This window comes from Bombyx mandarina, chromosome 12 (genome assembly GCF_030267445.1).
Source record: "Bombyx mandarina strain Sakado chromosome 12, ASM3026744v2".
Lineage (NCBI taxonomy): Eukaryota > Metazoa > Arthropoda > Insecta > Lepidoptera > Bombycidae > Bombyx > Bombyx mandarina.
Window position 1 is genome coordinate 4657824 of NC_143219.1, and position 132753 is coordinate 4790576.

Below are 132753 nucleotides of genomic sequence, written 5' to 3' on the forward strand. Positions count from 1 at the left end.
TCTACGGTAACATTTTTTTCATCCGAATAAAGAATTTCCCGATATTTTTTTCCCGCGTACCGCTTCAACAAAGCGCGGCATCTCTTCAGTCTCAGGTCCATTAGACGAGCATTCAAATGATGTCCTGTTTTTCTTCGATATGCCCGAAGCCCTAAGTCTTCATTTAATACCCTTTTCACCGTGGTTCTGCTTAACCCCATCTGAAGGGCCAACAGTTTCTGCTTACGTTTGGGATTTCTTTGAATTCGCGCCTTCACAGCTTTTATCACTGCTGGAGTCCTAACAGACCGAGGGCGACCATTTCTTGACCTGTCATCTACACTAGAGTCTTCATTGTATCGTTTGATGGTACGATAAACGAATCTTTTGGTTATATTCAAATTTTTCAGTATGTAAAAAATTTGAATTGGCGCGTAACCGCAACGATGCAACGCAATAACTGCAACACGGTCTTCTTTAAGCGTCCACTCCATATTTAAAAATGGGTAAAATTCTAAAAGTATACATTTTTATTTTCATGAACAATTCGAAATTCGAATTCAATAAACTTTTTTGTGGCCAGCATTCTAAAAGAAAAGTTTTTACTGTGTGACAATACTTATGACCTGACTAGTTACAAAGAGAACTCGTATATATAAGTATGTTGTGTCAAAATATACACGGTAGTGTGTGTAATGTTTTTCTATATTCTCTTTAAGTGTGGGAAATTTCATACTCTTTCGTCTGCGCAATTTTCGTAAAAAGAAGTACAAAGTTTTTGCTTCACGTACATATACAGATGTAGTATTTTTTTGCCTATAGGGGAACGAGCTTATAGTGCTTAAGCCCGCATAATTAAATGATAAAAACTATCCATCCGGCTCAAAATATGTTCAATTAACATATTTTACTTATATTACCTCTGATTTGTACATTTTCTTTTTTGTCTTTGCACCGTTTACAAAGTAGTCAGTCTATTCATAAAGTATTATTGTTGTTGGATAATCTTTGACTCACGACTTATTGCAATCGGACTCAGTCTTAGTCTGTAATAGGATACCCATTGCCGATCTTACCTGCTGACCAGATGCTGGATATATCCTTTGATGACCTTCCGTAGGCTCGCCTTTTTTTTTATTGCGTAGATAGGTGTACGAGCTCACAGCCCACCTGGTGTTAAGTGGTTACTGGAGCCCATAGACATCTACAACGTGAATCGCCACCCACCTTGAGACATAAGTTCTAAGGTCTCAGTATAGTTACAACGGCTGCCCCGCCCTTCAAACCGAAACGCATTACTGCTTCACGGCAGAAATAGGCAGGGTGGTGGTACCTGCCCGCGCGGACTCACAAGAGGTCCTACCACCAGTGAGCGCCCATCCCTTTCACCAGAATTCGTATAACGGACCTACTATCTTGCCGAAGAACTTGTCTTACAAATGTCAAGTTGCGACTTCTGACAATAACTGATAGATGCTTTTAGGTACACAGTCTTATTATCTAATATCATTGGTATTGACACTGAAAACTTTCTAAGCACAATATTACGACAGGATTAAAATATATTAACATTAACGACGATTTAGACCCAACACTAAAAATAGCAGCAATTAAGAAATAGTGTGATATAAATTTTAAGGTTTTTAAAGGTGGAAAAGCTGAGAGCATAATTATAACGGAGAAGTACTATGTCGTAGTTAAGGAGATCATTCAACAGCTAGAACGATGATTTGTAAGGTGAATCATGTCTGGACTATTAAGAACATGTACATACGTCCAAATAAATATATTCCTGACTTTTGAAATTTCCTTATTCCGGAATAACGTCACGTCTTACCACAGGCTGAAGTTATTTTTTTTTTGTAATTGGGTCAGGAAAGTTGAAATACTGATAGCGAACCTAAGCCGAGAATGTATAAATTATGAAAAGTGGCCATCCCATAATTTTTAATAAGCAAGAATTAAATAGGAAGACTTCCGCATTTCATTAAATTCATGGTTCTTTGTTCTTTTAAACTATAGCAAAAAATATATATTATTTACTGTTCAATTGTTCATTTTGAAACAGACTGAAAATAAAAATAAGTAAATAATAATTATGATAAAAGTTCCAAATTAAAAACGGGCCAAACGTCCTAAAGTCGAATGTCATGGACAGCGGTGGTCACGATCCTCAATCACGAAGAGCACGACTTTAGGACCTCCTCCTCAATACACACAATAGTATAGCTAAGTCTTAAGGCGAACAGAGGTCCTCGCGCTGCGGTATCTATGAGCTGCTTAATGTCACTTAGCACTATTGAAAGTACATGTTATACAGATCCATTAAAATAAAATATAATTAAATAACTTTGCCTCCAATTTTCACAAAAATATACGAATGTCTCTAAAACGTAGGTATAATGATCAGTAAATCCCAACAACGTAGTTTAGGCGAAAGATCAAGTAGCTACTTGTACCTTTTATGACATTTTACTTCAGGACCCTCAATGGCGTAGGTAAACAGGTAAGGGAAACATTTCCCGCCATTCAACAAACTACTTACTTGTTCTTTCTTTATTTCCAAAAAAATTGTGTACATGTACAAAAATTGTCTGTTGATGCAATCCGCTAGAAACATTTTACTCATTCTAGTAAACTATTCATATCAATTTTCTACTTTTCTTCTTCTTGCTTCGGTTTCCTCAATACTGAGGGTCGTGACCACCTCCTCGCGACAAGAGTTTATTACGGACCATTCCATTCCATTTGCCCCTATTCTATTAGTTCCATTAAAAATATGTTATAAAAATGGCTCCATTTATGATCAAATAAACATCAAAATTTCAAACATAATTTAAAGGTAGAATAGAATTTAGTGAAGAGCAAAGGAAAGTCTTCCCTCGACTCACCTAGTCATGACAATAGCGATTTAAACTCGGAAGTAGGTCCGGAAATAATTTGAATAGTGTTGTCAAAAAAATTAAATTGAAATCGTATCTTTGTTACCTTAAAATAAAAATAGACCAAGCCTGGAGATCAAAACAATACCTCACACCACTCACTCTTGAATGTTGAACAATAAATAATACGCCCACGCATTAATTTGCCGAACTAAAAATAGGTGTAAACCAGCAACTGTCGGTGCCGTCAGTATTGATTACGCGAAAGAGTCTGCAAATATACAAATGAAGAATACGAAGAGATTCTGCTGTAAATCTGTTAGTAGATCCTTTATTAAAAAAAAATAATTTTTTAAATGACCGTACTTTTTACTGTAGACTTTTAAAGATAATTGTTTTCCTAGTTTTAGTCCTACAACGTTTATTACTAAATAAGAAGCATATTTTTTAAAAGCAGGTTGTGCCCAAGATAACATCAAGAGCCTCCATTTGGGCGTCTAAGCTGGCCAACCCCATGCTACAACTATTGTTTCCTCATCACGATCATCATCTATTTTCATTGGGTGTTAGCTTATAGATAAATTATGTACTTATTTTATTCTTCTACTTATCTTTCGCCTTTTAAATCGTATAATATGATTCAATGGTAGCCCCTAATTCCTATATTATTAAATAGTAGTCTGGTTCTGACAGGACCTGCCTTTTTGTTTACAAAGAAATCGTATAATGCGGCATTAGTTGTACCAATGCAATTGAGCCTTTGACCTCAAATCGCTTTGATTTAAGTGGCACTACGCGTTCGATTTTCTGTACTAGTTACAATAAATTTTCAAGATTAACATGTTAAATTTTAGTAGCGCAAAGTATTTACAGATTTGAGTATTTCATTGGATAGCACGGGGTCCCTCCATAAATAAGACCGTCATTTGTCCCGCCCAAGACCCTTCGGTATAATCATCGTCAACTTATTACAAACGCTCCGAATATTCTTGATAATATCGAGATCGGAAGGTATTATTCAGCCAATGGGGAACTCATTTTCTTTAACATTCTTTAAGAGCCGCGAGCTGCAATTGTAATCGCTACTTTGCGAGAGTGCTCCGCTTTTGTAATCATTCTTATTTTATTTTTGAAGACAGTCAACGATTCTTAGTGTTTCATTCTCCTAACTGCCCGTATTCATGTTAAACTTTGTGAGTTGATTTCAGTGTTTATTTGAAACTGTAAATTTTTTAATAAAGGAAAATAACATTAAATTATTTCGCATTGTTCTAATGTGAACCTCGGACTGTAAACAATGAATTTGATTGATGAAATCCGATTAAAAACCCACAATAGAATGATAAACGAATTCGTAATTGAGATTGAGGGTGACTGGAGAATAGCGTTGTTTTACAATAAGCTGCGTTCAGTTTTTTATTTTATTTTATTGCTTAGATGCGTGGACGAGTTCACAGCCCACCTGGTGTTAAGTGGTTACTGGAGCCCATAGACATCTACAACGTAAATGTGCCACCGACCTTGAAATTTAAGTTCTAAGGTCTCAAGTATAGTTACAACGGCTGCCCTACCCTTCAAACCGAAACGCATTACTGCTTCACGGCAGAAATAGGCGGGGTGGCGGTACCTACCCGTGCGGAATCACAAGAGGACCTACCACCAGTAATTACGCAAATTATAATTTTGCGGGTTAGATTTTTATTACACCGGTAAAAAAGAGGATTTTCTCAATAGATTTTTAACCGTTTCATCAATTTTCAACAATCTTGTTAAATTTTACGTACACCACGTTCGAATAGTTTTCGACAAAATTATTTATCCAAATTCTCCAGTTTCTCGTCTCGTTACTAGAAAAAAAAAATTTGACGAGTATGAGATTTTTCTCATTTTTGTTATACTATTTAAAATAAATTAAAAAATGTTTCCACTGTTTCATTAATACCACTAATGCTTGTCAACAGGTACCAGACAAAAAAAAAGTCAACGATATTCCCCGGTCGCCGCCGACCCAGTTAGCTCTATTCGCCGACGACACGACTGTTTACTATTCGAGTAGAAACAAGTCCCTAATCGCGAAGAAACTTCAGAGCGCAGCCCTAGCCCTAGGACAATGGTTCCGAAAATGGCGCATAGACATCAACCCAGCGAAAAGTACTGCGGTGCTATTTCAGATAGAAAGCTCCACACGGATTTCCTCCCGGATTAGGAGGAGGAATCCCCCCCCCCACCACACCCCCGATTACTCTCTTTAGACAACCCATACTCTGGGCCAGGAAGGTCAAGTACCTGGGCGTTACCCTGGATACATCCATGACATTCCGCCCGCATATAAAATCAGTCCGCGACCGTGCCGCGTTTACTCTCGGTAGACTACCCCATGATCTGTAAGCGGAGTAAAATGTCCCTTCGGAACAAGGTGACACTTTACAAAACTTGCATAAGGCCCGTCATGACCTACGCGAGTGTGGTGTTCGCTCACGTGGCCCGCACACACATAGACACTGTCCAATCTCTACAATCCCGCTTTTGCAGGTTAGCCGTCGGAGCTCCGTGGTTCGTGAGGAACGTTGACCTACACGACGACCTAGGCCTCGAATCTATCCAGAAATACATGAAGTCAGCGTCGGAACGGTACTTCGATAAGGCTATGCGTCATGATAATCGCCTAATCGTTGCCGCCGCTGACTACTCCCCGAATCCTGATCACGCAGGAGCCAGTCCCCGTCGACACCCTAGACACGTCTTTATGGATCCATCTGATCCAATAACCTTTTCATTAGACGCCTTCAACTCTAACACTAGGAGCAGGCTTAGGGACCCCGGTAACCGTACTCGTCGAACTCGACAAAGAGTTCGCCGTGCCACCTAACGCATCAATCAGCTCGCTGAGTTTCTCGCCGGATCTTCTCAGCGGGTCGCAATTCCGATCCGGTAGTAGATTCATTCGCGAAGCAGTTGCTCTTGAGTTGTTAGGTTTCCTTCGGAGGCGCTCGGGTAGCTGTTAGCAAATTCCACCTCTCCTGACTGAGCCTTTGCACGCCCTGGTGAAACTGGAAAGGCCTACGGGCCACCAGTAATCCTTCAAACATAAAAAAAAATAAAAACATGAGTTTGTAACAGTTTGAATTATTTCAATTTTTTCTAAGAATCGCTTTGGAGATCAATAAAGTACACGCAATAATAATAAAAACAGGTTCAATGTAATTTTGAAAATTAAGAAACAAAGAAAAAAACGGGTTATTATAAACGGTCATAATAGATACAGAAATTACATTTAGAAAACAAGAACAAATGTATCTAGACTTCAAAGGCTTAAAAACCTGAGATTAAGAACTCGTGTCTCAAAGTGGGTGGCGGCATTTACTTTGTTGATATCAATAGGCCCCAGTAACGGCTAAATACCGTGTGGGCTGTGAGCGCCCTTCTAAGTAACAAAAAAGTATCTCTGACCAAAATAGACTACGACTGAAAAGCGAACCCCAATTTCAGGAAAATGCTCGTTAAGATCAACCAGCTGCTAGATCTACGAAGCTGTCAATTACCTTTTCTTTGCAGGTTCCACTTTAAGTTGCGATTAAAGTAATTAATAAAACATCATCAGCACCTGTCCACTATACAAGTAAGTCCGGTTTTCCCTCTACTTTGCTTATTCTGTTCATAGCAGGCAGCTCGGTTCTTTTACTTTGTTTAATCCCTTCATAGCCTCCTTTTGTTCACCGTCGCTCGATCAGAATCGTTGAACATAAAGAAATCTTGATCGAAATATGATACTGAAAAGAATGAATAAGAAACGTATCTCTGAACAGGATAATGAATGAAATCGCCGTTCAATCTTTTAAACATTCATTTAAAATCTGGATCCTCCCCGAAGACCGATCGACCGAACAGTGAGTTTCATAAATGAAGATGCGACGACCGTTAAAATCGCACGCTTGAATGTACATCGTGACAGCGAGATGTAATACCTACCTGGGGCCACGAAGATATATTGTCACTAGATTGTGTTTTAATCGTCGTCAAAAATTTTAATGTCACTGACTACATTTATTTATTTATTAAATACTACTTTGGTATTTGTCGCACAGTTAATATAAATATTTATCGAAATCTTTGTGGAAATATAAGGTATTGGCTTGCACTAATTCCAGTGTAAACAGTGGAACCGCTATGAATGGTACACTGCGTAAGAATAAAGAATTATGTACTAGCCTGTATTTAGAATTCTACTAAAATGTAACTGTTCCTTGTCATTCTAGGTCTTTGTAGAAAAGCATTTCATATCGTAGTCTTGCACGCGTCGGCATTCCCGAACCTCTGGGGAGGGTCTACGTGACGAACGCCGTACCTAAAATATTTGTTCTATTCATTGCTTGTATATTAAAATGTACGCCATTCAGTGTCATTAAAGACGCTTTTCGAGTTTTTTATACGACTGTGTTTTAAATATTTGGAGTCTTTCTAAAGCTTAGTCTTATTAATTATCTTATGTATTATAGTATTGTAAATATATAAAAAAAAACTATGAGAAATCGTTCGTAATTTCACACTGAAATAGAATTTCATACTTTAACCTAATTTATTAAACTTTGGTCTCTTCCTTCCAATTGGATATTGTTATTACAAAAAATGTTTACAATTTTTGAAGTTATACTTCTTTAGGCGCGTTATGAAAAATTGATGAGAGTGAAATTTTACGATGCGCGCGCACCGTTACACAAAATTAACAGAAATGAAGTTGCCCACTAAATCGCTCATTACAATACGACCGACGTAACTTGGCGAGTCTGAATATAGCCGCAGGTGAACTTTCGCGCATATACACTCGTAAAAAAAAGTGTTATTAGCATTCATTTCTTAGTAATATAAATGACAAAATTATTATTTAATATAATTCATAGTAAATATTATTAAATTATTAACGTTAAATATTTATTATTAATTATTTAATATTTAAAAAAAAAAGAAATAAATTTAATAAAAATAAAGTATAACTTCTTCCGCGCGTACATAAGTACACCCACCCCTTTTTTTATATATATATTCTAAACAACATGTCAATAAGAGTACAAAATATATTAGATATTGAGCCTAGAAAAGTTGGAAACAACGATAAAACTAAATTGAAATATTTAAGAGGATATCTCTTATAGCTCTTGATCTATTTCCAATCACACAAACGGCACGTCTTTAAATAAAGTCGAATAGAAGTGATCAAGAAAACCCACGTACGATCTGTTTTAATTGGTATTGTACAAGTCATTGACTATCTGAATTAAGTGCTTTCCCGATTTTCTGAGGAATCCTACTATTTTAAGGCCACCTCCTACTTAATTCCTAAATTATCCCCATAATGCTCCAAATCTTCTCGAAGATTCTTTAGAGATCTTGAACTAGAAATAGAGCTTGACACATAGCTCTTGAGAGTTAATAACATCTTGGGATTTAATTAAATGAGGTAATTCCATTCACAACACTCTATCATTCCCAGAAAGATATACGCTTTGTACTCAAACTTATTTTAATCGTCATTGCGGGCCCAAAGTGGATGTTTTCCTCCGAAATGAGTTAAGATCCACCACTGTACACCGATTTCATATTTTTATTGTCCGACATATTCTATATTCCCAGCAGAATTACTTGTATAGTAATGTACAAGTGAATTTCGGTAAGTACGAGGGCTGCACTAAAAGTATCGGGAATGGAATATTTCCACTGTTCCTGTCATATTAAAATCTTTTTAATTGAAAACTCCTTGGTTTTAAAAATCGAATACCATTTATTTATTTCAAAAAAGATTCTCGGTCTTGTCACAAGGTTTTGTCAAACTTGTTTAGTCGTTGAGAAAATGGAATTGACTCGAGAGCGATGATTTATTATGACTTTCGAAGTGGTTTAACACAAAAACAGTGTGTTGACCGAATGATTTCTGCATTTGGTGATGAAGCCCCATCCAAAACCACAATTTATCGCTGGTTTGCTGAGTTTCAACGTAGACGTGTCAAGCTCAGTGATGATCCCCGTCAAGGTCGTCCAAAAACTGCAGTCACCCAAGAAAACGTTGATGCTGTGCGTAAGCTGATTGAGGAAGATCGACATGTGACATACCGCGAAATTCAGGCAAATTTAGACATTGGCATGAGTCAAATACAAATAATCTTGCATGAACAATTAGGTGTAAAAAAGTTGTTTTCCCGATGGATACCGCATTCGCTCTGTGAAGAGCAAAAAGCGGCTCGCGTTACTTGGTGCGTCAGAACTCTCGAAAGATTCCACGCAGGATCCTCAAATGCTGTATACAACATTGTATCAGGTGACGAATCCTGGATATACGCGTACGAACCCGAAACAAAAAACCAGTCACGAGTTTGGGTGTTCGAAAATGAGTTAAAGCCAACAAAAATTGTTCGTTCACGGAGTGTTGCAAAAAAAATGGTGGCCACGTTTGTCTCCAAAACCGGCCATGTTACGACTATTCCTCTTGAGGGACAAAGAACGGTTAATGCAGAATGGTATGCTAGCATTTGTTTGCCACAGGTCGTTTCTGAACTCCGTAAAGAGAACTGCAACCGCCGCATCATCCTCCATCACGACAGTGCGAGTTCTCACACCGCACACAGAACAAGAGTTTTTAGAGCAAGAAAACATAGAATTATTAGACCATCCGCCGTACAGCCCCGACCTAAGCCCTAATGATTTCTATACTTTCCCTAAAATAAAGAATAAATTGCGTGGACAGAGATTTTCGTCACCTGAAGAAGCTGTGGACGCCTACAAAACGGCCATTTTGGAGACCCCAACTTCCGAATGGAATGGTTGCTTCAATGATTGGTTCCATCGTATGGAAAAATGTGTCAAATTTCGCGGAGAATACCTCGAAAAGCAATAAATACATTTTTAAATAGTAATGTTGTGTCACTTCGTTAATTCCCGAAATTTTCAGTGCCGCCTATGTACGCATTAAGAAAGACCAAGATAAAAGACAAAGATAACGGTGATATTATTCTAAAGATTAAAAGTCTATCAACCCACTTATAAATTGCCCCAATGACGTAAAGTTATTATCATTAATTGATCGATTCCTGCAAAACCTTGTCGAAGGCGTATTTCGTGAACACCTCCGTTATTTTTCAAGGCTTGTATGCTTGTAGCTTTATATGATTTACAAATTTTACATCATTGCTCGATCTACCGATTGTTTTTACTATCGCACCGCCCGCCACCGGAGTAGATTTCATCCATACTACCTAGAGCCACTGCAGTCATCCACAGTGCGTTTCCAGAGGTCTTTTTTAGCACGTACCATCCGGCTACGGAATGAGCTCCCCTCCACGGTGTTTCCCGAGCGTTATGACACGTCCTTCTTCAAACGAGGCTTGTGGAGAATATTAAGCGGTAGGCAGCGGATTGGCTCTGCCCCTGGCGTTGCTGAAGTCCATGGGCGACGGTAACCACTCACCATCAGGTGGACCGTATGCTTGTCTGCCTACAAGGGCAATAAAATAAAAATTAGCGTAATTAAATTTCTAATTGAAATGAATCTAGTTACTTCCAAACTAACTTTGCAAAAAGACTCTCTTTAAAATGAACTTAAAATAAAACTAGTTTCCTTCGCACATTACGGCAGAGCATGTTAGTACTAGTCGGATATCCGATACGGAAATTGGAGAATTTTAATCAAGATAAAAGGTGTAAAAGATCTCGTAAATACTGCAAGTTTCCCTCTACTGGATGACTTTAGTTAATTAATTTGAAACTGCAAACGTATGCGTGTCCATAATGAAACTTTCCACGAAATATTTTTCAAAGACTTAATATTATGATTTTATTCATGAGAACCAAGAATTAAACGACAGCTTAATTAATTGCAGCAAAGGAGTGGGTGTTTTGAACGTAAACAACCAGTCACCCTAATTAAGACCGTGCTATTACTATGAAATCGTCACGAACGAATAAATAAACTGGTAAATTATACAATTTACGGAGACCAAAACCTCAAATTAAATTTCAACGTGCGGACTTTATGCTAATTCCGCGGTCGATTATAAGATCAAGTTGAGTGTAAATTACAGTCGTTCTTTATAAGAAAAAGGCGGGCCTCGTTATCCCGCCTTGTTGTTCTCGGGGTGATTACATTGCCAGAGAATCCCCTCGGCGCTTTTCTCGTACCTTCAACGGGCGGTCGGCGGTTTTGCAATTTACTTCGAACGGGCAATGAGAAAAATTTGCGGTGATGCGCGCGGTAACATCCCGACGGACGGAATGGCGGGCGCGTGCGCGCTGGCGACGCGGCCCGACTCGTCCGCCAGCGCCGCAGTCAACGCCGCGGCGCGCTCCGAGGCGATAACTCCGCGCCACCCGCGCCCCCCGCCTTTACACCCGCGCCCTCACGTCAAAATAAACTAATTGATTTACAGAAACAACTTTATACAGTGCTACTCTCAACTTTCACCAACTCCCTGACTCTTGGAGATATGATTCCGTAGTCTCTAATTCAACGGGTACGTCATCAAACTTTCTTTAGAACTGTTGTTTACGTAAGTTGTTTGCTTGAAAATGTGCAGTTTGTATGAGATGAACGATGAATGTCGTGCCTCTATTGTTGGAAATGTCACCAGCTGACTAACGGTGAATTGATGGTGGCTTCTCTTTTTAAATTCGTCTGAATATAACGAAATTCGCTGTGGCAACATACATACATCACGTGTGACAACGTGTGCAAATTTTGATAAGATTTTATTTTCTTTATTCAAAGGATACTTTAATGGGAATTTGTGTACTTATCGTTTCTTTTCTTCGGTTAGCGGGTAATTTATCACTAGACCATCTCTCGCAAATAAATCGCAATCTCTCCTCGATCCTCGAGTAATATTGTATTATTAGGCGCCTGAACGTCCGGAATAATTTTGATAAATTAGATGTCAATAGACTCTTAAAGATCCCTCCGATAAAGCTCTCTCATAGAAAGTAATCTCTTCGAATTGATCCTTCGGTGTCCTTTTTATTAGACTCATTACTGAAGCTCTAACTAGCTGTTTGAAGATTATTTTGTTTAATTACCCTACCGTCTTTAAATGAAAAGATTGATAGCAAAATAAGGGGATTTATAGACTTTCAAAAAGACAAGATAATTAAACGTTGCGTCACTTTTTAGGAAAATATCCAGAACTGAACATTAATTTGTCTCAGCACCAAATATGAAATTATGTATATTATTTACCATGTCACGTGGATTCTTTCTCAATCTACAACTTCTATTGATTTTTCGAGTAAAAAGGCGCGACCCACGTGTTATTAAGTATTTGTCAGTTAACAGAGAGTCTTAACTGTATATACAACGACTGTGGTACCATTCAAAGCGAAACAGGCCTGCTTCGCGGCTAAGATAAGTACCTATTAGGCGTACTCAACACATCAACGGTAACTAAGCCCATAGACACAGCCCACTGAGTTTCTCGCCGGATCTTCTCAGTGGATCGCGTTTCCGATCCGGTGGTAGATTCTGCGAAGCACTGCTCTTGCTAGGGCCAGTGCTAGCAACACTCCCAGTTTGAGCCTCGTGAGCTCACCTACACGTCAAGGTAAAGCTGAAATAGCCTCTCAAGGCTATCAGCATAGGTAGAAAAAATAAAATGAAAAGGTAGCTTAAGTTTTAATGTTTTTCTAAATATTTCAAGTTTATTTTTAGCATTCCCGAACTAAGATGAGCGATTTTTGTTTTCAATCAACCAATCGAACAACCTAGAATAGAGTAATTGGCCATTGAATACATATAATGAAATAATCTGGATTCCAAAAGAATGTGTATGCCAAATATAGAGGTATAAAATAATTATATCGACAGGGGAAAGGCTATTTAGCTTAAGCAGCATTTCGCTCAATACGCGACATTTATCTAAAGGATAAAGACGTCCGGTGCATTCGTAATGAGCGATGCACCGGTATTCGAATCCCAGGCGGGTACCAATTTTTCTAATGAAATACGTACTCAATAAATGCTCAAGATTGACTTCCACGGTGAAGGAATAACATCGTGTAATAAAAATCAAACCCGCAAAATTATAATTTGCGTAACTACTTATTGGTGTCCCACCACCAATAAGTAGTTACGCAAATTATCTCTACGCACTCTTGTGAGTCCACGCGGGTAGGTACCGCCACTCCGTCTATTTCTGCCGTGAAGCAGTAATGCGTTTCGGTTTGAAGGGTAGGGCAGCCGTTGTAACTATACTGAGACCTTAGAACTTATACCTCAAGGTGGGTGGCGCATTTACGTTGCAAATGTCTATGGGCTCCAGTAATCACTGAACACCAGGTGGGCTGTAAGCTCGTCCACGCATCTAAGCAATAAATAAATAAAAGTTGCGCCTTATTCGGTATGCAAAGGCAAAAAGCTGAAGAAGCTTTTTTATTATGATATTTTTTTCCATATATTAAGCTGTAAATGTCAGTAAAGTTGCAAAAATGTCGCTTAAAGTAAATAGCCTTTTACCCCTCGATATATTATTGAAGATCAAGTTATCACAAATCATGTTGTGGAGTACTTCTGACTCATATGCCTTGCTAAAAAAAGAGAAGAACGTTGAGATATACCTTGTAGAGAGCTTGTTGGCTTGTGCAGAGTATTGAGCGGTAGGCAACGGCTTGGCTCTGCCCCTGGCATTGCTGAAGTCCATGGGCGACGGTAACCACTCACCATCAGGTGGGCCGAATGCTCGTCTGCCTGCAAGGGTAATAAAAAAACCTATTTCAATAAAAGAATTAACTATACTAATATTTCTAATAAAAAAAAATCTTCAACACTTTAGCTTTTAATCATATTATTTTTCTTTAAGTGAATCCGTCGCACGTATTACCCGCTTAACGACAACATGTTACAAACGACGACACATCATTTTTAATTAAGTTAACATCAAAACTCGTCACGTTCCCCTCAACGTTTATCCGACAATGGGTAAATCCGGGCGACTCGTAAATAAAGAGCAATTTAAGTAAAACAATGACATTACGGGCACAACATACGACTGATATTTACATGGAAAATAGGAACCGGTGTATTTTCATTCGAGTGGCCTAATTGAGAAGATTCAAACGGAAATTACCCACTTCCATTAACTAAATTAAATTAATGTTTTTTACACAAACGAAGGCTTAGTGTGCGTGCGTTAATTAATGTTGCTTCTTAATGAGACCAAAGTAAAGTATTTTTGAACACCCCTAAATGAGTGGGGTTGTTGACACTGTTTATACACGGGCGTTTTCTATCGTCCAACTCATGATTTGAAAGAGTTGACAGATATTATAAAGGTAGATTAGGGAAATACAAAGAGTCGGAATATGAAGGTATAGCGGTCTAAAGAATAAGGCGGTTATTCTGATATCCTGAATATTCAGTGTACTTGTATTAAGCAATGCGACTGTTCCAGTACTGAAATCCCTCAATCAGGTGCCAATTCTAAGAAAGTAATACATGCTTAGCAAGTTTCTCCAAAAGACAATCATGATGAACTAATAACATTGGATAATGAAATAAACCAGCAAAATTTAAGCGTAGTTGTTGGCGTATTGCAAACTAACACCAATGAGTACCACAATGCTACTTTTTTCTGCCGGCAAGAGTCGTGCAATCGATGCGGAGCTTAGGATTTTAATTTTCTGGTGGTAGGACCTTTTGTGAGTCCGCACGGGTAGGTACCACCACCCTGCCTATTTCTGCCGTGAAGCAGTAATGAATTTCGGTTTGAAGGGTAGCCGTTGTAACTATACTGAGATCTTAGAATTCATATCTGGTGGCGGCATTTACGTTGTAGATGTCTTTGGGCTCCGGTATCCACTTAACATCAGGTGGGCTGTGAGATTGTCCACCCATCTACGCAATAAAAAAAGGACAGATGCTATATAATACATGATGAGATTATCATGTCTTGTCTCAAGATATTCAACGCCCTCTTAACACCAGTGAGCTTGTTTAAAATAAATTCACAACGTTTTTACTGAACTGTGAGCTCGAAAAAGTTAGGATAAATCATTCAGTCAAGTCTAACTGAGGCTATTGTAATGCAATGAGAGTTTGACCTCATGGATCCAAATAGACAGCAGTATTCGTATTTTATCGTAAGTACGTAGGTTCCCGATTGTCGATTAAAATCATATTTTCCGTGAAATCGGTATCTATACTAATATTATAAAGCTGAAGGGTTTGTTTGTTTGAACGCGCTAATCTCAGGAACTACTGATCCGATTTGAAAAATTATTTTAGTGTTAGATAGCCCATTTATCGAAGAAGGCTATAGGCTATATAACATTACGCTAAGGCCAATACAAGCGGAGCACCAACAAAGAATGTTTCAAATTCGGGCTTTTTTTCCCTTTTCAGAGCTTCCGCTGCGTGCGCTGCAGAAACGGTTAAAGTTTCACTAAAATAATGTATGACTGAATTGTTCCCCTTTAAAAGATTTAAAAAAAAGACCACAACAAGATATGTCTATATGTTAAGGTTAGCTCACTATGTAACGTTTTTTATGCTAACCAAATTTGTTCTAAAATAAAGCATTATTTGTAAACTATTCCACGCGGACGAAGTCGCAGCCAAAAGCGAATCTAATAATAAATCGATAACAGACCTCTTGTTTGTTTTCTTCATATTGAATTATTACATCGTTTAGGAAACTACGAATATAATAGAAGTCGAATGTGACAAAAAATAATATAAAATTATTTTTTCTTTCCCCGTCAGTATCGGTTTTATAAGTAGATACTGGTTTAGCGTTTTCTTCGCCTTTCGCGAGTCTTAGACATAATAATTGACACTACTTTTACGGTTCGATCTATTAATTTTGACGTTTCTAATACTTTAAAATTTTCGTACAAATCTGAACGTTTACATTTAAACATTGTACGAACTATCTTATTATAGATGGTACTGAGTTTATGGTAATCGACGCGTTGGAAATAAGAAAATGAAAACATTAAACGCGAAATTAATCCAATAAAGTATTATAAGTAGTTTTAATTTTATAATTTACATATTTCGAAGCGCTGACTTTGTAGCTGACGTATATAGACAAGACTTGCTCCCCGGGAGACTAAACTTGAGTAGGTAATTACTGAATCTAATGAACAAAAAAAGCTATTTTCTGGTAAGAGAGAAACAAATAAAAAATAATATTCATATTCATTAATTAACTAGCTGACTCGGCAGACTTCGTAGTGCCTCAATCGATAAATAAAAGACACATCAAGGGGACACATCAAAGGAAAAACAAAATTGTTTGTTTTATATAATTCCGAGCTTTTTTATATTTTCTCACCTTTTAAACCTTCCCTGGACTTCCACGAATAATTCAAGACCAAAATTAGCCAAATCGGTCCAGCCGTTCTTAAGTTTTAGCGAGACTAACGAACAGCAATTCATTTTTATATATAGAGATATCTATATATTAATACGTGAAGCAAAAACTTTGTATCCCTTTTTACGAAAATTGCGCGGACGGAGGAGTATGAAATTTTCCACACTTATAGAGAATATAGAGAAGAAGTGCACAATGCTAATATATTTTTTTAATAATGCATAAAAGATACATTAAATGAATAAAGAAAACATTACACACACTACATACCATGTATTTGACGCACACACACATGCATACTATTTATTGTCAAACTTTGTTCTTGGCGTCTGTTGTCAAATTGAGAATAGATTAAATATTGTTTGTCTTTGTTAATATTTTTTAAAGTGTAGTCTTGGTGAAATTTGTGATTATAGAAGTATAAAATACAATCATAATAGTGTACAAAATTATAATTCCAATTAATTATAGTCGAATTTCGACTACTGCGGGATCTCTAGTATATTTTAATTGGTTAAAAAATGTAATAACGACGTCGTGTCGCGACTTTCGTTGAGTCGCACGCGTCTGTACAGCTGATCGATAGCGTTTAAACAATTGAACGCTACTTTACTGTCGGACGAATACGATAAGCACTGTTGTGTCAGATTTGGCCATATCGATCCGGTGGTAGATTCTGCGAAGCACTGCTCTTGCTAGGGCCAGTGTTAGCATCACTCCGGTTTGAGCCAAGCTCACCTAGTAGTAAAGGTTACACTGAAATAGCCTCTCGAGGCTATCAGCTTAGGAAATAAATAAAGAATTGGCCATATTTTATTGTAGAAAGATTTTTCACGCAATTTTACACCGCTTATGCTAGCTAAAAAAATTACGTGATATTTGCTAAGACCCCCCACGTCCCTGAGTGAGATTTGGAAAGATTTATCTTGATCCCCTCCCCCCCTAGAACACCTCACGTAATTAATGGACGCCCCCAAAAGTAGTCTCTCCCGGATAACCATAAGTTGGACATGAATCACCTAAGGAAAAATATTCATCGCGGTGCACTTACGATAAAATTGGGATTGAAAAAAAAATACTTCTCTTATACAATTAGAATACTCGGGCTGTAAGAATATTATAATATAGCGACCCGCCCTCGCTTCGCTTCGGAAATATTAAAACACACATGAAACCAAAAAATAAAAATAAAATTTTTTTTTAAAAAAGTAGCCTACGTTCATCAGGGACAATGTCGGCTTCTAATGGAAAAAGAATTTTTCAAATCGGTCCAGTAGTTTCGGAGCCTATTCGAAACAAACAAACAAACAAATCTTTCCTCTTTATAATATTAGTATAGATATAGAATACGTATTATTTGAAATAACATTATTAAACGGGTTCTTACCACGGTTATAATGTAGATAACCACGAAAGTTTATAACAATAGAAGGTGCATGTTCGAACTAGTATTACTTCTAATTCCACATGACACGACTTAATATTAAAGTTTTGGTCCTGTAATATTTAACCGAGAAAGACATCACGAGATTGTTTTGTTCTAGTTTATTTAATTCGTGCACGAATATCAACCAAAGTAACATTTTATCGTATAAACGACGTAACATTCCAACTTTGGCCAAACTTATACGACAATATAAATAATGGTGGAATCTCTCTACATGGTGATATCATGCAAGTCTTGAGACGTATAACGATGGTAATAACGTTCATTTAAATACGTCTGGCTCCAATATAAAACGAAATATATTTAGGGACGCCGCTTCTCGAATCTTCTGTATAGAAGAGTGGAGTAAAACGAAACTTTTTTTTTTTTTAACGCTCGGGAATCCATTTACGGATACCCGGCCGAGAGGGGTATGTCGGACTCCGGCGCCTCCAGAGAAGAAGAGGGAGAAGAGTAAAACGAACCTAGATGGTGAACATCTTGAGACATGAGAACATAATCTCATCAAATTATATATCACATAGCATCTGCCCTTTTTTTATTGCTTAGATGGGTGGAGGAGCTCACAGCCCACCTGGTGTTAAGTGGTGGAGCCCATAGACATCTACGACGTAAATGCGCCACCCACCTTGAGATATAAGTTCTAAGGTCTCAACGGCTGCCCCACCCTTCAAACCGAAACGCATTACTGCTTTAAGGCAGAAATAGGCGGGATGGTGGTACCTACCCGCGGGGACTCACAAGAGGTCCCACCACCAGTAATTACGCAAATTAAAATTTGCGGTTTTGTTTTTTATTACACGATGTTATTCCTTCACCGTGGAAGTCAATCGAGAACATTTGCTGAGTACGTATTTCATTAGAAAAATTTGTACCCGATTGGGATTCGAACACCGGTGCATCGCTCAACACGAATGCACCGGACGTCTTATCATTTAGGCCACGACGACTTCAGAAAGTCATCATAGTGTAGCAAGTTGAACCGCTTAATAGAATTTGTAAGCACTATAACGTGGTTTCCACTGCTCACGTTAAGACAACACAGAGAGGTTCCAAACAAACTAAGTTCACCAACTCGTCTCTGTAGACGCCGGACCGCTTAAACAAAAAGTTAAAACTATCGAAGGCAGAAATAAAAAAGATATTCGAAGACCTTCTGACTTCAAGAATGCCATGAATTCCGATCAGCTATCTGCTCAAATTACCTAAAACAAATCCGATTTGTTTTTTCTACGTGACGTGTTTTTTGCGAACTATTAATATTCCGTCTTCAAAGTCAAAAGTTTTAAAATGTATTATTTATATTCGTGTCATTTTTCAAATAACTGGATCGTTCGTGGTTTAAATGTAATTTATGTTGTCAAATTATAGTTTATGTGTAAAAAGTACTCATGATTTTTTTTCAGATCGAATTCAGATCACGTGCGATAGGCTTTACACGTAATTCGAGTCGTTTCCGTGTAAAAAAACAGTTGCGTATTTTTCGTCTTAGATAGTTCTAATGATTAATTGCTTTGGGTTCCGCGTCGTGGATAGCTGCTACCAGACTTGAGACATTGCGAATTATTTATGCAAGTCACGCGGAAATCTAGTTCTTGTGCTCAAAGGCACAGAGTTGCCCTTGGTGTATGAAATGATAGAAGTTGTAATTTAATAAGTTTACAATTAAATTATTTTTTTACAACGGTATTTTTCTCTGCCCAAAAATGTAAAAAATTGGTCGTATCTCATCAATTGATATTTTTCAACGTATTTTATAGAAGCTCGTGTCATAAAATAACACGTATAAGTTAGAAAAAGATAGAGTAAGCAGTGGCTTCGCAGTACCCGGTTGATACACATAAGTGACGGTAACCACTTAGCATCGTTTGGGTTGTAATCTAGTGTCCCATCGATGTCAAAACTACTATTTTTTTTCTCAAATTCAAATTTAATTATAACAATAAATAAATAGCAATATCTAAAATAAATATAAGTATGGTAATGTATTTGCAAAATGCTATGTAAGTTGTTTCGCTTAATCACTCTTCGGTTGAGCACTTATCGATTTGTATATTTTGCTTATATTAGGCGGCGTCGAGAAATTTCGCTCTGTTTATGGCGTAACATCAATCATATAAATCTTTAGCGCTTTATAAAGATGTTCCACTTGTTATTCATAAAGAACCCTTACGAAGCACTCGTACATCGAAAATGACGAATGCCGTGCTTACTTTATGATTTTGTTTATCAGCTATTAAAAATATTATTATAGCTATTACAAGCATTTTGTTATCGTCGGCAAGGTTTCAGTAGTATTAAAGTACAAGGCCTAAATTATTTTATAAGCTGCCTAGTGTCAAGATACATTCTTAAATGCGAAATCTAACCTAAGCATGTACCCAAATGATGTTACGGTAAGAAATGTATCTATATATTAATACGTGAAGCAAAAACTTTGTATCCCTTTTTACGAAAATTGCGCGGACGAAGGAGTATGAAATTTTCCACACTTATAGAGAATATAGAGAAGAAGTGCATTATTTTTTTTAAATAATGCATAAAAGATACATTAAAGAAAACATTACACACACTACATACCATGTATTTAACGCACACACGCATGCATACTATTTATTGTCAAACTTTTGTTCTTGACGTCTGTAGTTAAATTGAGATTAAATATTGTTTGTCTTTGATAATATTTTTATAGTGTAGTCTTGGCGAAATTTGTGATTATTGAAGTATAAAATACAATCATAATAGTGTACAAACTTACAATTCCAACTAATTATAGTCGATTTTCGACTACTGCGGGACCTCTAGTATATTATTATAAGGTATAATAAAAAAAATCGGAAATGTCTGTATTCACTGGTGGATCGTGATATACGCTCACATAAGAAGATTGTATTGGTAATATGACCTGGTTTGAAATGTATATTTATTTGGTTATTTGTATGAAATTGGAAAATCGACCTCATCGTGTTCGATAAGAAGAGTTTTAGTTACCGATAGCCATTCACGATTGTATTAGTCATCTTGCTAATCATACCATTTGCATACTTCCCTGTCATTGTAAGTTCTATCATCAAAACTACACACAGTTTCAAAATACTTTAAAAATCCGATACACTGATAAAATGCTGCATAATGATCTTAATTAAAAAGAAATATTTCAATTTGCATCTTTAATACAGAGTAAATTTGTTGCATGCACTTGTGTAAAGGATACAATTTTTGTATACTCTTTCATAAAAATAGTATCATGTTGCATGGGTGCATTTTCATTAGTTTTCATCTCAATAGCACTGAATACGTAAGTGCTTACTAATCTTTTGTTGGTGTTCTGACGTAGGCGGTCAATGATGACGCTTCCAATCAACGAACTAGAGCCTGATGCATAGATCGATACTGTTAATCATTTGATCAAATGTTTGCAATAATATTGGACGGCCATTTTGGGTCTACAGACCCTTGGGAATAATGTTGGGTCAAGTTCGGGACGCGCTTAATGCTTTTGTTAAAACGATTGGAGATAAATGGTGCTCTGATTTTGTATGACTGGCCTAGTAAAACGACCTTGGCTAGCTACTTTAGTTATTTTGTATTAATTTGAAAAACTATTAAGTAGTAGTAGTAGTTTTATCTAAATTCTCAGTGTAATCTTCACTAATAATAGTACGGGTCTAGTTTTTTCATTCGAAAACTATTGTCTTATACAATATTAAATTAAAGGAATTCTAACCTATTTTTTTTAAATAGGAATTATAGCTAAAATATACAAAATTAAGAAAACAAAAATAAATTTTCGGAAACAATAAACAGGCTCTCGAACTTAAGTACCGACAAAGCATAAGGTTGTAAACTCAAATACTGTTATTTTATTGTACCTAACCTAACCTATCAAGATACTGATCATCAATTATGTAGAACGCTCCAATTTTTATGGCAGAACATTTGAATCCATTAAACTTTCAACGAGTCTTTTGAACGAAAACCTATTTAGTAAATCAGTCAAGAATCGCTGTCAACGTAGTCTCTCCGATCCAGAGGTCAATGGATCTTGAATAAAATTATTTGCTATGTTTAAATTGTTATTTTGTGATTCTAAAAACTATCATTTAATTTTGTTTGAAGGTCAAAGGGATGAAATATTTTCATTCAAATTGTTGCAAATGGATTAAAAACACACTTTAAAATATAGGCTGTGCATTTTGAATTTCAATTTAATTGAATTTTATTCTATCTCGTTTGATTATAATTGAAGTACCTAGTTTAAAAGGTTCATGTTTAAGAGTTTTTCCCAATAACTTCCTGAGATGATATAAATATCCATATACCTTGCGAAGATTAAACTAAAGAATGATTTGTGTAGATCGTGGCCTAATGAAGTCGTCATGGCCTATGCATAAGACGTCCGGTGCATTCGTATCTAGCGATGCACCGGTGTTCGAATCTCAGGCGGGTAGCAATTTTTCTAATGAAATACGTACTCAACAAATGTTCACGATTGATTTTCACGGTGAAGGAATAACATTGTGTAATAAAAATGAAACCTGTAAAATTATAATTTGCGTAATTACTGGTGGTAGGACCTCTTGTGAGTCCGCGCGGGTGGGTACCACCACCCTGCCTATTTCTGCCGTGAAGCAGTAATGCGTTTCGGTTTGAAGGGTGGGGCAGCCGTTGTAACTATACTTGAGACCTTAGAACTTATGTCTCAAGGTGGGTGGCGCATTTACGTTGTAGATGTCTATGGGCTCCAGTAACCACCTAACACCAGGTGTGAGCTCGTCCAACCATCTAAGCAATAAATAAAAAAAAAAAAGGTTATTTTTAAAAGACAAAGATCCAAGAAATTGTTTGTTCTTCAAATAAATGTACCAAATTATGTCTCCGATGCAGAGGTAACAAATAATTAAATTAACATTGCTACACTGATTTTTTTTAAACAAATTAGTTTCTGTTTTGCTAATGAGGATCTCGGTTCGTAGAATTTTTCGAATCGTTTGGCATTTCGAGTTTCGAATTTCTGTTTGGGTCAGAACATTCGTCATGATAAAATATTTTTTCATCAAGTTTACAGAATATTAAAATAAAACAATCCCACTCATGTGTAAGGGTAAAAATCTGAGCGAAAATAACCCTGGATAATCTTTATAGCCTGTCCAGCTATTAATGTTCCTGGTATCCAATCCTGATCTTCAAGATACTACTAGTACTGTTACGTCGTCATTCACAACAGTAGTGCCTTCACTTATATTCCACCTCGCCTCTTCATTCATAATCCGTTCATAATATCAGTCATTATAGTAATGAGTTTAAGACTTCAATTTATATGGAAGACTATGATAATCTTTAAGCACCGGGCCGTGAACATATCTGTCCATCATAGCTGTTTAAAAAACATTATACACGATGATGTCTTGATACTTATCCTGAGGTGTGAGGTATGGTTAAAATGGTTTCCACGAAATTAATAAAAACAAAAAAATAACGTTCCTGAGAATATCAGTAAAATTCGAAGAAAAAAATACTCGTAAGTTCTCCGACAAGTCCGAGATACGACATGGCATTAATGCCTTTTATAAAAGTTTTCTTCGACAAAAGTATAATTTAATTTGTTAGACCACAGTTTTGTTTGACCACATAAATAAATACCAGAATTTATTGACCCATGGGTCGAGTCAATACTTTCCAAAAGTGTACATATCCGCCTACACCTCTCAATCGAGGCTACAAAAGGAGTAAACACAACACAATGTACTGAGCAATTTGTATGGCACCAACATTATTTATTTAGGATTTCTGATTGTAATTTAGCTGTTCTCCGCTTACTTGTAACTTATTTTTGTTCCGACTAAATAAGTTTGCTATGAAATCGTTATTTTCTTTCTTAGCTTGGGTCTCACATTATGTTGAAGTCAACCGAGTTTTTGTTCTGAAGTTAATGAAGCATATACAGTAACTTCGGCAACTTGAAACAGTTTTACTCAAAGTGTTATATAAGCATGGGCATTGAAATCGGATCGGTCTGTAATAGATTAGGCAGTTTACGAAAATACTCATCACATAATCTATAACGACGAAAATTTACTTAGTACGGCATATTAAAACCCTGAACACATGGATGGATGGATGGATACATGTTCCTATCTCTACTGAGTACCGATTACTTCTTCCTCATTAAAAGGGTTTATTTAAACAAAAATTGAAACCTCACGCCCGGTATTGGTGTCTATTAGCGTCGTTATACCCATAACATCAGGTAGATTGTAAACTATGTGTACCCATTAAAAGAAATAAAGATTTTTTTTTAAAGCTAACTCACATGTAAGGTTATCAGATCGAAAAAGGCAGCTAACAGTTTTGAATTACTTTTTGGGAGGTTTTGGCACTATAATATTCAAATTCGTTGCTTTATGAGAGCATGTCGTGAAGAGAGACAATGATTATTTTAAATTTGGACATTTTATCTCAAAATAACACTTTGATGGTTTTTAGAAGTAATCTATTGATCCCAAACACAAATTTACCATACTCAATTCAAAGGTTTCGTAACATATTTAAGGTCACTATTATATATGTACTAGATCGACGGTACTTTCGAGAAGGACATTTTGGTTCAATGTAGGTTAATCTAAATAATAATATTTAAATCTCCTGAGAACATTCCCAATTAAACCACAATCAGAAGATTGTGTAGTATTTGTATATCTATATAATTGACATTAAAATTAATTTCTACATGCATGAAGGAGCATAACTCGTGAAGGGCTCGACCTATTTTCTTTTTTTTTGTTGTGTCCATAATTGTCTAGTATCTTTTTTTCCCGTATATTTCACAGGAGAATTTTCATGTAATACAAATAGTTATATTTACAACGGCGCGTAACCAAACTAGTAGGATCAATAGGCGGACGAGTAATACGAGATCAATGAATTTTCATTATTGAAAAGAATATTCCTTTAATAATTATAATCAAATAGTAGTTTGGAACATTCAAGTCAAAACGTACTATTGCGCTACTGTACCATATAATTGTCATTAAAAATTTTCAAAAAATCTGTTAAGGTCGATGCTCGGTTATCCAGCTATCTTCATGATCTGCAGAAAGCCCCAACTACTACTATCCCAAAACCCCCGACTACCCGAAACTTTGCTACAATGACCGGTATTTCGTTGCCCGGTTCATACATTTATGCCCAGCGGCTATCTTTTCAATCAATTTATCTCTTAATTTAATGAAGTTACATAGTTTTACGAAACATAGATATCGCAGGATTCGACCACGACCGCTCTGTGAAGAGTGTACGACTAGGAATAAGAAGGAGAAGAACATAGTTTTTTCACCGGATTTTGAAGGAAAATTGAATTATAAATAAATCAAGAATGGAATAGCAAATAGGGCTTTCGCAGCCTAAAGGTAACGGCCTAATTTGATACGCCGATGGTTTTGACACAAGTGCAGGAACGAGGCATATAGGAACGGGTCATATAGTAAAATCAGAGTAACTATTATAGTACTGAATATTATACATAAGCCTTCCAAGCAGAGAAATAAGCAACGAACACTTGCGCTGCATAAGTTTGGATAAATACGAAGATAGAACTACCTATTCATTTGTTTTTGGTGATAACCAACCTCTTCATGAAGCGCTGATAGTTTATAACTTCTATAAGGTCAAATCTTTCAGATTTGGGTACTTCATAGTTTGGAAACCTAGCCATGTGTGTACTGTGGCTTATGAATAATCTGCTGAACTTGTCAAAAACAACTCCAAAATGACAATCATTGTATTCGAACCGTGCATGGAAATTCAAGTAAGAGGCAATAGTCTATGGAGTACTGAAGAACTGTGTCTATACCAAAATCTCACTAGAATAGACGACTGCCTCGATTCTAAGATCTCACAAAAAGTTAAATTTATAAACAAAAGACAACAAGAAACAAGATAAAGCTAAAAAACTTTGTAGATATCAGGATGGCGTGCTCACTGGACTTTTATTATAGACAGCATTTCTACAGTATAAACTTAAACATAGACTATAAGTACCTGCAGATTCTGCATGGAAGACGTGTAAACTGTACATCAGTTACTCTTTTAATTTAACGGTCTATCAAACCCAAAATGTATGCGAGCTGTGTGGTGAGGACACCTCCTTATTATTGTTACAGATATGAGACCTGACACAAAATATCCTTAAGGATCGAAGTATCAAGCGGGAAGTCCACCCAGTCCTTCAAATATAAGATATGATATGGATTCAGTGCAATGTATCGAACTATTTAGGTCATCATGTAATTTTGTTGTGAGCAACCTTTTGGACAAAGTGAACAAAATTATAAGAAAAAAGTTTCTAATTATTAATTTGTTCGATAAACTTTTCACAGTCATAAATAAATTTAGATATTATTAAGGGCTGACCAAAATTCATTGATAATATGCAGATTGTGAAACTAATGGTACTTTTTTGCATAAATGTATCAATGAGCTTAAGGACACACAGAGCGCTTAACGATTTCTAGGGCACGTAGAAATCACAACACACATGTGTGAGGTTTTTAAGTGACTAAAATAGATTATAAGTATACTTACTAACAAAATGTATGGTGTCTTTACTGAAATAAAGGTTTAATAATAATAAGAACGACGTCAAAGTTGTCACCTTAGGATAAGAGGTAGAAGTCTCGATTGTGCTATATAACGGCTCTCTGACCCTCTGCACTAGAATGTACGGCTAATTTGGGACCTATTTCTGTCCCGCATGATCGAGATATTTCCACGTCATAAAACGTAATAATAAGTAGCAACCTGGGTGTTACTAAAAAACAAGAATGAGCAAATGTCAACGTTATCCAAGGTGCGGATTTTATCATGATTCTTGTGCGAATGAATAAATACTTTTGTTAAATTATTGTGGTGTTCTGAGTACATAAACCTGGGCATCGAATTTATAAATTTTATTTCTTTTTGTTTTTATACGTAATTATTTTAATGAGCTTTTTGCAAACGCACAGAAGACAGGCATAGCATTTTTGCTATAGTAAATCCAAAAATGATTCTAAATAAGATTCGAAGAAACATTCGTAATTCTCATTACTATATTACATAATTCGAACAGTAAAACGGATATCTAACAACATTTCACCATTAATTTCCATCATTACTACGAGACTTCCAACATCAGAAGCAATTTATTAAACGCGTACATAAAGCTAGATAGTGACCTGATGTCCTACAAATCGCCTCGTTCCACTACAATCGAGTTTATTGTCGGTCATTTGTACAATGTCCGTGACTCCTTTTATTCAATTTGATATAACACAATGACATAACGGTACATTGAAAGGGGGGAGAGTATTGTTACTACGACTTATACTGATATCTGACAGGTTGCGACATTTTAGACATCGTATTATATCGAACGCCTATGTTTCGTTTCCCATTTTTGGAGTAAATTTTGTGTGTTGATTTAAAGTATGATGCCAACAAAAAATATTTAATATGAGTGTAACCTAGCCACGATATCAGTAAATGCATGAAGGACGCTAATTTGTCAAAACTATTTTATGTTACAATATTTTTTTTATTGTTTAGATGGGTGGACGAGCTTACAGCCCACCTGATGATAAGTGGTTACTGGAGCCCATAGTCATCTACGACGTAAATGCGCCACCCACCTTGAGATATAAGTTATAAGGTCTCAAGTATAGTTAGAACGGCAGTCGCCACCCTTCAAACCGAAAAGCATTACTGCTTCACGGCAGAAATAGGCAGGGCGGTGGTGCCTACCCGCGCGGACTCTCAAGAGGTCCTACCACCAGTAAGAATGCGTTAAAGACGCTAATTTGTTAAACTATTTTGTATTACTAATTGTTTATTGATACTTTCACTTAGACAAAGTGACAACTACTACAGTACATACTCGTATAGGTAAAACGTGTACTGCTGATAACTTATGTTGAGCTAAACGACTACAATATTCGAGATTGATGACGAACTGATGTTGTAAGTTTTTTTTAAAACAAAAAAAAGTACTAACTGTGTCCTGGAGACCTTTCCGGTTTCACCAAGGTGGGCAATCACGGGTCTGCTAAGAGAGGTAGGCTTACTAACAGCTGCCCGAGCTTCTCCGAAGGAGAGCTATCAGCTCAATGGCAATTGCTCCGTGAATATGAATGTCAGTGCATAGGCCGTATTTCTTCAGTCCCAAATCCCCAGTCTATAGTGAGCTATGCAAAGAAAAGGTCTTCCACCGAGTGAATGATATTATAGTTCCGAAAACATAAATTTTATTGACTTTTTTTTTAATTCGCTTATTCGTCTTTTATTTTTGGAACGCTATTTTTGAAATCGTCATAATTTAAAAATAGAGTTTGGAGCACAGTTGAATTGTGAATCCTTTTGATTCGGCTTGTTAGACTTTACCAATATACGTCCCGGTTTGACATTTCAGTCGATACGAAACTTGACGCGGGATTATTTTGTGTTCGTTTTGTTATTGTCAGCCAAATAAAGCTACAGAAAGGAAATTTTCATTATGGACGTTCAAGGGGATTCGTTTTTTACTCATTTTATATGTATTAGCGTCACACGTATCCGTGTGTGAATGTAATGTGACTTTAATTACATTTTCACTCAGCTTTTGTTTTATCTTTGTGAATTTTGGTGATTGTGATTTTTTTGTATTTTCTATGAATGATCCTATGATATAGGAACGACATCAGAAGTATTTTTGTAACGAAGTTCCTTATGAGAGAATGCGGAGGAGTATCTAACCGGGAAAAAACGTCCATAACGTAAGATTTTTATTATTTATGTATAGTCTTAATATGATGGCTATACAGTACCTAATGACGGTTATTATTATTATTCATATAGCTGTTTCTTTGTATATTATTATTACATATTTTTTATAAATCATTGTAAATAAAATAAAGTTGATAACTTCGTAAAGTAGATTTTTTTTAATCAATAAAAAAATCATAATAAAAAATGTATACCCGAATAATTATTTTCTTTATACCACGAATAGAACTTAAAATTAATATTTTTATAATAAGGAACTTCGTTCCTATCCGGTGACCCACGACAGCACACATCTTTTTTTTTAAATTAAGTTGCCCAAAGAGCAGCGTATAACATTCGGAGCTCTCCTATCAAAAGAATTGGGAAGTTAGGGTGGCAGACAGATATAATGACACGTAATACCGTGTCATTGTATCTACTAATACCAGTCATATGGGCTTCAAAAATAAGCAGGAGGTGTTTTTTTATTACACGATATCATTCGTCGTAGAACTTGTTAAATAAAAAACATATGTTAAATATAATTTTCTTAATAGAAATAAGTAATTGCGTTAATTGAATTGGCATTTGAACCCAGATACAATTTCCACTATTGCATCGGATGTGTAATCGTTTAGGCCCCAATCCTCGATAAAACAGTTTTTCCTCTCTCAACCGCATATTAGTAATACGTTCGATTGCTTCGTCTGTAGTAGACATAAAAATAATCTATCAAATTATATTACAACTGAAACAAAGTAAGCGTTAAAAACATACGTAGGGAACAATTATCAACAACTGCTGCCAACATACACTGTAACGATCTGACCCTGATAAAGTTCCTAGTATAAGCACTGCATGTGAAATGTTTGAATAAAATGATTTGTTTCCGTTAACTTCGAGCGTTTCCGAGCTTCGAAAATAAAGTTGTCCCAGAGTGATGGATGAATGGAAATACGATGGATTTTGTAGGGATATTTTACGAACATACACACACGAAATATGAAAAAGTACCCCAAATATCAAATACAGTTTACAAAGAAACAAACTTTCTCGAACCGGAAATTAAACTCATACCCATAGTACAGTATAATAATTTACTCAACTAACAAGAGAATCGAATTTTTCACAAATTTAAAATAAATCAAACCGCAAAACAAATCATTTTTGGACTATAAATTCGTAACCTTATTAAACATACTACATATAAGACATAATCACGCAATAAATACTAAACTATAATATAATACAAACGATTTTTGAAATGAAAAAATACTTAAAAATTTGCCCACAGCATATTTTGGTCAATGAAATATGTACTTAACAAATGTTCACGATTGACTTCCACGGTGAAGGAATAACATCGTGTAATAAAAATCAAACCCGCAAAATTATAATTTGCGTAATTACTGGTGATAGGACCTCTTGTGAATCTACACGGGTAGGTACCACCACCCTATCTATTTCCGCCGTGAAGCAGTAATGCGTTTCGGTTTAAAGGGTGGGGCAGCCGTTATAACTATACTGAGACCTTAGAACTTATATCTCAAGGTGGGTGACGCATTTACGTCGTAGATGTCTATGGGCTCCAGTAACCACTTGATACCAGAAGGGCTGGGAGCTCGTCCACCCATCTAAAAAAATACTAATTCGCATACATATTAAAGTGAAACATCGTTTAAAATAATACATCAAAAGTCTACATCACTAAGCACCGTAACAAAAATACCGCAATCAGACAGAAAGGGTCAATGTTCAAAAGTACGTATCCTTCCATCGTACGCTTCCATACCATCCAATCAGACACTCTGCATCATAAATCACAGCGACAATAATATCTCATGAAACCTAGCAATGATTCGCGATTTTCATTGCTTTCTTTAGCGTTCCATTTTACTGAGAGCACTGTTTATTTCGTGTTCAAAGAATACATTTTTGCTGTCGCGTATATCGCGTTATTATTCTGAAGACGCTATCCGTTGCAGTATTGCTGGGTGTTTTCATATTTTATGTATACAGTTTCAAAGGAATCGTCACTTAACCGGTCTGTTTACCTTAAGTATCTTGTTTGTGTCGTAATAATTTGTACGGTGAATATCGCTACAGATAATTCTAGGTATATGTATGTAATTGAAAGAAGTGTTCAGATAAATCACATCTTTTACGACATTCGCATGAAACAATGATAATAAACGTTCGTCTTTTTGTCACATCCCTGTTTACGAGCAAAAAAGTCTCATTTTCAACGTATATTGCTTTTTCATGACCTTTGGGTTGGAAAATCCAATCATTCAAATGGTATTAATGTTCTTTTACTTCGTGAATAAATAAATTATGAATGTCACTAGAAATTGTTATTCATAATACAACGGATTTCATAATTTGCATTTAAATGGCCTGAATTTATGAAGTGTTGTTAATAAATTACAATCTATGTCATATTTGATGGAAGCTGATTGTGTAAATTATTAAAATTTATTTTTGTTTTGAGAACAAATTAAAGCAGAACACATTTTTTACTGGACATAGGTAGACAAGCTCACGGATGGTCGGGGGTACCCGAATAATTGTATCAACCTTCGAACCGGAATGCACCATAGCTTGATAGTTGAAAGATTATTGTATCTATCCGTACCATAAGCTCTCTCAATACTACTTGTTGTTGTTGTTGTAGTCCTAGGGTATCCCGCTTGTACATAGGGCCCTCACAAGTTGTCTCCACTTTACCCTGTCTTGCGCTTGCTCCTTGACATCACTCCAGGTCACGTTGGCAGTCCTCATCTCACTCTCTACGATGCGTCGCCAAGTGTGTACAGGGCGACCAGGTCTTCTCCTGCCAAGCGGTTGCCACTCAAACGCGATTGATGCTGCGTTGACTCCGCTGCGCCGTAGAGTGTGTCCTATCCAACGCCATTTCCGATGAGCAATGTCTTGCGCGATGGGAAATGTCGTTTATTATTACTTTACTTACTAATAGAATACTACCACATACTACTAGTATTAACTTGCAGTATTTTAGACCACGTCAACGGAAGAAAAAGTCAAAATACTGGTATTTTTTTCTTGCGAGTGTGCAATATGCAAACTAAAAATATTGAATATTAAACTAACGTAATCTAAAAATAGTAAGTATACTACAGCTTCAAAGTCAGCTTATGACAATATGCAGTCTTTTTGAATCTTAAAACATTGAGAACCAAAACTATTTATAGCCAATTATGCTATTATCGTCGTCGAAGTATCGAAGTCGTCGTGGCCTAACGGATAAGACGTACGGTGCATTCGTGTTGAACGATATGCACCGGTGTTCGAATCCCGCAGGCGGGTACCAATTTTTCTAATGAAATACGTACTTAACAAATGTTCACGATTGACTTCCACGATGAAGGAATAACATCGTGTAATAAAAATCAAACCCGCAAAATTATAATTTGCGTAAATACTGGTGGTAGGACCTCTGATGAGTCCGCACGGGTAGGTACCACCTTCCTGCCTATTTCAGCCGTGAAGCAGTAATGCGTTTCGGTTTGAAGGGTGGGGCAGCCGTTGTAACTATACTGAGACCTTAGAACTTATATCTCAAGGTGGGTGGCGCATTTACGTTGTAGATGTCTATGGGCTCCAGTAACCACTTAACACCAGGTGGGCTGTGAGCTCGTCCACTCATCTAAGCAATAAAAAAAAAAATAAAAAAAATATCATGTCTTTGATTGGCAAGTAACTACTTCGCATAAGAAGGTCGTCAGATTAGAAGTCATCGTGGTCTAAAGGATAAGACGCTCGGTCTAATCGTATCAAGCGATGCATCGGTGTTCGAATCCCGCTGGCGGATACCAATTTTTCTAATGTAATACGTACTTAACAATTGTTCACGATTGACTTCCACGGTGAAGGAATAACATCGTGTAATAAAAACCAAACCCGGAAAATTATAATTTGAGAAATTGATGGTAAGACATTTTGAGTCCGCACGAGTAGGTACCACCACCATGGCTATTTCTACCGTGAAGCAGCAATGCCTTTTTATTTGAAGGGTAGTTCAGCCGTTGTACTGTTAAAACAGAGACTTAGAAATTATGTCTCGAGATAGGTGGCATTTACGTCGTATGGGCTCCGGTAACCATTTAACACCAGGTGGGCCGTGAGCTCGTTTATCCACCTAAGCAATAAAAAAAGGCTATCAACCAAGGTCGTTAACAGGATTAAGCTAGGTAACCGCATAAACACCTCATGGGTTCCGGCAACCTCTTAATACCGGGTACACTGAGCTGATCCAACCATGTAGCATAAAAGTGATCATAGTGAAGCCCAGTCCTGCACATAAAAACAAAGCACCTCGTATATCAAGTATTTGACAATTCAATACCATTAAAAAATGTTGCCAAAACGTAAAGAAATAAAAATTATATTTAAAAATCTTCATACAATATTATAATATAGCTACCAAAATGTTTCTGAGCTCCAGTGCATGGACATTTCACATTCTGTGGGCTCGCGACATTACAAGACAATTTTGTTTACGATTTCCTTAAAAGGAATGGAGATACTACGGCATGTGCGTATTTACTGGCACGGGTATGTATTTAATAAGACCATACGTTTTATTTGTAACGAGACAGTCCCATGATATTTTTTTTAGTGCTTAGATCGGTGGACGAGCTCACAGCCCACCTGGTGTTAAGTTACCGGAGCCCATAGACATCTACAACGTAAATGCACCACCCACCATGAGGTATAACTTCTAAGGTATCAGTATAGTTACAACGGCTGCTCCACCCGTCAAACTGAAACGCATTTTTTTTATTTTTATTGCATAGATGAGTGGACGAGCTCACAGCCCACCTGGTGTTAAGTGGTAACTGGAGCCCATAGACATCCACAACGTAAATGCGCCACGCACCTTGAGATATAAGTTCTAAGATCTCAGTATAGTTACAACGGCTGCTCCACCCGTCAAACTGAAACGCATTACTGCTTTACGGTAGAAACAAGCAGGGCGGTAGTACCTACCCGTGCGGACTCACACGAGCTCCTACTACCAGTAGGTGGTTACGCAAATTATATTTTTCCGTGTTTGATTTTTAGTACATGATGTTATTCCTTCACCGTTGAAGTCAATCGTGAACATTTGTTATACACGTATTTTATTAGAAAAATTGGTAGCCGCCTGCGGGATTCGAACACCGGTGCATCGCTAAATACGAATGCACCGGACGTCTTATCTTTTAGGCCACGACGACTTCGACGACGTATTCCAAAACCAACAAATTTTATTGGCTTGAACGTTCGATTATGATTTGTAAATTTTCGATAGTTTTTAAATAAGGCAATTTCGCGTCATATTCGATGAAATCTCTGTACTTACATTTATATAACTTCAAAACTATAGATTCTCAACGGACACAACAAATAAATTTGATACCTATACGATGTGAAATTAGTAGTATTGAAGTTAGTAGTGTGTGTAGTTAGCTCTTGTTTTCACGTTGTTTTCAAATATACTTTTTTGTCGTACTGTTAACATTTAAATTTAGCCTATTTTTCCGCTGTTTGTAAAATTGCTGTAACATGTCATAGTGTGTTATAAGAGATTGCTGTACATGCCTGTACTTAATTTTATACATGTTAATTTTAAGCTTGAATGTTTTGTGTGTATTGCTGTTGGTGTGTCTAAATAAATAAATAAATAAATGTGTATGTATATGTAAATCAACTTTTATAAATGACATAGTTAATGGTAATTATTTCAATATTACATATTTTATAATCCCAATACCGATTTTTAAAACATATTAAATATCTTACATTGCCTTGTTCCGTGATGAGATTAATTACAATACTATGTACATCTTATATATAATGTATGCAAAATTATATAACACACTATATATCTTATTCAGATTGAAATCAGCAAAATTATAAATTTGATATTTATGTAACGTTCAAAGTAAGCGTAAATGTTTGTGAGTAAAAAATCGCGAGTAGGCGTATGAAATTTCATTATTGATAGCTGAGTCCCGCGATGTTACCCGCTGTTATTGTTGTACCGCGGGTGACGCCGCGGGGCGAAGCTAGTCTAAAAAAGTTACTCCTTATATCATCAGCTTCCTATCAGTGAAAGTCCCGTCAAAATCGGTCCAGCCGTTCCAGAGATTAGCCGGAACAAACAGACAGACAGACAGATAGACATACAGAAAAATGTTATTTTGGTGTATGTACCGTATATGGATGTAGTAAAAAGCGGTTATTTCAATATTACAAACAGACACTCCAAGATAAATTATTAAATTCGATGGGGCTGAATGGTATTACTCTTTAAAATTACGATCTATAAAGCGTATTTTTTTAACTTGTCACTTTTCTGGCCCGTACTACATTTAAAATGTGTGGTCACTCTACATACCGGTACGTAAGTGTAAAAGTTTTTAATGTCTCCGACCAAGCAATAACTCAAACGAGATAAAGACAAACGTATCTTTGTATGGGCCAATGTTATGGTTACGTCTTACGCATTCTGATTTTTGACGACTGGATTTGTTAGACACGATGTTTGGAATTACATATTCAGGTGCATATGAACACAAATGTTTGGAATGCAGTAAATTTAAACTCTATAGTTAACCGTTTGATCATACGATACTTAAATATAACTATACAATTAAACTAAAAACTTCGATCTTGCGTCACACCACCTTGAGACATGAGGTCGAGATTGATATTGTGAAATTAGTCACGTTATCTATGCTTCATTGAACACTTAAAACCAAAAAATATACCCATCTTTTATAACAAAAACTGATCAAGGTTACTCCGATTTTCGTATCTAAAAATTATGATTAAATCCTGCTCAAACTTGTCCATTCAATACAAAAACTGATGTGACAAATTCAACGTTCTACTTGACCTTTTTATTCGTAAGCTGAAAAAGAATTTTGATCTTAAAACGTCCTCGTTCTCCGTCACTTACCCCGAAAGGTGCCTACCAGCCTAATTCCTTTCATGTCTATAATTAAATTCCTTCACTGGACCAGTTTTTCGCCAATGTTTGAAACCAATGTTTATCGTTTTAAGATCATGAAAATCTAAACTATGGAAGTTTTGGAACAAAGTTCCTTATGGGACGATGCGGAGGGGTACCCTAACCGGGAAAAAACGTCCGTAACGTAAGATTTTTTCTATTTATTTTGTTATCAACCTGGGGTTCCCCCAGGGTGAGGCTGCTCCATTGTGCTGCGGAGTGGTTGACCCTTGCGACTATTTTTATGGATAAAAAAATCATAATAAAAAATGTATATCCAAATAATTATTTTCTTTATACCTTAAGAACTTAAAATTAATAATTTTATAATAAGGAACTTCGTTCGTATCCGGTGTCCTACGACACCACACATCTTTTTTAAATAAAAGTGTAATTTAAAAGTAACTTCTACTTAGAATCAGATGTTAAAACAACGCAACGTTTGAAACTTATCCCCGAGATAACACAAGGGCCGCTGCGCGACACTGCAGACAGATAAAATCAGCGTTATCTACTCTTGTTTAAAGCCTGCGCGATTGAATGTTCCGTCTTTTGTAGTGAAAAGCGACTGTTCTTTTCCCAATTTATTTTCGTTTTAGGAGACTGAAGGAATGGCTTTATGCAAATTCCAGTTTTGGATTGACATTTTATGGTAATTGGAACTTTCGGTTGGATGGCGGTGGAAAAAAAAATTTGAAACCCTTTTAGTTCTAAATTCGCACAAGACGACAAATGTATCAGTCACTCTTCTTTTAATCGTGATTCAGTAGATAAGCTCCATGATCCACTTGCCTACTCAGTAATAAGTAATTCAAGTTCATCACATACGTGACTGTCATGACAATCAGGTAATGCTAATTTGAGGACAGGTGGCAGTATTGAGAAGGGGAATATGGGAAACACAGACCGATATACATGTAAAGAAAAACCTTTATTATTTAAAACTTTTAAGTTTTTAAAAAGGATTTCTTCAGTGTCATTCAGTATCATGCAGTGCAGTTTAGCATTCAGGAAAAAGAGAGTTCAGTTTTGTATAGTTTATTAATACTATTTACTGTCTAATATTCAATATTATAGGTATAACAACGGTAGAACAACAGTCGGTAGAAAAACAGTCCAAATGTTGTTCGGAACTTGTATATTCAAACTTATCTTTCAGATGTAGTAAGCGATATTCTGGCATCTGTCAATTATCTTGTGTTCTGTGATGGCTACCGTCACAACATTAATTTTAAAAAAGACTAAGGGCTTAAAATATTTTCTTATTATATAACAGAAAAACGCAATTAACTATTTTATTGTTTACCAGCTGACCCGGCAGACTTTGTAGTGCCTCAATCGATAGATAAAAGACCTACGGGGGACACATCAAAGGAAAAACAAAATTGTTATTTTTATTTAATTCCGAGCATTTTCATATTTATCTACCTTTTAAACCTTCCTGGACTTCCACAAATAATTCAAGACCAAAATTATCCAAATCTGTCCAGCCGTTCTCGAGTTTTAGTGAGACTAACGAACAGCAATTCATTTTTATATATAGAGATTCATTCTTAAGTACTCTATATCATTATATACATATTTAGACGCGTTTATATATATACATAGACATTAAAAGCCTGGATAAAGACCAAACAAACCTGATCATTACACGAACGTTTGTCCAATGTGTGAACCGAACTCAGGCCAGCACTCAGGAGTGCTAACTATGGCATCGTCGAGTCAGTCGAAGATATGATAGTATTGAATAACACTAGACTCTCAAAGTGTAAAAGCGTGACTGCTTTGGATCTGAAATAAACAAAGGAGTGGTTAAAGCCCTCCCGTTCTGACTTACGTTGATAAACAAAAACAAATAAATAATTACAGCTAACAATTATAATTATTTGACCGTCGATGTTCAGGAAAAGCATTAGTGTTTCTATTACGAGTATAAAATTTAAAATGAATATGAAATGCATCACAGAAATCAACAAGGTAGATGTAAATGATCCCAAGTTTCGTACCGGAACATCGATAATATTTTTACTAAAAGTTGTGAAATGATAACCGGAACGTGACATCTACCACCTAAATAATATAAAAAAATAAATCTTTCTTCTCTACGTACATCCATCCAACATATGCGACGTTTTGTTTCTAACTGTTAAGAAAAACAATTTCAATACGTAATTTCGAAGATCAAGCTATAAACCATCGATCGGCTACAAATGCATCGATATTACCAGCACTAATATAAATAAGAATAGAATCTCGATAAACAGTTTTTAAACAACTTAAATTAGGTGTTAGTTGATTCTCAAAAAAATACTAGTTTCGGGAATTCAAAAAAACTCGAACGTATGCGATATCTAGATTGCTCTAAGCACTTTAATGCTATTATTGTGTCAATAATTTTCAACGTGCTAAAAAAATCTATATTAAGGTTATTAACACTTCAGTATGTTTCCAGATATCGATACCTTACGGTCGTTATGGGCCCTATCGTGAGCGGAGCCAGACCCGTTTTATGGCTATCTCTTCTGCATGGATTCTTTTTCCTCATCGGTAAGTACGTAACACTTTAAGTAAGACGTAAACATCTGAATATTCTGGTAAAAAAAACTCTCCATAAGATTTCGGAGAAAATGGATTCTGTGTAAGAAATAAATGAAAACACTTTTTCTTCGAAATTGTAACGACACGAGTTGCTCGAATAGTGGTATCGGTTGTGTTGCCGACATATAACAGGCAAATTTTCTCGCCACAATTAATGATCTTAGGAATTATATGAACTATCATTAGGTCTCACGCAATGCAGTAAGCACACTACATAGTATAAAACAAAGTCGCTTTCTCTGTCCCTATATCTGTCTGTCCCTATGTATGCTTAAATCTTTAAAACTGCGCAACGGATTTTGATGCAGTTTTTTAATAGATAGCGTGATTGAAGAGGAAGGTTTATATGTATAATGACATCCATTAAATAGTGGAGAAATCAATAATAAATTACAGTTACCGAAGCGAAGCAAGGGCGGGTCGCTAGTATATAAATATAAGAAAAACAGTCGGTGAAGTTGAATAAGTATTAAAATCAAATAATTATCCCATAATAATAAAATCAATGTTTCTTTGTTTCTTCTCTCTGCGTCATTCTGCGTTTCTAAGCCATTTTTCCAATAGTGATATATCTTGGTAGAATTGTCGTTAGCTTTCCGGGGAAGTTTTATGACACAATATGATAATAGCGAAGCTACACGATTAACACACATATCTGTTTACATATAGTAATACCCACGACAGAGCACGCTCTGTGATTTGAATTTGCTACTAATAAAAATAAGTCTCGAAAACTAACGAAATAAGTTTTTTAATGGAATCGAAACATAAACTTCTATAACATCACATATATTTTAACGGATTAAAAGAAAGAAAACACTAAATCTCTGGGTTCCATTACTTTAATATTAAATTTTAATGTTTGGTTTTTCGTGTGTTATGCGCTGCCATATCGTTATTTCAATTCGTCATATTGTCGTCGTCGTGGCCTAAAGGATAAGACGTCCGGTGCAATCGTGTTGAAGGGATGCACCGGTGTACGAATACCGCAGGCGGGTACCAATTTTTCTAATGAAATAAGTACTCAACAAATGTTCAGTATTGACTTCCACGATTGACTTCCACGATGAAGGAATAACATCGTGTAATAAAAATCAAACCCGCAAAATTATAATTTGCGTAATTACTGGTGGTAGGAGCTCTTGTGAGTCCGCGCGGGTGGGTACCACCACCCTGCCTATTTCTGCCATGAAGCAATAATGCGTTTCGGTTTGAAGGGTGGGGCAGCCGTTGTAACTATACTTGAGACCTTAGAACTTATATCTCAAGGTGGGTGGTGCATTTACGTTCTAGATGTCTATGGGCTCCAGTAACCACTTAACACCAGGTGGACTGTGAGCTCGTCCACCCATCTAAGCTATATAAAAAAAAATCGCGATCAAAATTTGTCCACTTATAAGCAACAAGCACTTGCTCGAAACCGTACACCAAAAACTTACAATGAGTCTAGCTTTCGTTTAGCTAATTTCAAGTCAACAAATCTAAATATATTTAACATCGTTGTGTATTGCGATTGTCACAGCGGTGCGTGACTGGAATTTGCTACTTATAAAATAAGTCTCGAAAACTAACGAAATAAGTTTTTTAATGGAATCGAAACATAAACTTCTATAACATCAATTATATTTTAACGCACTAAAAGAAAAAAAAACACTAAATCTCTGGGTTCCATTACTTTTTAACGCAAAATAAAATAATAAACCATTTTATAGTGTATTAGCTGTTTCCCAATAAAAGGCAGTCAAGCTCGCAACACTATGAGGATACAATTTTCTCAAACTGAATGATGTATGCCCGTAAATCATGAGAAAAAGTGGGATCACCATCCGTGCGTACTTCTCCGGGACAGTGCCCCATTTATTTGTATGAATATTTCAGTAGAGGCGCACCGCTGGTTTAGTCCATTAGCAAAATAAGGTAACCCATTGATAAACTGTTGCTCTTATAAATATTCTGATTTAATGGTTGCCTTTAATTTGCCGAAGCCGTATCTGGGCCGTTTCGATCCTCTTCAAATGATTCTCGAAATGAGAACTGTCTTAGTCCCAGAAAAAAAAATTCATCCCGTCCATTCGATAGGGCTTACGACTGTGATAAAGTATGCTTTTATGTTACAAGGTTGAAAAAAGTTCTCAGAGGTTCTACTGATGGCCATAAGCTACGGTGATAACTCGCTGATGACACTAGATGCACCTGATGACCATATTATTATGCCGTCAAGACAACAACAAAAATTCAATTTTTTTCTTCGAAAACTCCTCGCAGCGTGATAATCAATGATAACCATGGTCTCATAAATTTATTACAGTAAAGATAAAAAATACCTTTTTTGTTTTTTGGCCATTTTCTTTTGCATAAAGTAAAGTCATGGTGTCCCTAGTCACGGTACAAGGTTCGTATACTTTATTTCCGTTCAGTCGACTGGCTCTGAATAGCGAGAGCGACGATGTTATGTTAAATGCGTGGCTTGTAGGTGCTTGTGAACGTCGTGTCTTAAAAACCCAATAGATCTCCGTAAAACCTGATATCTGGAGCAGAAATTTCGTGATTTTTATGAACCTTTCAGTGGGGAAAAGCGCTTTTTGTCTTTTAGGTCATACTACATTAAATGTATTGAACTGGATTAAAATCTGATTAAATTATTTTCGTTTGTTGTAAAGTTATCATTCTTCTTCGATTCTTTGTATATTTTATGCCATTTGTTCTAAAGGGAATGCTCTAAAGAATTGTTCAAGATAATATCGTTCTTTTTTATCGCAACACCAAAGCAGAGTTATTTTTTTATTGCTTATGTGGATGTATGATATAATGGCCTTCCTGGTATTAATTGGCTACCGAAAACCATAAACATCACAACCTCAAAGTAGTCCCCATTAACATAAGACTATTTGTGCGTATCTACAGTAGGTTTACTAGATACATTTGTGACGATACACGTTCATCATTAGATGGGCCAAATGCTCATCTAATTTAAAAGCAATAAAGAAATACAAATTGATTTGTATTGTTTCTAATTAATCATTATGATATACGAATTAAGCAGACGAATCGGTCGACAGTGAATAAGCGAAGTAGATTTATTACTGGTGGTAGGACATCTTGTGAGTCCGCACTAGTAGGGACCATCCCCTGCCTATCTTTGCGGTGAAACAGTAATCGGTTTAGAGGGCGGGGCAGCTGTTGTACTGTAAAAACTGAGACCTAAAAACTCGTCTCGACCTCAGCCTCGAGGTGGGTGGTGGCACTTACGTCTTAGGGGATCTATGGGCTCCGGTAACCACTTAACACCAGGTGGGCCGTGAGCTCATCCAGACATTTAAGCAATAAAAAATACCTTGTAACGGTTGAAGTACATATCTGTTCATGAATTACGAATCTAAATTTTCAAGGAGAAATCTTCATGAACCATATTACAGCAGAAGCTATAAACTTATTATTCATTATCGTAATACAGAAATCCATTTGAGTTATCACATTATTGGCCGTAAAATTCATAAAAGCACCGCACGAAGAGCAGCGCTATTCTTAAGACACGCTGAACAGCTAACAACTTAATAAAATAAAATCCTTTAAAACGCGTTATCAAAAGGCACTTTTTAGGTTAATAAACTTGAGCAACTAGATAAATGTTTTACTGCCACAGGAAATTGACTGAAGTGGCACATTTTTGGTGAGGTTTAACATCCCATATATCCCACCCGCCCGGTGGTGATTTTCTCAAAAAACGAAAACATCAAGCATGACCTCTTTTTGACTCAACCAACATGAACTCTTTTTGAGCATTCACTGATATTTTCGTTCGTCCCTGATGTGAAATAATTTGATTACTATACATATCAACGTTTTCCGTTAGGTTTCCGTATCACCATCAACGCTTGATTTTAAATAAGAATAATTAATAAAAACAATATTATTGATGTGGAAATTTAATCTCGTAATAACCTGAAGAGTGGGGGGCCTATAAGATTTTCTTTATTGCCATTGATGATTATGAGGGGGACGACAAAAATATAAGCGGTCATAATTTCTGGTAGACCTTAACAATCACAGAGGCACATCCAAACTGCTGCTTACTGAAATCTAGACTTTATTGGTATAGAAATAATCCTCACTGTAAGATTCCTTTCTGTTTCTACTACAGAGGTTTGCATCGGTCATATTTATTACCTGAAACCATTTAACTACAGGTTTCGCTAAAACAAAATTGCAATTAAAATAGATACAGATGATTATAAAATGTACTGTGGATTTTTTTTGGATAAGCATAATTTAATGGACGGTGACTTAACCAATTTTTTTTTCTGCTATTAAACGACGATTTTTTATTGTTATAGAATAACATTTTTAACACGGCAAAGTCGGGAATACCCGGAAACAGTGACTATAACGCCTTTTTTATTTATTTATTTCTTCAAAAATTAATTATAAATAAAGATTCGATTATTTACTTTAAGGCTATGCTAAAAAGCGTCGCGGTTGGCCGGAAGCATCGTTTTGCACCACTCAACCGAAACTAATTTAAACTTTAACGCCACTTCCATTAATAAATACGAAACTCATTATACGGAGTTTTCAGAAATCGATTAATTAAATTTTAAGTGTGCATCACAAATTGTGTAAGTTCTAGTGTGATTTTCTGTAGCTTTATATTCAATATTTACGATTGACGTGGCGGCTGTTCTGTTCTTCTTCGGTTTGTCTTCTTCTTTAAATAATTGTCTTTTCTTTTTTTGTGGGGTGACGAACGAGCCCATCTAAGCCTTGTAAGATATAACGGCCGTCTGGTGTAGTGGTAAGTGACATGGTCACTACACAGGAGGGTCGCGGGTTCGAATCCCGCCAAGGGAAGATATTTGTATGATAAATATAAATGTCTTTTCCAGGGTTATGGATGTATATTAAATATAATATGTATGTGTATAATAAAAATCTTACATTTATATCCGTTATCTGGTACCTGTAACACAAGTTCTTTACGAACTTAGCACGGGACCAGTTAACGTGGCGTGATTGTTAGTAAATAATTATTTATTTATTTATTAAAAAAAAAAAAAAGTCAAAATGTTAAATATATTGCATAGTAACTGTCCCACCCTTGAACCCGGAAAGCATCACTACTACACGGCAGAAATAAGTAACACTAGCAGATGACCGAGCTTTACTCGCTTTTTTTTATATATTTTGTTTTTTTGAAATTATATTTAAATACGAAATACATATTGATAAAATGATGAAATATTAATAATATTTTTCGATCTTACCGACAGAATAATAAAAAAATAAAAAATAAAAATTATCGATAAAGTTCATTATTGAAAACACGAATAAAACAACATTTACTGAAAATAAATTGTAGCTTTTTTTTTTTTTTATTGCTTAGGTGGGTGGACGAGCTCACAGCCCACCTGGTGTTAAGTGGTTACTGGAGCCCATAGACATCTACAACTTAAATGCGCCACCCACCTTGAGATATAAGTTCTAAGGTCTCAGTATAGTTACAACGGCTGCCCCACCCTTCAAACCGAAACGCATTACTGCTTCACGGCAGAAATAGGCAGGGCGGTGGTACCCACCCGCGCGGACTCACAAGAGGTCCTACCACCAGTAACAGTAGCTAGATCGATTTATCGCCCCCGAAATCACCTGTATGCTAAATTTTATGAAAATCGTTGGAGCCGTTTCCGAGATTCAGATTATTAAATATACAAGAATTGCTCGTTTAAAGATATAAGATAATGTATCTAATGCATCATAATGTATCTAATGCAGGCTTACTATGCGCCCCACCACCATTAAATGTCAGTTAACAATCGTCGTACGTTGGTATAATACTCAGAAAACGCTACTAGTCATTCGGTGTATCCCGAAGTTATTTACGATACGGAAAAATATTGGGTGGAAACAAGGAAAAATATTGGGTGATGCTAGTCTACACATAACACAGCCAAAATAATAAATCCACATCATTTATTTACAAGATGTGGTCGATGAACAAATTCATCATATCTATACCTTGACACAACCATTGGCTTATGGACAACGAAATCCACTTAATCTTGTATGTATTTTATGAGGAAAATACAGCAACAAGCTTTTAAGTACCCACTTTTAGTGCTGTTACATATACCACTACAATACATAAAAATACAAAGCATATTCATCGCACAATATTAAAATCTAGAATATTTATTTTGTAACTGTTAAAGCATTTTCTTTTGTATCAGCTGACTCTGGTACAGAGTCTCCCGAAGGCACAACAACAGACATGTCTTCGCGACAGTTTCGTGCTGAGTTCCTACACGAGTGGCAAGGGTCTCCGGATGCGCCATACTTCGATCCGGGCACACCGAAGAATATTACTGGACTGGTCGGTCATCCCGTGAGGCTACTCTGCAGGGTTAAGAACTTGAAGAATAGGACCGTGAGTATTCTATTATATCGACATTATAGAGCTAAGTAAGAAACATGTATCATACTCTTAAGTAATTTACCAACCTACTGTGCTATGCAGAAAAATGTTAGTATAGATCAAGTCAGTGGAGACAGTGTTATTAGGCTAAGCTCGACCCAACTCAATACAATTTTAAACCAATGCATTTATGATTTTTTTCGTGAAGTGTCTAATAATAATTACCTATGAGAATTGAAGATTTATTGTATTAATTAAATTACAATTAAACATACTTGTGTTCGCCTAAAGATTGAAATTCGAGATTTTCACTCAAGATTGAGATACCAAACATTTCTCTATATAGAAGGTATGGAAATAGTAACTAAGCAGAACAAGAAAATGAATGGACTACCACAGGAGCAAATATTTACTTGTCTATAATGTCGTTACTCTATCAATGATTGATCTATATATGTATGAACACAAATTTGCGCTTGCTGTTTTGAAATAGATAACTATTAAAACAGTGAAAAATAATTACATGAAATGGTGTAATCCAAAACTCAATAAAATCGACAAATGTTGAATACGTGTCTGAATTAAAACAGAACATCGACACATATGTTAGTAAAAGCCCCATTTGGCCCGCACATCTACTAAGAAATCTTATTACAGAGGAGAATTTCACTGTGCCAATAGATTTACCATCCTAAAGTCTATTGAACCCGGAAAAATCTGTTGTAAATGTATTCCGTACGGAGATACAATACATCTGAATGTTCAAATATTTCTGAATATTTTATGCAGTTGAAATTGAAGAACAATTATCGTGATTATCAATGTGAGAGCTTCGTGGATGAGATTTACAAACAATGCACTGTTATTCTGATGAATTGAACCTAAACATAAATATTTATTTATTCCAAAGATTTATCTATACTTCTATACTAATTATTATTATATATTATTATAAAGAGGAAAGATTTGTTTGTTTGTTTGCTACTGAACCGATTTGAAAAATTATTTCACTGTTTGGAAGCTACACTATTTCCGAGTGACATAAGCTATAATTTTTTTTGAAAAAAATTAGGGATCCTTACTGAAACTCCAATAATGTAACCTTGGGTGTAAACAAAATAACTAAAATATTATTTACATCGCGTGCCCTGCGAAAACTATTGATGATAGAATAATGTACTACGACTTTGTAGAACACACTATTATTTACAAAAAATGTCACGACAGCATATGTCTAACTATTTTAGTTATGCCGCAACAACTGTTCTTTTATTTTAAAAAATAAAACAACGTCAAATATCGTTGAAATTTTTCTTAAAGACCCGAGCGGAGCCAGAGCGGGCCGCTTGTAGAGTATAAACTGGAATAATTTGGGATATAAATTGATTTAAAACGATGAAAACAACATACATACATCAATAATTTTCTAATTTTTAATATTAAATTAACGATGCATAACTTTATTTAACATTCGTTATCATAAATTTTTTTTGCCCGTCGTATATTTATTCTGCCAACTGTTACCTCTTTCCAGAGACTGATTTATAATTTATTTTTTCTCAGACATTAGTTAGAATCATATTCTCTCCAGGGTTTTTCTTGTGTTCACGTTTTCTATTTAATCACACTAATGTAGGTATTCAAAATAAAGCATTTCAATGGATTTCCAAATATCTCCTTTATTGTCAAAAAACGCTCCTTAGCATGTGAGGCTTGACTCCATCTGTCCATTTCCAGAAAAAAAAAGTATACTTAAATTAGTAACTTAAGTAGACCAGCTTAAATTTAAGTAGAAATGAATAAGTTCCACCTATGTAAAACATTAATAAATTGGTCGATTTCAAAAATACAATTATATTTTCGACCTTTATTACGCTAACCGTAACGGAGAGAGATTTCATCAAAATTGTGCAGATGTTGTTTCATTTTTTGTTTGTCCTGCGTTCCACCCGCTGTTCAATCTGAATTTTCATGCATCAACAAATAACTGAAGGAAAATATTTGCTATTTTTAAACTAACGTTATAAGCGTATAGTGCTGTGATTGTTTTCATTTCATTAGATGAACACATAAACAAATTAAGTAAAACAGCAATCGAAATATCAATGGCAGCTGCAATCAATTAGCTTGTGCGAAATTATTAAATCAATAGGCTATCTATCCATTCTATATTCAAAATATTTCTTTATCGCTACATAGTATAAAACAAAGTCGCTTTCTCTGTCCCTATATCTGTCTGTCCCTATGCTTAAATCTTTAAAACTACGGAACGGGTTTTGATGCGGTTTTTTTTAATAGATAGAGTGACTGAAGTAGAAGTTTTATATGTATAATAACATCCATTAAATAGTGGAGAAATCAATAATAAATTACAGTTTCCTAAGCGAAGCGAGGGCGGGTCGCTAGTTTATATTTATTTTTAAAACTAACAGTATTTTTTCTTCACGTCTGTGAAAGACTACTGGTTCGTAGCGTCTAAACTTTTTGTAGCATAACCTCGAGAAGATGTCTTATAAAATTCCTGCTCTGATATAAAGGACGGAAACACACGCACGAAACTGCTGTTTGTAAACACCATTATTTTTTTATAGCGTTGTTGTCCTGTTGAATTATAAGTCTCTTAAGAAACGCTCCAAACTTTTTAATAGGCGGAACATCATTTTACAGAACAGAATACAACGAGTCTCAAATTCTTCGTTCCCGATGATTAAACTCAAATTACAAACCGCGGACCGTATCTATCGTTAATGGCAATAAAAACCAATGTGTTGACCTGAGATTTGCTACAATATTCGTGTCTAGAAAATAATTTTCTATTAGACAATGATAGGTAGGATAAATGTGAATTTTAGTTATTGTTTTAAAATAGCTTTTGAGTAGTCAATTTTGTTAATCATTATCATAATGCAATCATAATGCTTCAGGGCAAAGGCGAGCAGTATTGCGGTGTATATTCGTGTAGACTCACAAAACGACTTACCTGTAATACTCTCTAGCTAGTGTACCAGATGTAGCTTAAGATTAATACGTAAAGTTCGTCGTAATTTTATCCTTCATGAAACACCATCAAAGGAGTAATTGTGCCATTTGAAATACAAAGTCAACGAAGAAGTTAAAACGAAGGACTGAGCTCTGACTAACGATACTTTGTAAAAATGCAAATGCAGATGCTAATGAGTCATGGAAATAAGAGTTCTCGTTGAAATTGAATAACTTCAAAGAAGTGAAGAATTCTGGGCAGTAACCAATTTCGATAGCATTCATTAAATTGATTCATTCTGCCAAAAAGGGTTTTCGTTTCCGCTAGTCAAGTTTCAATTAGCTTAGTTATATGGGTCCATGGATTTAATTGAAGGAAAGTTGAAACAAGGAATACTTTCAGTGTCACGTTCTTAATGGGAAATAAAGCGTTTCTCTTTTTGTTTAATATTTACGTCATTCTTATAATATATTTTTCGTGATGTTAACAATTCAAATTCTATAAAGATAAAATAACAATTTCCTGAGCGTGCCATGATAAAATGGTAAAAATAAATGGTATATTTAAACCGTAAGTTGAAATAATCTAAGTATGCCATCTACTTTTTTGTTTGCCTTGAAAAGGGTAAAAGAAACAAATGATAAGTATTGCGGAACTGATATTACTTACCTGAAAATAATTTTATTTGGTAAAAAGAATTACAACATATTTTTTTTACTAAATGGCCTGTGAACTTTTGCCTTAATTGGTGCTAAGCGATCACCTAAGCTTGTAGACACTTTGAATTATGAGAGATATAGATGTCTCATCTTACTAGAAGTACGGTTAATATATTTTATTTTATTTATTGGCTACCAACAGGTTATACATCAGCATAAAACATTACAAATATCATATACACTGATTTCACACTAAATGTTAACACAATTACAGGTAACAACTGAATGCATGGATCAAAAAAGCGGTTCGTTGTATAAAAAAAAAAACTATAGGTACATAACATTACATGAAAACCTTACATGATTACACATTTACTACCAAAGCTCATTGAGCAAGGTTGTGGACTTCTCGTCTAAAACTGTCAACATTGGCAGCAAAAACGTCCCAACTAGTCTGCTGAGAGGCGCGTTCTTACCGAGGTTGGTGTAGTATCTGGGAACCCTGAACACCATCAACTTCGAAGTGCCCTTGTCGACGTCAGCGGCACATTAAAGTTTAAAAGAGATAAGAGATCAGGGACATCGTATTCTCCATTAGCAAGTTTATGCAGGAACAATAGGAACAATAGATCTATATAATCAATACTTCTAGTAATTGCGTAAATTTATGAAATTTTCCAAATTTGAATTTATTATTCAGTCGATTTTTAATTTAGACAGCCGTTCAATACTATTATTATTACTATTTAAAAAAAACCTGGATTCGGTGTTTAAGTATCGATTTTAATTTTTATTAGGTATCATGGGTGAGGCATCGAGATATCCATTTGCTGACTGTGGGACGATATACTTATACGTCAGATCAGCGGTTCGAGGCGCAGCACAAGCCGCGCTCCGAGGAGTGGGCGCTTCGAATCCGCAGTCCACAGCGACGCGACTCCGGCCAGTACGAGTGTCAGATCTCGACCACACCACCTATCGGACATGCTGTCTTCCTCAATATTGTAGGTAAGTTAAATGGCGCATGCGAAGGAATGTTAATGAATCGTTAAGTCCAGACTTTTTTTTCCTACCTAAGCTGATAGCCTTGAGAGGCTATATCAGCGTCGCCTTAACTAGTAGGTGAGCTCACGCGGTTCAAACCTGATGACGTTGCTAACATGAACCCTAACAAGAGCCGTGCTTCGCAAAATCTAGCACCGGATCGGAAACGCAACCCACTCAGTGGGCTGTGTCTGAGGGTTTAAGTCCAGACAAACGTCAACTTGTGCTTTCCTTGAAAAAGAAACTAAACCAAATGTTTACTACGATACGATCTAAATCTATCGCTGCCACGTCCCTAATTTTGCTTTTCCATAAACAAACAATCATTCGTTTCGGTTTGAATGCTAGGATAGTGGTTTGGGACATTTGGAACTTAAATTTCATGTTCCACGTTGGCAAATTGGGTTTGAACTTGCTTAGCTAATATAATTTTATCTCATAGCGGTTCGTAAAGGTATTTTTACCCCGCGAATAGTTTCTCTCGTCAATTTTTTTTCCTACCTAAGCCGATAGCCTTGAGAAGCTATTTCAGCGTAACCTTAACTAATAGGTGAGCTCACGGGGCTCAAACCGGATTGATGCTAACACTGACCCTAGCAAGAGCTGTGCTTCGCAGAATCTACCACCGGATCGGAAACGCGATCCACTGAGAAGATCCGGCGAGAAACTCAGTGGCCTGTGTCTATAGGTTAATTCGCTCGTCGAGCCCTTCGTCGCACGATGGGTTCGACGAGGACGATGATCGGTGCTTGTGGTACCTAAAAGCACCGTTAATGGATCGGGAGGATCCGTAATGACGTAACGTCAATAAGACATCAGATTTTTTTGCTCCAGAACCTGAGACAATAATATCAAGCGGTCCCGAGCTGTTTATCCAAGCCGGCTCCACGATTAACCTGACATGCACTGTTCGTCACACGCCGGAACCGCCAACTTCCATAACTTGGACTCACGGAGACCAGGTAACTGAACATTACTATAGCCAATATTAAAGCTTAAACTGTTTTATAAACTCGAATTATTATTAACTATGAATGTGGAACGGTTGCCAAACATGGGCGTTAGCCGAAAAATTAGTAAATAAAATACAGGTATGTCAGAACAGCATAGAAAGAAGTGTCACTGATGTCAAGAGAAGAGACAAAGTAAGATTGTCGGAATAAAAATATTTACTAAATTTAAAAATTCAATCAAAATAAGTAGAACGCTGAAGAAAGAAATACGATCTTAAGAGAGAAATACGAGAAATGGACTAAAATAATTACAGAGTGGTACCCACGGGATGACTGTAGGAAAAAAGGAAGACAGTCAAAACGTTGGGAAGATGAAATAAAAAGTGTAGCCGGCCCGCATTGGAGTCGAATGGCCAAAAATAGAGAATATTGGCAATCTTTAGAGGAGGCCTTTGTCAAGAGACAAGCTGTTTTGAAAACCACACCGAACGCCGAACGGAATACTTGATTATAAGTTGCATTTAAATTTAATTTATTATTAAGTAATTTATTAAGTTAGTGATTAGGTAGTAAGTAAAACAACAATAAAGGCTTATTATTATTATGAATGTGGAAGGATATAGAGCAAGAGATAGATAAGGAGAAATGGATGGATTTGTGAAAGACAATATCTGTAAGAGGGGAGTAAGCGAAGAAATGGTATGTGGTAGGATTATGGAAGGAGAAAATATGTTGCGCCGACCCCAGGTGACTGGGAGAAGGGCAGGAGGATGATAATGATGTGTTATAAACTGGAATAGTTCGGACTCATTACAATTTTTACACTTTATTGCTTTTTTTTATTGCTTAGATGGGTGGACGAGCTCACAGCCCACCAGGTGTTAAGTGGTTACTGGAGCCCATAGACATCTATAACTTAAATGCGCCACCCACCTTGAGATATGAGTTCTAAGGTCTCAGTATAGTTACAACGGCTGCCCCTGCCCTTCAAACCGAATCGCATTACTGCAACACAGCAGAAATAACCACGGTGGTGGTACCTACCCGTGCGGACCCACAAGAAGTCCTACCACCAGTAAAACGTCCTGCCACCAGTCAAAATAAATTATACATTACAGTTGCATAAATAATCATGAATTTACGTTATGCACGCACCACGTATTTGTTTTCGATTCAGCCTCATTAGATTAAATCAATTTATAATTTGAGAATTAAAAATAAATACCGCAATACAGATTTCATAAAAGAAAGAAGTAAAAGTTTTCTCAGTCGACTTCATGCATAATGAGGCTTCTCTTATTAAATTTCAAGATTGCTGGCTTCGATTTTTTATTTATTTTCTACAGCGAAAAAAAACATTTAAAGGTGAAAGTGATATACTTAATTAATCTATGGGGAGACATGCGTTCAGTGTAAGGAAAATGACCCAACTATGGAGATTGATAGGATTGGCTTCCAATAAATATGACATTTTTTGTAGTACTGCCGATTTCTCTGACCTTAAAATCTATATATATAATGATATTGGGTACTCCAGAATAAATAAACAATAAAAGACTTAATTGCGTTTTCTGTTATGTGTATAATGAGAAAACAACATTTAAAGCCCTTAATTTAATAAAATTATTATATTAACAAACTGAACTTTCTTTTTACTTAATGTCAAACTTCACTGAATGACATTTAAGAAAAATCCTTTTTATAAAACTAAAGAGTTTTAGACTATGAAGGTTTTTCTTTACATCTCCCCCCCTTAGGGAAACAATTACGTGTAATTGTTCATGTAGGAACTGATACTGGAGATAATTTTGTAATGTGATAGAGGTTCGATTCCATTTTTTTGTGTCCGATATCAACTAAATATATTGAATTTGAAATCTTTTTTAGAATTTTGAAGGGTCCAATTCTCAATTCATCCATTTTTTTCCTATTTAATCGATTTCCATTTTCTACATAAACTTGGTCTCCAACTTTCAGTTCACATTCTTTTCTATTAATATCAAATGCTTTTTTGTTATAATTGTGAGATTTAACTGTATTCTCAAAAGCTAATTTTCTGTCTCTCTCAAGATCTTCAATTGTACCATTTGCTTTTAGTTCCAGTGGTAAAACATCCACATTTTTACCTTCCAAAAGGTATTTAGGGGCAAACCGCGTGACCGTGTGTTCAGTTTCATTGTATTTTTCCACACATTTCTGTGCAATCGATGTCCATGCTATTTTTTTATTATTTTCATTAATTTTACATCGAATCTTATTAACTAAAGTTTGATTCAATCTTTCATTAAGCCCATTTGAAAATGGTGCATCTACAGCAGTGAAAACCATTGTAATATTTTCCTTTTTCAGAAAATCTTTACATTCTTTCGAATTTATGCCAGGATATTGGTCTGTTAATACTATGTCAATATTATAGTTTTGTGTCACACTTTGTATAAGTTTTATAAAATCTTCAGAGCTTTGGTTCTTAGATGTTAAAATAAATGCATATCTTGTAAAATGATCTACTAAAAGATGCATATATTTTTTTGTAGATCGTGACCCTCCAAAACCTCCAACTGTGTCAATAGATACTATCTCGAATGGACGTGTTGCTGGACCCAAATGTGACATTAATCCAAATCTTGACTTTCTTCTTGACTTATTCCTTATACAAATTTCACAATTTTCACAAATATTTTTAATGTTTGCGATCATATTTTTGGCCTCGTAAAAAGGCGTAATTTTTTTTATTAATTGCGATCTCCCTATATGGCAGTAGCTGTTGTGAACAGCTTTTATGAAATTCTTACTAAATTCTTCTGTAAGTACGATTTTTTTTCTTCTTCTGCTTAACTTGTAATATATTCCGTTTTCGAAGATATGTTTTCCATTTCGTAGATCTGTGTTTGTGTTCTGATCATTTTTTATGTCATTTAGGCTTATTAAATTTACCACTCTTAAAAAATCATCAGTGTTTTCATAAGACTCTAGAACAGGATTTCTGCTCAAACAATCAGCTTCCTGATTCGATTTTCCTGGATAATATTTTATTTCAAAATTATATTGAGATAAATAGTACATCAAATCCCCTAGTTCTTCATCAGTTCTGGCTCTAACATTCATATTCTCTAATGGTTTATGATCTGAATATACTATAAATTCTCTTCCCATAAGCAAGTGCTGCCAATATTTCACAGCTTCTTTTATTGCCAGACATTCTAGATATATTGCCTTCTTTTTCTTCTGGGCCTCTGTTAGTTTTTTTGAAAAATAAGAAACAGGTTTACTTATACCATTTTTTTCTTCTTGTTTTAGCACCGCTCCCACTCCTTTGATACTTGCATCCGTGTAAATATTTATCGGTAATTCAGGATCGAAAATCTTTAAAACTGGTTCTGAACATAGCAGTTCTTTTATTTTATCAAATGACTTCTGACATTCTGTAGACCAGATAAACTTCACATCCTTTCGCAACAGATTGTGTAACGGGTCTAGTATAATTGCACTATGAGGTACAAATTTGTGGTAAAAGTTTACTTTTCCTAAGAATTGACGTATATTTTTTCTTGTTTCTGGAACTGGGAACTTTTTTACAGCGGTTAAGTAATCTTTTAGAGGTTTAACTGAATTATTTTCTATTATATGACCTAAATATTTGGCGGAATTATTTGCAAAACTGCATTTCGAAAATTTCAGTCTAAATCCTTCTGTTAGTATTGCTTCCAATAGTCTTGATAGGTGCATTAAATGCTCTTTAAAAGTTTTCGAAAAAATTAAAATGTCATCTATAAAATTCACTACAAAACTCGAAAGTTTATGTTTCCTAATTACGTTACTCAATATTCTTTGGAAAATGGCAGGCGCTGTCTTTATTCCAAATGGAAGACACGTCCATTGAAAATGGCCTTCTTGTGTAACAAATGCAGTTTTGTATCTGTCTTGAATTTTCATTGGAATTGACCAAAAAGCTGAATTTATGTCAAGGGTTGAAAAATATTTACAATTTACAGTTTTTACCATCAAATCCTCTATCAATGGAAATGGTTGTAATTGGGGTACAATTATTTTGTTCAATTCTCTGAAATCTATACATAGCCTTGATTTTCTCCCATCTTCTTTTTTATATGCCAGAGTTACTGGAGCAGCAAATGGGCTGTAAGACTCCTCGATCAAATTCCTTTTTAATAGTGTTGATATTTGGGTTTCTATTTCTTTTCTATCTTCAACCGTGCATCTGTAGGGACGTTTGAAACAATACTTATCCACCATTAAGTCAATATGAGCTTCATAATCTTTTACTGTCCCCACGTCATACTTATCTTTGGCGAAGACTGCTTTGTATTTTTCTACTAATTTATTAATTTCCGACTGCTGGTAGGCATCAAGATGGCTTACAACTATTTCAAATCCTTCCGAGTTTATGTGTTCATTAAAGTTAATCTCACCATTGTATGTAGAATTAATTTCTTTTTTTAATACTTCAGGTTCTGAAAAACCTCCTTCATTTCTGTTACTTAGTACATTAGGAATTTCGACAGTTGTAGGAGAATAATTATAGCTTTTTTTATCGTTCAGATTTTCTTCTGAATTGTAGCATTGTTTAATTTTTAGTTCTTCCGTTTGTATTAGTTTGAATTTTTTTATACAATCCAAACCAATTAAAAACTCATAATTAAAGTTGACGTTATCTATTATAAATACATCCATAAAACCTTCAATATTATAGATTTTTATTTTTAATGTTACAATACCTTTTGTTTTCTTCTCACCATTAATAGTTTTCAAATTAACTTTTTCTATATCACCTGAATTTTCTTTGGGTTGTATTTTCAATAATTTTGCATTGATCAAAGACACATTTGACCCAGAATCATAAATTCCAGATACTTTTAAAGTATCATTTAATGTTAACTTGACTTTTATTAATGGTGGCACCTCTAGTTTTTTGGATTCTTCTCATTTAATTCGATTTCTAATTCAGAATTATTTATGTTTCGTACAACTGTTTTTTTATTATTTTCCTTAAACCAACAGCTTTCTTCGGGATGGTAACGTTTACCTTTTTTTTCCTTTAAACATATTAAGCAAGGTTTTATTTCTTTATTTTTTCTATAATAATATGTAGTATCGGAATATTTAATATCAAATTTATTATCAAATTTATTTTTCCCTACAAGATGTTCTAGTCTTCCGATTTCGTTATAAAGATCTTCTGTTCCCTGTATGTTTTCCCTATCTATTTTGTCAGCAACATAATTAGGTAATCCGAATGCTATCAGGTCTATGAGTGTCCCAGTATCAATTGACTTCCTGACTTCTAGCAACAATTTTTCTTTCTTTAAAGCATAGTCAAGTAAAGATCCAACTTGATATTTGAAAGCTAGAGCATATTTAACGGGTGACCAGCCTTTGCTTGCAAATGTCCTGCAAAAATTTTCTTCCCATTTTTTCCATTCTGAGTCTATATTCAATTTCATTAACATACAATTATACCAATCTACACTACTGTACTCCAAAAAAAATTTTAAAATTTCTATTTTGTTTTTGTCTTCTATTATTTTAAAACGCTCACATTCCTTATTGAAATCTTTAATCCATTGTGAAGCGTTTGGATTTCTCCCAGAAAATTTTTCAATGATGAATTCCTTAGAAATTTTGTTTAAATTTTGAGTTTCCGTTTTATTTATTTTTTCTTCAAGCATTTTTTCTAATAATTTTTCAACGTTCTGATTCGAATCGTCAATAGACTTAGCATTGCTCTCCGAAATTTCTTCCAAATAAAAATCATCAAATTGTAAATTTTGATCCTCGTCTAAATAAATTCTTGACATATCATTTGTCAAAGTAATCCATACTTTTCTGGTTTGGTGCCTTTTGTTTAAAGATTTTTTTACCTTTGCATAATTTGAAGTTTTTGTAATTTCTTCATGAAAGTTGGCATTTTGATATTCGGTTGGTATCCCAAAAATCTGTCCATCAGGTGTAGCAATTGAAGTTATGCATATAACATTTGATTTTCCATCTTCCGTTGATTTCACAGCAAAATCAAACCTTAATTTTTCCATTTTATTCATGGTGTTGCAAAAAATGTTGTTTTATAATGATATTGGGTACTCCAGAATAAATAAACAATAAAAGACTTAATTGCGTTTTCTGTTATGTGTATAATGAGAAAACAACATTTAAAGCCCTTAATTTAATAAAATTATTATATTAACAAACTGAACTTTCTTTTTACTTAATGTCAAACTTCACTGAATGACATTTAAGAAAAATCCTTTTTATAAAACTAAAGAGTTTTAGACTATGAAGGTTTTTCTTTACATATATATAAAAATGAATTGCTGTTCGTTAGTCTCCCTAAAACTCGAGAACGGCTGGACCGATTTGGCTAATTTTGATCTTGAATTATTTGTGGAAGTCAAAGAAGGTTTGAAGTTTGAAGTTCAGAGAAGGTTTAAAAAGTAGATAAATATGAAAATGCTCGGAATTAAATAAAAATAACAATTTTGTTTTTCCTTTGATGTGCCCCCCGTCGGATGGATTCCTTTTGTTTGTTTTAAGTTTATTTTATACAAAAGTTTAGGTCTTTTATTTATCGATTGAGGCACTACGAAGTCTGCCTGGTCAACTAGTGATAAATAAATCTCTAGCTAATAATTACAGGCAATGGAAACAATAAAAATCAGGCAACTTGCAAAGTTTATGGACATGCGACCATTACGTAATAGGAACCTATTTAAAACGTATTATGAGCTCGTTTAAATAATAAATCACTTGCCATTTAAATAACACTCTTATTTTATGTACATATTTAGCAAACATTATTCACATATTATCATAACTGCGGCAAAATACATTTCAAAGAATATTATGTATAATATGTACTCGTAAGAGAATTTTAGGAATTTTATAAATACTTCGATTTACTTAAGAATATTTTTCGGTAAGAAGAAAAATTTTGCTGCACTTCCGACCATCATTTACACACCACATACATATTATTATAGTCTTGTGCTACGTGATCTATTAAACAAATTCAATATTCACCTATGTTAGAACGCCATCTAGAATAGGAGAGTTGTCCGAAATGTCATTCATGCAAACTATTCAAACCAAAACACGTTATTACTTTAAAATAGTAATAAGTTTTTTTTTTCGTTGTAAAAAACAAAACTCAGTCCAAAACTTGTAAAAAGTCATATTTTAAGTTATTTATACAACTCGATCAAGGTTATAATTATGAAAACCGAGAGCTCATTTTCGAAGTTACATTTCCCCGGTAATTACGTCATAAATCTACCGTGAAATTTGGCAATCGTTAAATAACTTGACAAATTTGTCTAATCACAAAATTTGGCGACAAATCCCCGGATGGCCGGATTAAAGGAATTAAATCGGCGGTATACGGACTATGACAGCCGATTGTTAGTCAATCGGTTCCATGCTCTGAACCTGATTACGTAATGGGAGGCTTAACGAACAATTTCATTTTAATTAGGACTTTTGTACTATGGAGCCTTCAAATAATTTAATACGAGACGTCGTTTTCATTTAAACTTGAATCCTATTCTAATTACTCATTACAAAACAAATTGTTATATTGAATTAATTACTAAAGGTATTGTGCAATTTGTTACGAAATTAACGTTTTCAATTTATCCATTAATTACTAAGACTTATCTGGTAAATATTTACATTTATTAAGCATTTAATTTAAATTAGGACTGCTAAACTCAATATGATTCGAGTTTTAAAAGTAAAAATTAACTTAGTTGAAGTCGTCGTGGTCTAAAGGATAAGACGAACGCCGAATGCATCGTGTTGAGCGATGCACCGGTGTTCGAATCTCAGGCGGGTACCAATTTTTCTAATGAAATACGTACTCAACATATGTTCACGATTGACTTCCACGGTGAAGGAATAACATCGTTTAATAAAAATCAAACCCGCAAAATTATAATTTGCGTAATTACTGGTGGCAGTAGGACCTCTTGTTAGTCCGCACGGGTAGATACCACCACCCTGCCTATTTCTGCCGTGAAGCAGTAATGCGTTTCGGTTTGAAGGGTGGGGCAGCCGTTGTAACTATACTGAGACCTTAGAACTTATATCTCAAAGCGGGTGGCGCATTTACGTTGTAAATGTCTATGGGCTCCAGTAACCACTTAACACCAGGTGGGCTGTAAGCTCGCACACCCATCTAAGCAATAAAAAAAACTCACAATTATGACGGTTTCTTTTTAACAGATAATAAACTTTGATTCTGCTCGCGGTGGAATATCGCTGGTAACTGAAAAGGGACTTAAAAGTACTAGTCGATTGCTGGTCCAAAGGGCTAGAGGTCAAGATGCCGGAGTGTACAGTTGTGGACCAAACAACGCCCCTTCCTCATCAACAAGAGTTCACGTTCTGTCCGGTACGTAAAGACCATTACTTGTACAATCTAATTCTTCAAAACTGCCCATGATGGTGCTAAAAATATGTTTTTTTTTTTTTTAATATACTTTTATTTTAAAAACATCCCGAACAAATAATTCGCGAACTACGTATAAATATTTTATGAGCTTTTTTTTTCCACTATCTAATGTCAGACATTATCATAGATGACACACGTCAAAATATAAGGCATATATTTTTTTCTCTGAGATTAATGAAGTGAAATAATATAAGACATACATTAACTCACCAGATACTTCTAAAAACCAAATCGAGACAACGACAACTTTTCCTGTGTCCGCTTCACGAACCCCTTAAAAGCAAGTAAAATGCAAGCTTACCTATAATCACTAGCTATATCCTGACCTATTTTCCTGAACTTAAGGCTCTATTTTCCGTGGCGGTAAGACATATCGCAAGCCATGCGGATGGAAACTAACATTCTGCAGATTTCTGCTTTAAAGTGGCTTAAGGTTTGAATAGTAGCCCAGCACCAGTTCCGACCTCAATCACATACTTTGAATAGATTATTCTTTTCACCTTATGGTAAAAAAAAAGCTAAAACAATCCACACTAAGCCTTCATAATATTTTCGACTGCACATTTTTCTAGGCGAACATCCTGCGGCAATGCAACAAGGCTCAGCAAGATCGACCCTAGACAAAACAGCTTCAATACTATGCTGCTTATCAATGTTATACGTCCTTTCGAAGCCAACGTTCAACGCTCTCGAATTCGGGACTTGAGAACAAAGGAACTCAAAGCGAAACAATAGCGAAATTGAGGCCATAAGTTGTTTTTTATTGTAATTTAATCAAGGAATCAAGCGGTGCTTGAGAAATAGGAAATGTTTCTCCGCTGCCGGACTTAACTTTTAAGAAACGAACGATCGAAGAATACATAACTTACGAATTGAGCCCTTTAATATCACATTAAGGTTTTTTTTTGTGTAAAATATTACGTGACCAAATTAAAACGACAAATCATGTTGGCATTTTTTCATTACGTCGTGAAATAGGAACTACGTTCTTTTTTTCATGCGATAAAATGGTTTCATAAAAAGGAACCCTGTCCTTTATTAGACGAACACTGTTATGAAATTCAATTAAAATCCAAAAAAATGGTTTTTTTTTTCCAGATTTTTTTTAAATACCAACTTTGAGGATAAAATTAATTGTAGATTAAATAATTTGACTATTGTATTTTTTATTTCATTCCATTCAGAAAAGCTACATTCCATTGATTTTGTGATGTTGTTTACATAAATAATATATATTCGTTTTTGTTATTAAAAGAGTTGCACTTTTAGACTAATATTTTTATGCTTCAATTGCTTACAGTTTTAATTGCTCATAAGTATTCGAGCTAACAATGCAACGAATTTAAAAGTTTCGAAAACAACAGTGAACCGCACATGTTATATTCTATGTAAATAATAATATTAATCAAAAGTAATTTGTAAATATAAATATGTTAAATGAGTGTAAATAAATATGATTTGAACAATATATTATTTAAAATATTAATTAGGTATTTTATACCTTATCATCATTGGAAGCAAAACGTCTAATCTAACTTTTATTGTAGTCGATTTGAATTATATCGATGCAGCCCTAAATAAAATAAGTTTTTTTTTTGTTTTATATTATTGTAATTTATATAGAGTAATAAAAAAGTGTAATAAAAATGAAACCCGCAAAATTATAATTTGCGTAATTACTGGTGGTAGGACCTCTTGTGAGTCCGTGCGGATGGATACCACCACTTTGCCTTTTTCTGCCGTGGAGCAGTAATGCGTTTCGGTTTGAAAGAGTAAGATATCAAAACTACACCCGAATCGGTATGAAATGGGATTAGCAAAAGTAGAGTCGACTTATGTTCGCGATGTGGAGATTTACAGATTATAGTCACTAAACTATTCACGCATACTCAAATTAATACAGCACATGAAACAGTATAATCTATATATATAAAAATGAAACCCGTTTTCCGTTGTCACGACATAACATGAAAACGGCTTGACCGATTTGGCTTATTTTTTTTTTGTAGTTTTCTAATACTCTGTACAAGGTTCTTACGGAAACAAATATTAAGAAAATCTCTCAGAAATATTGAAAAATATACATTTAATTTTGCATATTTATTTGTGAACTATTCCACGCGGACGAAGTCGTGGGCAAAAGCTAGTATAATATAAAATAATTCTGTACTGTTCACATATTAGAAGAATTTTTCGTAAATTATATTGTTTTGGACATTTTAAACGTCACTAAAACAATTTTTAAAATTACACGCTTCTTTCATATATTTTAATTTTTAATTACTTACATTTTCGAATACTTTAATGTTTGTTTGTTTTTTTTGTAAATTTAACAATATTAAAATTACTATTCCAAGTGCAAAAAAGGAAGCTGAACAGAAAACACGAGATCAAGCGGAAAAACTTTTTCTGATTTTTGTGATATTACTATTATATAAATACCAATCCATTATCATTTCTCTAACCGATTATGAACCATATAATAAGTCATTAATAATAATATATTTGTATAATAATCTCCGATAATGATATTTAAGAATTTGCCTCTATAAATCCCGATTAGTATTCGTTAAGCATTGTTAAGCGATTTGAAACCACATTTCTATTTTTACTTCGTAGTCCCAACTAATTTTGTTGATACTATTATATTATTATATAATCAAGGGGAATTGTGTCGATGTATTCCCAATTACTTAGATATTTTATATCGCACATGCACATGTATATAATTTGTAAATGCGAAAATAGTTTCAGTTTTATCTTTGCACGAGCAAGTCAGTGTACTGATGTTATGCTCAGATGTAGCCAGACTTGAGGAACATCGTTGGATAGAAAACTCTCTATTTAATCCTATACAATTATTAGCAATCGTTTTCCAATTATATAAAATGAATTCAACAATAAGCAATTAATAATTTAAGACCAGCGGAAATTGTCTAGGAGCTAGCACTTGTGGAATTTTATTACTCATAATCGATATACTCTCGATATTTTAAATTACTCGTAATTAATTAAATATGCGAATTATAATAAGATTATAAATCGTTCGTCATGTAAATGTGTGTGTATTTAATGAAAATTGTTATTTTTGTCAAAGATAATAAAGGTGTTTTTTATAAATGTATGTATTGTTTAATTTTCTCATATTCATAAGAATAAGTACGGTTCAGATTATTCTTTCAATTTGTTGAGAGCTTATACATATATCTTCAATCAGAGTCCGGGTTGAGAAGAATCTTCAGCAGTGTGCAAAGGTTTGTTTGTGTCTCTGTCATTTCTGATTTCTATGTATAAGCGACGGTGACCCAACACCATCAGATCAATCATTAGGGTAGGAAAATTACGATGTAGACATCAGCATTAACTTTGTAAGGTCTATGAGCACCGGTAACCACACCCAGTGAACCTTGAGCTCATGTTAATATACTCCAGTAAAAGTAAGTATATGTCGGCGTTACGCCAAGGGTATTTTACAATGAAAATACAATATAATTCTATAAAACTTTAACATTACTTGTTCATTACAAAAAGCCACGTCTTAGTTCTTACATAATTAGCCATTTTGTGATCGTTATAGCAACTACAACTTCTTTTATATAAACAAATGTAATTACTGCAAAACAATTCACAAAATATGGCTTAATATTCCCAATACCTATTTTAGTGATTTTTACATGACTCTGACATTAATTTATTTTACATAAATTACTTTTAACTAATATAAACTAGCATTGTTATTATCCAGCCTAATAATAGATGGCGCCAACAACCTCATTGTTTAACAATTACAATACTTAATTAAATTATTACTGTTAATTATAATACAAATTATTATTAATATTTATGCTTTATTCATATTTAATTATTTATACAGTCATTTGTGTTTTTAAACAATAATATAAACATTAAACAAATTCTGAACATTTTCACATCAAAACAGTGTCTGCTAATTATTAAATTTGGTAGAATAACTGTTTCATCTTGCTAATAATAAATAAACAGTAACATAGAATAAACTAAACTATAATAATATATATTATTATGTTAATTATTGCCAATAGTAGCGTTTGCGCTCATATGTACAATTACAGTATACAACGTAAACCCACAGAGTTTTTCATTAACCGAAGAAAATCATTGCCTTGTCCTTCATTGTGCAAATTTTATGAGGACAAACGAAAAAGGGTAGACATTTGTGTAAATCGGGCTTGTTCGAACATTGTCCGTATAGAATAGGCCACTCGGATCGTGTTTCCATACAATAAACAATGGAAGCTAAAAATAAGAAAAAGGAACGTAAATAAATATTCAAACAAAAAATCTCTTTTTCATTTACATTATAAAAGTACTATGTAATTTAATGTGTTTGTTAAACGGCGCCCTGACAAAGTAATTTATTTTTTGGGGGCTTTCCAGAAAATCTAATTAACTTTGACTTCTTTTTATAGATGAAGTCGAAAAAACTCCGAATTCCCTTCCGCAAATTCCGCATTTACTGAAATCCATAGTCACCACACTATCACTATTTCCCTGAGATGTAACCTATATTATATATTACATAAATTCTAAATAAAACGCCGGACATATTATAATAACGTAACCATCTATAGTCTATTTAAATATTAATTTCTCTATTGCGTTTTAGAAATGGGACTATGAAAAAAACAGTCGATTTTTAAAACAAGAATTAGCTAATCACGTTTGGGTTTTTAAATTCGCTGCGTTTTATTTTAAATGCTAACGAGAATTGACGTAGGTTAAAACTAAAAAAACTTGGCTCAGGTGCTCACAGCTACCAAGTAGATGTAAAATTCAATATTAAGCTTAGTATAGAGACAAAGAACATTTTCATGGAGGTGGGCAGTAGGCGCCCGAAGGCTATTAACACTTTCAAACGATATACCGATTTAAAACACCCTCCCGAGCTTTTGTTATTTTTATCTTTTTATTGCTTAGATGGGTGGACGAGCTCACAGCCCACCTGGTATTAAGTGATTACTGGAGCCCATAGACCTCTACAACGTAAATGCGCCAGCCACCTTGAGATATAAGTTCTAAGGTCTCAGTATAGTTACAACGGCCCCACCCTTCAAACCGAAACGCATTACTGCTTCACGGCAGACATAGGCGGTGTGGTAGTACCTACCCGCGCGGACTCACAAGGAGTCCTACCACCAGTCGAAGAGGTCCTACCACCAATAAATTATACAATACAATCGGGACATCGACCTCATGCCTTAAGGATGGCGGAATTCACTTTGTGACCACAATACGCTTCGGTTACAAGTAAACATCAGGTAGGCAATATTCTTTCTAGTTCATCTAGCAAGTAAAATAAAGAAAACTTTTATATTAATCGTGTCCACGTGAAAACATAGGAAAATGCTACACCCCGCTTGGTTAATCCAATTATGAAGCACAGCTTATATTCACTAACAACGAACTATGGTAATTCTGCAGGCATAATGTAGGTCATGAGTGAAACAGGTTTTTATTGTAATCCAGTAAGTAATACTATACGGGCTGCTGCTTTATAGTTAAAATTGCAAAATATCTCATTAATGAAATCTCCTTAGCGTTGTAAAGTATTTCAAAATACTGCATCATATTTTTTTTTATTTAGAAAATGACGTGCTTTCTGAAGCTTATTCTCAAAAAGAACAATGCAATAAAGAAGAAAGTACTCTTCAAGTAAGCATTATAACACTTCACAACAATACTAAGTCCTTTTTTCCTGAAAGAAACAAGAAGTCTTTTGATCCTCAAAGAAATACTTGTACCAAAGGACCCGCTCTAAAATAAATTCTGAATCTTCAAATACTGAGTCAGATATCTCAATGTAAAAATATAATTACTCAACATTCCTTTTTTTTATTACTTAGATGGGTGGACGAGCTCACAGCCCACCTGGTGTTAAGTTACTGGAGCCCATGGACATCTACAGCGTAAATGCGCCACCCACCTTGAGATATAAGTTCTAAGATCTCAGTATAGTTACAATGGCTCCCCCACCCTTCAAACCGAAACGCATTACTGCTTCACGGCAGAAATAGGCAGGGCGGTGGTAACAGAAATAGGCAGGGCGGTGGTAGCAGAAATAGGCGGTGGTAGCATGGTTGTGGTAGTAGGGTGGTGGTATTTTATCAAATAAATCTACGAGTTGCTTACACAACATGATTTAAAGCCCCGTAAAACATAATGCCCGGTGAGGTGTGAAATAATAATAAAAAATACCTAAATGAAAAGCAAAGATATATGCGTTCCACTTTTAGCGGGTTAGGCGAAAAATAAAACTGAGAAAATTCTGAAAGCTTTTTCACACGGAGACACATAGATTCAAAAGGTTTTTACAAGCACGTAAAACTTTTTCTTCAAGGTTTTGTTTATATTGAGCAAGTATAGTTTCGTTTGCAACTGATAACGCGAGTTTTAAATATTAATTTTCAAAGTTAAAGCAAATATAATAAGTGACTTAAAGCTAAAACACTTGTGTCTTGTAACTTGAACTAAATAAGCTATGAGGTCTATAAAATAAAAAGTAGAACGTAACGTAAAGTAACGTAATGTAATAAAAACTAGAGAGTAAATTTCTCCTTGCTCCAATTTGTACCACAACCGTATATTTTACAATACAGTATTAATAATGCAATACAAATCGAATATACTTGTCGAATCGAATATATCATTCTATATGTCGTGGATAACGACTTTAACGGCCGTTTTCAATAACGTATCTGAGTTTTCGGATAGATAGCTATCTCCGAATATCAGCAAGAGCGTATCTATCCTTAGTTTGCGTTTCACAATCACGGATAAGTGCTATCTCTCTTTAACCAACAGTAGATAGCTTCTTCCCTCCGATTTATCCGAGCCTCTTGATACGTTTCGTTCTACTACAAATATGAAACAACATCAGGATCAAGACTTATTTTATTTTATTCTAAATTATAACTATAATTTAACCAGCATATTGTAGACTATCATAAACACATTTGTTTATAACAAAAAGTAATAAAAACATATGTAGATTTTTTTAAATTGGACGTATTGCTATTTTTATCCTAGTCGAAATTATGAAACGAAACGTTTTGACAGTCCGTTTGCCAATAAGCAGTGATCAGTTTCTTTTGTTTGTTTTTCTATTGTTTACCTACTATATTAGATGATGACTTACCTCCAAAACGCTTTAAAACTTTCGTTTATAATTCTAAGTGTGTAATTAAAGAGCTACAGTGAAATAAAATGAATTCTGTAAGTATCTATGAACTACATTGATAATAATAATTTTACTTTGAAAACTTTGAGTTCAAGTTTAGAAAATATATCTTTTTCAGTCAAGAAAGGCAGCACCCATGACAAAATATGAGACGATGATTCTAGCAGAACTTGTGGCGGCGAAAAAACATTTCAATAATAAGGCAACAAATGCCACAAACAATAAATTGAAGGAGCAGGCTTGGCAAACCCTTGTAAATGATTTTAATTCGTCGATTCGTCGTTTCCCACGAACTCCATCGCAGCTTCGACTAAAATGGGAAAACTCAAAGAACGCTACGGCAACATAAGAAACAACCTTAGTAAGGTTAGTATAATTAGTTGATTGTTTGTCTCTAATAACACATTGATAAACATGATTTTTTCTTCAGGTTGCCGTAGTATTTTAAATAGTTATGCTCTTTGTTACAGGCTGGAGGTGGTAAGGATTGCAGATGAAATTTTGGATAAAGCATGCACATTGTTGTAGGTCACATATAATATTTTTAACACTTTTACAGCCAAGCGGAAACAAGATGGAAGAAAAGAAATGCAAGGCTAGCATAGGGACAATGCATTAGCAGAATATCTAATAGCAAAAAAGAGACTTGACTTGGAAAATAAAGAAAAGGGTAGCAAAAGTTAAGTTAGATTTAGATAATATAAAAAATTAAAAATTACTTAAAAGGAATATTAAATTTCATAAATTAAGTAGGCAATAATAATTTTATGTTAGATAGTTTTTTAAGTATATGTACAAATTCTAAATTAAATATCTTGCATGTACTAACTACCATGTAATTATCATTTTGGAAAATAAAAAATAGTCAAATTATCTTTGGAGTTTATTTTATAAATTATCTTTGGAAGCAATTATTTATAAGTACATAGTTGTATTTCAGATGTAAGTTTTGAAATTTTTTTATGAACAATTATATTATTTTCCTGTAATGTATCTGCGACTGAAATTTCTGATTCTAATTCTTCTAAATTCATACTTCTGACGATATTATGCAGCATGGCAGCTATAATAACAGCTTGCATATTTTCTAGTTTTAATCTACTTTTCAATGATATACAGGGAGTCTTCTTTTACAAACACCAATGCATCTGAAAATTATACATTATTCGCTTAAATTATTTTACAATACAGTATAACAAGCTCTTAACTAAAAAAAAAGATTACCTCTCTATAGTATCTCTTGTTTTAATATGTGATTCATTTTAAATCGTTCCGATTGAGTATGTGGGTTAATTAATCACGTTAAAAGATAGGGTTATGGGGATAGCCTCTATCGGCAAGCAAATAGCAATTTCCAAGTCCACCTTGTTATCAATGTTCTCTTGATATGTAGATAATTTATTATAATAGTGTCATATTAAATTCATATAAACACCTAAATATATAATATAAATAAATAAAAATATAATAATAATATATAATAATAATAATATAAATAAGGTAATATAAATAAGAAATACCTTTTCAATCGGAATGGTTAATTATAGTTGTATCATGAGTAGACCCAGGCCATCAAGCAACAACATTTTGAAACATCAATGATGCATTGCACACAAATTACACATTCAAAATACTCTTTTTCTATTTCTAAATTCCTCTCCTATATTTGAATCTGTAACACAAATATAAAATGTAGAGGTATTAGTGTGTAATAAGAATGAAGGTAAATAGCCTACCAGGTTATTGTATTAGTATATGAATGTCATTTAGGGCACCATGGGAATCCAGCAGTATTATAGAATTCCTGTTGAGTGTGATTTTGTAACACAACAAAAATTAGGTATAATTTTGCTATTGCTATAAACAAATATAAGTTGTAATAACGAGTACTTTTATGGTTAAAATTTATCTTACCTTTTTGACGTTACACTCAAATATGGTCTCATTAAATTAATCAATTCATTCACAACACCTTTGCTCAGAAATCTATAGTCAAATTCGTAATTATTGATCTTCGCCATGTAATTCAGACGATCTTTATTTTCCTAACCATATGATATCGGCCTCACTATCACTATCTGCATCACAATCCATTATCATTTGAAATAATTCCATATCACTATCATCACTGCTACAATATGCCAATATGAAGAGAAACAATTATTAAATTATAGCGATTTACTTTCGAAAGATAAACATGTAACCGGCCGATTTTGACAGATAAGCGAATGCCCATACTAGAGATAGCGCCGCCTACCGGAGAGTTACTTAAAACTCATATTGAAACGGAAGTAAGCACGATTTGTATGAGCGTTCTATCTTTAGCAGGTTATCCGTCCTCCCGACGATGGATAGATAAATCCGACAGGAACTGCTGCCCGTCGATAGGTTATTGGAACGTAAGTAAGGACAAAAATATAGATTTGTCTATCTTTAGTAACCGAAACTAGGGATAGATAGGTTATTGAAAACGGCCGTTAGTTGTCGTGGATAACGACTTTTAGTAATATTGGGACGGTGGTTTTGATTATTATTTTAAATGATGAAATGTTGTTTTGATAAATATCACAAAATGAAGGGTAGACTCCGTAACGCCACAGTATAAAATGGCGGTACGTGGACAGAGTCGTGGCATTCGTGTCAGACAGTGATTCCGTCCGTCTCAGCAGTGAGTCTCTGACAGTCAGTCAGTCAGTCAGTCAGTCGGTCTGTCGGTATGTGCAACGAAACTGTCGGTTTATCCTGTCATTGTGAAAGTTGTGTGTGTTGAGTTTCAATAATTATTATTCAAAAGGTTTTATTGACTTTTTATAAACTGTGTTCAACCAAATACGAGTGATGACGGAAACTACCGCTTAGCCATCCCTGCCGCCGCCTCCGACATATATTTAAGTTAAGCCCACGCAATAACAACTTACTCTTTAGATTATTCAAACTGAAAGAACCGTAAATACAATTATTGTATTTCTTGGATAAGCATTCTATTACATTTGCATACACATCGGGGGATGACGGACGGGCTATTTGGTTTAAGCGAAATTTCTCTTAATAATTATCAACATTTATCTTTGTAATGAAAGATCCGTTTTATTTAGTATTAGTATGAACAATTAGATGTTTTTGATTGAACTTCAATTAAGTTTACCACATTCAAATAGCTGAAGAAGTTTTTTTATGATATTTTTTCCAGATTTTAAATCGAGGTTCCGACCTACACGACTGGTGCTTCGAAGGAAACAATGGCCAAGGATATAATATTGACATTGTATATAAGAATGTTTCTACCGTTGCTGACAGTAAGTAATAAGATACAACTAAAGGTCAGTTATATAAAACAAAAAAAAAAACAATCGCTAAAAGCCAGATAACTAAACAACACGTATTTTACAAGTAGAATTTGACGAGTTGAAAGTACCGTACTAAAATACAATCAGATCAAAATACAGCATTAATTGGACTAAAATGTTCAAGAAATTAATACCATCAGCCATTTCAACGGTGTCAATTTGTCCGGGAGCCTTCACAATTTAATTATACTTCCGAATCCCTGAGTTCTCAACGAAACTCGGAAAGTTTCACAATCTTCTTGATTTTAGAAGATATTACATCATAGAATCAGTTTGCTGATTTAAAGGAATTTCGGTCGGTTGTTATTCGTCGTGAGTTTTTGAATAACCACGATATATTTTTTTACAAACTTCTGTTATAAAACGAACGTTTTATGAATAACTAGCGACCCGCCCTCGCTTCACTTCGGAAACATTAAATTTTTATTATTGATAGGCGAGTCCCGCGATGTTATCCGCGGTTATTGTCGTACCACGGGAGGAGCCGCGGGGCGAAGCTAATCTAAAAAAGTACCCTAAGTTACTCCTTATATCAACAGCTACCTATCAGTGAAAGTCCCGTCAAAATAGGTCCAGCCGTTCCAGAGATTAGCCGGAACAAACAGACAAACAGACAGACAATAACTGTAAAAAATGTTAATTTGGTGTATGTATATATATTCATATGCATGTAGTAAAAAGCGGTTATTTCAATATTACAAACAGACACTCTAATCATATTTATATGTATAGATGTCACCTATAATTAAAGCGACTTTTAATTATTCGAACAAAATAATACTTCTTTTATCAGTTGCTCACTGTTCATCTTTTATTATAAAGTTACCGGGATCCGCGCACATCATAATATGAATGCCATCGCTCACCTTGAGATCTGAACCCGAAGTTTCACTTATAATGTAAGACAGCTGTCCTACCCTTCAAACTAGAATGCGTAACCACCCCAGAAACATGCAGAATGACGATACTCACCAATGCGAGATCACAAGACGCCTTACCACCAATAATTAGGAAAGTTCATTAATTTTGCGGGATTTTGTTTTTATTCGTTTATTGAGGATTGTGTACGATTCGAACGTAATCAAAATGCTATTCCTGCGTAGTACATAATTCGAATAAATTTCCACGATTCTAATTAATTTTTCAATAAACATATCTCTTAATCCCCTAGCCAGTACTTTAAATAACAGAAATAATAAATCATGACAGTAAAACTGAAATTAGCTTGGATAAACTCTAAGTTGTATTTTCTAAATTTTATTCTCAATAACGCGTTGCTTGAAGCAATAATTATTTTTTCTTATTCAACGAAAAAGGGCTCGTTTAGGTCCTCGGTCACGTACGGACGGAATCCGTAACAAGTTTTTTTTTTCTTGGTCAGCAGAAATTAATTTGCGTTATCGAAACCCAGACCTCATTACCATTGGTAGCAAAAGGCCATTGCTAATTAAGGATTCTTTATTATGCATCTCACATTGGCTATGATTAGCTAATATTCTATTTGATTTAGTCGCCGCATATCATTTTGTGAGGATCATCTTTCAGGTTAATGATTTTTCTGTTTTCAATAGGATCCTCAAACATTCAGAAAACCAAAAAACATGTCCGATCGTGAACCGTCAGGAACGAAGACGTAAGTCGTAAGGATCGATATTCCTCACTATGACGGTGCTTCGCCGGCTATCTTATGGAAACGGTATAGGATGACCTGAAGAACGTTTATATGGATAGTGACTACCCGTTAGGTCGGCTGTAAAGCAGTTACACCTACTGTGATGATAATGAGTGTAAATCTCCTACCATCGGAGCAGAGTTCATTCATATTATCCGGAACCGCTGCGTTCATCGACAGTGCGTTTCCAGAGGACTTTTTTGCCTCGTACCATCCGGAATGAGCTCCCCTCTACAGTGTTTCCCGAGCGCTATGACATGTCCTTCTTCAAACGAAGTTTGTGGAGAGTATTAAGCGGTAGGCAGCGGTTTGACTCTGCCCATGGCATTGCTGAAGTCCATGGGCGACGGTAACTACTCACCATCACGTGGGCCGTGTGCTCGTCTGCCTATAAGGGCAATAAAAAAAACTCCTGCCAGAATGACCGCGTAATCCATGCCAAGCAGTAAAAACTAAAGGTAAAAGGTTTAAATCCAAAGGATTTGCTATAAGTATGTTTAAAACAATATTAAAGTTGGTCCAGGCTTAGAGTAACAAAGAATGAGTATACGATATCGACTTTACAATGATCATTTCAGTTCAAGCTACAGTTATCCCCTTCGTATTTTATGTAACTTTTTTATTTATTTATCATATAATAATAAATAATCTGTAATGTAATATTTTTTAAGAATTCACGAGAGATTACAATGCTAGTTTTCTTTCCAAACATTTTCAGCCATCGTGAATAAATTTGGTTACCAATAATTTTTTTAAATAAATTGTATATTATATAATTATGTATACCTATCTACACTACACCTACCTATTCATAATTAAACTATAATATTCGTACGACGTAAAAGTGCATTGATCAATTTACGTAGACTTTTAATGGATTTTCTTTTAAATAATACAACAAACAACTACTAAATATCCAATTTCTCATTTTAAATAAGTAGCTGGCACATAAACACTGCTGTCCTTCGTTCCCCATAAAACATCATCCCGAGGGTAAATTGTAATCTCTAAGAGGATTAGTACGGGACAAGACAGGTTGAAAGTTACTTTTGCCAAGTCAATTTACAGGCTGTATTTCGCGCCGACCGCACTTGGACCTCAAAAATCTCGTTAAAACTTTGAGTCTTGATTTGTGAGTTGTGTCAAGAAGGGTCGTCGTACCCCCTTTCGGGGGCACGGAACGGGCCTCGGGGCAAACCCCACTACCCGGGCTGAGACTCCCTACCACATAGGGCAGGGGTGACGTAGATGCAGGGAGGACTTTGGGGAAGGTACACTGTTCGCAGCGTGCACGGCTGCATAGCATCGACAAAATGATATATAAATAAACATAATACGATGGGCTGGTCTGATGACGGCTCGATGCCCGTGGCGAAGTCACCCCGGCGCCGGCCGCTGTCCTCTGCTTCCTAATGCAATTTTTTTTTTTTTTTTTTTTTTTTTTTTTTTTTTTTTTTTTTTTTTTTTTTTTTTTTTTTTTCCCTTACAACTAACTACACTAACTAAAAACTAACTACTCTACTATATACATAAGCCAGGACAACAGTCAGCAACCGTGGGGCCCGCCACCGGCCCCATGCCGCGGCCCCACCTCTACAAGCTAGAGGAGGGGCGGCGACACTAGTTTGGCGCTCACCCGCTAAGGGCTCCCCAGAAGGGGAAGACCGTCGCGGGGAGGGACCGATATAATCACTCCCCATAAGGGGGAGTGGTCCACCCAACGGGGGTGGGAAATGGGTCCCCATAAGGGGGCACCCCAACGATGTGGGGGGGAAATGACGAGTGTGGACAGCTCAGTCCCATGGGGGCACTCATTATGAGCACTCCCATATCACTCCGATTAAGCCGACTATCTTACCATAGCCGGGGGTTCCAGTAGCTCCCTTGGTAGCGCCAGACCATCAGGTGGTCTAGCGTGCAAGGGAGCTATATTGTGGAGGTGCTCGTGGGGTCCACCGTCAGCCCGCTCGTAAAAATTACGAGCTAGCCTCCGGATGAACTCCTCGAGCGACTCCACATCCAGATCCCGGGCGATTACGGCATTACTGACGTAACGCCCTGCTCCGACTATCGTGCGAAGAGCCAGATTCTGCTGGGCCTGTAACTTCACCCGCGTGACCTGCGGGATGAGGTGATACCAGGCCGCAGCTGCGTACGTGATACGGGAACGGACATACGTCTTATAAATGCCGAGCTTAGTCCTGACCGGCAACCTGGAGGCCAACACCGGCCGGAGGAGGAATCTCGCGTAGCGAGCGGCCGCCAACGCCTTATTGGCGTGGGCGGTCATCCCCAAACTCCGGTCGATATCGACCCCCAAGTACCGGACGCTGGATCTAAACTCGACATTAGCGCCACGGAGACTGAGCTGTCCCGGGACGACTCTTGTGCGGACCGGACCGAAGAGAATAGCCGCGGTCTTCCCCACGTTGACCGCGACCCTCCATCGGTCCAGCCACTGGGGCAGTAAGTCCAATAACCTCTGCATCCTCGAAATGGCCGCAGAGGGGAAGTTGGATGACGCGAAGTAGGCGCTGTCGTCGGCAAACAGCGCCAACTTCACGTCGGCTTCCCACGCTTCGAGGTTGCCCTCGAGCGTGGGAATGTCGTTGGTGTAGAGAGCGTAGAGGACTGGTGCCAGGACGCTTCCCTGGGGAACTCCGGCCGTGACTGGACGCACCGACGACTTTGCGCCCTCGACCGCGACAAGGAAGGATCTTCCCTCCAGGTACGACCCCAGCAGTCGCACATAGGCGTGCTGGAGGTCCGTGCTCTGCAACAGCTTGTAGATCGGTCCCGCATGCCAGACACGGTCGAAGGCCTTCTCGATATCGAGAAAGACTGCGGCCGTGTACTGGCGCGCGTTGGACCGATCCGCCAAGTGATGCATGACGCGGACCAATTGCAGCGTTGTCGAGTGACCGCTACGAAACCCGAATTGCTCGGGTCTGAGAAGGATGTGCGGCGACATCCTTCTCAGCAGCAGCCGCTCGAACAACTTGCCCACGTGCGACAGCAGCGTGATCGGACGGTAACTGGAGGGATTTCTCCTGTCCTTGCCGGGTTTGGGCAAGGCGATAACCTTGCCCAATTTCCAAATTCCCGGGAAGTGTCCTGTGGACAGAATGGAGTTGAACAGCCGTGTCATATATGACACGACCGTCTCAGGGAAGTGGAAAAAAGCGAGGGAGGGAATACCGTCCTCGCCCGGCGCCTTGCGCCTCTTCATCCGCTTGATGATGAGGCGCAATTCGCTGGGAGTGATGAGATCACCATCTCCCAACGGTGGCACCGGGGAGGAGAGTAGGCTTGCTACGCTCTCTTCCACCGATTGGTGGAATGCGGCCTCTGAGGGTGCAGAGTCATTTGGAGCGAACTGCCGCTCCAGCATTTCGGCCAGGATATCGGCGCGGGCCTGAGCCGAGAAGCATCGGTTGCCCCTCTCGTCCACGAGTGGACAGGTCGGGGCAGGCCGATTTGAGAGCTGGCGACAAAGCCGGTGGAGGGATACTGAGGAGGGGTCCTCGCGGGCCTCCTCGATCCTCTCCTGCCAGGCATAGCCCCGGAAGGTGCTAATCTTTGTCGCCAGCTCCGCTTCCAGCTCATTAAGCTCGCGCTTTATCCTGGGACAACGAGTTGTCGCCCAGAGCCTCCTCAAGCCCCTCTTCCGGCGAATAATCGCCTTCAGATGGGCCGGGAGTATACCTCTGGGCCCGCCGCTGGGCACAAGAGTCGTCGCCTGGTCGATCGCTCCCCTGATGGAGTCAACAAGGCGGATTGCCGCATCGTCGACCCCATCAGGGGTGTTGGGGTCCTGAACCACGGGAAGGTCGACTAGTCGTCTCTTAAAGAGCTCCCAGTCGACCTTCGGTCGTAGGGGCGAGGTCGCAACCCGGGTGAGCCCCATTCCCAGTGTCACCAGGATAGGGAGATGTGGGGTACCCAGGTCGTACAGTGCCTCGATCGTTACGGGGCACCGTAGCCCCTTGTGCACACACACATCCAGCACATCGGGCTGATATCGCGCGGCGGTCGGGATGTGTGTGGGTTCGTCGGGGCCGACCACAGAGTAGTCGCCCCTATCGGCATCTTCTAACAGCCGCCTGCCCACTGCTGAGTTAAGTCGGGAGCCCCACGCGACGTGCTTCGCGTTGAGGTCCCCGACCAGCAGAGCTGGGCGGCTGTCGTGATTCAGGGCCCGTCTTATGTCCTCGGGGTGAAATTCAGGCCCCGGGGGTCTATACGCGGCATAAATCCGCATATCTCCCCCCGAGGTGTGTACCCTCACACCGACTGACCTTGTCGATGTGAAGGACAGCAAATCCAACTGATCATGCACCACGTCCCGCCTGACGAGGGCCGCAGTGCCCCTGAACGGCCGCCCGGCAGGGGTAAGCTCGTCACGTCGGTACATGAAGTAGTTTGGAATCCTGAACGCATCCTGAGGACGTAGCTTGGTCTCGCCCAGGAGCACAACCTCTGGGTTATACTCCCGGGCGAGAACAAGCAGGTCGTTCTTTCGGGACTTTATCCCGTCGGGGTTCCAATAAATGATGCGCAGCTCCTGGCTAGCCATTGAACTGCGCAATCATTCGGTAGAACCCCGACAGGAGCGCCCCGAAGGGACTGGCTCCCGAGGCGATCTCACGGATTACTCCGGAGATCACCTCGGACAATTTCTCCCACATTGCGAGCAGCCATGCAGCAAAGCCGGCAGGCTGGGAGGCCTGTCGACCGCTGCGGCGCTCGCGCTGAGGGCGGGGGGGAGGGGGGGCTGGTTGTTCAAGTCTTGCTTGCCTTCGGCCGGATGGGCTGTGGGCAGTGGTTGGCTTGATGTCGATTGGGTCGTATGGGGGGCCTCGGAGACCTCCATGATTTCGGTATTAATTCGTGGGGGTTCTGGCACTATAGGCTCAGATATATCCCTTAGTTGCTCTCTTTCCTCCCTTTTTTTTTGTTTCTTTTTATTCTTTTTCCTTTTATTTTTCTCCCTTTTGGTGGACGTAGGGCCGCTAGTCGGGCGTGGTTCGGGTAATGGTTTACCAGCAGAGGTACGACCACGGGGAGTAGGAGTGGGTTTGGGTTTAATTGTCTGCCGTGGTGGGTTGGCCTGTGCCATCAGCGTAGACGCCGATGGCAGTGCCTCCACCACCACAGCAGACGGAGCGGAGTGGGAAGGGGGAGGGGGCTGGGAAGTTTTCCCTTTCCCCTTCCCCTTCCCTTTTGCTACAGGTACTGAGGCCGGAAGAGCTGTACTCCCGGCCCGAGGCGCCTGTGGTACAGGAGGAGGGACGGTTACTCCCATCATCCTGGCCCGTTTACGGAAGACCGCACACCGTCTGTCGACGGCGGCGTGGTCCTTCCCGCAGTTGGCACAGGAGAACGGGCCGTCCCTCGGCCTCGGGCAGTCCGCTACGATGTGCTCCCCGGCACACCTTACGCAACGGACCGCACGATGACAGTTGTAGGAGGCGTGTCCGAAGGCCTGGCAGCGATGACACTGCGCAGGCCCTCGGATTGGACGCCATCCTTCGACCGTCACCCCCGGCAGGTACAGCAGTTCGTTGACTGCGTACAAGCGGGCGAGGTCGTCCTTCGAGAGGTGGTCCAGGGCTACGTGAAACACGCAGCCCGGACGCCCTCTTTGGGACCTAATGCACCTGGCATATCGGGCCGGGAATCCCAGCTCCTTCAGGGCATTGGTGATTTCTGTCTCGTCGGTGTCGGCAGGGAGGCCCCGGACCGCCACCTTCGAAGGCATCTCCTCCGCCAGGGCATAACAGTACCATTTAATGGTACCGTCCCTGGCAGAGGCCTCCGACAGGTAGGCCTGGACCGCCCTGTACTCCTCAGCCGACGTCGGCAGAAATCTAAAACCGGTGCCGAAGGGGCGCGCCGAGGGGGCGCGGCCTAGGCGCTCCCTAATGGCCGCCATGTGGCGGGACCAATTTGGAAGGGCCTCCACCATAATTGGCGGGTGTCGGCGCAGTTCCTCCTGGGCGCGACCCTTCGGCCTCGGGGAGGGACTCGTGAGGATTGGGAAGTCCTCTGGGCGGTAGGGATACCTGGCCTAGCTGCCATGGCAGCATAGGAGGTAGAGGGAGTGGGGTTGGGCTTAAGGACCTGTTGAGGTCTGGTAGACTCGAGGTCCATGTACCTGGTGGAGTCCAGGTTGCCCGCCGTGCCGCTTAAGGCGGGGGCACCTCGGGTTGAGTCTACCGGGATTGGAGATAGCGTTGGGGAAGGAGAGCGAGGAGGGGATCTTACATGCCTTAGGGCTGTCCCTGTCCTGGCGGGAGCCCTAGGCTTCGGAATTGGTTTAGCTGGGATTGGACTCCCAGAGGGGGACGAGGACCTAGATGAGGAGGGAGTGACCGATTCGGTTGAGGAATGTGCAGAGGATGTGGTCGCACTCTCCTCTCCCTCCGATCTAGACGAGGGGCCTATTCTTGGACGCTTGTCCTTTTCGCTCGATGAGCCTCGGTCGGACTCGGACCTGGCCTTCTTCCGCGGCCGAGAGGGCCCAGAGGGATCGGTCAACGGGGGAAGGATATCTTCCTCCGGTTCGATCCTCAGAGTCCTCTGGGCCGCGACCGGAGGCCCGGGCCGGCTGTCCGTCCCGAGTCCCATCGAGACTGTACGGGTTGCTGGTGAAGGTCTGAATCTCAGACTCGTCATAACTTGGCGTCCCTTACGGGACGGGCCGGGGGTGCTGATAATGGGGGGTGATGTCCCCCCAGACATGATTTAGCCAATAAGTTTTACTGGTCCCCACGACTGTCGGTACATTCGTACAGTATATTCGGTGACTGTAGGGCTGACTACCGACCGAAATACTGAGTGGTTCAACTAAGAACTAATATGTACTGAATCTAATATCTAATTAGTAGTGCTGTAACATAATTAAAATAGGATTTGTAAACTAGTAATGAATAATACAACTAATAAGGTAATAAATACAAAATAAAACAAGAGTGAAACAAAAATTACAAATACACTTACGATTAATCTGCAACACTTCACCCTGCAGGCACCCGCCGCGGCCGGCTACTTATAGTGTGCGTAAAAATTAAACAACTAATAGACAAAAATAATAGACCACTCTATCAAGGTTAGCTTACCATTGGGGCTCGAGTTCCAATCTATATGTATTTAAGTTATAAAAAAAAAAAAAATATTCAATCTAATAATTAATAAACTTTAATCTAATGTAAATAAAGAAGAAAAAAAAAAAAAAAAAAAAGAAAAATTAAAAATAACTATTGACAATCGTGTGTACGCGTTGAAAACGCAATCGCCCTGACACGATACCAGTGCACCTGGAGGATTCCACCCCAGCTTATAATTAAGGTGGGGATAGAACTCCAACAACTACACAATAATTTAAAACTATAATAATAAATCAAAAAGGAAACTATGTCAGTCAGCAACGACGGGAACCTACAGTATGTTCGTGATATTTACCAAAATAATAAAGATAATAAACGGATTATGAGCTATAAGAGAATGAACTATACTATAAATGACCACTTAAGGAGATCGGTCGGTTCGCCAATATGTAACCGTATTTATTAAATTATATTTACAGAATTTAAAATATTAAAGCTATGGAGGGTATATTGAAATAACTTAACTTTATAGTAAATAAATCTGCCACAGTGGCGCTAGTAGGTGATTACAATATGATTATAAAAATTATTATATCAAAATGAATTTAAGTAATTAAGTGGTAGAAATTAAAATAATTAAACAATAAAAAAGGAATAAGGAAAAATAACTATGAACTAATTCTAGAACAAACTGTTTACGGGTTCCCGACTTTGCCGTGGTCCACCACCGTAAATTGGCTTACGCGGGTTTAGTATCAGCCCCTCCTAACCCCGAAGGGTAGGGGAGGACTGGGAACGGACACAGCTGGCCAGACTCGAAGGCGCTAACGTAACTCGGTTTTTATTCTTAGAATAAAATGAGTACGCAGCTTTTCCAGGCTGATCGACAACTACCCGCAATTAACCAATGTTAGGAAAGAAAGTGTCGAACAACTCACCTGGTCCCGGGTCCTGCGTTACGTTGCTCGGAACGTCTCCGCGCCGAAACAACACCGCTAGATAGAACACTCGCACTTTGGGCACACACTGACTGCACAGCACAACACAGCAAGGGGCCACTTAGCCTGGTGTCCCGGGCGTGAGTTGTGTCCAAACATAATACCGTCGTCACGATACCAAACGGTCCAACGAACCAATATACTGACTCCGAGTGTTCATTACAATAAGCCTGTCACGAGATTCGAATCTGGCAAAAGTTTTCCTTTAATACTTTCTTATAATTAAAAGTGAAGTTTGTTGGGTCACATATGTTATTGAGACGAAACATTGTAATATGTATGTATATTTTTAGAGACCAATGAAATACAAAAATTTTAAATCGTTGTTTTTTTTTGTTTTTTCGTGCCCTATCTGTTCGTGTGTATTCCGATTGAGAAGCAACATTCTAGTTATCTTTAGCATGCCGAGCTGTATTCGTCAGAAGGTGTATATGGACGCCAACGCCACTATTGTCCTTAAGCCCACTGAGTTTCTCGCCGGATCTTCTCAGTGGGTCGCGTTTCCGAGCCGGTGGTAGATTCTCCGAAGCACTGCTCTTGCTAGGGCCAGTATTAGCAACACTCCAGCTTGAGTCCCGTGAGCTCACCCACACGTTAGGGTGAAGCTGATATAGCCTCTCAAGGCTATCAGCATAGGTAGGAAATAAAAAGTTAACCCATCTACCAGTCCGCACGTATCTAGTTATAAGCCCCTTGAGCTCACCTACGAGATCGGTGAATCTAGAATAACCCCTGGAGGTTACTAGAATAGGTAGGAAAAAAATGTGGCAATAATTAACATGATATATAGTTTAGTTTATTCTATATCATTATTTAGTTATTACTAGCAAGATGAAACTGTTATTCTTCTATATTTAATAATTAGTAGACACTGTTTTGATGTGAAAATGTTCAGAATATGTTTAATGTTTATATCATTGTTTAAAAACACAATTACTGTATAAATAATCAAATATTAATAAAGCCTAAATATGAATAATAAATTATATTGTAATTAACATTAATATGTAATTTGATTAATTATTGTAATCGTTATGCAAATCATTTTGTTGACGCCATCTATTATTAGGTTGGATAATAATGATGTTAGTTTATATTAGTTAAAAGTAATTTATGTAAAATAAATTAATGTCAGAGTCATTTAAAAATCACTAAAACATGTATTGTGAATATAAAGGTATTTTTTGTGAATTGTTTCACAGTAAAATTACATTTATTTGTATAAAATAAGTTGTAGTTGCTATAACCAACACAAAAATGGCTAAATGTATTAAAACTAAGACGTGGTATTTTTATAATAAACAATTAATGTTAACGTTTTATAGAATTGTATTGTATTTTCATTGTAATAGATCTTATGTTTGAAAAACCTGGTGTAACGCCGACATGTATGTTCAGCGTCCTTCCTATCTTGGCCGCAAAACAGCCGTGTTTTCCTGCTTAAAGATAAGGCAGTTAAACGATATAACTTAGTCTTCGACCTCATCTCACAGGTTGGGTCATGGCCCTTCTGGCCATTCCTTATGGCATATTGTTGAATGAAAAATAAAAACTATAACTTCGAATTGTTTTTTGGCAGATTAACAATACACGCACACAGCAAGGCATAACTAGAAAAAGTTCGTGTTTAACTTACTTTCAATCGAATTGTTTATTATGATTTATGACTTCAAAATACATGCTGCAAATATTACTAAGCCACTATATTACTAATTCTTACTTTAGTGCTTTCTCCTTCAGTTACAGAAAAACACAGCAGCCATAAGAATAGTAATATGAATGTGACTAACAAACTAATAAAAAAAAGGACAAACATAAAATTCAATAAACGTTATCTAATATCAAAGTAATACAAATCAAAATCAAAGTAAATTTAACTTTCGAATCATCAATTATTATTACGAGTATTATATTTACTGCGTCTTCCATCTACTCAGATATTATATCCGCTCTCAATAAAAACACGGATCAGAGTGAAAGTATTGACTTTGAAATCATGTTAAAAAAACCCATTTAAAATAATATATTATAACGGCCGTCTGGTGTAGTGGTAAGTGACATGGTCACTACACAAGGGGGTCGCGAGTTCGAACCCCGCCAAAGGAAGATATTTGTATGATAAATAAATATAAAATGTCTTTTCCAGGGTTATGGATGAATATTAAATATGTGTATGTGTATAATAAAAATCTCACATTTATTTCCGTTATCTGGTACCTGCAACACAAGTTCTTTACGAACTTAGCACGGGACCAGTTAACGTGGCGTGATTGTTAGTAAATATTTATTTATTTATTATATAAAATCTTAATTAAAATATCCAAATCTCTTCACGGGGCACTAAAAAAAATCCTACATAATATCCAACTGTCACAAATACATCAACACCCTACAATTTGAAACAAGTTAAAGAAGCGTTCGTTTTGCATACATTAACAAGTTTTTATGGCCGTTTCAAAGGAGACGTGCTTAATAACGTGTTCCTTAGCGAGTCCTAAGTGAAGTTTAAAACTGTTAAGCACATTAATAGACTATTACCGAAGTTATGAGGATACCTTACATACTTACATTGATCTGTGCTTTATTACGCACCGTATTTAAATCAGAAAGGGTGATAAACGACATTTTGGGGTTTTGTTGGTTAAGACGCCTACCTATAATAATAGGTTGGGAAAAAAGTTTCTTCGCATTTTTTAAGAAAATTCACAACATTTTTTAATATCGTTTATTTACATTTAACTAAAGTATGTAGGTACCATTTTGTCCGATAACTTTATGCCATCTTGTAGGTAGGGACATGATCCCATTGCTATATTAATTTTGGGGCTTCTGATCAAAATACCGCGCAATTGGTTGTGGCAGTCCTCTTGTAACGTTAACCTGACACTGCCTAAAGAATTCTGAAGAGACCGAAACAGGACCGAAACCGAAATAAATAAAAATCACACATTTTCATAATTTGAATTTGGAATTATCTTCTTTAAAATTTTAACTTTTAATAACGGCTCGTTCGCCTTTCAAATCAGCATGATCGTTTTACCACAAAAATAGGCAAGATCGTACCTAACTATCGGCATCCTACCACAGTCTTACTAGTTGATGGCTTCGACATCGGACCCTTTAATGGAAAGATTCGCAAAGTTTCACCTGACATGATTTTCATACAATTATATCGTAAATACAAATACGATTTTCCATCAACGACACATTGAATTTTACTTTCAAGAACGAAAAAATTTCTAATCAAAAAATGATTGGCTGTCAATATTTACTCTGTATCAAATGTTTATACATTAAAACTTCAATGATCCGTAATTCTATCCACATTTTTATACTTAAGCCTTCCTTAAATTTCACTCGTGAAAACGTCACTAAAAACAAACCACCCAAGAAAAATGGATATGTGAAAATCTTTTCGTTTTAAGGTTAGGACATCGCCAAGGTTAGAGACTAAAGACATTTTTCATGACACAGATCACTGGTCAGCAGAACTCTATCAGCATAAAGTTCAGCATCCTTGTCCACTCTCGGATATTTATGGACCGCAGCGTTTTTTCCTCTTCGACGGCCATTTTCCTTGTCCCGAACTGGCCCGCAAAATTCGATTTTTGCGGCGTAATTTTCGGCGAGATGGAATGGTTTTCCTCATCGAGTTAAGAGACCTACCGCAACTCGGCTGGTTAGCTGCCCACATTATTCACGACCAGTACCCATCCTAAGGACTTGTTTGGCTGAAGGACATCGTTATTTAATAAGTAGCAATTTCTGTTATAACCGCTACATTACTCGTAGTAAAGAAAAAATAATTCAATTTGTTGTTTTATGATTTTGAACGATATGTTTTATGCTATTTAACTCTACGGTCGATTAATCTTATTTTCCTTCCTCGCATCTATCTGCAATTTCAATGGCTTGTGAGAAGATCGCTTGATTATACCTTTAAAATACTGGCGGTAGGACCTCTTGTGAGTCCGCACGGGTAGGTACCAGCACCCCACCTGTTTCCGCCGTGAAGCAGTAATGCGTTTCGGTTTGAAGGGTTGGGCAGCGGTTGTAACTATACTGAGACCTAAGAACTCATATCTCAAGGTGAGTGGCAACATTTACGTTGTAAATATCTATGGGCTCCAGTAACCACTTAACACCAGGTGGGCTGTGAGCTCGTCCACTCATCTAAGCAATAAAAATAAATAAAAAAAAACATAACAACTAAACTAAAAATGTTTGAATACGTACTTTCTCATTTTTTTTTATTTAAACACATGTCGAGAGACAAGCTACGTTATCTCATAATCACAGAAATGTTATGTCAAATGTTTTTGTTATTTTGTTTACATTGATAATTCAAGTCGAGACTACGCGGTCTGATGTGGTTACCGGGCCCATAGGTATTATTACGGAAATTTACCTTTAGACGTTAAGTCGAAGTCTCTATTGTATAATAGCTGTTTTACACTCCGAACGAGAAGCAGTCTCGTAGAAGTAAACAGAATAGTAGGTATGCTGATAGCCTTGAGTGGCTATTTCACCTTCGCCCTAACATGTAGGTGAGCTCACGGGGCTCAAACCGGAGTGTTGCTAGCACCGACCCTAGCAAGAGCAGTGCTTCGCAGAATCTACCACCGGATCGGAAACGCGACCCACTGAGAAGATCCGGCGAGAAACTCAGTGGGCTGTGTCTATGGGTTGATTCTCTCGTCGAGCCCTTCGTCGCAAGCGACGGGTTCGACGAGAACGGTGACCGGTGCTTGTGGTATCTAAAAGTACCTTTAATGGATCGGGAGGATCCGTAATGACATGTTTTGGGCGACTTCGACTATTTACCATTCGGTCTACAGGATCGGGTATGTAATTCCCAGAGGTCACGACAAGAAGGTTCTCATGTCGTCCCGCCTTCTCAAAGTGAGCTCAAAGCGAGTGCGGATACAAAACGGCTCACAACATGTAAATATCTAATCAATAGAAAAACAGCTCCCTCGGGATAGTTAACGAGAGCAACTGAATCACAATTCGCAGCACTTCAACCACAGATTTATCGTCGCACCTAATTTGTGGACCGTCGTTTCCACAACTTCTCGCAATTCGATGAAGTGCCATCATGATTTTTGTTGGGCAGATCCGTAACAGCTTATTAATACTTCAGGCGGATTGGTTCTGAATTCTAATCATAATTCGACATTGAACGTTAATAGATTAGTATTTTCTTTGGTTTTCGTGAGTCTTAAACATAATTAAATCGGTAAAGTCACGATTTTTTTTATTAACTTTATATTATATCGTTTCATTTCAAATAACCTACAGCTTTCGTAGGCACAGACGACTAAGATCGTCTAAATTTGAATATTTTGGTAACTATCTTCTATTTTTTAAGTTACTAAGCGCGTATAAAATGCGCTGCTAATTGTTATACTTACAACTCATAAAAATACAATGAATGCACACCTGCATACACATATTTATCAATATATTTCAGATCATTGTTCTTTTTTCCGTACTGCCACCTTTTACATTGGTTAACTTTTCATAAACTATAATAAAGAAGAAGTGAAATACAATAGTAATACTAGGATTTTTTTTTTAATTCGCTACATTATTGAAATGCAAATCTTAAATAAAAAACAAATAGAACAAATGCTCTGAAGAGCTAACTGCAGGATATGACACCTTTGTCTTTTTAGCATCAATATCAATTCTCAAATTAAAATTATCAAAGGTATTTCCAAAACGTTATACTATATGATACTTCACGGTATTTGGTTGTATTCACCAGCGCGGCCACATTCCTAATAATCCTGATAGTCATGGATAAGACTACATATTTACAAGTGTGCACAAAAAACACGCAATCATTAAAACTGTCAATGTCAGAATAATATCAAAAATGAAATCATCATTGAAGCATGAGTTGAGATGTCTAAATAATGTCTTAAGCAATCGAAGCGTAAAAAAAATTCTCAGCAGCAAAGAAAATAATAAATAAGTTTAAGCCAAATACGAACGGTAATACCAAGGAAATAAAATATGTTCGGCCCATTGCCCGCTCTGGCCGAATAAAATGAATGAAATATTCAACGAAACACACGCTTCAGATTCAAATCGTTTTCCAAAGTGACCCAGTTTTGGTTCGGAATTGAAAATTAAGTGTTTCCGAAATTAAAACATGTAAAATATTTTTTTTTTTCAGAAAGCGATTTTGACTTTGCTTTGAGCTTTCTTTGTAAATAAATAATCTTGTGTTAATTAAATGTTCACCATTTGAGATCTAATTTTAAGAGCAAAAAACAGCATCTTTACAATAAATATTAAAAAAAATTGTTAATAAACAAAAAGATAACAAATATATTACTTACTCTGAACAACTGCTTAGTAAAGCCCTTACTGTAGTTCAAGACGTTATGGGTAAGAATTGCCATCTAAAGTTCTAATAATAGGGGTTAAAGTATGAAATTGCCGTTTTATTGTAATAGGTACTTCGAATTGACATAGAACCTTCATGGTTTCTGAAATGGTACCTATGAGGTTCTTCTTTTAAAAAATGTACAACATTCGACTATCGACATTCAGTTGTTTTTTTTTTAATTCAGCTTAGACAAGAAAGACGGATACTTCGAAAATTCGAGTGATTTTTGAATACGAGTTCCGACGCGGGACTAACGCTGCAGAAACGGCTCGCAATATTAATGTTACGTTTTGAGAAGGGACTGCCAATGAATGCACAGTGCGATTTTGGTTTAAACGCTTTCGTGATGGAAATTTTGATTTGAAAAACAAACAACGTGGAAGAGCGCCTACACACGTGAATAACAATGAATGGAAAGAGATAGTGGAAGCCGATCCCAGCCAAACTACCCAAGAATTAGCGACATACTTTAACGTTACTTTACCAACAATATTGACTCATTTGCGTCAAATCAATAAAATAAAAAAAATATGTAAAATGGGTGCCTCATGATTTGACTGATCTGCAGAAAGAAACAAGTGTAGAAATATTTGTTGCCGTGTTGAATCGATATAGAAATGAAGGAATATTGGATCGAAATGTGAGATGTGATGAAAAGTGGATTCTTTACGATAATCTGTATCGATATTCTGTAAGCGAAAAACGCAATGACTGACCCCAGGTCAAACGCCGCAACGGTGTGCTAAAGCAAAGCTTACCAATAAAAAAATAATGGTAACTGTTTGGTGGTCTTAGCATGGTGCTATTCACTATAGTTTTCTCCGATCTTGTCAAGCAATAACGGCAAATGTCTAATGTGCCGAACTCCGAACAACGATAGCAAAACTTGCAGTGAAACAGCCCCGACTCGTGAATCGATCTTCACCATTTTACAGTTGCAAGGGGACAATTATAATGTTTTTTTAAACCGCATCAAAAGGATGGTAATCATTTTCGCGGGTTGGTATTATGTACCATTATATTGTGATTAGTTAGTACTCTCTCTATCCCAAGCACTCTGACAGATTTCAACATATGAAATTTCATTTCATTCAATTTCATTCATTAGATTTGTCTCAGTTGTTTTTCTGGAAAAAAATATGTAAAAAAATCATTATTTTCTATAATAGGTATATAATTATATAACTTGTATTTATCTTTTACTTAAAAGCATGGAACTAAAAAAAAATTAAATAGATTCAACTATTAAACGTTAAAAACAATCTCGATTACATAAGTATACTAATTAGAAAACTTAAAAATAAAGTATGTTACTTAAGATATTGCTTAGGGGACTAAATTTTTCAACAATACCAATCTCATCTAAATCTCGGACATTTAAAGTCACAATAATGAAATTACACAGACAAAAAAAATCGAGATGAACTGGTCCATTAACAGGAGCAGACAGACATGTCTGTTTCATTATTGAACCCATTCTTCTTTTAAGTCCGAGGTCATCAACCATTCACTCAGAGACAGGGCTATCACAAATTACCATCAAAGCGAGATCCGAAACATTTGCAGGACTTTTGATGTAATTGTCCATAAACGAAAAAAAAGGCAATTTAAAAGTTGAAGTGACACGAAGCTCGAAAGCAGCAATGCTAGGCTTGGAGAAATTTATGGCGATCACAAATAATCTTTGGCTTACGTTTCCCCTACGAAACATTCTTTTTAAATTTTCCTACAGGACAATTTCAGGACGCTTTTAGATAAAGCTTTAATTTTCGAACGCGAACGTACATTTTTCAATTTTCAAAAAAAACTAATTGATTTGATAAACGGGAAATATTAATTTTGCAAAAAAAATGTGGATAACAATAAAACGGTTAAAGTTGTATGGCTCCGCCCGTTTATTAAATGGGAAAATTAATAAAGATATTCTTTGATAACGATTTTTTTATTAATGTTTTATCAATCTACCTAAAGCAGTTTGACCTACATGAAATCTATTTCAAAGAGACGTGGCATGGCGATTAAGTCAACTGCGAAATAAATTAAAGTTTAATAATTAATTAAATAATAACCCCTCGAGGTTGCTAGAATAGGTAGGAAAAAAAGGGAGACAGCCAATAATAATGGTTTAACTACTTATCTCTATATATAAAAATGAATTGCTGTTCGTTAGTCTCGCTAAAACTCGAGAACGGCTGAACCGATTTGGCTAATTTTGGTCTTGAATTATTTGTGGAAGTCCAGAGAAGGTTTAAAAGGTAGATAAATATGAAAATGCTCGGAATTAAATAAAAATAACAATTTTGTTTTTCCTTTGGTCTCTCCCCGTCGGTCTTTTATTTATCGATTGAGGCACTACGAAGTCTGCCGGGTCAGCTAGTTTTAAATAAATAAACAAATAATAGATCGGTCGATTTCACAATATTATTAGGTTACATGAATCTAAAATCATGGAGGTGTGTAGTGTTAGGATCTAAAGCCGCAATATTGTGTATATTAACTTGTAATAATAAAAAAAAACGAGAAAATTAATTTTGATATTTCGATCAAAATTTAACATCAAAATCCCATTTGGGTTAACATGAAACCCTCGTGCGTGTAAACTTAATAATACGATTGGTTACGCGCGGATTAGTAATGGGATGCTAATGAATTATTGGGATGGCGCCACCTTTGGAGTTTGTTAGTTACTAATTACCGCGACTATCCAAAGCGTGGTTCTACCCGATCGATCACGCTTTACCGCTAGCTGCCTAGATGGCGGCACTTGTATATTGTGTGGTGCTTGTGCTTACGAAAAGCTACGTGAGCTTCGTCACCCCCTCCCGCCGCCCGCGTGCATCCATCGCCGACGCCCGCACAACAGTCACTGGCAAGGTCTACAGGTGAGTGCAAGTTCTTTTAATTTATTGCCATTTTATTGCTGCTTCCGTGTAATCATTCGCCCGCCCGCTCGCTTATGTGTATTTAATTTATATCTTTAGTTTGATTACTAGCTTTTGTTTACCGCTATATAGTTTTACCGCTCCGCTAATTATAAGTGACAAACATTTGTCACATACCGCTTAGGACGGCTATTTACACGCCTTTCTACAACCCCGCTTTATATGCTCCCGCCGCAGGAGGGCTATTTACACGCCCCCTTGCTACCCCATAGTTTGGTCCTGCGAGCCTGGATTAGATCCAGCTTAAATTTTAATTAAAATTAGGATTAATTTATGATTACCCCCATTCGCCATTTTGTTACAGTATTGTATTGTATGTAAAAGTTAATTACATTCATCGCTATTAATAATAACTCGTAACCGCATATTGAATTATATTTATTAACGTAGTTCATTTAGTGTTATTTTTTAGTCAGTTATTTCATAACTTCATTATGGAAAATAGACAACTAAAGAAACTTATCGCGAAGAATAATTTAGTATTTGCACAAATTAATGATTTATATAATAAATCAAAAAATATTTCGGAGTTTGATTCGGAATTAATTGAAACTTTTCTTGCCGAATCAGAATCGATTGATGACATGCGTGTTAGATTTGAAAGCAATTTGGATGATATCAATGATTTAAATTTAAAGCAAAACCCCGAAGTTGAGCCTGAATACGCAGCTTTATCGTCTTTTGACACGTTATATAATTACGTAAGACGCGCTCGTAACAAAATTACAATTGGTGATTCGTCAAATGTAATGAGAACTACCGCCGCCATAAATGTAACATTGCCAACAATTTCACTTCCTTCCTTTGACGGACGCTCTCTTGAAGGATGGGAAACATTTTACCAGGCTTTTAAAGCTAACATTCACGATAACCCGCAACTGTCTGATGCGCAACGTGTGCAGTATTTAATGGGCAAATTAACACATAGTGCATTAAAGTTAACCGCTGGTATAATACCCACAGGTGAAACTTATAATATTATTTGGTCGAATCTAATTAGTAAATATCAGGATAAACGAGCTTTAGGATGTCATTATCTGAATAATATATTAGATTTAAAAAATTGTTCACCTACCGCAAATAGTTTAAATATGTTCATTGAAAAAATTTCATCTTCGATTGCCGCTTTAAAACAATTAAATTTACTTGATTTGACTGATTTTATTTTATTACAATGCTCACTGAGAAGGTTGGATCCTCAAACTTTACATTCGTTTGAAGCATCGGTTCGTGGTATTGAAATACCCACAACTGAAATGTTTATTAAATTCATACAGGATCAGATAAAAATATTAGAACGCTCTGCACCGAAGTGTAACATAGAGAAATCTAAAAATCACAAATCGTTTATTTCTAGTAGTTATAATGACCCAGTCCGCACTGAAAGGGTTAACAAACCGGTTTCGTTATCTACGTGCGATCTTTGCTCGAGCTCGCACCACACGCAGTTATATCGTTGTAATGAATTTAAAAATATGATTTCACCGCAAGCACGTTATGATTTTATTAAATCGCACAAGGGTTGCATCAATTGTTTAAGCTTATCGCATACATTAAAAGCATGTCAATCAAAGTTAACATGCAATAATTGTAAGAAATATCATCATACTTTGTTGTGTTTTGGTAATAAACGGGCGAATCGAAAAAGTAAAAGCGTACCCAGTCCATCGAATGACTACGCTGATATGGACAGGCAGGTCAGTCGGTCGCAGGTACATGGAATTCCGAGTGATGCCGCGCGGCCCGATTACGGTCGGTCCCAGGTTCAATCTCAACCTGTTGTTCAGAGTTACGATCATCATGATGCCGCTTCGAATACTTGTTTACACTCTAACAGAACGATACAACAACAAAATAATACGACCGCTACCACGTTGACTCACAGTTCGGAAATAAAATCGAATAGTAATATTTTATTATCAACCGCTCAAATATACGCTCACTCGAATAAAGGGGAACGTAAAATAGTTAGATCTTTAATAGATAATGGTTCCCAAAATAATTTAATAACTGTCAATTGTTGTAAATTACTTAAATTACCGATTATACCTTTAAATAATTCTTATATTAGAGGTATTGGATTAACCGCTCGCCCGATTCACGGATATGTTTATTTAAATATTGAATCTAGATTTTCTCCTAATAAATATTATATTCACGCTTTAGTAGTAGACTGTATTACAGATAAATTACCCGCTTATTTTATAAATTCCTCAAATATGAATCATATACGTAATTTACCGCTTGCCGATTCAAATTGGAACGTTCCAGGTGTGATTGATATGGTGTTAGGTGCTCAGTTATTTCCATATATATACTTAGGTAATCGTATAGATACTGGCTCACTAGCGCCACCTGCCGTAGAAACAACCTTCGGTTATGTTCTTATGGGTGACGTACCTGAAGTGAGTTACACCGGCATTATGAAACCGCAACATGATAATTTTTCTGTTATAAATGATAATAATACCTCTTTGTGACTATCTAGTACAGTTTATATTGATAATCCACCCGCTTTCGAAAATACTAAAATTCATTCTGCATTCACTTTAAATAAAACTTTTTCATCTATAACGCATAAAGACCTTGAGTCATTTTTACATAAATTTTGGGAATTAGAGGAGATTCCTCATGAGCGTCATCTTAGCCCTGAGGAAGCCGAGTGTGAAAACAAATATATTTCTACAATTACCCGCGATAATGATGGCCGATATACGGTTGAGTTACCATTTAGTAGAAATCCCGCTGACCTTGGCAAGTCTTATACTGTTGCTCACCGCCGTTTTCTTTCGCTCGAACGTAAGTTTGTTCAATTACCCTCACTCCGCGATGATTACGATATCGTTATACAGGATTACATTAGTAAAGGTTATTTAACTGAAATTAACGACACCGCTAAGGAAACCGATAACGGTTATTATATACCGCACCATGCAGTTATCCGCCCAAGCAAGACTACCACTAAACTACGTGTAGTTCTTGATGCTAGTGCTAAAACATCTAGTGGACTGTCACTTAATGACGTCTTGCATACTGGTCCAAATTTACAGGCAGACTTATTTTTGCTTTTACTACGCTTTCGTTTGTTCCCTGTGGCACTGTGCGCTGATGTGGAACAAATGTACTTACGCATTAGGGTGACCACAGACCACCATAAATATTTAAAAATATTGTACCGCTTTAAAAATGATAAACTTCGCATTTTCGCTTTTAACTGTCTGCCCTTTGGTTTAAAGTCATCACCTTATTTAGCAATGCGTACTATACGTCAATTAGCATCAGAAGAATGTTATCGTTATCCGGAAGCCGCTAGTGTAGCTGAGTCTCAATTATATATGGATGATCTCGTCACATCTCTACACGAAGATATTTCAGCTATCAAACTATCGAAACAACTAATTTCACTCTTTAAATCAGGAGGTTTTAATTTAACAAAATGGGCAAGTAACTCCACTGCCTTTCTTAATAGCCTTCCAGAAACGCACCGCTCTTCTGTAAGCTTCTCTGATGATGCTAATAATACCATGAAAGTTTTAGGCCTTGCGTGGCTTCCCGCTAATGACTCATTTTTTATGACGAGCTCAAACACTAATGAAAAGTGCACTAAAAGAACAATATTATCTTTAGTCGCACGCTTGTTCGACGTGCTTGGTTTAGTTGCTCCAGTTATACTGTTCGCTAAATTGCTTATTAAGGAACTCTGGAATTCTAAAATAGACTGGGATGATACACCTCCAGATACAATTATTTACCGCTACTCTTCACTAGTGAAAGAGCTTCCATTGCTTTCAACTATCGCAATACCGCGCCATATTGGAGTTTTTAAAGACTGTGAAGTAAATATTGTTGCATTTTGTGATGCAAGCTTGAACGCTTACGGTTGCGTTGTTTATTTACACATTACAGATCCCACAGGAGATATTACTTTAAGATTATTGTGCTCAAAATCAAAGGTTTCTCCGGTTAAGATAACTACATTAGCTCGCCTTGAGCTTTGTGCCGCTCTTGTTTTGTCAAAATTAGTTAAACTTATTTATAACGCTTATAATTCTTTACATCCTATCACCGCTATATACGCTTTCTCAGATTCTACAATTGCTCTTTCTTGGATTAAATCTTCCCCGCATAGATGGTCAATATTTGTAGGAAACCGCATCGCTCAAATTCAGGAGAATTTATCACCTGACCGCTTTTTTCATATTAATGGTAAGGAAAATCCTAGCGATTGTGTGTCACGAGGTCTTTTACCGTCACAAATTATTAATAACTCGCTTTGGTGGCAGGGTCCTTCTTGGGCCTGCTATCCTATTTCACAATGGCCTATTGAACCTTTTGTACCTTGTAAATCTGGAAGTGACATACCTGAAATGAAAAAATCTGTAACACTTACCGCTTTAACTGTTGTCGAAGATTCCCCAATATATCAACTTGGGTTGAGAATTTCGTCATGGTCAAAACTTCTTCGCTGTGTTGTTTATGTACTTCGATTTATAAGAAAATTACCGCGAAACAAGTTTGTAACCGCATTCGATTTAAATACTGCTGAGAAAGCTATTATTCGAGCTCTTCAAGCTAAATATTTTGGTCATGATATTGCCAGCATTAGAAAATTAGATTTACCTTCGAAAAATATTCGTAAACTTAGTCCATTTATTGACGAAGATGGAATTTTACGTATTCAGGGTAGACTTTCGAACTCTGATTTACCGTTTGAAACGCAACACCCCGCTTTATTGCCAAAACACGATCACATAATAAATATTATTGTTGATTATTTTCATAATACAAACTTGCACACTGGTCCGGACCTTTTGATGTCTATTATTCGTCAACGCTTTTGGATATTGTCCGCTAGAAACGTTATAAGAAAAAGAGTGCATATGTGTAAATCATGTTTTCGAGTATCACCTTCACACCCAACTCCCATGATGGCTGACCTTCCGTCAAGCCGTGTAATGGAGGCCAAAGCTTTCTGTCACACTGGAGTAGATTACGCGGGCCCATTTAAGATAACGCTTGTACGCAAACGTGGTCATCATTCACAAAAGGCTTACATTTGCCTGTTCGTATGCTTAACGACAAAGGCTGTACATATTGAGTTAGCCTCGGATTTGTCAACGGACTCATTTCTTGCCGCTTTCAAACGTTTTATATCTCGTCGAGGTCCAGTTTCTTTCATGTATTCAGATAATGGCACTAATTTTGTTGGCGCAAAGGCTCAGTTAGATGAAATGTACAAACTTCTAGTTTCAAATAATTTTATATCCGCATGGAATGATGAATTAACTAAATACCGAATCATTTGGAAGATGATCCCACCTCGGGCTCCACATTTTGGAGGTTTATGGGAATCAAACATTAAATCCGTTAAAACCCATTTAAATAGAGTAATAGGCGCACAAATTCTCACTTACGAAGAGATGTTGACTGTGTTGAATCAAATAGAATGTCTTATGAATTCCAGACCTTTATGTCTTTTATCCGCAGATCCCAACCCCGAAATTCTCACACCCGCACATTTTTTGATGTCCACTCCTTTGCAGTATTTACCCGCGTCTGAATTGTCCGCAAATCAGATGAGTCTAACTAATCGCAAAGCGTTGTTAGATAGTTTGGTTAATTCCTATTGGAGGAAATGGAGATTAGAGTACCTGCATACGTTGCAAGTCAGACAGAAGTGGTGTACATCAGATAACCCCGTGAAGGTTGGGACAGTAGTTCTTATTCATCAAGATGACATTCCACCGCTCCGCTGGCCACTTGGCGTTATACAAGAGGTGTATCCAGGTGCCGATAACATTATACGCGTTGCTTTGGTAAAAACGAAATCTGGATTTCTTAAACGTCCAGTTGTAAAATTATATCCGCTACCGCTAGAATAAATTAGAGTACCGCATGTCATCAACCGCTTCAACTCTACTCGTAAACATTCATGATGGCTTATTATTAATTAAAATTTGTTTCTTTTCAAATAACTTCCCGCTATTTAAGCTTTATGCTTCCTATCTTAGTATCTTTATATATTTGTTGAAAGTCCTGCGAACTTTCAAGGCGGGCAGGATGGTTACGCGCGGATTAGTAATGGGATGCTAATGAATTATTGGGATGGCGCCACCTTTGGAGTTTGTTAGTTACTAATTACCGCGACTATCCAAAGCGTGGTTCTACCCGATCGATCACGCTTTACCGCTAGCTGCCTAGATGGCGGCACTTGTATATTGTGTGGTGCTTGTGCTTACGAAAAGCTACGTGAGCTTCGTCACCCCCTCCCGCCGCCCGCGTGCATCCATCGCCGACGCCCGCACAACAGTCACTGGCAAGGTCTACAGGTGAGTGCAAGTTCTTTTAATTTATTGCCATTTTATTGCTGCTTCCGTGTAATCATTCGCCCGCCCGCTCGCTTATGTGTATTTAATTTATATCTTTAGTTTGATTACTAGCTTTTGTTTACCGCTATATAGTTTTACCGCTCCGCTAATTATAAGTGACAAACATTTGTCACATACCGCTTAGGACGGCTATTTACACGCCTTTCTACAACCCCGCTTTATATGCTCCCGCCGCAGGAGGGCTATTTACACGCCCCCTTGCTACCCCAACGATGTTATTACCACTTAATTTTACTCTGGAATTTTCAGTAAATTAAATGATTCTTGAAATTGGTGTTTACGTTCAATTATTTTTCAAAATATTACCGAACACGTGTTCTCGATGTGTAGCAATGTGTAATTAACATCAAACCTGCAAAATTTATGAATATGTGTAAGGGGTATTATGAGCTCACACGTGTAGATACGACCGTTTCGTCTATTTTTACCGTGAAGCATGGTGCGGTCCCGTTCTAGGGATAATAAAGCCATGATTACAATTTCATTAAAATTTCTACATCGTGCCTCCAGGCGGAGCGTTCACGCCTCATAGCATATACGGCTTTCGATAACCACTTTACACCAACTCGCTATATTTAATGTAATTATATGTATATGTCGGCTCAACGTCATTATTTGGTTAACTAATATTAGTTAAAGTGAACTGTTTTCTTAATGTAACGCATGTAAATAACCGTATGACGGTATTTAAGAGAATTCATGAATAAGCTACCCCCACTGTTGTACTATAAGTACGACTATTGCCGCACAAAACTGTTGTTAGGTTACGCTGGCATAGCCTCTCAAGGCTACCAGATTAGGCAGGAAAAAAAACTGCACATAACATTCCGGCTCGAGCAACCGAACCGAGCGGAGCGTGAGTTATCGTTGTACACTTGAAATGAAATAAATGGCATTCATTGGAAAAGTGGGTCTTAATTACTGTCACTGTGGATGGCAATGATAATAATTTTAAAAACACCATGGAACCAGCCAATCTGTCATAAAATATATGTACTTATAAAATATATTTAATGTCAATGTGACTGATAGTAAAAGTGGTATAATCAAAAGTATTCATGAATGAATAATTACTGAATGTATTCATGTGATAATAAAACACTGCTTCATTTCAGAATGCCGTTGTACCATTCAAAAAACTTAGAAATTAATTATTAAATATTATTGTATGATATTATCCCACTTTATCGCAATACGAAGAAAAATCTTATTATTACATAGTACCTTTTTTTTTAGCGCTGGGGATCCATTTACAGATAGATACCCGGTCAAGGGGGGTAACAGACCGGGTTATGTCGGACTCCGGTGCCTCCAGAGAAGAAGAGGGAGTAATTGGATGAAGAGGAGGACCCCGGTCTTCCTCTTCTTCCAATTACTGCCGGGAGACTACGCCTTGAGAAAGGCGCGCGAGGCATTGCGTCAGCCGCGCAAGAGCTACCCCGTAAAACCGACTACCGACTAAACGCCATCGAGCACCACCACTCGGACTCTACGAAACCCACGGTACCGCACAGTGCGCACCGAAGGCTCGTCGTCGCCGGTACCCGTCTTGATAATAGGACGGGATTTCATCCCCGAGAAGATCCCGCAGAACGTCGTCTCGGGAGACACACCGTGAGCGGTGCACAGCCGAGTACCGAGCGCGAGTACGGGAGCTTCGCGCCCGTGCTGCCTACTCTAGTACCTACATAGCTAAGCCATAAGCAAAACTATCATACAGCAGCTCACGCTGACCAAAACTTACGATGCTCTGAAAATATTTTTTTGTTAATTTTCCTAGTTCATGTGTTACTTTTTGGTTTAATCGAATAACAACAATAATGTTATTTTTCATAGAAAAGTGAACGAGCTCACCATTTTGAGTTGCTCCGGCCGAATCCCGATTTCATATCAACGAAAAATGTCGAAAGCAGAATGAAACTGTTCTTAGTCCGACCCTAACCCAGTGCGAAGTGTAACTGGTACGAATGTCGTATTTCCGACCTCTTTCCGAATCACGTTTTGTTATCGCTGTAATATGTTATGTGCGATGACTTCAGCTGTTGTCGCTATCAAAATCGATAGTGTTGTCCGACATATGAAACAGTTGCTAATGACGAATTTGCATATCTTCCGAACCAATACTACTAAATGTAAAATTTGAAGATAACTTATCGAGTTTTTTTTTCCTTGAAGGCAGACTATCATACGGCCGACCCGATGGTGAATGGTTAGAGTCGCCCATGGACTTCAGCTATGATCTGTGACTTCAGCAATGCCATGAGCAAAGCCAAGCCGCTGGCTACCTGGTTTTTATATATGTATTAGAATATTATTTATATACTGAATAGACGACTTTCCAAAAACATATAGGAAAAATTTATGATATAAATAAATAAAACAGGACCGAACAACAGAAAAATCGTTAGGACTTCACTTGTTAAAAAGCACAGCTTAATAAAATATCTTGTATAATGTGCCAACTAATTGCTGAAAATAAAATTATGTACAAAATTAAAATCAACTAATTCAAAAGTATTTGTCCTCTGTTGTGATGATAGTATTTTGGTGACAACTGGAGTTTGAAAAAAACTTAATCACAAATTTTTCGAATGAAACCAACAGAAAAACGGTTTACAAAATTGAAGGCTATTTCATCGACAATGTTTGTAAACTGCCTCCGCCAACTCTAAGGGGGTGGTTGCAAATTACATAATTTATCATGTCGACTCGGTTTATGCTTGTTGAATAACATTTTCTTTTGGCGTAAAAAATGCACAGTAACTCATCGGTCAGGGGCGAGGGTAAGTGAAGTTCCGTTATGATTTGATGGAACAAAGTAGTCAACTTAGGCTTCTAAGTACGGCTACATATTAGGTTTATATAGAAATGGAATCTCAGTGGGTCGCGTTTCCGATCCGGTGGTAGATTCTGCGAAGCACGGCTCTTGCTAGGGTTCGTGTTAGCAACGTCGTCAGGTTTGAGCCCCGTGAGCTCGCCTACTAGTTCAGCAAATCTAGAGTAACCGCTCGAGGTAACCTAGAAGAGGTAGGAAAAAAAGGCACGATTTTATTACAATTTCGGTTTGAAGGATGGGGCAGCCTTTAGACTTTAGAATTTATATCTCAAGGTGGGTGGCGCATTTACGTTGTAGATGTCTGTGGGCTCCAGTAACCACTTACCACCAGGTGGGCTGTGAGCTCGTCCACCCATATAAGCAATAAAAAAAAAAGTAGGATCTGTGACTCAATATCGTACTAAATTTGTTAATTTTCGTCGTGACACCAAAAAACTCTAATGTATTCGAAACTCAATTACAACACCAGATCTCGCCGCAATGCTTTTTGTTGCAGTTTCTTCAATTGTTCCATAACAGTAATGAAATTAATTACTCAAAATATTCACCTATCTGACACATGACACATTCAAATAAGTAGTAATCATATATTTATATATCACATATTAATAAATTAAATAAATACTTTTTAAAATGTGCTTACTGAAATAATTGTACGGCTTAGTCTCGTAATACTGTATTTTATACCTTGTCTAATTTCCCACTCTACAAAACTTGGTTTTTGTTGTTTCTCAGTAACAAAGGGAAGATCTTTCACCCAAAGAGTATTTTTGTTTAGTGGAATAATACGAAGCGCGACTGATTGAATATTATTGATTATAATGATTTCTTTTCACTGTACATACAGTTAGTAATAATTGTATGAAATAAATTTTAAACGATTGTAGCATTTAATTTGCTTAAACAACATGGTCATTAAGTGATCATTAAATGTTCAATTACACAACTTTATAATTATGAAAACTAAATGGTCTAGATATAGGTCTAAAGGATAGGTAAGTATCGATAGTATAGGTCTTATAATAAATCAAAGGTGATTCTAAAAAGGACCCTAGTCGGGGTCTTAGTGTGAGAATGTGTAATGGTCAAACCTACAAATTTTTGACCCACCAAATAATACACGTTAAGATTTCATTACAGTATTTGACTATCCTGAGCCTTTCGACCCCGAAACGGACGAATAAAGTTTTACGAGAATTCGTATCAACACAATTGTTGGGAAGGCGTTAACCAATCTTTCTTTATCGTATTCCCTTTGGGATCAATACATTGCAATCTCTAAAGGAAATTAGCGGGCGGCCGCTACTAAAAGGGTACGAATTGTATTAATTGCGTAACATCAACTGATACAAAGCGTTGTATTGTTTCTGGATTGTCTGAACTAGCCTTGTTATGACGCACAACAAAAAAAATATTAATAGGCCCAGGCCTCATCTCATCTCTTTTCATAAGTTTTGTCAAAGTCGACTAAGAGAATCCTTAAATATTTGTTTCTGTGGTAACCACTGAATACTAAGTGGAACATGAACTCGTATCAACAGCAATAAAACAAATAATAATAATAAATTGTAAATTAAGTTAATTGTTTCCTGTATTATTATTCTGTTATCATTTAATTTTGTCGAATCAAATAAGATTTGTAGACGTGAAAGTTAATAATGGACTGTTTGGCTTATTCTTTGTTTTAGTTCTTTGTATTATTTTCTCTGTCAGACCTTTGCGATCGAAAGCACTTCACTTTCACACACACAGACTATCTAAATTCGTTGCCTAAAATAGATGTCGGGTATATTTGCCTTCAAGGAAATAACAACATCGCTATATCAAATTACTAAATCATCGATGTTAAATGAATTAACAATTTAAAATTTAATTGTTCGATGAAATAAACAACTCGTAATACTCAGAGAATAACATGAAGGAATATTTTATTGCATATATGGCTGGACAAGCTCACAGCCCACCTGGTGTTAAGTGGTTAAAATACATAATCCATAGACATCTATAACGTAAATGCCGCCACCCACCTTGAGATATAAGTTCTAAGGTATCAGTACAGTTACAACGGCTGCCCCACCCTTCAAACCGAAACGCATTACTGCTTCACGGCAGAAAAATAGACAGGCTGGTGGTACCTACACGTGCGGACTCACAAGAGGTCCTGCCACCAGTAATATCAGTACCAGCATACTACGATGTCCAACCAGCATCCACTGGGTAGGGCGTATCTTTACTCCCACGGGTAGATTCCTCAATCCTGCCTATTACTACCAAGAAGCAACCATGCGTTTATATTTGAAGGCTAGCAAAGTTATTAAGCAATACAGTTGACCATCATCATGTGTCAAGGTGGCAAAGGTATTTTTTTTTTTTTGCGTTAACTTCTCTCCGACATTTAAAAGTATTTTTTTAAGTTCCACTTCAGGTTTCTTCCTAGAATTTTCAGCACAAACCTGTAGTCTATTGAGGTCCACGACGTTAAGATTATTCATTAAATCAGCCACATCATGCCTACTTAAATAAGATAAGTCAATCATTGGGGATAAATCACACACGGCCATTTAGAGTCGTGCTAAGATTCCCAAGTGACCGTCAAACCGATAATGGAATTAATAATCGGGGGCGCTAATCACTACGCAACCAGATATAATACTATATACTGTAAGGAATACCCTACAAAAAGGGTATAAAACCGGCGCGCAGCTCCGTCACTCGCACATTTGTCGGTTGACATTCATTGAGAGAACATCGTTCAAAGACTTTAAGTGTTAATTTAGGAAACACGAATTTTATAATAATGTTGAAGGTAAAGTGCCTATAAATAGCAACGCCTTTGCTCGAAACATTCATTCGATCGGCGGCGTTCGTGAGAGAGGGTGGTCGTGGACATGGTGTGCGTGAGTCATTGTTTTAAGTCTCTGTAAACGTGTGCTAATTGTTATTTTTTTAAATGGTTTTTCTTCTGATTCCTAATAATACTATATAATAATACTATATGATATAATAATAAAATATAACGTATTTAAGAACAATGGAGAAAAACTGCTGTCAAGGCTTTAATAAAGAAGACTAAAAGAATTGCGATCATACATATTTCATATCTTTTCAATGCTGAGGTTATAGTAGGCAGCGACTTGCACGGTAGGCAGCAGCTTGGCTCTGCCCCTGGCATTGCTGAAGTCCATTGGCGACGATAACTACTCACCATTCAGGTGGGCCGTATGCTCGCTCGTCTGCCTGTAAGGGCAATAAAAAAAAAAGATTATTCATTGTAGTGCTTCGTGTAAGAGATTAACATTAGATGTACGTTCACTATATTCTGAAAAAAATTGACTTCGGGTCAACTCGTCTGAACCATTTATCTTTTTGTTAAACGACTAACACGACGAGGGTATTCAATTTGTGACTCACCTTTTTTTTTTTAATTTAACATCTCTGTTTATTTTTAATACTATTTCAGAACATTTTGCATCTTTAAGCTGTTAACATCGTTTAAAGATTTCTTGAAAATTAAGTTTTAAACTAACTTCATTAGTTGTTTACGAAAAAACATCAGTTGAAGCCGTCTTGGCCTAAAGGATAAGACGTCCGGTGTATTCGAATCTAACGGTGTTCGAATCCCACAGGCAAGTACCAATTTTTTTAATGAAAAACGTACTTCACAAACCTTCACGATTGACTTCCACGGTGAAGGAATAATTACTGGTGGTAGGACGTCTTGTGAGTCGGCACGGGTAGGTATCACCACCCTGCCTATTTCTGCCGTTAAGCAGCTATGCGTTTCGGTTTGAAGGGTAGGGAAAGCCGTTGTACTATACTGCGACGTTAGAACTCATATCTCAAGGTGAGTGGCGTCATTTACTCTATAGATGTCCATGGGCTCCGATAACCACTTAACCCCAGATGGGCCGTGAGCTTGTCTATCCATCTAAGCAATCAATATATAAAAATCAGTCTATTTCAATACGTTTTTTCACAATTTATATCTGTCATTCGAATCTGAACCATTCTTAATAGAGTACTTAAATTACGTAGTTAAACAGCTATCGTAAATGACGAACTAGAATAATCTAAAGCTTGTACGTGTTCAATTACGAATTTACAACAGCATTTTACTTGGGACTAATAAAACAGGTCTTAAATAAGGTCGGCGTAAACAAAACCCAGTGTTATCTTCTCGATTTCGAGTCCGAACCCGCCCTCGGGACTCTGTGTATCATATATCTACAGTCGCAGCACTGAATCCAATAAAATAAAAAGCAATTTAGTGCGTTGAAAAAAACTAGGGACAACAACGGCTTATAACTTTTTTATGAGATACTAACTGACCCGGTAGACTTCGTAGTGCCTCAATCGATAAATAAAATACCTAAACTTTTGTATAAATTAAACTTAAAACAAACAAAAGGAATCCGTCCGACACATCAAAGGAAAAAGAAAATTATTATTTTTATTTAATTCCGAGCATTTTCATATTTATCTATAATACGTTTTAAACCTTCTCTGGATTTCCACAAATAATTCAATACCAAAATTAGCCAAAACGGTCCAGCCGTTCTCGAGTTTTAGCAAGACTAACGAACAGCAATTCATTTTTGTACATATAGATATTTATTTATTTATTGCTTAGATGGGTGGACGAGCTCACAGCCCACCTGGTGTTACTGGAGTCCATAGACATCTACGACGTAAATGCGCCACCCACCTTGAGATATAAGTTCTAAGGTCTCAAGTATAGTTACAGCTATGATTGTTCTATGATCTCTTTTCAAACTGCTACAAAATTCGACATCTTGTTTGTTTTTTACTTAATTATCGTTATGTAATTATTATACCGGCCTTGTGGCATTGAGGCGTATTGAGAAACGGCATTGACGGGTTTCTCAATCCTACCTAATACTTGCGGCGAAGCAATCATGCCTTGTAGCTTCAGATGGTGGAACTGTAATCACGCAATACAGTTGAGACTTCAATTTCGTGACTCAAATTGGGCGATGGAATTTTCTGTGTGAAATCTAAAAGCCCACAAAAAATACGAATAGACCACACTCGTGGTTAAATTTATTAAAATAAATTAAAAGTAGAGATTCTCATTAATCTTGTTGTATTCACCGGATTCCATTTGGCATGTGTTCATACATGCGCGCCCGGAGGTTTCTAGGGCCATCATCATAAGTCAGCCGTGCCGCAGTAATTACCGGCATGGCCCTACACGAGAGTCCGGAACTGTGAGAGGATCCTTACTCACCACATGTACCTTGAGTCATTCATTAGAGGCGCCTGTGAACTTTTTGTTTTCGTTGTAAAGCTGAATAACTTGGAAATGTGTTGAGTGTCATTATAAATATGAATGTAGATTAAATTTGACAGTCCTTTTGCAGGTGTAGTGTGAATATTGCTTAAAGATGTTATTCTTAAGTGAATGATAACGATTACTTATCATTATCAACGCCAATGGCACTTCAGTACATCCACTGCTTGAGATAGATAGGTCTCTCCCAATAATCAGCCCTTAGTTGTGCATCATTATGATAATATTACGATTATAACCATATATTCCAGGGAATTCATGGAGATATTGACTTCTAGTTTCGACGGTTTTACCTTAAAGCCTAACTCAGGTACAGTGGCTTTTCATCGAGACTTTCAACAAGATAATTAAAACTCAAGAATAAAAACGAACACCACAGTTATTAGAACTAGTTCGAGACTTAGCATCACAGAATAATAAGAAAACACAATGTGTGAAATTCAAACATATCGACAAGCTTATCGGCTTGTATCGTTGAGAGCGTACAGATGTTATTAATAATTAATGTACCGTGCACGCTAGCAAGTCTCCAGGGTCGAGTTAACAATAACTGCATTACAGGTGACGACGACATTTAGTACACACCCAACAGATGAATATCCGTCTCAGCAACAATACTGATTACTTGTTAATCTGAATTTCTGGCTATTAATGTATTTCAATAGGAAGTATAACTATACAGTAGTTGCAGAAAATATTAAGCTTACTTTCTTATACCTACTACTACTATCCGTCACTGTTCCCGTTATCTGGGGTCGGGTCTCCTCACTCTACGGCGCCAGGCTGATTTGTCCTGGGTTGTCAGTTTTGGCAATTGGGCTTTCTTATGGTCTCTTTCGATCTTTGACCACCAGGTCGACGGCGGGCGGCCTCTACCTTTTTTTTTGTTCTGGCAAGCCCAATGCGACTTTCACCACATGATCTTCGTCCCGTCTCATGATATGGCCATACCATCTAAGGCGATTTTCCGTCATTTTGCCTGTGATTGATGTGACTTTAAAGCTCCCCCGTATGTATTCATTCCGAACTCTGTCCACCCTGGTCACCCCACCCACTATTCACTAATGACATTGACGTCAAACACATATCCAACACTGGTGACAGGGCAAAGCAAAGCCGCCATCGCCCAAAACATGCCTTGTCTGATCCCCCGGATCCACTCTCGGTGCTTTTAGGCCTTTCAAGCACCGGTCACCGTCCTCGTCAAAGTCGTCGACTCCGGCGAAGAGTTCTACGTACGAATTACCCAATAGACACAACCCATTGAATTTCTCGCCGGATCTTCTCAGCGGGTCGCGACTCCAATCCGGTAATAGATTAAGCGAAGCACTGCTCTTTCTAGGGCTAATGTTAGCAATTCTCTGAGGTTGAGTCCGTGAACTCACTTACCGGTCCGAGTGAAGTTGGAATAGCCCCTTATGCTACCAACGACTAGGTAAGAAAAAAACATTGACGTCAGAAAGAATTTGATTAATTTATTTATTTTATTTATTACACTTCATGTAAAATTTATATTGGCGGACTTAATGCCTAAGGCATTCTCTACCAGTCAACCAAAGGTAGTTGTATTATATTATTTATATTATATTATATTATTATATTATAGTATTTACTTGCACACATAGATACATTAGGCCGAAATCTCATATAGCATAAATGCCTCGCCCGGTATTGAGAATTGAAGCTGAAAACTCAATTGTAATTGTATAACGGCTATCCTACCTGTTTGAAATGTTACCTGTACTTAAAAATCTTCTTCTTCTTTTCTTTCTAGCGTTGTCCCGGTCTAGTACCAGGGTCTGCTTTCCACCTTAAGACGTTCACTTTACCCGGTCTTCGGCATCCTTCCGGGTGAGGTTATTCTTCTTTACCATCTTTACCACATCCAACCAGCGTTTCTTGGGTAAACATGAAAAATGACTATCCGTCAGTAGACGGTAATACTTATATACTGTTTAGATCGATGTTTCGAATGTTGTAGTTTCAAAATTTCTTAAATTACTCTCGCGATTTGGATTTCTTCTACTCAAAAATAGCAAAACAAAAGTGATTAAATAATCAATAAATAAAGCATTATGTCTTATGTTTTAATTAACCAAAACTCGACATTAAGTACGTAAGCAAACCAAAACAATACATATCAAACGTAAATTATTTATAACACTGTATTTGCGTAAAACGCACTGCCAATTATTTAATTTTTGTCCAAAGAACTCTTGTATTATCAATAAACAATTTTCGGACGGCGTACTATAGAATTAAGAGCGTTCGAAATTAATTAAACTTCGCCAGAGACAACAATGGAGTCAACAAAGATGTTATGGAACGCCGCCAAGTGACTCGTCAATTTCCGTGTTAGTTTAACCAACACAGATTTCAACGGAGAGGGAATATAAAATCGTATTTTATATTTCTTATATTGCTGCTTTGAATAAACGGCAAGTCTGTAACGGTTTTATGGGACCGTCGCCAAATTACCGTACCGTACCGCGGCCTTATGGATATGAATTCCGGTGGCCCTCATAGAAATTTTCTCAAATAAATACGGCAACCCACACACTCAGAAACGACTTCCACGACGAAGGAATAACAAAAAGTTAAAATCATCCTGATTTAATTTGTGAATTTGCGTCATTATTGACGTATTTCTGGGGAAAAGTACTCACGCAGTTCATTTTCGCAGTATTACAATACAATACTGCTCAAAATTTCAATTTGGCATCTGGCGATTATCACCGGAATCTCTACGCATTAATGACAGCAAAAAATACAAAAACTAAAACTATATTTATTATTATTATAATGTACTGCTGCTCACTATATTGCTCACGTGATTTTACACTGGTTTTAAGGCGCTTTGTGAGGCTTTGTGTCGATACCGCCGCTTTTCCCATTTCTGCCGCGAAGCAGCATTGAGTTCCGGCTTGAAGCGTGACAGTTGGCACAGCTGTACAATGTACAATTAATTATACATAGATCTCATTTCTCAAGGTGGGCAGTGGCCGTGGCTCTTTCGCCTATTTAGGCAATAAAAAACTAATTTAAATTGAAATCATCAGAAATGTAAATGGAAATTTTATAAGGTTTTTTTTGTAGATTGGAATACCTGTAAATATTCGCCAAAAACCCATCCAAAAGTAAATACCGCTCTCCAGTTTGGTTCATACCCCACCCTACCTCCAGATTATTTAATTTAATCCAAAATCAAATATTTATTAAATTCCCTCATTATTTAATTAATTGAAAAAATACGTGTTAGGAACGGTTACTCAACACTAATCTACACACTCGTTAGGAGCACACTAAGGACATTAAGCACGATAAGAACTTTTGAACAACCCAACCAAACTTTCCAAAAAAAAAACTCGGAATAAGCTTTGTTATTGAGGAAACTCTACGATTAAATATTTAAGTACCAGGCGTGATTGCATAACCATATTGCATCACATAGAAAATCACTGCATCACATGCCGAGTGTACCTAATTCCTTTGTTTTTTATTCGAGTTTATATATTTTACTTTTGTACTCCCCGCAATTTTATGCGTGCATGCGACATTGGCATGCCGCCATACGATGTGTGTCATGTTCATTAGATTGAAGAAGCCCTTCCTGAAACTTAGCATTTGATGTACTTGGAATAAATTTTAATTACAAATGTGAAACTTGTAAACTGAATTCCTATATACAATAATTTAACAGAGGAATTACATTTACTAGTTGGATGTCTTGGATAAAGCACCGGAAACAATTGTTTAAGACTCACTCGAGGTCAGATCAATTAAACTTCACACGTAGCCTTAATTTGATCCATAATGAAAACCTCTTTCTAGTAAATGCAAAATTGACGTAATGAGGTAGTAGTATATACTCATTTTATAGACATATGTTCTCATAAAAACTTAAAACACTTACAGCAAAAAAAAAAAACACTACGTCGTCCTCATTTGTAAACTTCACATAGAATCGTAAAGTCGGTAAAAGAGGCAAATACATACTATAATGAAAAACGAAATAAACATTGAAGCCCGGGAATATGGCAGTGTTTCATTATATATTGCACAGCGATCGTCACAGTCAAAAATGCAATAAAATATTAAAAAAGCAATGAACACAGTGGACTATACCGCTTGTCAATACAAAAAAATTACAGGTGCGAGTAAAACTCATGCCCTGAAGGTTCCGTGTACAAACTAAGGTTCATATGTGAGGCTAAGAAAACTTCTAAAAGTAGGTATGATGGTTATGTATTATGTACTCGTGTTGGGTCACAAATATACACATATGCATAATACATAAAGTCTTATATTCATTTATTATGAAAGATTTGGCTGTACAGACTGTGTCCCCTTTGCCGGCTTAGATGGACTAAGCTTATACCATTTACAAAAGGATATAACAAGAATTAAAATAAAAAGCAAATTATCAATATTTTTAATTAAATAAATCTATTTCAATTTAACACTGAATTTACTGCAACCATAATCAATTTACGTATTCTTATTTGGCAAGATAGAAAAGCTAACTTGTTTTCTAATTTACCTCCAATACATTTCCTCTGCAACCATCTATTCTTTCATCAGTTTTTTTTTAAATCAGTTTTTTTTACGATATACGTATTTGTATTTATAACATATCCAAACCATTCCGTTTATTGGGGCTGTAAGCCTTGGGGTTGTAACTACGCCTCTTACCACATTTCATGACTGTAGGTCAGCATCTTGATATATATCTTTTAATTGGGTTGTCTTAGAGGCTTAAGATTTTTATTACTTCCTTCTGCCGTAGACGCAATATTTGTTAGTCATTTCAACACTATATCTTCAACGTTTCTTAAGAAAAATATCGTTAAGGGTCGGTCAGATTTATATAAAGCTATTTGATTTTTTGAGGAACGAAACCCTAATACATTTTATGTCGAAATTTTGATACCGACTAGCCTATTTTGCGGGAAACAATATTACAGTAAATACTATCTTATCAAAACTAAGACGCACAATAAGTGTCATCGTAGACAATTTAGATGTTCAAAATCCATTATCAAAACATGCGTATCGAGTTATTCACAAAAGGGACATTCAAAGAACCCTTACATATGAATATGATAAAGATAAGAAAGGTAATTGGAGTTACGTTCATTACAATCAGATATTATGATGCGAAATAATTCCATTGTAAAGTGAGATGGTTAGAAAAAAACATACTTGTTTTTTAACGAAATTATTAAATGCCATTAAATTCGGGTTGAAGTTATAATTTAATAATGCCTTAATGAAAGCATACTTTTTATCGGCAGAAAAAAATTAACCTAACACAGTTTCACAAATCCAGAGATAATTCACTATTAATTCGGCCAAAATTAATCTTCTTCTGAACTTAAAATGAACTTTGTACATTAATGTTTCAAGATGAAACATTACGAAAGCCAAGTAGAGGAATAAAGGAATAGAACGAACACACTAAATTATCGGGATATCATAATCAAAAAGGTTCAGGGGTCGGACTCTTGGGATCGCCTTATCAAAACTCTCCAATACCAAAAACTTCTTGTTATGTGTTTTTATCGTTCACTGGGTTTGTATTTCATGACTATTTTCTAACCTATGTTTTTATTGCTAAAATGCCAACTTCTCGAATGCTCTTAAGCGGACTGGATGCTATAGACACCACGACAAGGCCCTAAGACATGAGGTGTCAATGGTGTTCACCTTTATAGTAGTAGATTCCATGTAGAGGGCATGGTAGTAATTCCCATTATTTCTTCCAATTAATTTACGATGTACTGAAGTCTGATCCAGTAGCAGAGTCCTACTAAGCAGGAATGCTGTGAGAAGAAAAAACTTAAAAAAGTGGAATAAAAACAAGTCATCCACGCCGCCATGAAATGAGAGTCTTTGAAAACAATGCTTCTCTCGGAACGTACGGATGTTTCCTTTGAAATTTTGCATCAAAGCGCGAACTCGAAACCTGGTTTTTTAAATCTCCGTATCGTTGATGGTGTATTAATGTTTATTTCATATTAGCCAACGAAAAATATTTAATTTTTCATAAAAAAAATTATCTCAAGTATAACTTTTCTATAATATTGAGACTTCCGGAATTTGTAAATTAAGATTAATTCTTCCTGTATATACATTTATTGTCTTTAACAAGTACGTGACATTTTAAGCGAATGCTTAATGCGTAAAAATGTACAACATAGATACTTGCAAGTCAAGTGTAAGTAAAAGCTAAGTCAATATATCAATAATAAAAGAATGAAAGCAATTGTACCTGCATATTTTATCCTAAGCTCAATCCCAATAGAAACATTACAGGAACTAAGATCAAATCTAGTTTTCTTGTATAGGAGAAGACGTAACCACTGACTGTAAATACCCGACGCGCTAGAGCACATGAGAGAAATATTTTACCGAAACCCGTATAAAGTTCTCAGAAGTGCGCTTTATTGATGTAACTTCACTTAACTCACCGCATAACTTCAGGGGAGTGGCCCATTGTCGGGGAATTGCTTTGTTCAAGATATCCACATATTTTGTGTGAAAAAGTTTCCTATAGTTAGAGTTATGCGTAAGCTATGTATTTGCTCGTCAATTGCGCCTTCATTGAGTTCCATGCAGTATTTTATTTAGAACACAAAGAGAGAACGTGGAAGTATACAGATAAATTTGTTTGAATTGTTTTTTTTAAATATAAATGAACATTATGTTTTATTAATATACTAGCTTTACCCGTCCGCTTCGCTAGGCCTTTAAAATTAACATTTTTATTTCTCACCCCCACAAAGATTCCCATCATTAACGCCCCCGCAACTGGTGTAGGGAGTCCAACACTCATATAAATATTAAGTACATGTGCCTATCCATTAAGTACATGTATTTTCTACATGGATACCAAGTTTCAACTCAATCGGATGCATGGTTCAGTAGTTATAACGGAACATACGTAAAAACCACTGTAGATTTATATAATAGTATAGATATTTTATTTTCTCTTTTTTTTTTGTTGCTTAAATGGTGGATATAATTTGGTGAACGGGATCACCTGGTATTAGAGCGGTTTCTGGAACCTATAAACGTCACAACGTGAATATCGTCACTTACTCTGGGGCGTGATGTCGAAATCTGAACTTTTGCATAACGGCTTTAATTGCATCGCGACAGAAATAGGCAGGATAGCGATTCCTACCCAAGCGGGCTTACATAATATACATATACCCCCCATTACTCTCTCACCCCCGATTACTCTCTTTAGGCAACCCATACCCTGGGCCAGGAAGGTCAAGTACCTGGGCGTTACCCTGGATGCATCGATGACATTCCGCCCGCATATAAAATCAGTCCGTGACCGTGCCGCGTTTATTCTCGGTAGACTTTACCCCATGATCTGTAAGCGGAGTAAAATGTCCCTTCGGAACAAGGTGACACTTTACAAAACTTGCATAAGGCCCGTCATGACTTACGCGAGTGTGGTGTTCGCTCACGCGGCCCGCACACACATAGACACCCTCCAATCTCTACAATCCCGCTTTTGCAGGTTAGCCGTCGGAGCTCCGTGGTTCGTGAGGAACGTTGACCTACACGACGACCTGGGACTCAAATCTATCCAGAAATACATGAAGTCAGCGTCGGAACGGTACTTCGATAAAGCTATGCGTCATGATAATCTCCTTATCATTGCCGCCGCTGACTACTCCTCGAATCCTGATCACGCAGGAGCCAGTCACCGTCGACGCCCTAGACACGTCCTTACGGATCCATCAGATCCAATAACCTTTGCATTAGACGCCTTCAGCTCTAACACTAGGAGCAGGCTTAGGGACCCCGGTAACCGTACTCGTCGAACTCGACAAAGAGTTCGCTGTGTAACCTAACCCATGAATCAGCTCGCTGAGTTTCTCGCCGGATCTTCTCGGCGGGTCGCGATTCCGATCCGGTAGTAGATTCATTCGCGAAGCAGCTACTCTTGAGCTGTTAGGTCTCCTTCGGAGGCGCTCAGGTAGCTGTTAGCAAATCCCACCCCTCCTGGCTGAGCCTTCTTTGCTCACCCACCTGCCCTGGTGAAACTGGAAAGGCCTCCGGGCCACCAGTAATCCTTCAATCATAAAAAAAAATACATAATAAAATGTATCAAAGTAAACAACACTTAAACGATAATTTCAAAACATAAAACTAATTTATAACGTATCAAGTCTAAAACCGTTTGTAACCATTCTGCAGAATTACAAACTGCAATTTCTCGTATCTTCTTAATTTTTCATAACCTAATCGCCGCAAATGTCGTTGTAAACAAACAATATCGCCCACGCGACAGACGTAATGCAATTCAAAAATTCAAATCCACGACGGCAATGTAAGTCGTAGTTGGAAGTTGCGGAAGTATCCACGCGAATTCAGTATTCAGCCTGCATGAGATATTCAAGTCACCATAAACCTAAGCCGAGGCACGTTACAGCGTTTGATCTTGATCGGAATTCTTCACGTATTTCAATCGCCAAGAAAATCTATCTGCACGGCATTCATTTAATACCGTTTTCTATTTATCTAAAACACAGTATGTAACGTAAAATAAGAAATCAACTTTTATTGTGACATCTCAAAAACAAAATCGATTTATTTACGCAACAATAACTATATAGTCGAAAAACTGAATGATATTCGTCAAGAAATCAATATTCCAAAGATACCATGGCATACGCGATGCCGGCCAGGTACTACGCCAACGTAAATGATAATAAAATGTTTTCAAAACGGAAACGGAAAATGATATAATTCACCGACGCCCATCTCTATTCAAGTCAGCTGGCGTGCGTGGATGACGATGGTCAGGAAGAAAACGGTGTAACACGCATGATTTAGTCACGGGTAAAGCACTTTACCGGGAAAAATGTTGCCCAAGTTGACGACAAGCCCGGAATACTAAAAGCAAGATGTAAATGTTGTTTCTGATATTTATATAGCCAAGTTTGGACAAGAGGGTTCGAAAAGGCAGTTTGCAGCTTCATAATCGTGCTGAGAATTAGTGCTGTAAATCATGAGGAACTTTTTTTTAAGGGAGACCGAGCGTAAATTTATGGTCGGTACGGTGAGGTACAAGCTCATTTTTCTTCGTTATACCCATTTTCATCTTTAAGTAAAGGTGGTAAGTGCTTATTTGGGCTGGTAATAATGTGATAGATCTTGTAACAGCTGGGTCTTTTGATAAGTTTCAATGTATTAAAACGTTTTTCGTCATCCACCTTACGCTGATAGGTTGGTCATCACATAATGTATACTATGTGATGTTTTTTTTTGATAACGCCATCTTGTTGTGTCTTTAAAGCGGTTAGTTGCCCTCAATTAAGAAAAATAGTATTATTATTCGCCAATAGATGTCGGAAAGAGTTGATTATTGAAAACACGAATAAAACAACATTTTCTGAAAATAAATCGTAGCTAGATCTATTTATCGCCCCCGAAACCCCCTGCATACTAAATGTTATGAAAATCGTTGGAGCCGTTTCCGAGATTCAGATCATATATTATATACAAGAATTGCTCGTTTAAAGGTATAAGATTTAATATTAGGTGCCCTTACATAAACTTCATTACTACATAATGCTATTTTTAAAATACAATCTTCGGTAGAGTTACATTTGTAGCCGTTTGTACCATAATGGATTTCGTACAAAATTCATAGCGACCGCGCGGGCTTAGCTTCCGAATACCGAAATAATTCTCGTCACGTGCCGACAACAGCTGCACAAATGCATTTTACGATTTCACAACCGCACAGCAGCAGAGCCGATATTGTCTGTAAGCAATAACGGATTCGGAATTGAACATGAAATCGGTTAACGAGAAACATGCTGCTTGTTGATTCCGTATTACCATATTTTTTTTTAAATTATACCCTTCTGAAATAAATAATTGTAACGAATAACATTTTTTGAAAAGATAGACATTTAGTTCATTGTGAAGAATTTTGTGTTAGATTTTGTGTTTTGAACATAAACTCATGAGTTAGAGAGTCTGCTATTAGTTCCAACATTTTTATACATTTACCTTGACTTGAAAATATGCATGTGAATAGTTTCGTCAACGAATCTCTTAAAAAGGACGTTATGAATATAATTTTACTCTAACATGGAATTTACTCGCATTTGACTAAAGTCTGTCTATTTTCCTACGATTTCTAAAATAAAACTACAATTGATATTTCAAAAAATAAAGTCTTTCAGCCGGCGAATTAATCAATGACCATACCAACTGTCTTTGGAATCAACTCTCTCCAGGGTGCTTCCCAATCGCTAGGACATGTCCTTTTTCCAACCAGGTTTGCAGAGAGTATCAGCGGTAGGTAGCAGCTTGGCTCGGCCCCTGGCATTACTAACGTCCCGAGCAGCCATAACCAATCACCTGGTGGACTGTAAGTCTAGAAGGGCAATAAAGAAATGCTGTTCTGCGATCGCCAACTGGATTTTACTGATCATGGGACGTTTTGTAAATCTCGCACAGATAGCCACCATAATCTTACCTGTCGAAAATTACTGCCGCTAATCGGAGAGGGTGAGGAGTGGTGTACCGGAAGACGTAGCGTGGGTAGGCCTCCCACAAAATGGACAGACGATCTATTGAGGTTCACGGGGATCCGCTGGATGCAGCAAGCGAAGGACCGGTCTTTGTGGCGAGGCTTGGGGGAGGCCTATGTCCAGCAGTGGACGTCTGTGGACTGATAAGAAGAAGAGGAGCTGTGTGAGTAACGTGATGTACATATTAGCTCCGGTAAATAATATACACCAGGTAGGTTATGAGGTCGATCATCTATTAGGTACCTATTATTACAAAAATTTGATTAAGATTCTAGGAGAATTAAAAATGAAAAAATTGCGGGAAAAAATTTAAAATTCAGAAAACTAACGCAAACCACCTTTATTGATTAATATTTTAACAAGAAAACCTAATTATCTTTTTTGTTAAAAATCTACTCACAAATAATTAGAAACACTCAACAAGATGTATCTATATTGTAATAGAGATGAAAAGTTAGAGATTCATAGGAAGTCACGTCTGAAGTCGGCGCAGGAAGGAAGCAATCTACTGCAGCCGAACTCCACTTGCCTTCACAAGTTCTTTGTACATTAATTCTTTACTACGATTAATGATTTATTTATAGCTAACGATTTCAACCAGACCCTATTCATTTAAAATAGGTTGACATTTTACTTGAAAACTACTTTTAATACATTATTATTCAAATGGTAATAGTACATGCTATCTTTTAACCACGTTACAATATAGTGTATTAAAATAACTAAAATGAATTATTATAGATCATGAAAATACTATATCGAATATGTTATTGATTCGCACACATTTAAAGTGTCTAATTTGTGAAAACCATTCGCAATACAACGATTTCGAAAGACTTACCCTAAATTGCTTAGATATATTGCTTAAAATCAACTAAGACTTTTCGTGGGTATGCATCTTTTCAAGAATGTTCGTTAATCAAAGATTACAAAAAATCAGAAATCGATTCTCGAGTTTCGATCACAAATTACTAAGTAAGCGGAGATCGTTTGTGTACAAGCCGATCCAAGTTATTTTGCATTGAAAATGCTTAGATACAAAAAGATTTATCGCGGAAGTATAAATAGATTGTGCCTATGAAACTTAAAAGAAAAATGTTATAACGACCGACAAGCAAAGAGAGGGGTATAAGAGGAAATTTGCTAAAATATTATTTGTTCAGGGGTGACATATGACACAAAAAAGAAATATTTTGTAGAATAATAACTACTCTTAAGGGTGCGTATTGACAATGAAATAATAATTGGCCACTTGATTTTCTTTTCACACAACCAACCGTTTACAACACAACCGTTCTGTAATGTTGAACGTAAAAACTGACTAGACGCGTATTGCCTAAGGTCAAATTTGTCGCAGGTCTAATTTGACTGAATAGACGAGACCGAAGAGACGTTTGACGCACACGTCCTTGTGGATCTATCCGATCCACTAACATTGTCATTAAAGGCCTGCAGCTCTATCATTAGGAGCAGACTTAAGATCCCTGGTAATCGTACACGTAAAACTCACCAAAGAGCTCGACGTGAAACCTAATCCACACATCAGCCTTTTCTCAGCGGGTCATGATTTCGATCCGGCAGTAGATGCATTCGGGAAGCACTTGCCATTGAGCTGTTAGGTCTCCTTCAGAAGCCCTCAAGCGGCTGCTAGCAAATCCCACCCCTCCTGGCTGAGCTCGTACTCGCCCACCTATCCTGGTGAAAATGAAAACGCCACCTTATCCTTCTTTCCTAACACAAAACAGTGCTCAACACATTTGCCGTTAGATATGTACCGATCCTAAAAACTAACAGATTCCAACAGTGTAAGAATTTTAGAATCGACCCAGGTGAATTTTTCAAATACATAAAAATTTCGTAAATGTTTCACAATACACAATTCAATACCGCTTAGAGCACACAACGGTCAAATATCAATAAACAATTTAACACAGAACCAAATATGCTGATAACGACCCCTCGTCCAGCCATTTATAACACGTTCACAATGAAAAGCCTCAGTCAAATGAGAGGATGATAAAAAAATTAGGTCTGTATTTGCGTTGGGCCGTGCAATTATACCAACGATAAGATTAAACCCATTTTAGACTACGGCTTCTCATTTGCATGAATTAATTTCAGTTGGCATAACGAAAAAGTAGCAAGGGCCGGCGTGACGTGACGCGCAAACAAATTGCGAATCTCAAAATGCTCGGAGATTATTACGCTTGATGACTTTGAATGTAATAAAACTGAGGGAACTTCTTAATCGGAACGTCTTGATTTTTGTGTTTCTATTTTGATTTTAGGCATAGCATTTTGGGCTGACAATGAACAAATTTACATTCTCATACCGAATGTAAATCCTAATAACAAAAAGATTATTTTTTTCTTTCTAAAAATCTAAACGCAAAGTCGTCGTGCCTAAAAAAAGAAGATGACATTCGTATCGAGCAACGCAACTATTTCGGTGGTCGAATCCCCATCCACTTCAATAAAGCGGCACGACACGAGAACCCTCTCATCGTGGCCGCCGGTAACTACATTCCCGATCCTGCGGACAGAATGGAAAGCAGTCGACGTCGCCCCAAACGTCATATCGGATCCTCCCGATCCACTAACGGTGTTTCTAGGTACCTCAAGCACCGGTCATCGTCCTCGTCGAACCCCTCGCTTGCGACGAAAGGTTCGACGAGTAAATTAACCCTCAGACACAGCCCACTTAGTTTCTCGCCGGATCTTCTCAGTGGGTCGCGTTACCGATCCGGTGGTAGATTCGGCGAAGCACGGTTCTTGCTAGGGTTCGTGTTAGCAACGTCATCAGGTTTGAGCCCCGTGAGCTCACCTACTAGTTAAGGCTACGCTGATATGGCCTCTCAAGGCTCTCAGCTTAGGTAGAAAAAAAAGGTCGAATCCCGCTTGTAGGTACCATTCCAAGGACGGGTACCGGCGAAGACGGACTTTCGGCGCGCCCTGTGCGGTACCGTGGATTTCGGGGACTCATAGTGGTGGAGAACCATGGGGTTTTCCCTCAGCCGGAAAAAAAACTAATCTTTCTAATGAAACTTAGCAAATGTTCACGAATGACTTCCACGGTGAAGTAATAACGTCATGTAATAAAAATGAAACCCGCAAAATATATTATTTGTGTAATTTTCTGGTGTTAGGACGTCTTGTGAGCCCGCAAGGGTTGGTACCACCCCACCACCTTGCCTATTTCTGCCGTGAAGCAGTAACGTTTTTCGATTTGAAGGGTGAGTCAGCCGTTGAACTGTAAAAACCGGAGATTTAGAACCAATGTCTCACGCGATGTCTATGGGAATCATTTAACACCAGATGACATATATCGTAGACCATATTATAGATGCGAATAAAATAAATCTAACCTTGGAATTCCTTATTAGTTATGGAACAATATACAGATTACAGAAAATGAATTGTAAGCTTTTAGAATTAACCTCAAAGCCTGTTGATACTTTATGAAAATCGAACAAAGATAAAAAATAAAATACAATAATTTTCCTAATTTATTTCGATGTGTCAATAATTTTAATACAAAAATATGTTTGCTAAAATTTAAAACGTTCAATACAATGACTTGTAGAGTGCCAATGACGTTATTGTGACGAAAGCAATGACGCAGTAACCATTTTGACTATTCTTGGAGCGAATAAATTATTGTCAACCATTATACGTTCAAATATATTAAGTGTATAATCTATGATTATACGTGTACACTTGAAACATTGACGTCATAGTCTCGAGATTGTCGAAGATGCCCGTATTGTTTATGAACTCCTCCTATAAGTTGCTAAGCTCAGCTACGATTCAAAAGCTATTAAAAGTACAATAACTACTAATTTCATCTATATATTAATACGTGAAGCAGAAACTTTGTATCCCTTTTTACGAAAATTGCGGGGACGGAGGAGTATGAAATTTTCCACTCTTATAGAGAATATAGAAAAGAAGTGCACAATGCTAATATATTTTTTAAATAATGCATAAAAGATACATTAAATCAATAAAGAAAACATTACACACACTACAGACCATGTATTTTACACAACACGCATGCATACTATTTATTGTCAAACTTTGGTTTTTGACGTCTGTTGTCAAATTAAGAATAGATTAAATATTGTTTGTCTTTGTTAATATTTTTTATAGTGTAGTCTTGGCGAAATTTGTGATTATAGAAGTATAAAATACAATCAGAATAGTGTACAAACTTACAATTCGAATTAATTATAGTCGAAATTCGACTACTGCGGGACCTCTAGTTTCATTAATTACATCATAACTGAATTTCAGTTTAATTTAATAATATTATAAAAAAATAATATTAAAATTTACCATATTTTTTGTTTTAACCGCCGATGTCAACAAGCGCTGAACTTTCGAAAACATTTTCTTTGTATTCCGTTTCCGTACTTAACAAAGCTATAAAGGAATAATTTATGACTCAAGCTTAGAGCAGCACTTAGCTGTTAAACGCTTTTGCTTTTCGTTTATCAAGTTAAAATATTTGAAAATAATCTGCGAACCCGTTTGCTATTTAATTTCGTAGCTTTAACTTCACGAAATGACGACTAATGCTTGTCGAGTGCACTGCTCTGGGAGTTCATTTGCAGTCTAGACTGAAATTTCGGGTTAATTGGATTATTAATGAAAATGAATTCCGCGAGTATTAAAAATATTTATTTTATTTTTTAGTAAATATGATTATAGTAAATATGGCCATATGAGACAGGTCGAAGATCATGTGGTGAAGGTCGCTTTGGGCTTACCAGAACAAAAGAAAGGTAGAGGCCGCCCGCCATTGGCCCGGTGGTCAAACATCGAAAGAGACCTTAAGAAAGCCCAATTGCCAAAACCGACAACCCAGGACAGATCAGCCTGGCGCCGTAGAGTGAGGAGACCCGACCCCAGATAACGGGAACAGGGACGGATAGTAGTAGTAAATAGTTTATTTTTTAGTAAAATTGCGGATGAGTGCACAATTGTAACAAAACAAATAAAAATACTTTATATTTTTCATCTACTTTCGGGCGTTGCAGACATAATTATTTAACAAATTTTAAGATTTACGTAAAACCTAGTTTAAAAAAAAAACTCAAGTTTGACAGACCTCACAATGTTAGTCCTTTCACTGTGAAAAGAAACGAGAAAAAGTAAATTTTAATTCTTCTTCTTAGTCGAATACTTCATTGCTGAAGGTCGTGTCCTCGAAAGCCCTTCGTGGCTCTTTGTACCCTCAGCTTCCATTTGCTTCGGTTTTCGGCTTCTCTCAGGGCACTCGCAGCAGAGAGTCCAGTGAGCGCAGTTATCTGATCCGACCAACGGCTTGGTGGCCGGCCGGCGGGTCTTTTCCCTTCTACCTTGCCCACCACAATCAATCTTTCAAGGTTGTCTGGTGGCCGCCGAGCAATATGACCAAAGTAATCAAGAACCTTCTGGTAGCAAATCGTCGACAGTCTCGTTTCTATACGAAGTTGCTCGAGGACAGATTGGTTTGTTCTCTTGGCGGTCCACGGTATGCGGAGCATTCTTCGCCAACACCAAAAATTTTAATTGAAGCACTATAATATACTCGTATAATAAATAGTTAGTAGTCAAAACACAACCGTATATCTAAAAATGTTTGGTTTAGATTTAAAGCATTAATATATAAATATGTATATAAATCGTGTAAAACAATGAGAGTGATTAATTTTTTTATCAAAAGTCGCGTTTATTCGTTAAATAGATGATTCTACAGACTTTCTATAACTTTTGTCGTTTCCTCTTCTTTGTGGGAGTGACTAATGGTAACTCGTTAATCAGTGGAATACTTTTTCTATGTAATTTCCTTCTTCGTTGAGGTTCGAATTTGTTAGGATCGGGCAGATGTTTGAAAAGTCACCAGCTATAAAAGTATTTTGTAAATTTAAAACATTCAAATTTACATAGTTTACATATAGGACTCTCTTGAAAAGATATCGATATGAGCATTCTGAGTCCAGGTATTTGTTAATACAATACAGTTTTTACCAAACTACACGAAATTAAAATCAACGTTAAATAATATGCTCATTGAACAACTTTAACGTCACGCATAGAGTAATATACGATCTCTTTGTACACTTGCTTGATCGTACAATTTATGTTAATACTTCTTGATTATTTAAAACGTTAGACTAACTTTCATCCAGTCGACTCTGAAGAAGAGTTTAGAAGCACTAGCTCACCGAGGTTTAAATTTAATGCCATTTCGTTCTGTTGAATTTACAAACAACTACGCACGTGACTCAACTATTTGACTCCTGTTTATGTTTTCTCTGTTAATGAATTCAGGTTTAATTAGTCTGTCTTACGAAATTATGCCCCTTTAAATTATCTTGTATAAGACAAACGAGTTTCGGGGTGCGAGCTCCGGCTGCTTCAAATAAAATATGCGAACGCCTAATGAAAACGACCTACATTATTAACCTAGGTAGGGTTCCTTAACAACCCTTTTGGCCTAAATGCTTCGCTGGAGATGAGGGGATGTTTTTAAATCTTTCAGTATCCTCTTTAACCGGCTATTTTAAGGGCCACGAGGTGTTAAGCCTTATTAAAAATTCGAAAGAAAATCTCACTTAAGAAGTGAGACTTGAAATGCGTGATAGATGTTAAAAATAAGCCAGTTTTGGTAGTACGGAGAGTAAATTAAATTTTCAATCTATATGAGCCTCAGTGTAATAATGAGCAATAGCAAAATTATTGCTGTTTTCTTTACAATGAATATATTTTACAGACACAAAGAAACCGAAATTCCAAGCTTTTCTAAATTTAACTTGTTGACTAAAAAAACACATGTACTTACTACTTAAGTAAAATAAACATATAAATAGTAAGAATGCCACAATTCTGCATTTAGTAAGGTAACACATACAATTCTATGATGGTGGCCAAGCAATAATGCGCTTTATTTGCGATAAGAGACAAATTCCAGCTCAATCATACACGTATCAATGTTTCAATGTTTCCGAGAGAAAAAGAAACCTTTTAAATAGGCATATTTGACCTATATCATAAAATTAGCTACGTTGTATTTAATTATGTACTACTAAAATGTTCAGTTGAATTGGTTGAATCTAAGATACTTACTTTGAGAGCAAACCCTCATTAAAACCAGATCATCTCTTTCGGTCTTTTAATACGAGCATCGTTTGAAGACTGAAATATTATAGGTAGGGCTTAGGAAACACTACAGACAGAGATTTTTACAGGTCTGAATTTACAAAACAAAGGGAAAAATGAGGCTAATTTGTCTAATATTTGCTCTAATATCTAATTATTTTGTAATCCTAACTTATAACTAATAGGCATACCCAAAAAGAAAAAGAAAAAAAGCCTGTGTTGAACACAATCACGCATGTATAGAAAACAATGCCGTTATTGACTCTCGCAACAAATAAAGATAACAACTTCAAAAATATTGAGTACTACGCAGTGACCCATAAGGGCGGGGGCTTTCAAAATCTTAACGAATACCTTTAAAGCATTCGTATAATATTATACGATCTCTATGCCCCATTATGGGGGCACGATAACACCTAATGTACGCTGTACACATTCAACATCATTCCGACTACCGTTTGCCAAATCATATCCCTTTACCTGACCTAAATTATTATAAAATCTAAATACGAACGTGAAGCCTAATAACATATGGAATGAATTGTTTTTATATTAATTTCACTGTCTGCAAAAGTAGGTTTCGGCTTTATTAAATTTTGTTTGCTATGAAACTTAGCACGTCTGATTATTCCACAAAGACTAGGTATACATTTTATATATTTAGTACTGGATGTGCGTCGCGGTGTCACTCGCATAAAATTCTAAGTAAAAAAAAATCGTTTACTTTTTTTCCGGAATAAAGAATTGCTTCTGTCACTTTTTGGTCCATAAGCCCTTAATCTTAAGGCGAAGGTTCACAAAACGATCATTAGATCTGTCGTGCTATATGGATTTGACTGCTATGCGACGAAAGTAGGGCATGAATGAGGAGTGCATGCGGCAGAGATACGGATGTTGAGATGGATGTGTGTTTATAGACATGTGATGCGTTGAGAGGAGATGTATGTGACTGGGGGATGTGTGGTAATGGTAGTACAAAGTAGATGAGTAAGAGGTCGACCGAAGAAGACATTGATGTGTGAATGACGTTTTTAGACAAATAGGAGTGAGTGTTGAGGTGACGGCTGATAGAGGAGGATGGAGAAGAAAACTTGCTGTATATCTCACCTAGTGGGATAAGGTGAAAACAAAGAATACTTCTTGGTCCACAAACTACCAGTCGATTTTCGACGTGTTGGTATGTAAAAACACGAACCAGCGAAGACACTGTTATACATAGCATGTGCTTTCCAACGAAAGTATCTTACGTGCTAAATATGTGCATATGTACAAACAATCACATATGATAACGGTAGATATGATATCGATATGGTAGGATTTTCTTGTCATGGCTCTAAAAACATCTGAACTTCAATGTGAATACAAGGGTACCGTGTCAGAAAACAATGATAAGACTTGACACGGATCGCCACCACAGGTGAAATAAAATTGTCTTCGAATGCTCAGAGATAGATGTTGATAAATTATATTGATAATACAAATAATTTCCATAATAGGTAAAATATCACCTTAAAGCAACCTATCAAACTAGATATAATTCTGAGATTGGAAACAGTAATTTTATGGCTTTTGTAGGCAGACGAGAATACGGCTCACCGGATGGTCAGGGTTTGCCAAGTCACCACCTAGAGCTGAGCACTCTGCGCAAGCCTCGTTTGTAGAAAACAAATCATATCGCTCGGGAAACACCGTCGAGGAGAGTCCTGATGAACTACTCTGGCGACGAGAGGTGCGATGGTAAAAAGGGGGAGGGATCATAATATCGAAAAATACCGGTCATCGTTCTCGTCGAACCCGTAGCTTGCTACGAAGCGCACGGCGAGTAAATTAACCCACAGACACAGCCCACTGAGTTTCTCGCCGAATCTTCTCAGTGGGTCGCGTTTCCGACCCGGTGGTAGATTCTGCGAAGCACAGTTCTGGCTAGGGTTCGTGTTAGCAACAATGTCAGATTTGAGTCCCGTGAGCTCACCTACCAGGTTACGTTGAAATGGTCTCGCGAAAAAAATCTAACAATTCCTCAGAGCGCTGCGTGTGAATTCGTTTTGTTGATATGAAAAAAATAGGTCTGCAAATACTATATTGGTGCCTGCAAATTCACCTCGTATTGCTGCACCTCATTGTTGCAATCAACTTATATTCTCTTTAAGCAATCGAGCAGTACATTTACCGAATGATGACATTAATTAAGAAATGTTATACTGTAAAATTTGCTTAAGTAAATAAAATAACTACGTTTTTTGCTATTCTTCCGTGGGTAGACTTGACCTTATCTTAAGTGCTTACCAAAAGCCATAGACAAAACAATATGAATTACGTCCCACATTGATCCTTGTTGAAGTCTGCCTCAGTTATGTGTAAATTTTGATGGATTCATTTTTAATACAATTTGATTAATCTGCAATATACTTATAGTACATCGATACATCGGCTGGCACCTCAACTGATTATTAATTTATAACTATTACAACAGATTATGTTCTTCCATTTACCTATCTGGATCGTAATTTAAATATTGAAACAATATTGGTAAATACATTCACACTTGTTTGTGATTTGAAGAATACCTATATCACTTTTATCAACTGAATTAAACTTCTGTGGCCCAATTATTATGCGAGATTCGTTCCAACGTATGTATATAATTTAATCACAAGGTCTTTAACACAATAGTAATTCCAAGATATTTGACTAGAACTTTACCTAACATACAATTCACAACAAACCAGTGCTATATCGACATAAATTCCAACCGACATAAGTTCCATGTTTAATGTAATTTAAACTGTTTTTAAAACAACATAATGTTGATATTGAATCAGACACATATTTAAGTGTTTATATTATAGACTACGACTGGAAATATTTAAAATGGCTTATTAGTTCCATTTAATGCCCATAAAACTATGCGTTATTCTTTTGTAGATTCCAATAACCACTAATGTGGTCTCTTTTGTAATAAATAGGATTTAAAACTGAGACAAAGGGACTCGAAATTTCCTACGTCAACAAAAAACTTTATAAGAAATAATAACATTCATAAAATATGTATAACGGAACACGACATTTTTAGTAATAAAAATCAATTAAATTTGAGATTATATTTTTTTTGTTTTTATTTTTATAGTTTAACTTATTCTATTATTTTGCTATTGTTGTTTTTGTATTCGAATAAATGGCAATTGTAATAAAGGGCGGATAACATCGAATAGAGATGCGTTTGACATTGCGGGTGAGCATCTAATCATTCCATGCATAAATAATACACCTAAATTCTCTGCTTGACAGCGGTCGCTCGAGGTTGTCATACACAAATCACTAATTATTATTGTAATCTCTGATTGTGGTAGTAATTCAACTGTCTATATAATTAATTTAGTAAAAAGTTAACACTACAGTCTACACATTCCAACGATTTCTATGCAAACGAATCCACGAGCAACAATCGTATGCAACGACGCGGCCACCTGACGTCCCGATTAATATAGCAATGTCATCATCATTAGTATCAAAAAATTATTATAAAATCTCGTCTCTCAACGAAGTTCAATGTCCTTTTATGCCTATAATAATTGTGAGACTCCTATAAACTTTAATAGTCCAAAGCGAAAAGTTTTTTTTAAAGTTAGCAAAACCTTATTAGTATGTTTGATTGAACTTTAAATTTGCTTGCCAACAATATTCAGTAATGTTTTATTTACAAAAATAGAAATAGCAACGACACACAAACAATGGAACGCAAGTCGTAAGTTCACGTAATTCACTTAAAATTTCGAGACGACACGCCAAAGTTGTTTAATTTAAACTGATGTGTTTCGTACGACGAACGAATATTAATTGTCTCAAGGAGAAACCTCTGTACAGCTACACTATTACCGACAGTACGTAATTAACTTTACCCTAGTATGTTACTTTCAGCGTAGAGTTTAATTAACAACCTTAACTTCCTTGTTTTAAGGTACTAGTGATCATTACAGATGACATAATATCATGAATCTCAAATGTTGAAGTATAAGTAAAACTGAATATGTAACTTTCAGAAAAAAAAACACGTCGGTAAGGGGCTCCTCGACATTGTTGTATGTATTTGGATCTAACAATTAATGATTTTTTTTCCCACCTATTCTAGTATCCTTGAGGGGTTCTCCGAGCGAGTAGATAAGCTCACGGGACTCTAACCTGGTGACCTGATATTAAATGGTTACCGGAACCCATAGACATCTGCAACGTAAATGCCGCCACCCACCTTGAGATATGAGTTCTAGGGTCTCAGTATAGTTACAACGGCTGCCCCACCCTTCAAACTGAAACGCATTATTGCTTCACGGCAGAAAATAGGCAGGGTGGTGGTACTTAGCCGTTCGGACACACAAGAGGGCCTACCACCAGTGACCAGCTTCTCCGATCGTGGGCTGCGACGAACTGCAGCGGCGTGATGAGACAGTGAAGGTGCGTGTGGCAGAGCCAGGAAAACGTACTTCTATTGAAAAACGTACTTGACTTTTACAAATAAGTTCCACATTTAGGAAAAATATTTATGTAAAAAAATCTAATTAATTCACACGTATAGGTCCAGGTAGGTAGGATATGTCCTTCTTTAAACGAAGCTTGTGAAGTGTATGTATGAACTGTAGGCAGGGGCTTGGCTCTGCCCCTGGTATTGCTGACGTCCATGTCCACTTACCATCAAGTGGGTCGTATGCTCGTCTATCTATATCGTCGTGGCGTCGATACTTGGTGGCGATGAGTCCTGGAAGGCTATACTCGACTTCTGCGAGTGCATCATCTCGCAGAAGGAGGCGGCGGGGTGAGTGAGGCAAAGCTCTCCTCACTACGCAGACACTCGACGCCGCCGAGCAGGGGGTCGAGACCGGGGTTGTATCCGTGACCTGGCTCCCTAAGAGCTTGGAGTCCCACCCGTTTTGTGCGGGGAGAGACACAGACGTGGGGTGGCGTGCTTTACACGTTCACCCGCAGTAGGAAGCCGGGTGATGGTAGACCGCGCTCCCTCGACCGCTCCGGGGGAAGGTGTAACGCGGCGCCATCAAGGCGGGCTCTCGTACCGCTGACCGAGGGAACTGGTAGTCGTGACGGTGGCGGCCGCCGGTCTGCCGTCTGTGGGACGGCGGGATGGATGTAATGTGCTCTGCGTCAAACCTGTCCCGCCGTCTCAATAGCCCCGACTGGGCTCCGGCCCGATCCAAGGTAGGGCGCCGGTTGTGAGCGGCAGGAGTTTTTAGTGAGGGTCAACTCCCACATACCCTACCTGCCGCGCGGGTGGGAATCCGGCGATTTTCTCCTGTGGAAAAAAAAGCACAACTACCCCGCCTATTTTTCCGCAAAGCAAATCTGCGTCAATGATTGAGCGTTGGGACAAAGCTTATACCTACTATACAATTGAAAATCCACATGCATTCCGGTTCAGCATTCAGATGACGATGTCTATGGGTTCCGGTTACTACTTCATACCAGGTGGGCCGTAACTTCGTTCATCCGCAGAACCAATATATGTGTTTCAATAGCATAGATGTGTTCATAGCTTTGCTGTATTTTTTTCTGTGTTATTTTGTCATTCCTATCATCCAGTCGGATAAAATAATCAGATAATCGTAATGCACAGATAAAGATTCCTTCATATAAGTACAGATGAAGTTTGAATATCGGATTATCTCGGAAGAAGCAGTGACAATGCTTCATTTACCTTCCAGTTATTTATTGTAAGTTAAGCCATTTACTCATATTGAACAAAACCAACATATCATTGCGAATCCAGAAAAAATCACGCCTGGACAAAAACTTTTGCTTTATAAAGCACAAGTCCGGCCTCGCATGGAGTACTGCTCCCATCTCTGGGCCGGAGCTCCCTAATACCAACTTCTTCCATTTGACTCCATACAGAAGAGAGCCGTTCGGATTGTCGATAATCCCATTCTCACGGATCGTTTGGAACCTCTGGGTCTGCGGAGGGACTTCGATTCCCTCTGTATTTTGTACCGTATGTTCCATGGGGGGTGCTGTGAGGAAATGTTTGAGATGATACCACCATCTCGTTTTTACCATCGCACCGCCCGCCACCGGAGTAGAGTTCATCTATTCTACCTGGAGCCACTGCGTTCATCCACAGTGCGCTTCCAGAGATATTTTTTGCCACGTACCATCCGGCTTTGGAATGAGCTCCCCTCTACGGTGTTTCCGAGTGCTATGACATATCCTTCTTCAAACGAGGCTTGTGGAGACTACTTAGCGGTAGGCAGCAGCTTGGCTCTGCCCCTCGCATTGCTGAAGTCCATGGGCGACAATAACCACTCACCAACAGGTGGGCCGTATGCTCGTCTGCCTACACGGGCTTTTAAAAATACTTTATAAGTACATTGCTTGCCATTTTTAAGTATGTTGACATTTTTTCACAGAGCATTATTAATATTGTTATGTATTTTAACGAATGCAACTGGATGGCATATGCGCCAAAATGCGCGCGAATTCCCTAAAGGATTTTTGTTTGGAGCGGCTACAGCTGCTTACCAAATAGAAGGCGCTTGGAATATTGACGGTAAACATGCAACTATTCGAAATATGTATGTAATAATAGAAATAAATATAAGCTAATGAAATAAAATAAAATAAAAATAAAATAAGCTAATTATCAAAGTTTAAAAAATCCAAAAATGTTTCAGGAAAAACTGAAAATATATGGGATCGTGCCTGTCACAAAGTACCCAGCCCGGTAGCCGATAACTCTACGGGAGACATCGCAAATGATTCCTATAAACTTTACGAACGAGATGTTGAAATGATAAGAGAACTTGGTGTTGATTATTACAGATTCTCTGTGTCTTGGACTCGTATTTTACCCACGAGTTTCCCAGATTACATAAATGAAGCTGGAGTTGCTTATTACAATAATCTGATTGACGAATTACTCAAATACAATATTGAGCCGATGCTCACAATTTACCACTGGGACTTACCACAAAAATTACAGGATATGGGAGGTTGGACGAACCCATATATTATCGATTGGTATGCGGACTACGCCAGAGTTCTGTTCCAAAAATTTGGTGATCGAGTTAAGAATTGGATCACTATAAACGAACCGAAAGAAATTTGTTTCCAAGGTTACGCAATAGGTACATTAGCTCCAGCATACACTATGAGCGGAGTGGCTGATTACTTGTGTGGGAAGAACGTTCTTTTAGCTCACGCTAAAGCTTATCATATCTATGACAAGGAATTCCGACCTACCCAAAATGGAAATATCTCTATAACCATTAGTTGCCAATGGTATGAGCCTGAAAGCGATCGCGAGGAAGATATTAACGCAGCGAATGAAATGATCTTATTCGAGGTTTGTTCATGCATATACTAAAAAATGTATCTGCTATATACTCTAATAACCTATTCATCAACAGCCGGCAGCGGCTTGGTTGTCCCTGGCGTTGCCAATCTCTACTAATTTGCTGAATTACTAGAGACTATTGATGATCAGTACTGACCGTATTCTTGTCTATCTACAATGTCAATAATAATGATTTCTATAAATCCGTCGATAACTAGGTGAGATGAGCATAACAGACATCCCTCTTGCAATTTGATATCGCCTGCAGTTTCACGACCCATCACGAGACTAATATATATTTTCATTTTACTTATTAAAACAGTTAATACTAAAATGCATGCTTTTACAGTGGGGTCAATACGGTCACCCTATATTCACTGACAGCGGTGACTATCCTGAAATAGTCAAACAACGTGTAGCAGCCAAGAGTGCTGAACAAGGTTTCTTACGCTCACGGCTCCCAGAGCTAAGCCCTGAAGAAGTTCAATACATCCGTGGAACATCGGACTTTTTTGGTTTAAACCATTATTCAACATTTTTGACGTACAGAAATGAGTCAGTTGTCGGCTACTACGAAGTGCCTTCGTATAATGATGATGTTGGAGTATTTTATTATGACAAACAGGAATGGTCTATTGGTTCCCATAGCAGAGTTAAGGTTAGATTATAATATTATAAAGTTTAATTTTGCATCGTGGATGTCGATTTCTAAGTCATAGTTCAGTTGGAAACCGGTAGCGGGTGCAGTATTGCATGTCAACCACTATGAGTCACGAGTAATGCGCCCTATTGTATGGATTGACATAGTCATATTTGAGAATAATTAATTGTATCATTTCATTTAAAAAAATACTTAATTTGATTTAGACCCAATTTGATCTGATAAATGAATCTGCGAGCTGCAGTGCTATGTGAGTAAGGCCATAAATTTGACGGCTATTTTATCGTTCCTTCTCTGTGCTGTCGCCTACATAGCAATGATTTACCTCATTTAATATAATGAAAGAAAAGTGCTAGGGAGAATTTCGCTCATTATAGAACATCAGCGTTTAAGTTTTTTACTGTTTCAATTCCCCGCTAATACAAAAAGTTCAAGGTCCACTTTCTTGTTTCTCAAAAATTCTGTAAAATCGTAACTTCGACATAGGTATCCTATCAGAGACCCTTTTGAACGCTTTCGCGGTGTGAGCATCTCTTTTACTCTCGAACTCCAGTTTTCCTGCTCAGTTCAGGCCAACAGTGAATAAGACTAAGGATATTAATTGAAGACATAGCTGAAGACATGCTCACAAGCTGCAGCAGAAGTTATATCAACGATCAATCAGCACTTGCTTCGAAATTATTTTTATTTGATTTTTTTTTATTGCTTAGATGGGTGGACGAGCTCACAGCCCACCTGGTGTTAAGTGGTTACTGGAGCCCATAGACATCTACAACGTAAATGCGCCACCCACCTTGAGATATAAGTTCTAAGGTTTCAAGTATAGTTTCAACGGCTGCCCCACCCTTCAAACCGAAACGCTGATTAAGTTCGATTAGGTTAAACCTGTTTTATTTATGACACCAGAATAAGGTTCAAGGTACTAACAAAGCTCTAACAACTTTCATTCACAGACCACACCATGGGGCTTCTACAAACTTTTGAGACAAATTTCGAATTTTTACAATAACGTTCCGATTATAATCACTGAAAACGGTTTCGCGACCCTAACCGGCTTAGAAGACAACGATCGAATCACGCATATGAGGTTGTACTTAAATGCTCTTCTAGACGCTATTAAAGATGGATCCGATATCAGACTGTATACTCCTTGGAGCTTGATGGATAATTTTGAATGGATGTCTGGATATACGTGAGTATTTATATCTCATTAATTTTCTTAAATTAGCGATCTATAATGTAATTTAATTATGATTGATATGATTGTAATAATAAAATCCTTTGATATTGCCTGTCTATATTTCCAGGCAAAGATTTGGACTTTATGAAGTTGATTATGACAGTCCAGAACGCACACGGACGCCGAGAAAATCTGCTTTTATATTCAAAGAAATTGTAAAATCAAGGACTCTAGATTTTGATTATGAACCTGAAAGCTACGTTATGACGATTGACGAAGGAAAATGAAGTGATTAAAGGATATTTCAAGTTGAAATGTTATTTTTATTCTCTGATTTAAAATCATACAACGACATATTAAGAATTAAAGCTTTAAGATGTAAAAATATAATTAGAGTAAACTTGTTGTTTGTTTTATAAAATACTGATAAATACTTCAAGCTATTTGATTTGAAAATGAATAGATCGACCTAATTCGATTCACATCCGAGTTATTTTATAGCCCTAATTCTCTACTCTGATAACACGGAAAATATTCAAACAATTGCTTTTGGAAGGATAGTATTTTACTAATACAAACACATGGGGTAACTATGTTTACTTGTAAAGATGATTTCGATATGATTGATTGATACACGAGATTCTATATCATTGTTAATATTATAGCAATACAAATATCAAAATACTATTATGTATCTTTTTCATCTAATTTACTCTTTTAATTTCTTAAAACTTAGCATTTAATTATTAATTTTGTTTGCTGGATTTATTTCCAGTTCCAATACCAGAGTAATTTCAAATAACCTCTTTTAAAATTCCAAATAAAAAATATCGTTCCCTTCTCATTTTCGTAAAGAATTTAAACAATTCAAAGCATAAATATCATCAACTATTAAAAACTTAAATGTTATTTAAAGTATCGTTTTAAACTATTTACTAAGGTTTTTGTCAATGGGAGATGTTGACCAAAATACTTGCGATTCTGCTTTTATTTTCTTTTGTTCTTAATTATTTCCACTAAATCTTCTTTGGATAAAATGTACCACATCTCTCATACACCTCTGACTATTTAATGATCATCGTCAATCCACAGCGTTCATTAATAGATTTTGGCATAAGAATTTAACAATTGATTTAATTTGATTTGTTGAATTGAAATAATTTGTTAGAAATGCTTCAAACAATAAGACGCAGTTTCAGCAGTACTGTAATTAGATACCGAAATAATTCAGAATTACAAAAGTAGAAACAGAGCTAAGCGACGAGATGATATTCTATTTATATTATATTTAACCAGTGTGTGAAATAAGTCAACCGGATTGGAACAGTTGATTTTAAAATGAAGTTAGGTACTCGAAAATTAAATAATCTAGCATAATTTTAACATTTGTAGTAAAAATTTCTGCAATACTTGATTACCCGAAAATTCCTCCTCAATGATTTCCATGTTTTTTTTTTGTATTTTTATTGCTTAGATGTGTGGACGAGCTCACAGCCCACCTGTTGTTAAGGTGTTACTGGAGCCCTTAGACATCTACAACGTAAGTGCGCCACACACCTAGAGATATAAGTTCTAAGGTCTCAGTATAGTTACAACGGCTGCCCCACCCTTCAAACCGAAACGCATTACTGCTTTATGGCAGAAATAAGCGGGGTGGTGGTACCTACCCGTGCGTACTCACAAGAGGTCCTATCACCAGTAATTACGCAACTACACGATGTTATCCCTTCACCGTGTGTGTGATTCAATGTCTCTATTACTACTTCAACGCAGACTTAATTATGACTATCTGCTATTTGACCCCTCGCTACAACCATTTCTATTAACCTACCTAACTGTTGCAGTTGCTATGATAGTTGCCATGCTGAGCCCCATGAGATTGCCTACACGTTCGGTGAAACTAGAATAACCCCTCGAGGCTACTACGTATGCAAAAAATGATATGATAAAAGGCTATGAAAAAGCTATGATACACAAAAAAAAAACAAATTTATAGGGTCGGATTGAAATCAACATTGTAAAATAATCATATTTTATTTACTTAATTCAATTTCTTCAATTTAAATAAATATTCATCCGAATTGGATACAAACTGAATACTTTGGGACACCTCCTAATTTTATAATTAACCGAAGCAACACAGTGAGGATTTTGATTATAAATAATTCGGTAATTTTTGATATGAAAAAGAATACCTCCAAAATTTATTATTTGCGTAACTACCAGTAATGGGGTATGAGCCTGTGCCACCAACCTGCCTATTTCTGCCATGAACCAGAATAATACAATTATAAATACAATCATAAACCTTTTAATGTGACCATCCAATCTAATTCCCCATAAATGTGATAATGCTTTAAAATTTCATAATAACGCATTCATTATTTTGTTTCTACGTTCTCGTTGTTTATGTAATTCAGTTAAAATTTTGACGAGACGACACGTCAAAGTAATACAATTTAAGCCCACGTGCTTCGTATGGCGAACGAATACTAATTGTTTCAACGAGGAAGAGGACAAAGCTACATAGCACGTTTTACAGACAGTATGTAATTCTTTAGCTTACTTTATTTATTTATTGCTTTACTAGCTGACCCAGCAGACTTCGTGGTACCTCAATCGATAAATAAAAGACCCAAAATTTTTATATAAAACAAACAAAAGGAATCCGTCAAAGTGAAAACAAAATTGTTATTTTTATTGAATTCCGAGCATTTTCATATTTATCTAACTTTTAAACCTTCTCTGGACTTCCACAAATAATTCAAGACCAAAGTTAGCCAAATCGGTCCAGCCGTTCTCGAGTATTAATGAGACTAACGAACAGCAATTTATTTTTGTATATGTATATAGATAACTTTCAGTTACAAGTTTTAATAACACCCTTTTTTTCTTTTTTCCTACCTATGCTGATAGCCTTGAGAGGCTATTTCAGCTCCTCCTTGACGTGTAGATGAGCTCACGGGGCTCAAACCCGAGTGTTGGTAACACTGGCCCTAGCAAACGAAGTGCTTCGCAGAATCTACCACCGGATCGGAAACGCGACCCACTGAGAAGATCCGGCGAGAAACTCAGTGGGCTGTGTCTATGGGA

At 36.9% G+C, this 132753-nt stretch overlaps 3 protein-coding genes and 2 long non-coding RNA genes across 6 annotated transcripts; 3 read left to right on the top strand and 2 right to left on the bottom strand.

Annotated features, from left to right (window-relative positions):
• Positions 1 to 11187: 11187 nt before the first annotated feature.
• On the top strand, positions 11188 to 60478 carry LOC114243102 (zwei Ig domain protein zig-8). Its single transcript, XM_028174474.2, has 7 exons — positions 11188 to 11359; positions 37901 to 37995; positions 44271 to 44467; positions 48892 to 49102; positions 49973 to 50100; positions 58324 to 58492; positions 59125 to 60478. Exons 2-7 carry the CDS (start codon positions 37923 to 37925, stop codon positions 59256 to 59258), a joined length of 912 nt encoding a protein of 303 aa, XP_028030275.2. The 5' UTR covers positions 11188 to 11359; positions 37901 to 37922; the 3' UTR covers positions 59259 to 60478.
• On the bottom strand, positions 53332 to 56030 carry LOC149501753 (uncharacterized). The gene has a single exon (XM_089731828.1). The coding sequence runs from the start codon at positions 55902 to 55904 to the stop codon at positions 55011 to 55013; it is 894 nt and encodes a 297-aa protein (XP_089587954.1). The 5' UTR covers positions 55905 to 56030; the 3' UTR covers positions 53332 to 55010.
• Positions 60479 to 65264: 4786 nt separating the features above from the next.
• On the bottom strand, positions 65265 to 68118 carry LOC149501754 (uncharacterized). The gene is made up of 4 exons (XR_016323982.1): positions 67683 to 68118; positions 67289 to 67440; positions 66737 to 66916; positions 65265 to 65445 (listed from the first exon to the last, which is right to left on the bottom strand). It is a non-coding gene; the product is annotated as an uncharacterized LOC149501754 (long non-coding RNA).
• On the top strand, positions 65417 to 66641 carry LOC149501755 (uncharacterized). 2 transcript variants are annotated; one of them, XR_016323984.1, is made up of 3 exons: positions 65417 to 65803; positions 65887 to 66134; positions 66239 to 66641. It is a non-coding gene; the product is annotated as an uncharacterized LOC149501755 (long non-coding RNA). The 2 variants fall into 2 exon arrangements; XR_016323983.1 differs by having other exon boundaries at positions 65417 to 66134.
• A 57986-nt stretch (positions 68119 to 126104) lies between the features above and the next one.
• Positions 126105 to 129975, top strand: LOC149501756 (myrosinase 1-like). Its single transcript, XM_089731829.1, has 6 exons — positions 126105 to 126200; positions 126894 to 127033; positions 127158 to 127828; positions 128169 to 128477; positions 129434 to 129672; positions 129788 to 129975. Exons 1-6 carry the CDS (start codon positions 126130 to 126132, stop codon positions 129945 to 129947), a joined length of 1590 nt encoding a protein of 529 aa, XP_089587955.1. The 5' UTR covers positions 126105 to 126129; the 3' UTR covers positions 129948 to 129975.
• The last annotated feature ends 2778 nt before the right edge of the window (positions 129976 to 132753 follow it).

Bases quoted from the DNA above. Each gene is read 5' to 3' on its own strand.
- LOC149501753 (XM_089731828.1), bottom strand. From the start codon at position 55,904: ATGTCAAGAATTTATTTAGACGAGGATCAAAATTTACAATTTGATGAT.
- LOC114243102 (XM_028174474.2), top strand. From the start codon at position 37,923: ATGGGCCCTATCGTGAGCGGAGCCAGACCCGTTTTATGGCTATCTCTT. The intron at 49,103-49,972 runs GTAAGTTAAATG...TTTTTGCTCCAG, and splicing joins TGTCTTCCTCAATATTGTAG to AACCTGAGACAATAATATCA. The intron at 58,493-59,124 runs GTACGTAAAGAC...ACATTTTTCTAG, and splicing joins AAGAGTTCACGTTCTGTCCG to GCGAACATCCTGCGGCAATG.
- LOC149501756 (XM_089731829.1), top strand. From the start codon at position 126,130: ATGAAGTTTGAATATCGGATTATCTCGGAAGAAGCAGTGACAATGCTT. The intron at 126,201-126,893 runs GTAAGTTAAGCC...ATTTTTTCACAG, and splicing joins TTACCTTCCAGTTATTTATT to AGCATTATTAATATTGTTAT. The intron at 129,673-129,787 runs GTGAGTATTTAT...CTATATTTCCAG, and splicing joins GAATGGATGTCTGGATATAC to GCAAAGATTTGGACTTTATG.